Below are 144,179 nucleotides of genomic sequence, written 5' to 3' on the forward strand. Positions count from 1 at the left end.
GAAAATAAGGTACCAGTTTTTCTTCCCCTCTGTCTGGTCAGTCTTTCTGGCATTATGGGTCAACTAACCCACACTATGGGTCTTCTGGTTACTTGAAATCTACGTTTTCGTTTGAAAGATCGTTAGAAAATATTCTCCTTTTATGGATTAAATATTATTATTCGATTATGTTTATAAATTTTATTACAATTCTTGATACTTGTTATTGTATCTATTGTATCAATTATTATATATTACTTATATATAAATAAATTATAAAATATAATATATAAAATATTAATAATTTAATATTTATAATAAAATTATATTATATATATAATTAATAAATCTATATTTATTATTATATAATATAAATATTATATCATTTAATATTATATTATATATAATATTATATTCTTTCTAAAATGATAATTCTATTAAACATAATTTAAAATTGCTTCAAAAATTCTTCAATATAGGAATACAAAAAATTCGTATTATTTATAATTACACTTTTCATAAAACTTTCCATAAAAGAAGAAAAGTAAAAGTAAAAGAAAAAAGAAGAAAAATAATAAACGATACTAGAATAAGAATAATAATAAGACGAAAAAAAAGAAATGAAAAGAAAGATTCAATTTAGACGTTTCTAATCTTACTTGAGGATCGTAGAATCTTCGTTTTCGTGGATAAAATTTCCTTCTAAGGTTCGATCAAAGTGCCGACGTTTACGACGAAAATTTCGAACCTTTTGAGTTTACTTGGAGGCGGGATGACAGGCCGCCAGTGAGGACCTCAACCATACCGCATCTTTTACGAATTTCATCCTGCTTCATCTATCTCTCTCTTTTTTTTTCTTTTTTTTTTCTTTTTTTTTCTTTCTTTTCTACGTTTTCAAAAAGGAAACGAAACGAAACGAAACCATAGAAAGAGAGGATAAAATGGACCAGAAAGAAAAATTGGATCCAAAAAGAAGAAATATTATTCTTCTGCTTCTTCTTCTTCTTCTTCTTCTTTTTCTTTTTCTTCTTCTTTTTCTTCTTCTTTTTCTTTTTCTTTTTCTTTTTCTTTTTCTTTTTTTTTTCTTTTTCTTCGGCTTCTTTTTCTTCTTTTATATTTTTGAAGTGAAAACTTCGTTTAGAATGGGGATGATTTGAAAATAGCGAACGAAAATCCATGGTAACGGAAACGAAAAATAGTTCAGTCAATGTTCATTGATCATTGACGAATTTCTTCGTAGCTCATTGAATTTTTTGAAAAATGCAAGTCCTTCGAACATTGACTAAATTCTTCGTAGACTCATCGAACTTTTTTGAAAATCATTCACATGATATTTTTTTTCATAGTAAGTAATTATAATATATAATATAATAATAATAATAATAAATATAATATTATATATATATATATTTAATTATATATTTAATTATATACGAAAAAGATTTAATGTCTTTTTAATATTAAATACATGTATTCAATATTTTGTGCTACTAGGATTATTAATTTAATAACGTTTATTAAAAATATAAAGAACAGATATAAAACATTGTATGTAATGTTAATTAGACGATATGTTAAATGATTGAAAAATTATGAGATATCGAAAGAAATGTATTTAGCAGAAGCACGTGTATATACGTCTAGTCGTAATGTTAGAAGAATAACGACTGAAGTATGAAAATGTAAATAGAAGTTAAACGAAGGAGCGTTAAACTAATCGTCGTTTTATTCAATGTTTTGTTTATGTATACCTCTCTCTCTCTCTCTCTCTCTTTCTCACTCTTTCACTCACCTCAACCACCGCGTCGTACGTTATTTCAATGTTATCGTTTTTATTCTATTCAATAATTTTTATGTCATAATTGTAAACACTTTTAACTTTGTTTTGCTTTTAGTTTTAAATTGGTTTTCGTGTTCGCGTAAGTATATTACGCAGTTAGTTTTAAACAACAAAGATTATTCTTATGTATACTTTCAATTAGTTTTCTTTTAAACATCGAATAAACGTATTAGCGATATTAGTTAAGTAGAAAAATTTCTCGTAATACGTGTTTGAGTGTTTTATTACTGTGCAAATGATATTGCATATGTTTATGAGGATATGTGTTACTTATTGCTGGTGTGTAATATATACGTGTGTGTATGTGTAATTGTTAAATTGTATCGTTAAATTAATTCGTAGAATAATTTTAGTTATTTAATTAAAATGAATTTATTTTATGTCTATCTATTTAATATTCTTCTTTCGTATTTTAACAGGTCAGTATAGTTATTTATTTCATGAATAAACATATATTATTAAATTTTATTAAAAACAAATGAATCAATTAATACTATTAATAAAACTAAAATATTACATGACAAATAATTTGATAATACAAATAAAAATAATTGACTTACATTAAACTCATCTTTTTAACTTTGTGTGTTTTTTATATTTAGGATAGGGGTTTTGAAAAAAAGAAAAAAATAATAAAATTTCGATCCAGGCACGTATTAAAATAATTATTATTCAAAGAACAAGACGAGATAAGTAAAGAAGTCGAATAAGATTATCGTTTTCTATTCGTCTAAGATCGTGTTACGATGCATGCCCGTGTAACACGAAAACTAATCCTAGATTTTAGTGTTAGGGCACGAGCCAAGCGACCTTTATTAATTTTAAGGGAATACAGTAAAGAAATCCCTTTTTGAATTCGTGACATAGTTTAATCGTTGACTTGAAATCCGTGCTCACGATTAAAATCCATAAATATTACGCGTAATTACGAAATTTCATATGAAAATGAAACATCATTCATTATTTCATTTGTTATTTATAATAATATATTTATTTATCATTAATTATTCTTTTTTTAGTTTTTTTTAACCCTTAACGTGCTGAATACTTTTAACTAAAATGTCTTGTAGGTACGGAATGATTTATTAACTTATAAACTAGATATATATTATTTATATTTATTAATATTTCATTTATTTTATTAGATTATTTTTATTATATATTGTTTTTATTATGTTATTATATTTTATTATAATTTAATAACTTATTAATTAGATTTTAATAATAAATTATATTTAATAATTAAAGTTTTTCTTTCTGTCAATATAATTTAATTAATTATTATAAATATTACATTATATTTTATATTAATATTAACAAACACGTATATGCGTCCAGAGCATTCTAAGGGTTAATTATATGTTTCTCGTTCTTAAAATATTGTTGCATAATAATCAAAAAAGATTTATTAATACGAATAGGAAGTTTTGCTCTCAACTTTAACGTAATATTTTTAATGACTTGTATCTTTTTTTTTTTTTTAAATATGAAAGAAGAAAGAATAAGAATAAAAATGAGATAGAAAAGATAGAAAATGAATTAGGTAGCTTATTCGAATTGTAGAGAAGCAATAAAAATACGACATGGTTCTTTGGTTTTGTTAAAAGTAACGATACGCTTTAACCCGCGGCGTTAATAAAACGGTAAGCACCTGAATATATATATACTACCAGTAGATACACCTGCCTGTTGGTTTCTTTCCATCTAAAAAAAAAATAACAGGTATGTTCAATGTATCTTCTTCTTTTCACTAGTTCCAAATCAGCAATACTACTTTTCTTTAAAAAAAAAAAAAAAAGGTATTTCTATTGATACATTTATTGCATAATAGTATTGGAATTTATTTATTTCAAAGATTTTACGTCAATGCATTTAAAGGAATAAGAAAGAGGAAAGAAAGGAGAAAAGAAGAAGATGAAGAAGATAAGGAAAAAGGATAAAAATTGTTTTTTAAAACGATGTCAAACGAACTAGAAGTTAAATTCGTCTTTCAATTATACTTTTTAAAACGATTATATCCATTCAAATGTATCTGTACATTTTTATGGTTTTTTATTGTCAACCATTTGAACGAAATTTCACATAAATCAGTCTGAATCAGTTGGTAAAGGTTTTTTTTTTTAAGATTCATGAATGTATTATTAAAAATAAAATAAAATACCAGTCAAAATTTCGTGCCGAAAATAAAATTAAAATGAGGACGATTTTGATAGGAAGGTAAAAAAAAAAAAAGTAAAACAGTAAAAAGAAAAAAAGAAAAATTCGATTCGTTACGTCGTTACTTTAATGTTACGTGATGAACTCGATGAAAATCATATAATATTTTACAGAGAACGAAAGAGAGAAAGAGAGAGAGAGAGAGAGAGAGAGAGAGCAGTCGGAAAGTCGGTTATATAGGTATGTAAGTATATTCGTACGTTTGCAAGCATGTATATGTGTGTGTATATGTACACTCTTACGTTTCAGAAAGTGGACAGGTGCTAGGGTCGGCAGCTGCCACCTGCGCGCATTATCACGCGCTGCCATTTCTCGCGTCTCTGGCTATTTTTCATTTTTGTATACATATATATAGATATGTGAGAGTGTGTGTGTGTATTGTGTATCTCTCTGTCTTTTCTCTTTCTAACTTTGTTACTTTTTTTATAATTTTTTTCTTATTTTTTTAGTTTTTACTCACGATCGTTCTCTTCCTACTTGGTGGAAGATAAGAAGATGAGATAGAAACGAGATGATTGGTAATAAAGAGTTCAAGAAAAAAAGCTTTGAAAAGCTACTCGTCACGATTTTCATCGAACACTATTACTATTCTCCTTATTTTATATTTTTTTCTTTAGTTTTATTTGATTTGATTCGATTTGATTTTTGTTCTTATATTTAGTTCAATTTAAGTTTCTTATTTTTTTATATTTTATATTCTTCCCCTATATTTTCACACATATGTTTATTATTTATTTCTTCCCCCGTATCCTTTTTTATATATGAGTTTCCTTTTTCTTTTTATTATTCTTCTTTTTTTATTTTATTGTATTTATCCTTTTTATTTTCCAGAATTTTTTTTTCTTATTTTTGTTTCACTCTAACTCTCTCACTCACTCACTCATATGTATTTTTCTCTTTAGTTTTATTTGATTTGATTTAATTTAATTCTTTTTTTTCTGAAATTTAGTTCTAAATTCTTAGATCTTCCCCTATATTTTCACACATACGTTTTTTTATTTATTTTTCTCCCTGTATCTTGTTTGTATGAGTTTCCTTTTTCTTTTTCTTATTTTCTTATTTTATTGTATTTTTCTATTTTATTTTCGAGAATTTTTTTTTTTCTTTCTTATTCTTATTTCACTCTAACTCACTCACTTACTTACTCGCATAAGTTTTCCATCCTTTTCGTGTATTGTTTGCACAGGAAATATTTAACGACGGTGCAGATGCGTCGCCCTTGGGCCATAACGATTTGAGAAACTGGTGTAAAGAAGGATGAAGGTTTGCTTTAGCGTACTGCCAATAAAAATACCACTTCTTTCGAGGAAGTGCTTGTGAAAAGATGGAAAGAGAAAGAGAAAGAGAGAAAGATGTAGCCTTGTGAGAGAATATTTCCAAAGAAAAAAGAGAGAGAGAGAGAGAGAGAGAAAATGTAAGAAACTATGTTTTAGAAACTATAATTAGCTTTTACTTTTTTATTTTTATTTTTTTTTATTTTTTTTTTTATTTTTCGTTTTCTTTTCCCTTTTTTTTTCTTTTTCACTCTACACGAATTCGATTCGTTTTCCTAGAAAACTGGTAACACTTTTACCGTGCATCATCTAAATGATGATGATGATGATGATGATGACGATGATTTTGTAAACATTTTTAAACGTGGTATCATCTGTGGTTTTTGATTTCTGTTTTTTTTTTCTTTCTTTTTTTTTTTTTTTTAGAGGCATGCGTTAGAAAATTTGTAAATTTCCTGTTGCTCTCAGTGCGAAATAGAAAATAATTTTACTTAAAATGACGTGACGCATACGAATTCGTATTAAAGACCATTATGAGTCATTAGTAAATGAATACCTTATGCGTATTACTGTTAAAAATAACACATACATTTATTTATTATTATTATTAATATTTTGTTTATAAAAAGAATATATAGAACAATATTTCTAGCAAGATGGAAAATATAAAATATCGAATATACGTATTACTGTTACAAATAGGTAACACATACATTTATTTATTAGTATTATTATTAATATAATATTTTATTTTAATTTATTATTTAATAAAATAATTTATTAAATTACTCTAGTATTTTTTTATTTTATTATAAATATTAGTATTTTACCGATGCATTTAAATATATATATATATATATATTTTTCACCCCTCTAGGAAATTGTCTCAGTCTCTCTCTAATATTTCTAATACACATGCATATAGACATGCACATGAATATTACCCTCAACCTCATCACTCGCTTCATTTTTGCTTCCGTTTTTTTTTTTATGTATATCTTTCTTCGTTCATCCCATAAGATCAACGTGCTTGCACACGTAAATCATGCTTGGTTTTTTCTCTTTTTCTTTATTTCTTTTTTTCTTTTCCTTTCTCTCTCTCTCTATTTTTCTTCAGAGAAGCAAAAAAAGAAGATAAAGTAGGAGGGAGACATGTTTGACTGAAAGAACTCGACTCGACTGAAACTGGTGTTGCTGCTGCTGTTCCTGCTGCTTCTACTAATGTTGCTACTGCTACTTCAAATTCTGCTTTTAGTTTCCTGTTACTTAGATTTTCATCTCGTAGTCATTCCAGTAACGCTGATTTTAATCGATTCACGTCCTTGATACGATACTCGATGTAACTATCGTTTATTGAATGATAACGAGATTGCCAGGTAATTTAAATCTTTTTCAAATCATGCATCATTATTATGCATTTATGAACAAAATCTGTTCTAATATTTTTAATTGGATATTAATCAACCTATTTGAGAATTTTTAATAAGTAAGCATATATTTTTTTTATATTTTATATATTTTATATTTTATATTTTGATAGAAATATTTTAACACATAAATGATTTTACTATTTTTTGATATTTTATATATTGAAAAAGAATTGGTTAAAAAAAGGGAAGAGAAAATCGAAAAAAAAGAGATGAATGATGAAAAAAGATTTGATAAAAACGACCTTGGGAAGAAGAAAAAGAAAAGGGATCATCCCTACAACTTACATAGTACAAAGATATCCATTTTCTTTTGTTATCAAACTCTTTAACACTCAATTTAGATTAGAGAAGGTAGGATTACTATTACTCGTTGGAAAAAGCGAATAAGTGGTAGGAAGATCGGAGGAAGAAGATCTCGAAGAACAACCCGTATCTCACTCGTCTTACATTTCATTCGCAAATCGATATGTCGGTGCGGGTACCCCGATCTTTTGCAAAAAACCTTTTTACAACTTCTTCCGTTCTCTTTTTCTCATCTTCTTTTTCTTCTACTTCTACTTCTTCTTCCTCATTTCGCCAAGGATCTTTTAAAATGTATCTAATAAAACAATGATTTGAATGACTTGAAATGATAAGTAAGATAAATTAAATTTTACAATATATGTATAATACTGTATATTAAAATAATATATATTAAATAATAAATATATTATTATATGAATAATTTCGAAACAAAAAACGGAAATATAAAACAAATATCTAATAGACGATAATAATCAAATTTGATATATCGAAATTGGAAAGATTAGTGTAGTTGGGAATAGTAAGGGTGACAAAGTTAGGATTAAGTTAGGATAACATAGCAACAAGTTTCTTCGATAGATTCCAGAGAGGACACGATTAAACGACTAATTATCGAGGATACGAGGAAATTAGTCGAAAGAGACATCAACGCTACGGAAGCGAGATTACACCAACAAACTCTGACGTTATTCCGCTTAGGCTAACACTTTGAGGGAGGGCACGTGAGTCACGCGAATGACTCACAATCAAGTCCTCTCTCTAACTCGCGCCAAAGTAAAGGCCATGTTTCTTCTTCCTATATACCTGTGTTTAAACCTAAATCCTTGGGATCTTCTCCTTCAGAATTCACACACTAATTCCTCGAATCGCAACTTTCTCGACACACATACACATCCACTCACCATGTATTATACATTAAACACACTTGGTAATTACGAAATTGGATTGATTGTTAGTAGTCAAATAATTCATATATATATTTGTTTTTTTCATTACGTCATTTATGTTAAGAATATAATTAATTTTTATTACTATTTTATTTTATTTATGATTTTATTCTCTTTTGCAAAATTTCGAAACGTTACACACACACACAGTGTACGTTGTTAATTATTAAAGTAATACTTCAACTCTAATACAAAGTTTTACTTTGAGAGTATTATTATTAATATTATCGTATTTATTTTTGTAATTTGTTAACTTTTATTCATTTGTTATATTATTATCTAGTCATACGTTTATATATCAATATAAATAATTACTCACAAGAACATTAATATTGGTATTAATGTTTAATGAAAATATTTGAAATTTAATATTACGAATAAAGAAAGATTATCAACAACAATAATAATAATAATAATAATAATAATAATAATAATAATAATAATAATATTTTGATTTCGTGTATATTTCAAATCGATTCTTTTATAGCAGGTAACCGCTAATGATTAATGTATTATATCTTTCAATTGGAAATTATGCTTATCACGTTACGTACACACGACGAGTAGCAAACGTGGCAAGGAAGTAAGTAACAAAGTATCTACAAAGAAAAAAAAAAATACAGAAAAAAAAACGAGAGAAAAAGATAAGAAGAGAGGTGTGCCAAGAGTCTCTCTCTCTCTCTCTCTTTTTCTCTGTTTCTCTTTCTCTTTCAGCATAATAAATTCGTAATAGATTTTAAAATCCAGGTCCACCGCCCTTTCGTCGCGTGGCTGAACGAAGTTTGTGCGAGGACTCCAAAAAGAGACTTTAAAAAAAAAACTAAAAGAGATTAAAAAAATTGTAAATATATATACACACGTCTGTCTTTCTATGTGTTTGTTTCTGTATGTGGTTGTATGTTTCGCGTGGGACATACTAATCGAGAAAAGTTCGTTTCCGAATGCACAAAGCGTAATAAGAGAGACGCGTGGGTCATCGTTTTCTTCGTCGTTTCCACATCGTTTCATGTAGTTTCATGGCATGTCCTTTCGTGTTGTATCGTGTCCTTTCGTGTTTTCTCGTCCTTTTTTTTTTTTTTTAACGTACTTATGAAGTTACCCCACCTATCACCTATGTGATTTTATTTTTATCTTATATTATTATTTTTTATTTCTTTTTTCTTCTTTCTTGTTTGTTTGTTTTTTTTTTTTTTTTTTTTAAGAAAATATGATCTAATTTAAAAACAATTTATTTTATTCAGTTTTTTAATTAGTGAACGCATATTTTTATTATTTAATTATAATTCCATTTAGATAATTTATTAGATTTATTGTTTTTTTTATTTTTTGGATAAAGGTATTTTTTCTTTTCCTTTTGTTTTGGTATTTTTAATATTAATACTATATTATAATAATATAATTATAATATTATATTATAATTATAGTATATATAATTATTATCTATATAAGGTATTATATATTATGCTAATTTTTATTATTTGTATAGTAGTATATTCTTTTTGTTTGTGCATCTATAATATTAATATTATATATTATATAATAAAGGTAATAATATATTATACCAATTTTTATATCAAATTATGTTTATTATATAATATATTTATTTATATATTATTTATATATTATTTATAAATAATCATATATGATATATCATATGCAATATTATATTGTAATATTTAAAATTTTAAATTAAATTAAATAATATTATATTATAATAAATATATAATGATTAATATATTTTATTTTAATAATTACAATATAATATAAATTAAAATTGATCATTTTTGTCAGATCATCATTGAAAATGATATATACACGATATACATATGTATATAAATACGTAAATATATGCATGTGGTGTTGTATACGTAGTAAAAAATTACCAAAAATAAAGTTCTTGAAAGGTAGCCCGTCTATTCCAGGTAACATACGTGACTTTGATGCGAGCCGAAAATCAAATAAGCCGTGAAAACCTATCTCATCTTTCTTTCTACCTTTTTATTTGTTTTCTTTTTATTTTTTTATTTTATTTTCTTTTTTAGTTTTTTTTTCTTCTCCTCCTTCTCCTCCTCCTCCTCCTCCTCCTCCTCCTGCTCCTCTTTCATCTTCGTCTTTTTCCTTTTCTTTTTCTTTTCTTCTTTTTGTTTTTTTACACAATCTTTCTTTTTATCTCTTAAGTTCTATCTTAAATCCAAAGAACGATTTCATCGCACGTGCGCTAACAGAATCCACTGATAGGATTTCGTTTCAACTCTATTTTTCTCGAACTTTTTCGTTTTCCTACGTTGATCAGTTGGTTATTTTTTTTTCTTTTCTTTTTTTTTTTTATTTCTTTTTCTCAAAGAAAAATATCGATTTCAACACAATCTTTTGTCGAATTAGATAATAATATATTTATATTTATATATTTATGTTTTGCTATTACTTTTGTATTCATTTGATTTATGTAAAACTATTCGATAAATGTTAAATAGTTGTTTTTCCAATACTCTCTTACTAGACTTATATAATATATAATAAATAGTAGATTACAAAAATTTCTAAATTTATATATAATAGTCTCATTGGTCTGCAAAAAAAAAAAAGAAAGATAAAAGTATCTTTAAAAAAAGAAGTATAATAAATTGTGAAAATTACTTAAGAACTTTTAACCTGTCTAGTATAAAATAAAAAAGTTTGCAGAAAGTTTTGTATTACTCTCTTATGTATAATTTTTGTATAAAAAATTATTATACGAAAAATTAAACTATTACATTTTGTAGAAAAAAAAATTATTCTACAATTTATATATTATATCTATCATTGATAGATAATAAATAATAAATAAATAATAAATATATGATAATAATCGATTATTATCTCTTATGCTATTTTAATAACCATCAGTTCGTATATGAATTTATCTTATGATCTCATACAAAATTTACAATATTTGATTATTTCTTTCTCATTGTTCTTTTTCATCTTCATTTTTTCATAATCTTCTTCTTCTTCTTCTTACTAATGTGTATAATTTTTTGTAATTTTTCTTTTATCTGACAATAAAAAGAACACGAGTGTCGTCGTCATCTACGCAGATTTATTCTCCTTGATAGATCGGTCGCGCCACTGTAATACCAGGAATGCGTTGAACAAATTCAACGAACGCATTCCATTATAAATTCTTGAAGAATGAGTAATATACGATGACTCTTCTTAAGGTTCATAGAGAGAAACACACGTGTGCCACTTTACCTATAATCATAATTTTGTTTAATATATCATCATCATCATCATCATCATCATCATCATCATCATCATCATCATTATCATCATCATCATCATCATCATCATCATCAAAAATATCTTTCTTTATTTATTGATTATTATTTATTGCACACTAAAAATTCCCCTTTAATTTTTATATTATATTATTATAATATATAATTATATTAAATTAATATAAATTTAATAATATTATAAGTTAGATATAAAGTATTTATTTATTATCGTTTAAAATAAAAACGAATTTTTATACGTTATGTTTGAAAACTTTGATAACATTTTTTACGCACAATTGATCGAAATAAAAAAGAAATAAAATAATGAAAGAGACGGGGACAATTTTATGCAGGAATTAAAATTTTTTTTTTGTTGAAAGATGATACAAAAAAAAAATTTTGAGAGGAAGTAAAGGAAGACGTTTTTTTTTTTTTCTTTTCTTGTTGTACTTTTCATTTTTTTTTTTTTTTTGGTTTTGTTTATCATGGCTCTCACGGTTCTCGAACACCAAGTATTTTTTCTCTTCTCGTGGCTCGTGAACGAAAAGAAATCAAAAAAATGAAAGAAACGAAAAGGAAGAGAGAGAGAGAGAGAAAGAGAGAGAGAGAGAGAGAGAGAGAGAGAGAGAGAGAGAGAGAAAGAAACGTTTTACAATTGCGAACGTAATCGGAAGCGAACACTTACCGTGACGTCCCGTAAAAGAGCGAAGGGTGAAAGAGATCTCGAACAAGGTGGGCCCTAAGTCCCGTTAACGGTCTTCAGAAACGTAATCCCACGTCAGAGGTTGTACGTATCGAATACGAGTCTCACGAAATCGCTCCGGATGTCGACATTTGCCAAACTAATTTTTCCAACAAATATCTCATTTTATTTCTCTTATATGAACAATAAATCATTACTTATTGTAAAATAATATTTATTTTTAATATTTTGATATAACTATATCGTTATTATCGATATAATCGCACGAACAATTTGTGATATTTAATTTCATTAATTAAAATATTACAAAACCTTGAAATATAATAAAAAGTTTCAAAGAGATTATAAAATACAATTTTAAATGAATTAATTAAATTATTATAAATATATTTTAGAAATAATAAAATTGTTCTATATAATATTGTTAAAAAAAAAAAAAAAAAAAGAAAGAAAAAAGCCTCTAAATTCTTAGATTAGAATATTCAACCTTATTAAAGTACTCCCTCAACCCATTTGAAAATCTTTGACCTAACTAACGAGATATAAACACAAAATCTTACCCAAATGGTTACGATGCAGGAAACCGGAAGGTATAGAAAATAAAATAAACATAAAAATAAAATAAAATAAGAAAAAGCAAAGGGAAATAAATACTTGTCGCGTATCGATGATATTTTTCATGAATCGAAGCATGACGAAGCTCGTCACGAAAGAGAGCCCTTTCGAATGGTTGCTTTCATTACGCGTTTCCTCGATAAAAGAAAAAAAAAAAAAAGAAAAATGTGCCATTTCACGAATTGACTCGATGCACTTCCGGGCCATATACAACACACCTATGTGTATAATATTTGTATAGTTGTGTACGTGTATTTGTATACATGATCCCATGAATGGGTTCCATGGTCGTCGCGGAGCGATCCGTGACGCGAAGGGCCAATTTAAAGGGCGTTATCGAAAAAGAGTAAAAAAGAGAGTGAAGAGAGAGAGAGAGAGAGAGAACAACCAGGAAGTATGAATATTCATGGTGGTACAATGAAAGCCTCGAGGCACAACGATTCTGATCCCGATTCGCATATTCCATTAAGCTTCCTCGTTTACCGTAATTTAACGATTTCCTACGGCATCTTTCAGTCCTTTCAAACTACGCGCCATAAAATATCTTCCGGTAGAGAGGATCATCGTCGAACGCGGGAAATGAAATCGTATCAAGCCTTGTAATCAATTCAATTTACCTACTGGCTATGGTATTATATATTTCTCTATAGAAAATGATAGCTTTATATATTTTATCACAGGTTGTTATTTATATTTCATAAAAATGTCATTATCCACTTATTATGCTATTCTTTGTATAAATTATTACGTATTTATTATGTATATAATCATTATTAATATAATATATCTATATATACGTATATATAGAAGTAAATTATATGTTATTAAACGTAAATCGATACTAGTGCTACTATCTCGCGGATGATTACTAAACTATATGATTGATGTCGGTAACTATTTGGTATTTGTACGTAGTCGATAGTTTTTCTTTATTAACATGGGTTTTTCTTCGATAATCTTATAGAGTTATGTTTTATCGATAAGTTATCTGTTAAATAAATAATTTATTAAATATCAAATGGTAGATATTTTATGGTAATGGTTTATGGTTAACAAATATCGGTATTGTAGAAAATTGAAAGAAAATAAATTAATCGATATTTAAAATGAAAATAATAATTTTTAAACAATATTTTTATCATTGATATATTATAAAAATAATCCTACAATTACAATTTAGTTAAATTTTAAATATCTGTTTGTTTAACAAAGTAATAATTAACAATATGTGTGCAGATCATACGAGTTAAAAGTAAAGCCTTTAAAAAAGCAAGTTACGAGAGAATGAGACAAGTTTATAATATCAGTAGTAGAATAATTTATTATATAATATTATTATAATATTCTTATGTATTATTTTTTTAATTATTTAATTAATAATCAGAAAAATACGCGCCTGTAGATATGCAACCTAATAACCGAAAGATAGGCAACCCTTAGTACAGACGTGTATGAACAGTTTGGGGTGAAAAAAATTCCGTCCCAACAGGTGGCGCTCACAAGCAACATTTTCAAAGTGTGTCTAGAGGGTTGCTTTCATACAGGCGTATTAATTCTATAAATAATGATACAAATTTAATTTTAATTTTATAAATGATTATGCACACATTTTTAAAATAATATTTAATATCTTACATGAAAGATAAACATTTAAATATTGAAATTATTTAATGTAAGACGTCTAATAATCATCCTAAAAATAATGAAAGATTAAATTCTTCATAATTTTATTGTAGAACAATTCATGACTTAAAATCATGATTAAATGTTCTCACCATTTTCAACAATAATTATTAAAAAACATGGGAAGAAAAGAATGAAAAGAATCATTGCAATTAGCAACGTTTGTAGAAAACAATTTAAGAAACTAAGAAATGATGATGATTATGATGAATGAGGGTGAGTAAATTTATAGCTGAATGAAAGTTTGAAAATCCATATCACTTATCTTCTTCTCATCGTAACCCGTCACAACTTGAAGGATTCAAAAGGATTCTCTAGACTCTCTTACTTAACTCATCGAATCGATTTCACAGCTTTTTAAAGCTATATGTTGAGGAAATAAAGAAACGATCCATGGCTACGTTACATTTGTTTAGCACAACGATGATACTTCAAACCCTTTGAACGTCGACTAAACGAAAGAAACAAAATCCGTCAATGACGACCGGAGTGTATTTATTTCTTTCCAAGTATTTCTAGCATTTTATAGAAATTCTCATTTTATAATAAATAATCGCATTTTATAAAAAATATAAAAATAACTAAGGCGAAAAATCTAAAAAAAAAGGTTTACATCAAAAAGTAAACTCGAATGATATAAATGAAACAGAACAAAAATAAAAATCGTAAAAAATTCATTTAAATAAAGAGATAATAAAAAAATAAATTATTTGCGAAAAATCATTAAAGATAAATATATTTTATTAGTTTAATAATTAATAAATAAAATCGAAATGATAGAAAAAATTTGTCAATGGGGTTCAAACTCGAATAAATTAAATATAGATATATATATTGTACAATACGTTGGTTGGAAAATTTTGTTAAAACAATATATGTTTGGTTATTTTTCTTTCTTTTTTTGTCGCAGTACAAGCAATCGAGATTTGATATAAATAAACGTTAATATTTTATGTATTCACAAATCAATAATCACGTACCGCAATCCATGTGGCATATCAAATTTCTATCGATTTTTATTGATAATCATTAATTATTCTTTTCGTATGGGTAGTACGAGAGATTGCCAATCGTACGAGATATGATTGAAAGACAATTTTTCTTAGCTTCGATGATATCTTTTGTTTATGAAAATAAATCAATCGATTTATCGATCAAGTTTCATTTAACGAATTAATTTTGTTGATTACTTGTTTTCTTTTTCATTTTCATTTTCTTTTTCATTTTCTTCTTTTCATCATGGTTTTAATCTATTAATTTTGTTTAATAAAATAAATATGTATATCAAAATCAATTAACGTGACACTTTCTTGATTCTTAACTTAATTAGATTTACCACTATGTATGTGTGTACTTAATTTACTATAATAGAACGAATAGTTTCTATATTTAGTATCTTCTAACTAAGAACGAATACTTTTAAACGATTTTCACATCAGATTTACGCAATTTAAATAACGTCATAGTTAACTAATTAATTGTAAGAAATACAAACTTTCTCCTCTTGATAGACAAGATTTTGTAGAAAACCTTTTCGAGTTAACAAGATGACTGTCTAGTTCGTACCATCAGTGTGGTTTACCTTAACTTTCAATTCAAACTATTGTGTAATTAAACTATATAGAAAATTACTAAACAAAATATCTCGAATTACAGTAGTATATGAAGCCCAATAACAATCCTTGAAAAAGAAAAACCGAAATAAAACACCCTATTATTTTTTCGAATTTAAATTACCATAATAAAGAACAATAACTTCCAAGTAATATATTTATTGTAATATCAAAATAATTGTTAATATATAATATACTATAATATTATAAACAAAAATATATACAATTATTATTATATACAAAATATAATAATAATTATTGTATAATAATTGTTAATTATTTTGATTAAAATTACTCGTTTATGTACTTTTCTCTTTAAACTACTCAAAATGGTATTCCAGTTCTTTAAGAATTGATTCAAATTACAGATAAATGAATGGATATGTAACATATAAGTAACATATTGAATCAATGATTAATCCTAACTTGATGTATGTATAGTTTACTTTGTTTTCTTTCAATCTTTTTCTTCTTTTATTTCTCTTGCAACAACAATCAGGAACATTACGAGGTACTTGACCATCTTCTACTTTAGCCTCTCACAAATTTAATGAGACAGAGAATATACGTGTATAAGAGAGAGAGAGAGAGAGAGAGAGAGATGTAGAACGATGTTGTATTTCCACAGGTAGTGTCTCTCGTTTAAGCTCTTGAATTCAACTCGAGATTCCAGGTTTCTCTGTAAGCTTCATCACAAAGCTCTTACAAAATATATCCAGCATACGTGTTTCATGTACAAAGGTAAAATCTGATAGAAAAATTGTTCATCGAATAATACGATTGACAATCGAACGTATATTGAAGAAAATACCTACTCATAGAAATTTTATGTAAAAGAAGATAGAAAAATCAACCTATCGACCAATCATTAAATGTCGGTCAAACTTTTGAGGATATTTGTAATGAAATTTATAAAGAAAGTTTATTATATTATTATTTTAATAATTAATTATATTTTATATTATAATTTATTATTCTAATAATTTATTATTTTAATAATTATTATAATAATTATTTCCATGACTAATTATTAGGCATATTTGTTTTTTGTTTTTTGTAAATTGTAAAATGTTATACGAAAATAATATTGGATAAAAAATTTGTCCTTTTATATCGTCAATTTTTATAACACGTCTACTTTCCAAACGATTTATTATTATTATTATTACATTCGTATAAATCATAATTTACAAAGAATATAATTACGAAAAATCAATAAGAATAATAAAAAAAAGAAAGAAAATAAATAAAGACAAGTAATGAGAAAGTATTGATACAATTTCAACATTATTAATTTATTCAATTATAACGTTCGCGGAACATTATCATAAAATATAAATCAATAAATCATAGAATTAATAATTTCTTAAAATTTATTATTCCGTAATATATTAACGTACGTTTTGTGTGTATCAATTGAATGAGAATTTTCTTCTATCTCTTAATATCGGATTGATTTCTCTTTTTATGTCTGTCAATAAAAAAAAGCAGCTATAAAAGCAATGACGTATCTCTGATAGTTTGTTAAAATATAACCGATAATCCTTTTATAATACATTAAGATAAATCCTTATTTTACATAGGTTTAAAACATCAAAAAATATTATTTTGATTTTGAGTCTTAAAAGTATAACAAAAATGTTTAATGTTCCATAAAAAATTTGACATGTGAAAAAATGCCATTTCTTCATTTTATTTTATAATTATTGGACGAATTTGTTTAAATTCTTAGAAAGTAAGTTTAATTAATCCTGAGAAGGTTGATATAACAAATTTGTAGATTTATTACTATCATTTGATTTAATATTTTTTTTTAAATTGGATTTGTTATTATTTGTAGAAATTGGTCATAAAATTATTAAAAATTATTATATCATTTCTAAACGTTTATCTATTAACATTTATATGTATCCTTGTAAATTGTATGTACATATACTTACATTCGAATGTCCCATGAGTAGTATATTGAATTGAAGCAAGTCCTAGTCTCAAAGTTCCTTTCGAACCAATCATGTACGAGTACGTTATACGGAATATGTGAACTAAAAGTTCATAATTAAGGACAAACTTGTGTAAAACTTTACAAGCTAAACTAGGGTTATCCCATTTTCATTTATAACGATTTCGATAAAAGAAATAATGTTTTGAATAAGTTTCAATTAAAATTAATTTAAATTTGATATTGTACAATATATAATATATATATATATATATATATAGTAAATCATAAATAATTAAACAAATGTATCTAGAAAATTGTCTATAACCATTTTATACAAAATTACACACAACTATATATAAAATATATATATATATATATATATATATATATATATATATATATATATTATTTATTATTATAATATTATACAAGTAATAAAATATTGTGTTTATTAATTTATGTGTTTAAATTATAATATTACTATTTGATTTATAATTATTTTTATTTTATTATATTTTATATTATATTTATAATATAAATTATTTCTATATATAATATTTTATTACTGTATTATATTATAATTTATTATATTATAATTTATGTATTTTATTTCTAATATTACTATTGCATTTATAATTGTTTTTATTATTATATTATATTATTATATTTTATATTATTATTTTTATAATATTTATAATAATATTTAATAATTTATAATTATATTTATATTATTTTATAATTAATAATAGTAAAATATTGAAAACGTAAGAAAGATAAATGATTTATAATATCGAATAATTTAAAGTATCCTTTTTACTGTAACTGACGTTAAGAGACAAGAGATTAAGAATATAAAATAAAAACAAATAATAAAAAAAACATAATAATAAAAAAAATAGAAAACTAACTAGAAATGGGTAATACGTTCAATATCCGTTCGATGTCAAACGATTTTCGCTCGAAAAGATTTTCTTTAGTATTATTAATGGCAAATAGTTTACATGTAAGTACGTATATATATATATATTTATTGACATGCGTATATGCAACCCCTCTTCTTGCTTATACAATCGATTATATGGAAAGGTCGATTTATGTGACTTGTCTTAAGCAATTGCACCCTCCCCCTCAACCCCGACTAGATTTATTTTCTATTCTATCGTAAATTATGGAATATTTTCCATTATTTCACGATATTTTATAGAATTTGACCTACTGTTCTTGCATGAATGACCACCATTTCCTTTCATTTTATACAATTTTAGTTCAATAAGTTTCATATGTCTTTTAATTTATACTTTCATTCAAATTAATTCAATAGTTTTAATTATAAATATATATTTATTTATAAAAATTCAGTGTCACATTGTTTCAGTAATTGTTTCCAATAAATTTCAAAACTACTGTATCAATCTTAACCTTTGCTTACCACACTTGATCCAATGGGCCCAGACGACCTTTTTTTGCAACTTGAAAAATTTTTCAAACTCAATTGTTCAAACTTTGGTAATTTTTTTAAACATATTTACATTTAATTTAAAGCTATTAAACCTATATAGTCTTTAAAAGTAAGTCTTTTTAAAATATAACATAATATTAGTATGTAATTTCGTATTATATTTTTAAAATGAATGCGCGTGTTTTCGTGCATGAAAGAGAAAATGTAGAAAGAAGAAGAAGAAGAAGAAAAAGAAGATATCGGTCTTATCGTAGAAAATTGTAAAAAAAATTTTACAATAAACTATCGATCAAAATGAAACGAGTCATTGAGAAAAGGAAAGGAAAGGGAAGGGAAGGAAAGGGAAGGAAAGGGTGTGCGGGTAAAAGAAAGAAAAAGAAATAGAAAGGAGAGAAAAAAAGGGTAAAAGAAAAATGAATAGGGTTGGAAGCATCTATGTGGAAGTAGTAGTAGAAGAAGAAGAAGAAGAAGAAAAAAAATTTGATATAAAGAGTATAGTACCAACTCACGACTCATTAGTCACGTCCGATCCATTAATTCTTCGAGTTGAATTTCAGAGTATCGTATTTGTAAATGTTACATTCGAGTTAACGTAAACATATTTTGTTTTTTATTACTATTATACAGTAAACAAAATATCGACAATTTTATCTTGCATTCATTCGTTTATATTTTTTCTTTAACTTCTTTACTTCTCACCCTTTACCCCCACAAACCACAAATTTTGGATTAACCCATTTCAATATATATTAATTTTAGTTAGAAATTAATTCAATTAAATAAATTATATACGGTGGTAAATACATAGGGGATCTTTGCATGTACGATTAGTATAGATAGGGGATGTTCGTACTCAACGTTTGTATAAATAATCCATATATGGGTCACTAGTAACAAAAGGTAAAATGCATTTTAATGTAATGAATTTTATTTATAAATAATATTATTGTATACTATAACGAAAAGATTAAGATTATTCTTTAACTGTAAAGAAACAAAAAAAAATAAAAAATAAAATTATTAATAATAATAATAATTAATAATTTCGATCAATCGATCCGTTATTATTATTGTTATTAATATTATTCCTGTAAATATTGTATTATTATTTTTGTTTATTTTGTTTGAAATTATATTTATATATTTTTGCATATATAATTTATTTGAAAAAGAAAATATAATATTTATTTATAACATTATATAATATAATTATTATTTCGAACAAAAATATATACATGTTTCAATTTGTTATTAGCGAACGAATAAATGTTGTTGTTGTTTCAGCAATGTTGTAAGACTACATTAACCTTTGGAAAAAAGAAAATAAAATAAAAACGAAAAAAAGGTTCTTCTACGAAGATTGACTAAGAAGATTGGAAGAGATTTTTACGATTTGACGAGTCTATTTTATTTTTTTTTTTTTTTTTCATTTATTTTTTTTCTACAGAAGTCGAGGTTTTCTCTCTCTCTCCCTCTCTCTCTCTCTCTCTCTTTCTTTTTTTCTCTCACTCAGTTTCGAAGACGAAGACGTAAAATGCGACATAAAAGAGTAACTAAGACGTTGAAGTGTAACCCTTGGCAAATATTTGACTTGACAAGAAGAAACAAGAGCACAAAATTCGTTTCCACTTGCTTTAATATGATGACGATTCCTAGCATAGGGAATAAACCTATTGACCCGAAACTTGTCATTTTTTATTATTTTTTACTTTATTGTTTACTCCCATTCGCACCCTTCCTCGGTTCGTGTTGGAATCCTTCACTCTTTTTCACTTCACTTACGCTCATAATATTTGACGAATTTTTAACAGAAAAGAAAAAAAAAAGAAACTTGTCTACAGAATATATAACATATATATATATTAATAATAATAATTAATAATAATATTTATTTTATAATATTTATATTATATTATTTTTTTTATTATATATTATATTATATATTTTATATTATATATTAAATATATTAAATATTAAATAATATTTAAATAATAATGATATATATATATATATTATACTCTCGAATTCCTTCACTTAAAGACCAATATCGAAACATACTAACCATAATATTATATAAATTAATAATTTTTGATAAAACGCACGCACAAAAAAAGATAGAGTTAGAAAGAGTATATGTGTGTGCGTGTGTGTGTATTTAAAAAAAAATAAAAAGATAGAAATAGAAAGAAAAAAAAAAAGAAAAAACTTGTTTCCGTTCATTTTCTTTTCCCAACTCAAACATTTTTTCTTCTTCTTCTTCTTCTTCTTTTTTCTTTTACTACTTCTTCATCATGATCTTTCTTTTTTCTCTCACTCAACCCAAATTTTTTTTCATCTCTCATTCTTGACTTCTTTTCACGGGGAGAAAGTGGGTGGGAGGGTGGGGGGTGGTAATAAGACGATGGAGTGTGTTATGAACGCTTATCGCGTTTTTCCCCCTTTTTTCTTTTTTTTTTTTCGTGGGCGCCGGCGCTTCTTTTTAGTATCGTCGCCATGCAAATCCAAGTGATAGCCCATTTTAATAATACTCAACGAAATGGCCAACAATGTGGTATGATACGAATAGTCATTGGGAATAAAAATGAATCTATATCTTATGTCATATATAATACTTCATTCTCGATTCAACTATTACTACTACTATTACTATTACTATTACTATAATAACTATCAAGAAAAAACCATTTTACGTGTGTATATGTTGTTACCTTACATTTTTTCTAATTAATATGCTGAAACCTATTGTAAAATAATTTAATTTATATCTTTATGAAATAGATAGAAAGAAAACGCATATGTTTTGTAAAGGATTTTGTCAAAATTTGTTATGTAAAATCTATGAAACGATAATATACATATATAAAATACATGATAAAAAAATTAAATAATATATATATAATAATATATATATTTAAGATTATTTAATTTATCATATTTATCTTATTAAATTTTTCATAAGAATATTTTAATCTAATAAATTATTTAAGATATAATAATTATTAATTAGTAATATGTTATTCCAACTTTTTATCATTAGTTAAATATTAAACAAAAAATTATTATTTATTTTTTTCTATTAGAAGTACACAACACACATCGTTAAAAAATAAGTTTTGATTATAGAATATTCGTTTACAACATAAACCAATTGGATATATATAATAATTAATTGATATTACACATTGTAAAATATATATTATTTCAAGTAAATACCATGATGTATTTAAAATGAAAAAAAAAAATAAATAAATAAATAAAAAAGAAAACTAACAAGATAAATGCATATAAGATAGAATTTAATTGATCGATCTATCGATGTGATCGATGAAAAAAGTAAAAAAAAAAAAAAAAAGAAATAAATCATCGTACCTAGTTGAGATTCGAAGAGAAATTCGAAAAGGGGAGGATTTGAAATCGAACGCTAAAAGAGAGAACAAGTTGGTGGTTGGTTAGGGGAGGAGGAAGGGGGGGGAGGGTGTGTTAACAACGTCCGGTTTGGCAAATTCGTTTAATCGACAACGACAGTAGCTAACTCTCTAACACTCCTTCTCGAGAGGAATCAATTGATTTATCCGTTTATTAATTTATTTCTTGTCAAGATGGAAGGATGGAATGAACGATTCAGAATGGATGACGATTAAACTAGGAAGGAAATCTTTCCTATGATGGAAAGGAGGAAATGTAGTACAATTTCCATGTCTATGATTAAAACGTGTCTTTGCTAATTATAAATGCTATCATTATTTTTATAAATGCTATGATTATTTTGGAATGTTTAATTATATTTTATTTTTCTTATTAATATCGTTTATCAAATATAATATACACGATTTAATTGATTATTACGGTCCAATGTGTACAATTTTTTATCATTTCTTTATAAAGTTTTTTAGTTTTTGTTTGTTTTTTTTTTTTTATATGATTTTTATGTGATAAAATATTTAAATAATAATTAATAGGGACTAAACCAATATTATATTATATATTATTATTTAAATATTATATTTAGTAAATATTAGTTTTAATAATATTTATATAATAATTTCTTGTAATAATAAAATTAAATTTAATTATATATATTATATTATATTTATTACTATATTAATACATTTTACTGTATACATTTATATATTATATTTAATAAATATTAATATTATTAGTATTTATATTACATTTTATATAACATTATATAATATAAAATATTTACGAACGATGCTAATGCTTTTAGTGAGACACATATATGCATCTATAGCAATCAAAAGGTTAAACTACGTCTTTTTGGAGTATTGAAAATAAAGAATGAAAATATACAGAGAGAGGAATAATCGATTTTAACACGTATTCAATTTGTTATCTCTTTTTCTCTTATCTTGTACAATACCACAACGTAAATTATTCCGTACGTAACTCGGATTGTTGCTGGTATCGATAATATATATATATATATATATATATATATGAATAGTGATACTGTTGATAGTACTAGTGTTCAGAGTCTGTTCAGTTCATAGGTATATCTATTTCTAAGGAAAGCAGCAGGTGGTTCACATTTCTTTTTACTCTCACAATATCTTCCACCACTTTGACGGTTCCCATCCCTCCCCATCCCATCCCATCCAATCTCATCCCTTCCCTTTCCATCTATCCTTCTACCTGTTACAAAATAAAAAAGAAAAAGAACAAGATAAGAGAAAATGATTATAAAGTCGTGCGTGACCCGAAATTTCGTTTTGTATTCCTTCACACCCTTCAGACAATGGAATCTACATTGAAAGTGAATACAAAATAAGCGACTGACTAAGCACTTGATATGATTTATTAATACAATTGATGACATTTTATAATACATTTTCCTTTATATATATATATATATATATATATACTTTTCATTTATCTCTCTCTTATTCTCTTACTTATTTTATCTGATGTCTCTTTTTTTTTAATAATAATATCAACTTTTATATAAGTAAAATCAATATCATTGGAAAATCTAGATAATATTTGATAGTAATTAGAAAAAAATATATGTATATTGGGTTGTTCAGAAAGTAATTTTGTTTTTTCTTTAAACAATAAAGGTTTTAGTTAACGCAAATTGGCAAATAACAACAAGGATAAATTTATCAAATTCAAACTGTTTATGCCAACTCTAAAGGCCTAAATTTAATTTAATTTAATATTATTAACTATTAGAATTTAATATTATTACTTATTATTAATTTAATTTAAACCTTTTAGGTTTAAATTAAAAATTAAAAAGTTAACAAAATTAACAACAAAATTATATTAATTTTTTTCGAAGAAAAAATTGTCTTAATTTTTACAAAAGAAAAAAACAAAAGTACGTTCCGAACAACCCAATAAAACAGGTAGTCAAATGTATATAGTAAGAATTTATGGAATAGGTAAAAAAAAAAAAAAGAATTATTATTCGTTTTATCATAAGAATGGAAAAGATTTTTTTTCTTTTCTTTTTTTTTTTTTATTCGAATGTATTTAAATGAATTTCGAAGGGATGATATTTCTATGGTTCATTGATTTTGTTTTATTTCGTATATCGCGTAGTATATGATTCATCGTCAGAGAATTCAGAGTTATTGTTCATATCTCAATCGTATTTTATTACATTATATTTTTTGTTTCTCATTTTTATTTTAACGTAAAATGGTTAAATATTATTACGATTTTAGAAGTTAAAAAAAAAAACAAATATTTCAAAGTAATATATTAATTATTTAAATACAACACAGACCAATGCGATAATTTATTTTCAATTTATACAAAATAACATGTACAAATGTTATTTCAACAATATTATTCTCTTAAACTAATGGAAAATGTTTGTAAATGCTATACGTGTATGTGTGTACTGCCTTTTCCAACACACAATCTTCAAATATTATAATAAACTTATCATTAGTACCTCTAGGAGAAATTACATAAAAACAAGTAGACTGTAAAGTGTCAACGGTGCAATGAAAATGAATATTTAAATGTGCAACAACAAAGTCAAATTGTATTTAAGTTATTTCGAATTTTAACGAATAAATGATAAAGTTAGAATAAAGAGAATAATAACAGTGTACTCATAATTAAACAGATAAAATCCAGTGAAGAAATGTATGATAAATAAATCAGAAAAGAAGGGAGCTAATGAAGAAAATTAATAAAACTCGTTGAATAAAAAAAGTTGTTATGGTGAAAAAGAAAGAAAGAGATAGGGGGAGAGAGAGAGAGAGAGAGAGAGAGAAGTTTAAAATAAGATACAAGTATAAGTGGTGTTGAAAACTTTCTCATGATATTTTGTACTATGAAATACGTTATTTAATCTTGAATATGTATACACCCCTGTGCGACCAAAATGCTTCAAAGAATTTTTATAAAAAAAGGTATAATTTGCAAATTGCATTTTTAATTTTATAATTAAATATATTATATCAAATTAATGGATAATTAATTTCAATATAATTTTATTTTATAAAATTTAATAATAAACATTTAAAATAATTATATATTTAATTATTTTTATATTTAAAATTATAATACAACAAATTAATACAATATAATACAAATTTTTATAATAAAACTTTTAGAAATTTGATAATTTGCATTATTTTTATGCATAAAATAAATCCAATCGTACGTAAATTAAAATATTATTCTCTAAATTGTATTGGAAAATGGTAATGAAAAATATTTACTACTCCTTCTGTTTTTATTTTATGTTTAATTTGTTCTGTTTTTTTTTTTTTTGAGGAGGTATATTTTATGATGTGTAATTTAAACGATTGTTTAAATAAATTTGGAAAGATTGAAACCATAATTTTCTCATTTAAATTTTACTTCGAAATATTTTCCATTTCATATTTAATTCAATTATGTATATTAATAAAATAAAGGTGAGAGAAAAATAAAAAAACTTATGAAAACTTTAAGAGAAGAAATAAACAACTTTAATCTCGTATTAACGATCAACGAAACTCGATCAATAAAATAATACATTTTCTTTTTCCTTTAATAAAACTCATTGGATTTTTTGTATCTCATTAAAAACACAATAGAAAATAATAATTATTATAAATAATTCATTGGAGATATACTTAAGTCTTAGTAATAATTAATATTACAAATAACTTTTATTGAAAAGATCGTATTCTCGTGAAACAATAAAACCAATTTAAAAAAATTAATAAAATCGTTGATCAATAAAAAAAAAAGGAAACAAACAAACAAATGCTATAAAAAATAGTATAATAAAATAATTATTATACGTTGAACGTTCTTTATATCAATTAACACGTCTTCACGATGAATTTGACAATCACGATGATATGACAACCAATAATTATACACATACACATACACACACTCATCCCTTGATGAGAAATAAAAGAAAAAGAAACAGAGATACAGAAAAAAAAAAAAGAAAAAGACAAAATAGGAAAAGAAATGACGTGTGGGTGTAAAAGAATAAGTGCATTCATGGGGGTTGTCAGGAGGAAAACGCAAAGGGATAGAACACAGACCGGTTGTGTAGCCTAGTTCGAATTCTCGCGATCCTGTTGAAGTTCCTACGAAATATAGAATTGTGAGGGTTAACACATATACCTAGAGGGGGTTTGCTCTTGGATGAGGAAAAGGGTAGTAGACATTTGATTGGACGGTGGTAGAATAGTGGGGATGGCGATCGTGAGAGTCGCTAAGTTGACGGCTTATATAAACGGGACGCGGAATTCTCTACCGCAGAAGAACCGCAACCACCGTCCGGGAACAACAAGGACAAGTGTATCACGTGCCCTACAGAGTTACCCTTATCATCGAAACTTTCTTCTAAGAGATCTTCCTTTAAATTAAGGTAACGTAACAACCCTTTTATCTTTTCTTTTTTTATTTAATCTAAAACTGTGGTAACATAACACCCATAGATCTTTTTTTTAATTATTACCTTACATTTATAATACTTTGTTTTTATTTTTCTATTTAGTGTTTTTTATTTTTAAATCGTTTCTTTTTAAAATAAAAAAAATTATATTAAAAGTTTAATCATTGCAAAAATTGTTTATCTAAAAAGTTCCTAAATATCTAAAACTATTATCTTTACTCCTAAATCTTTTCTTTTTTCTTTCTTTTAATTATTATTATCTCACATTTACAATATATTTTCCTAATTTTTCTATAACATATTTTGTTTTTGTTTTTTTCAAATTGTGAAAACGATCATAAAAACGATCGTTGCAAAAATTTGTTATCTTCTTAAATTTCTATTTTTTTTCTACCTTATTTTTCTTCTTTTTCTTTTTCTACGAGGTAGATAGATAATAAAATTGAAAACGTCTCTTACGTAGATATGTATGCGTGCGCATAGTTAATAGTTGTCTCGACAAAGATACGGTCTTACTACTGAAGCAATCGTAAAATAAGCAGATACTTCGTGGTACGTTACGAGCTGAATAAAGAACAGCAAAGGAACTATTTTATATTCAACAGTTTGATATACGTTTCTTTCGTAATAGTAGAAAATTAGTTTTCTTTTTTTTATTTTTCAAAAATAAAGTAACCTCTTTACATAAACAATATAAATTTTTCACGAATCGTCGTATCGTAATCGATGCACAGTTTTAAAGAAGATAACATTAATTTTATCGAGATAACTCAATCATATTTTTAATCTTTTTTTTCCCCCTCTTCCATTCTCTTTCTTTCCTTAATTCATCTTTGAGAAAACTTTTTATGAAGATTTTATTTTGCCATAAGAAAAGAATCGAAGAAACGAAGTATAATCCTCGAATGAAGAAAAAACAAATGAGATGATTAACATATTCCTAAAAGAATTGGTTTATTTATTTATTTTTTTTATTGTTGTTGTAATTTTTTCAATTTATAAAATATCGTTAATATGTGTAATGAAAAAAAAAAACACAGAGTGAAATTTATTGTGTTATAACTTTGATTATTTTCATCTTTTGAATATTCGAATAAGATCATCAGTAGTAGTTGACAAGCTTTTGTCAGACAAGTGAAACAAACCTGTGTAAACGAACAGACTCTGAACTGTACGGTCAACACACATACGACATATATATGTATATACTTATATATACATAAGTATCTATGTATCTTCTATCTATGTATGTATATTACGTGGTACGATTGCTATGCTAACAATAATTAGTAACAATGCTATTACACGTCGAGTATCGTGAACCCATTGAACTTCATAATTATTCCATTCATTCTTGTTAAAGTTGACCACTATCATTATTTATTATTATTATTATTGTTATTATTATTATTATTAATTAATTAATTAAATATTATTTTTATTGAGAAATATTGCATAATCGATATAACATTATTTTTATGAATATTATTATTTGTTAAATATTATTTATAATTAGAATTTATTTTATAGATAAAAAATAGTATATTAAATATTAAAAAAAAAAAAGAAAAAAAGAAGAAGATTAAAATGAAACGAAATTAATCTCGTGATCCATACTTATTGTAAACATTAATAATATCTTTTTATCCGATATTAAGAGAACAAAGTATACTAAAATATAATAAAATTATAAATTAAATGCTATACTTTTTGTAAATGTAATATGCAACCGGTGGTATTACCTACAAATGGCTCGTGGTCTCTCTCTCTCTCTCTCTCTCATTGCTTAAGTATAAATAATAATAATTAAAAATAAAAAAATAAATGAAAAAACCTCGGTAAAAATTAAAAAAATAAAGAACATAAACAAAACAATAATGAATTACACTTTAATATTAATTTTGATTAGTTATAAAAACAAAAATTCTAATATTTTAATTTAATTATTAACGTTTCAAGTATTATAGTTATTATTTTCTTTTTGTTTTTTTGTTTTTTGATGAATCTTTAAAGTGGCAGTAATGAATCATGGTCTCGTTTTAAAACGATGATTTCGTTTTATCGAAAGGGAACATCGTTCTAAATCCCACCTTTGAAGATTAAATAGAATTAATTAAAAAGAAAATCCTAGTGTCCCGTTTACCATTTTCCTTTTAATTGTTCTTCTTCAAAAAGTATGACTATAACCGTGTTATTCTAATTTAACCTGGTACCATAGAAAAAAATAATAATAATAAACCATAAACTAAAAAAAGTATATTTAACAGCAGTTGGTGAATCGTTTGCCAAAGTAGAAAATGAATTTAATGAGAGATATATTTTCATTGGAATCTTTTTTTATTCTGTTCGTCTTAAGAATTCGAAAGAGAAGAAAAATAAAAAGAAAAGTACTTCCTATCAGAAAGAAAGAAAGAAAGAAAGAGAGAGATAGAGAAAAATTAAAAGAAAAATAAAAATGAGTGAGTAAGGGGGAGGGGAATAATATAATAACGAAATTGGAGACAACTCAATCGAATGACATTAAAACTTGTCGCGATGTTTTACAACCTAATTTTTTTTTCTTTTCCTTTTTTTTCTTTTTTTTTTCTACGGGACATGTTTTATACATCAAGGTAGATTCGATCACGAAATACAAATTTTTTTCTCTCTTTCTCTATCTCTTTTTCTTTCTTTCTTTTTCTTTCCCATTTCCTAACTCTAATATCAGTTTTGATAATAGTTTGAAATTTAAGCACGTTATTTTATACGTAGGATAAAGAAAGAAAGAAAAACAGAAAGGATTGGAGGGGTAGTGATAGGTATTGGGATGGGAATGGGGATGAGGATAATGATAAAGGAGAAGCAATAAGTGTTTATGGGAAAAATTGCGAAGAAAAGTTTCTACGTGATTTGTACACGTGCAAAAAATTCTCTTCACGTATTGGTCGTTAGAATTTTCGATTACGTTTTACGATTTTATCGGTTTAGAAATTGTTAGTTTATTTATCGATTGTAGAATTCTTATAGGAATTACAAACAAAAAAAAAAAAAGAAGAAAATAAAACTCACTTTTAATAAGTTTAATAAGATTGATCGTAATTATGATTTCTAATTCGTACGATTAATAATAACAATAAATATTATTATTTTTAAACTATATATTCGTATGAATACATTAAATTAACCCCTTGAGTACTGATTTATTTGAAGATTTTTATAGACTTATAACGGATTTAATGTGTTTGCTAAATGGATTAATTTGTTAAAATAATACATTTTATAATTATATTTATATAAGCTTCTTAAATTCAGATAACGTGTCAAACTCGTTCACCGTAACTTCACCCAAATAAGCAAATGTCAAATGTACCCAAAGGGTTAAACAAATTAAACAATTATATTTTTCTATTTTTATTATATACATATTTATATTTTTATTTTAAGAATAAAACCAAATTTCTTTGATTTCTATATTTAATTTAATTATGTATGTTTATTTTTTATTTTTATTTTTATTTTTATTTCTTTTTTTTTTTTTTTTGTAGACGATCGTTAAAACACGTCAGAAGATATCGCAAGTAAGTAAAATAGTTGAAACTCTCTTTCTTTGACGTAAAATAGGCCATTGCTAGGCATCGGTTTTATTGGCATAGAAATCAATCGTGACTATAAATGAAAAGATACGGAAACAACATTTTCATTCACTATTTCCCTTTTTTACTACGTTGTAACGTTTACGTTCCTTTTTATAAAATATACTTTCTTTCTTTATCTATCTATTTTTTTTTAACTCTCTTTCTCTCACTCTTTCTCTCTCTCTCTCTCTCTCTCTCTCTCTCTCTTCTTTCTCTCTCTCAAGTGCGAAGTATTTTTTTCTATCTTTTTTTTTTTTTATTGTACTTATAACTCTCTGTGAAACGTTAGAACTTCGTATAAAGTATATACGAAAAATAAAATAAATAAAAATAAAAAAACAAGCATTGAAAGCTCGCACTTGCTGTTACATTTTCTTTCACCTGCTAACAAACACCCACGCACACACACATATATATATATATATATATATATATATAGGGGTATACATATATTAGACGAAATGAAATATAATAGTTTTTTCAGTTGAGTCTTACAAATTTCAAAGTATGACATTACCTTTCTCATTTTTTTTTAATTTTTTTTTTTTTTAAACTTTTGCAAAATGATAACGTTACGTTTGAAAAAGTAAAGAAGAGAAAATGTCGTTCTATCTACAACATTATCTCGTCTACATCGAGAAGAAAACAAAATGAAACGTAAATTCGATTAAACTCGTGAGAAATATTTAAGAGGAAACTCATTTTTTACGTTGTTAAAATATAAAAGTTAAAAAAACAAAAACCAAAAAAAAAAAAGGAGAAGGAGACAAATTGGTATCACTTTTCTTTTCATTTCGTAAATGTATGGGAACTCGTAAAGTCAATTTCATAAGAAAAGCATTATCCTATAAGATAAGAGTAATACTAACCTAACCTTTTGATATGACTAAAGGATAACAAGATAAACGTATTATTCTAAAGGATTTCTTGATCCTGATAAAGATCAAATTCTAAATTATCCAATCGATTTAACATTAAAATAATCATTTGAACTAACCATAAGAAACATTGTCATAGCAATTATAACAAACTTTTCTTTTAAGGAAAATTACCATTTACCTATCACCATAAAATACGAAATGAAATTCTTTTTTTTATTTATCATTAAATAACAAATAAAAAGAAAAAGATTACTTATCAAACAATCCATTAAATTTCAATTAACAATTTAATAATCCATCTATGTATTCCCTAAAAATTGTTTCTTTCTTTTATATATAAAAAAGTACTGTTATTTATTATAACATTTTATTTATTTAAATTATAATACATATTATAATCTCTTATATAAATACTATATTTATTTATTATTTCATTTTTTTTTTTTTTTTAATATATAAATACGATGATAGAAACTTATTTCAAATCGAATATGAAATATACAAAATTTTCTTATCGTGAAATTAAAATGATATCAATAAAAAAAAATATATATATATATATATAATTTTTTTATTTTTATCATCTTAAAAGCAAGTAAGTAAAATTAAAAAATTCAAAAAGAAATTTCGATTTACTGTTAAGAACGTGATAGAAAAAAAGAAGAAAAAAAGAAGAAAAAAAGAAATAAAAAAAACATGAAAGTGTGAGAGAAAAAATAAATCAATCTCGATAATGTTAAAAACATTTTAATAATACGACACCAGTGGAATTGAATAAATTATTAGATGCAACAGAATGCATAGTTTGGCAGCTTGTAAAATGAATACTATTATCGAACGTTTACCATAAGTTTTCCCTACAAGAAGTAAACTTTCAAAAGCGTTTTACAAACTCGATAAATAAAATGCATAAACATGGCTTTCTTTTTCTTTTTTTCTTTCTTTCTTTATACACTAAACAGAAAATAGAATTTCTTTTTTGATAGAAAAGTGTGAAAAATCGAGGTTAAAATCATGAAGTTTACTCATGTAAGTATCTGTCAATGTTTTTATCCCTTTAAAACCTTTCATGATTCAACAATCTCTCTTTCTCTTTTCTATCATTCTTCTATATACTTTTTTTTTTAATCATTTTGTTATTCTATATCTTAGTTTATTTAAAGTACATGCTAAATAAACCGAAAACAACCACCAATAGTGGTTTAAAATTGAAAAGTAATGTATGTCTTTGAATAGAATGAAAAGAATGAAAATAAACCTTTCAAAGTAAAATAGAATTCCTCTTGTTTGTTTGTTAGAAAAACTGGATGGACAAATAGAAAAGAAAGAGATAGAAAGAAAGAAAGAAAGAAAGAAAGAAAGAAAGATAGATAGATAGATGGATAAAAATAGAATAAGTAGAAATATCTGTAAGAAAATTTGTGGGATTAAATCAAACACGAATGAAGTTTAAAAAAAAGGATAAAATATAATAAACGTAGATTTTGCAGAAGAAAATCGTGTTTTCTTAATCTTATTACATTTTCTTACGTCAAACGATTATTATACGTTTAAGGTATGAAAAGTATCTCGAAAAATATCCCACTTTAAAGGATAATCCTGTTGGTTTGGTTTAAATGTAAGGGGATGGTGAAAATTACATCTACACGAGATAGAGAGAGAGAGAGAGAGAGAGAGAGAGAGAATTCTCAAACATATAATGGAATTTCGAACGTTTTAAAGTTGTTTGGTTAGAGAATGATAAATAAATATGTGAAATATGTGTTGTGTGTTTAGAGATTAAAGGGATGATAATGGCATCCATTGTATTCCTTTGACTACTAAAATCAAGTCTTCTAATATTTCTCATTGTTGTCATCGTTTACAATTTTATTTTTTATTTCATTTTTAATATAATCATGCAGCTTGTCTCAATACTTTAACCCATTACTTGAAAATGGCCTTTTTTTGGGGATGCATTTTTAAATTGATTTTTTCTTCTAATAACTATAACTTCAGTACACATTTGAAAATAGATAAACACATATGTATGCATGTATATATGGAGTACATATAAAAGAAAATTCTAGAAATCGTATTTTTGTTTTATTTTTAACGCTACAAGTATTCTCGATAAAATTGGAACGAACTATAGTCTCATGGGAACGATTACATCGAGATCAGATATACCTGATGGATATCATGGAAAATTGTTGTAAATAACATATACATGTGCTATACATACTATATATACATTTTCTAGGATACTACGAAGAATCAGAAATTCAATTTCTATTCGAGAATAAAACTTCTTATATGATTTTTATAATCTACGTATTATTTATATCTTTGTTCATTCAATCTTAACAATTTTAAAAAAGATTTTTATGTTTATTTTTACTTTTGTTTCTTTTTAAAAATATTATCCATTTTATTAGAAATAAATTTATAATAAAACGCATTTGTTTATAAATAAAATAATTTACTTTATTACTCCTATATATTTATTTTATTTAATATCCTATATATTTATTTAAAATAATGATTCCCTTTCGGGATACATGGGGTACGTCAACCCGTTTTAATATAATACCTCTTTACAAATATACAATTTAATATCCTATATAATTAAATTATTTTTAATAATTTATATTTTATATATATATATATTTCTAATTGACTTTTTTCTATATAAATTAATAAACTCTTCAATTTGTAGAAATTATTTTTTAATAATTGTTAAATTATTAATTTATTTTATAATAAACATTGCATTATTTTTTTCTTTTTGTTTCTATAGTTTTTTTCTACAATTTCTATAATTTTCTATAATTCTTATATAATAGGTTTTATGTTTGTTTTTTATTCCTTGGTTTTTAGTAATAAAATGATGTAATTGTGCTGTTTTCCAATACGTCTATTTACAGTCAATAATTAGATAATGCCAATTAGTGGTAACTACTTTATTTACTTTGGGAATACTCGATTAAGGTTATCTTTTTCTAACATTGCCAATGGAAAAGCATATTTTACAAATACAAGATATTAAGTTTATTTCTTAAAGTTTATGAATTTTAATAACTGAATAAAATATCGATTTTCTTTTTTTATCAACAACGTCTTATATAATAGGATCAAAATAATACATTTGATTTAATCGATAAATTAATAATACAACAAATTGAATAAAAGTTAACATCGCAAAGTATCGAAATAAAATTAAAAGAAAATAAATAATTACAAATAACAATAGTTTTTTTTTTTTCTATCAACTTGGTAATAATATTTTTATCTAAAATATTAATAGAGTTACATATGTAACGTGACATTTGTTTCATATTCGTTTAGTTTAAAAGGCAAACCTGTCATTGGTAAAACTGTAAGAAAAGTTTTCCTTGTATTAACGTATACAAGACGACTCCCTCGTTTGTGTTCCAACTTTATAACACATTTCTAAAACTTCATGAATTTCATGTTTAGTTATAACTAAATTAGAATAAAATATCAAAATTGTTGATTAAGTTAAATTAAAATTAAAAAAAAAAAAACTATAATGAAAAATAAAAAAGAAGAAGGAGAAGAAAATATTGGAATTATTATTATGATAATCTTTGTACGAAAAAATATTAAAAAAAAAAAAAAAATAAAAGAATGAGAAAAAGAAATTTTACTTTTCGAACAACTGAATGAATTAATTCTATTTTTTATAGTCTGTATGATTTTTAATTTTTGTGATATTATAAAAAGAATACAATGATTAAATGCATACTGACATTATTTTAATTTTAAATGGTCACATTTTCAATTTTAAGATATAATTTGATGAACGACAACACGGTCTAATGATTTTCTTACACACGACAGCTATTCGATCATAAATTTTTAAGAGAGAAAATTTATCGGTTTAAAGGAGGATACATAAAATCAATAAAAAAAAAAAAAATTAAAAATAAAGATCAAAATTAAAACGACGACCAAATAAAAATTATTGATAATTTTAATCAATAAATTTTCACATTTGTTTTTTTTTTTTTTTTTTTTCTTAAATTCAACTGTACGTCCTATGATCTCGTAAGATATTTGATTGAATCGATATTGAAGAAAAAAAAAAATGAAAAAAAACACGAATGAAACATTTTTTTTATCTTTGCAAACAAATTTCGCATAAAATCGATAAATCCTTCAAACACCTATCATAATTTGTTTGTATTTTATCGATAGTAAATATACATTGCTGTTAAAAAGAAATTTTCGAATGATTTTTTTTTCTACTTGTTATTAAAGTAAAGTGGAAAATTCAAATTTGATGATATTCCAATATCTGGTGGTTATCAAAATCGATGAATGAAATTTGAATAATCCACCCTATATTCCTGACAAGGATTTCAACCTTGTTTATAAATCTAAAAGATTATTTTTATATTTATAAATGAGTATTATAAAAGTGTGGAGAGAGAGATAAAAAAAATCTCATTTATTTTATTTTTAATTGATTTCTAATATAATCACGGCTAATCTCCATTTGCATTTATAAAAAATATAAAATAATTTTTTAATTAAAGTATTATTTTTATTCTATGAAACATTTTAGAGCACAAACGAGTTATTATATATATATAGTGTATATATTTAAACAGTTGTTATATCTGTTCTCCTATAACCCAAAGATATTAATAATATAAGAACAACTTGGAATTTTTTTCTATATAAAATATTACTCCAATAAATCGTCCAATTTTCTTCAAGTATCCTCAAACTTTTCGAATGAGAAACTACATAAATCATGAACCCATAAAAAGAATAAAGAACCACTCTGAAAAAAAAAAGAATAGTATTTTGTTAGACATTACCTTACTCGATTTTTATAAATACTAATTCGATCTTTACTCGATTGTATCATCATTTTCTCACTTTCATCATATTTTTTTTTTTTATCTGACAATGACAAAAAAGAAAAAAACAAAAGAACAAAAAATAAATCAAAAAAATATAAATGATTCTATTTTTTTTTCTTATTATTATTTAAGATTTATCTTATTTTCTTGTCTTTCTTTTTTAATTCGATTGTCACAACTCACATTTATTATTTTTTTCTTCGTGACAAAATCAAAAATGAAAGAAATAATTTCGTTAATGCACAAACGACCAATTCTGTGTTTCGTAGAACTATCCCAAAAAAAAGAATCCCTAAATCATTCAGATACATTAACTTTTTATATTACAATGGTCATGGGAAAGTATGTTATCAAAGATGGAATCATAATTTATAACCCCCATTGTCGTCGTCGTCATTGTCGTCATCTTTTTCTCCCCCTAAACCCCATAAGAAAATAATTTTCCTCGATGTTTCTGTATCTTTTCATTTGGAAACTAATATCATTAATATTTACAAGAAATACATCGAAGAAAAATCTTATTAACTATCCCTCTCTCCATCCTCACGAAAACAAATAAATCATCTTATATTGTTCATCTCATCTTAACAATCATATCATAAAATCATTTTATTGATCATACAATATTTCTACCATGTTGTTTTTTTATTTATTTTTTAAGAATGATAGAAATTGTTTCTATCAAAATTCAATCTTATTTATTATTTTATATTTATTTATATTTAATATAATATATATTTAATAAATTATATAACATAATATAAATATAATAAATTAGAAAATGTTTTATATAGTTACATTTTATAAAAAATATTTTTAATAAATTATATAATATTATATAAATATATAATTTATATAATATTTTTTATTTATTTAATATTATATACATATATTCCTTATTAATAATTTAATAAATTATATAATATTATTTATATAGATATAATAAATTATAAAATATAAAATAATTATATAATATTTTATAGAAATATTTAATAAATTTTTTTTTTTAATTACAAAAAAAAACATAAAAATTGTAATAATATTATTTAATCATTGTCAAGAAACATGTGTTTATTATTTCATTACTTTTTCCAATTAATTTTTCCAATTAATATATAAAATAATACTTGATTATTTTTTTTAATTTTTTTATACAAATTATTCAAATGAAAACTTTTGGATTGATCTGTAAACATTAACTTTTGATTGTATATTAAAATATAAAACGAGAAAATAAATGTATCCATGACTTAACCATTACACGTACACACACAACTTTTTATTAATTTATTTATAAATTTCTGACCTACTCTTTCGGTTAGTTTAGTTTCGTTAGATTGTCGAATTAAATACGTTATTAAAAAAATTTTTTTTACAAATCCTTAAGGATAAAACAGGAAAAAATAATAATCGTTTGTTAGAAATTTATTTTGTTAAACTTTCGAACCGAACGCGTGAAAAAAAAAAAAGAAAATAAAAAAGTTTGTTTAATTTACGATATTAATAAACTTTTTCAAACACAAATTGTTACCGTAATATTTAAATACACAACAATGTATATTCTTCATTATATAAACATTGTTCGTTAATTTTTTTTGTTTTTGTTTTTTGCATAAATCCAATTTACCTATGAGAACCGTGTAAAATTTCAAATAAATGTGTCATTTAAGTATAAAAACAACATATTATATCTAAATTAATTTGAAAGATTACAAAAAAATATCCAAAATTCTTTCTCAAATAAAGTAACACGTAATACTAAGAACATGGTGTTCTTATAAATAAGATTAGGTGGGTAAAAATAAAAATAAGTAAGAAAAGTGATGTAAAAGAATCTCATACATGCAACGATAAAAAAAAATCCTATGCTTGATAATTTAATTTTTAGCTTAGATCCTGTTTTTTTTTTTACACTATCTATTTTCGATTTCTCTCAACACTTTCCATGTATATATGTATACGTACACATACACACATACACAGAGATATATAAACTAATATACACAGTAACATCATTCTAAATGTAAACGTTATTACATCTTACAATATCTAACAACGCAACGCAACCCCTACAATTTGTTTGATATCATCCCTTTTACCAAATGCCCCTCTTAAAATATTTCCCCCAATTTTCTTCTTCTTCTTCTTCTTCTTCTTCTTCTTCTTCTTCTATTCTTTCCATATTTTTTTTATTTTTTTATTTTTACTTTAATCTTTCAACCTTATTCTTCTATTTTGCGGTATCTCGAATTACTCGTATTTCAAACAAATCCCATTGACAAAAATAAATCCACTTGTCTTTCTACCCTTTTTCTATATTTCGTGGGTGTTTGCATTTTTTATTTTTTTTTTTTTTTTATTTTTTTTTCTCGAAGAAAAGGGTGTCTAACTTTGTGTTTTTCTTTTCTTTTCTTTTAATTCTTTTCCATTCTATTTCATGGTGGTGATAGTGGTGGTGGTGGTTATTACGATCGAAGGGATAAGGAAAATATTGTATAAAAAAAAAGAAGAAATAAAAATAACACCTGTTTTTTCTTTATACACAGGTCTAATTCTTCACAGATCATTTTTCTTTTCTTTTCTTTTCTTTTTTTCTTTATTTTTCTTTTTCTTTTTCTTTTTCTTTCTTCGAGATTAAGTTAAAGTATGTTCTTTATGAAAAACATAAACGAGAAATCATCCACGAGAGAGTAATATTTTTTTCATACTAAACAAAAAAATGATTATAATAAAACACGTTAAAACAACGTGCAAAATCTTGTAATATTTTAATCGATATAAAAAAATGTTACCTAATCATTTGTTTTTAGTGTCTTGCAAATTATCACACGATAAATAAAAATGAAAAAAAAAAAAGAAAATGATCGTAAAAATTTTTTTTTTTTTCTATTACATCGAGATTATTATTATTTTTTTTTGTTTATATCGAACTTTCTACGTGTGTTTGTGTGTCGTGTTATCTTTCAAACGAGAATCTGTTACGTTGTGTTAGTTTCTAAACAACGTGTAAAAGATATTTATGAGTTAAATATAATACGTAATAAAATTATATCAAAAAATATTTATACAAGTGTAATTCGGTGAAATTTAAATAAATGTGTCTTCCATTTAGAATCATATTTAAATTATCAACACTTTGAACATTTAATTCGTTACTTAGAATAATAAAATTCAATTATTTGATTAATTTGAATTACCCTGTTTCTATATTTACATTTTCAAGAGAAACTACTTTATTTGCCTGGATATAAAACGTAAAAACAACATAAAACGAACAAAATAAAAAGCAGAAAACAAAAAACAAAAACAAAAACAAAAAAGGAAGAAAATAATTAGACCATGCATTTTAATTTTTCATCATATAATAGTTTCATCATCCGCGTATAAAGTAGGAGAAAGCTAGTTATTATTTCCATATAAAATGCAACTCGTCGGACAATACAAATTCACAATTTTCCCTCACTTTATTTAACAAAGTATAGATCGTGAAATTAATACGCTTTCAAATTACGTCGAATTGCCTTTAGCTGGAATATAAGTTGGATAATGAAAAAATAACGTCGTTCTTTCACCCACCTATTTTCTTTTTTATCCTTTTTTATTTTTCTCTCTTTTTTTTTTTTTTTTGTAATCTTTATCATTGCAACATGTTTCACAGCGTTAAACGATTAAGAACGAAGCTTTTATCTTATTTATTCAAAATTATATTATCACTGTACTTTAAAAATATATTATAAAGTAAAACACATACATATAACAATAATAATAAATAATATAGATAGTAAATATTATTTTTTTTTTAAATAAAATTTTAGAAAATTGTATTAACTAAGGAACACTTTCTTTTAACACCAGAGTAGTCAATTTTCTTTTTCTTGTGCTTTTTTTATTTTTTTATGTATTTCTTTCCAATTCATATATACACCTACACATCAACATCGATTATCGAGTACGACGAGTCCAATTATTTACTCCTACAACGAACGAACGTTGTATTCAAGGCAACGTGATTACTTTGCAGTAAAATTCTAATCGAACGAACATTGAAAGTATGTACACTGAAAAATAATCCACCATTTGTGTTAAGTTTCTTAAGACGACAAAACAAAACAAAACAATACACAAATAATATAAATTTAATAAAACAATACAAAAATAAAATGAATTATTTATTCGTATGTAATAAATGTTTATTTATAAAATTTGTAACATTAACAAACCCAAAAACCTTATGAAGAATTGATTTAAAAAAATATCAAAATAAAAAAACCAAAGTAATTCATTAATTTAGATGATAAATTAGAAATCTTATTTTTATGGTTTTCTTTTTTTCAACCCAAGTAGTAAATTTATAATTCATCCTTATAATACACACGTAATATATACATAAAACGTAACTGTAAATGAAACGTAAAAAAGATGCAGAAGAACATTTATAAACGTGTAGCAGAGTGTTGAATAGTTTGTTAGTAAGATTCCCAGAAAACTGCAATGACTTTTTTCACTGATATGAAAAATATATCATCTCGTTCTCTTCTTTCTTTTTAATCTCATAGAATTCTATTTTTTTTTTTATCTTTGTTAGATTCAACTTTCCACTCTTATTTAAAAAAATAATTGATAAACATACTTTCATACTAACGAATTAATTCTTTGAAAAGAAAATTTATTCAATTGATATATCTTCAATAGTTAATTAAAAAGCTTAATAATTGGTAATTGAAAACATTTTTAAATTTGTTTTTTATTTTTAGAACACGTGATCAAATTTATTCCTGAACGAAGATGCAGAGACAAATCGCAATCTCCTGTATGATCCTGATGACCATAACAGTTATGGCTGTTTCAAATACTATCGCGGATGCTGCTCCGTTTTCGTAAGTACAAATTTATTTCAACAAAAAGAACGAAAAACATATGTGGAGATTACACAAATTAGAAGTGAAACCTTTAAAAAAGCAAGTTTCGTAAGAATGAAATGAGTTCATTGTATCAGAAATAGGATAATTTATTATCTAATATTATTTTGTACTTCAATTCTAATTATTTATTTAATAATTAAAAATTCGTACCTGTAAGGATGCAACCCTCCAAACACACTTGAAAATGTTGCTTGCGAGAGCCACCTGTTGGGACGAAATTTTTTTCTGCCCGAAAGATAGGCAACCCGTCATACACGTGTGTATAAACAGTTTGGGGTGAAAAAAAATTCCGTCCCAACAGGTGGCGCTCGCAAGCAACATTTTCAAGTGTGTCTGGAGGGTTGCATATCTACAGGCGTAATAATTTCACAAATGATACAAATTTAATTATAACTTTGTGATTACTTATAAATATTTTTAAGAATAATATTTAATATCTTACATGAACAATAAATTTTTAAATATTAAAATTAATCAATGTTAGACGTCTTATGATCATCGTAAAAATAATAAAAGATTAGAAAGTTGTTCATAATTTTATTGAAGAACGATCCATGACTTAAAATCATGTGTATGTTTATGTATATGTTTTTCATAAAGAGGTAATTTAATAAATTAGATTTTAAAAGTATAATTTTTAACAATAATATTATAATAATTGTTTTTTTTTTTATTTTAAAATCATTTACGAATTTGTAATCTATTTCAATACATGAGAGAAAGAAATGAAAAAAAGAAATTTATATTTAATGAGTAAATTAATCGATAAAAAAGAATTATAACGAAAAAAGAGGAAGGTGATTGTTAAAAGGGAAAATAAGGGAGGAAGTAGATAATGGTGGAAAATTTATAGATAATGTCAATGAATAACAACGAATACATTAACAATCGAATTAATTTCATCTAATGGATATCACAATTGCGTCGTCGCCGTCAGGACAATCACTTGATATCGTTCCACCATAAATGATGAAAAAAGAGACGCATCTGGTTGGAACGGATGGTTTAACCCAGTTTCGTTTCATGAAGCATCGAGTCCCGATGGAAAATGGTTCATTCTTCTCTGATTTGAAAGTAAGCACCCAATGAATGAAAGTAGCCAGAGAAAGAATGAATAGAAGAAGAAAAAAATAAAAATAAAATCTGGGTAAATTTAATTTCAAGGAAAATATGCTTGTGAAATCCATCGAAACTGAAGTATACTACTACTAACCATAAACCATCGAATTCAACTACGATGAATCATACCTTTCAACAATTGCTATGATTGAGAGAAAGATTATATTATTCTAAAAAATTGCATTTTAATATAAATCAAAGATTGATTCGTCAATTAATGTTAATATTATATAATACTAATATATATTATAATAAAATATAATAATATATTTATTTATTCATTATATATATATATTATATAAATACTTTTATATTTAAATGATCAGTATTTGTATTAATTTGTTATTAAAATATATTACTCGAATATAATAATTTAATCAATATTTTCAACAGAGATGTGTTTATTATTGTTAATAATTATTTATTTTCAACACACAAGTTATGCTGATATATATTATTACAAATACTGATCCAAGAAATAATTATAACTTGCATTGTATTAAACTTTTTTGTTTCTAGACAACAAAATTATTGGAACCAATTAGAAGAGGATGATCCCGAGGCACTTCTCGATATGCTTGCACGTCTTCGTCATTCAATCATGCGAAATCAAGAACTCGAAAAGTTCGTATATCATAATAATAAGTATTTTACACATTACTCTTCACTTATAAACAATATTTTTAATCGTTCATGATTTAATTACGCGTCAGCAAATTTAAACATACATTTTATATATATATATATATATATATATTTATTTTTTTTTAGTAATAAACGCGGATTGGACTTAGGATTGAGCCGTGGATTCAGTGGTTCTCAAGCAGCGAAACATTTGATGGGACTTGCTGCTGCGAATTATGCAGGTGGTCCAGGACGAAGGCGTCGTTCAGAATAAACGTAAAATAATTCGATGATACAAAATGAAAGGTATAAGGAGAAACAAAAAAGAAAAGCGGGAAGAATTTTGCAAAATTAACTTCTTCCCCTTTCCCCTTCCAACCATCAAAATAATTCATTTAAAAAATAATAATAATAATAACATTAATAATAATATAATATTAATATTAAACGATAAAATAATATTATTCTAATCGTAATTGTTCGTAACGTGGTCAAAATAATGTTTTCAATTTGACGCATATATCTCTCTCGCATTTTGATCCTCTATCCGCCATATTGACTACGTTAGTTTTGACTTCTACATTTTCATCTAAAACCTAAACGCTCTCTACTATAATCTATCATTATTTTTTAATTGTTTGTTTAATATTATTCCTTCAATTTAGAATTTTATTATAAAATAACGTGTATTTGACACATATACTTCTATGGTTATTTTAATTTTGTTATTTATGTAATTGTAATAAGATTTACCAAAAAATATTAAAACAATGATCTATCTCTAGTCAAGTAAACATCTAAATATACACATAATATATTATTTATAATTTATTATTTAAATTAAACACACAAATTTAGAGAATTTAATATTTTTTTTTTAAGTTTTCATATCATTTTAGAAATTAAATGACAATGAACACGAATAAATGCGATTTATTTTTCAATATCTTGATGTCGTCGATTAAATAAAGTGGCTATAAGATTGTGCCATATTATGTACCATTTGTAGATATTTACTGTATTTACCTCTTGTTGATAAAATGTATTTTATGAATCTGTAAAATCTAATCTATATATATATAGATATATCACCAAACAGAGAGATAGATAATATAAAATAATATATTAATTTATGTATTTTATCTTCTAATAATGTCACGTACCAATAGAAAATCTCCTTTTTTTTATTTCTATTTAGAACGAAGTCAAATGTTTAATATTTGTTGTAATATGTGTAACAAGAAAATGTTTTTCGCCTCTAAAATCGTCTAAATAAATGTTACTTTAATTCAAAACTTCATTCTTACTCACAACAACCATTTTCTATCTGATTTGCAAATTTTTATAATATTGTAACGATAAAAATCATCCACACAATCGGTTTTTTGATTTAAAATATTAGAAATAATTTTTTTACATACGTAATAAAGACATTACTTTTCAGTCCCCCTAATAACATATACAAAGTTCAAAAGTTTTTACATGAGAGAAAAAAATTAATTTTTCTTTTCCAAAACTTTTTCAGATAATTTTTCTTAACAGTTTATAAAAAATACAAGTTTAAGCAATAAAATCGTAAGTTAAACTACGAATTAAATATCTCTCGAAATAAATTAATTAATTTTGAAATATCATCTAACAATTTTTGATTAACATTCAATAGAAAAATATCGGTAATGAAGAAAACTTACTTATCGCTAATAGATTCACCATAGAATCATAGTAACTACGCAGATTTGTGACATTTCCGTATTCACGTGCCAAGCAAACAAAACCAATAAGTTAGTTATTTCATCTTATAAATGCCTAACTTATTCAGTATAGTAACATGATCGTATTCTAGTGCATCAAAACATACCTGACTTAAACTATACTCTTGCATTTCATTTTATTTATTTATTTTTTTTTTTCACATTTTTTTCGTAAACATTCTTCGTTCGCATTGCAACCGAATCATTGGCACTATACACGTCATCAAAGGTTACATGTATCTGTTTTTACCTGGTAAATCTGCCAAGTCAATGATTTTCTATTTTCATTAATTTGTTTTAATATAATCCTTCAATGATTCTAATTTAAATATATATATATAAATATATAGAAGAATAATAGAATATTTTTTTTATTTTTCTTTAATCAAAATGAATTGTATATAATTATAATTATTATTAATAAATAAATAAATGAAAACAAATCTTAGGTTTTAGGTATAAAAATGAATTAAGTAATAAAATACCATAGATAAGATATTACATCTTCGGATTGCAGGTAGAGACACCTATCTTGTTTATTAGACAATTAAAAACCACTTATGGCTTTTACATATAATACTGAAGAAACGGTACCGCATAGTAGTGATTGGTACACTGATGAAATCACTTCAGGGACTTCACCGAATTTTAATCTCAAAGAAATTACGTAAGTATAAATTTGTAATCTAGTTATTTAGTCCATAATTTCAAGTATTTTATTTTTAAATATAATTTCAACATTATGACGAAACATCAAAGATATTTTCATATCATATTTGAGATATCTAATAAATTTTTTTAATATTTTGAATATTTCAAAAAAAGAACTATAAGTATTATTGTTTTTAATATTCTTCTAAGAATAAACTCTAAAATTACCTAAAAATAATTATAATTTTATTTTTATGAATATAAATCTTTCTTTTAAAATTTTTAAAATACATTAATAAAATTTTCTATTATTTTTTTATAATAAAATAACCACTATATTAAAATATTTCAATTATATATGAAAAAAACAAAAGAAATAATCCTTATAATAATAATTAAAAAAAAATAGTTATTTATTAATAAGTATTATTGTTTTTAATATTCCTCTAAAACTCTAAAATTACCTAAACATAATTAATATTATTTTTAATAATAAAATAACCACTATATTAAAGTTATATATAAAAAATTAGAATTATATCTAATTATGTATAAAATATAATTATATATACATATATATAAAAGAAATAATCCTTATTAATAACTAACTATTTTATTTTTTATTATTATAAGGATTTTATTTTTATAAAAAAAAAGATCAATCTTGTTAAAATTCGATTATTTTGTTGTCATTTATTATTTGTCTCGTGGGTCACTTTATAACCCATGGGTCATGGCCTAGCACCAAGTATTTAAACGTTTTCCTTCAATCATCGGACTTCAGTATATAAAAATTTGTATTCGTCATCAGAAGAGTACGAAGAGAGAAGTCTGATATTACGATCGTATTTAATTCTCTTGTTTTTTTTTTTTTTTTTTTGTAATTTATAGAAACATGAATTCAAGGGGAATATTTCATAGAAGATCGTGCCATGTTCAACAACGTGGAATTTGTGTTACACTGGTATTATTAAGTTTAATTATTGGTACGATACTTTTCGCGTATACTGCATTGGCATCATCCACTAACGAGAACGATACTCTCGAACAGGTGACATTCGTAAGTATTTTTTTAATATTTTTTAATATTTTTTTTCTATTTTTTTTTTAAATACACATAAAAATTAACACGACGATTGATAATTACTGTTTATATTTTTTTTTCTTTTGATTTTATCAAACAACATGACTGGTTTAAATTAAATTTATATTTTATTACTCTATTAATTTTATTATTAATTTCATGTAAATATTAATAAGATTAAATTAATTTATTTATTATTTTATATATTATTTATTATTATTTATTTTATTATTTTTAAATTAAAAATTCAAATTTATTTAAAAATTTGTAAATATATTATATATTTTGTATTATTTATATTATATATTATTAATATAAATAAAATATATATTATGTCGCTAATAACCCCCGATGGTTGATGTGACATTAAATAAAGCTATATTAAAAAAAAAAACATATATATATATATTATATATTTATATTTAATTTTTATGTATTATATATATTATTAATTTTATTATTAATTTATTATTTATTAATATTATAATTAAATTTAACTTTCGTATTCATATTTATATTATTTTAACCATCAATCGATTTTCATTAAATAATAAACAGAATATTATTAGAAAATTAAATAAAATAAAAACAATTCCTTTTGATATTAATATAAATGTAAAAAAATAAATGATATTTGATATTCTAATGTTAATAACGCACACATACACACACAAATGTGTATGTTTTGTGTTATCCCTAATGGTTTCCCTTTTAGTCGCCTCTTACGACAAGCAGGGATTACTGCGGTCTTATTCTTTTCCCCAGAACCGCAGGGGAATATTATACAGAATATTATACAGAATATTATACAAGTGAAAAAAAAGAAAAGAAAAGGAAAAAACCGTTTCATTAATTTTAATATAATTCCTTTATTAATTTATAAAATTAAATAATATAAAATCAAACGAAATATCGTTCAAAAAAAAAAAAAAGAAAAGGAACAGAAAGTTACTCTTGTAAAGTTACAATGTTAAATATAATTCATCTAATATTAATAATAATATGAAAACAAATTTATTTAATTACAGCTTTTTCGACACGGTGATAGAACACCATTAAAAACGTACCGTGCTGATCCATATATAAATTATTCATGGCCCGGTGGTTGGGGTGCTCTTACGACGGTAAAATCAAATAATTACTTATTAAATATTAATTATCACGATTAAATAAAAATTAATTATAAAAAAAAAGCTGAACATACAAAATTAAACAAAAATTTCGATCGTGTTGCTCTTCGATATCAAATATAAAAGTACAAACACACACACACACACACACACACACGATTAAAGTTATATAAGAAACATCTGTTGTGCTATCATTTTTTTATATTATTTTTTTTCTCAAACACCTAATTAACTAATCATCGAGCTATAAAATTTTTATTTATTGATAAATACATTTCTTCTTTTTTTGTTCAAAATATTTACACATTTTAAATTGATAATGATTGAATTTTTTTTTTTTTTTTTTTTTTTTTAGAAAGGAATGCATCAACTTTACAACGTAGGACAATGGATACGCAAGACTTATGGTCCCATAGTTGGTTTTAAATACAACAGTACGGTTGCATACATGCGTAGCAGTGATTCTGATCGTTGCATCATGTCGGCACAAACATTATTAGCTGGAGTATATCCACCAACACCCGAAGAAATATTTCTACCAAATTTGCAATGGCATCCTGTACCTGTTCATACAACACCAAGAGAATTGGATAATGTAAGTCTAATCGTTCTTATCAAATAAGTATGTTAATGAACCACCTTATCAAAGGAGGGAAATAAAGGAACGGGGAGAGGGAGGAGGTATAATTAATTACATCTCATGCATTACTACACGGTTTACCCAGAAATATTATCGGTTAATTCGTGTTTACATAATCCATCATTTGTTTTTCATTTCTAATAAAAATTCAATTCGTGAAGAACATGTTCACATATGTGTCCATAATTATATAAATGGTCTAAGTGTCATGTATCTCTTGTTACGAGATATTTAAAGATTTCTATTTGAACACTATATGAATTCTATATAATATTGAAATAACAAACATTATCTGACGATTCATTTTTAACAATATCGGTTTTAAATTACATTGAATTTATTTAGTTTAAAATAATGTAGTGCGTAATAACTGATAAACTCATGTCTTTTTAATTTTGACTTAGATCACTTCCTTAATTATGGGCACATATATGTTTGTGTGCATGTGTGTAAGTTTTTCACACTACAATAGTTATATCTTAAATTAATTATTATTATTATTATTATATTACAGTTAATAACGGTTAAAGCCTATTGCCCAAATTTAGAAAAAGCATTGAACGAAGCAAAATATAACGAATCGAAAAGATCTGACGAAATGTTGGCTAAATATTATGACGAATTGAGTAATTATACTCAACAACCGATAAGGACTCTTCTAGATGTTGAATTTTTGTACAACGTACTCGAAATCGAAGCTAACCATGGATTAGAACTTCCACAATGGACGAAAAGATATTTCAATGAAAAAATGAGAAACCTTGCTGCACGTTCCATTGCATTGCTCACGAGCAATACTTTGTTGAGACGTTTATATGGAGGTAATTTCTTATATATGTGAAATATCATTCATACGAATTATTTTTCAATAATATTAATAGTAATATTAACACATTCGCGGCCAGCACATTTTTTCCTTTTTTAATACTGAGTATCGGCAAAAATAATAAATTATTTAAATTTATATTGAAATAATAAAATATAATAATATAATGAAATAGAATTGATTTAAATATTATATTGAAATAATTAAATATAAATTTAATATTTATATATTTATATAAATATTTAAAAATTAAATATTATATATTTATATTATAAAATTTATATATCAGCGGTCAGCGGTCGCGAATGTGTTAATAATAATATTTGAATGTTTACTTTTTGTTGTTTCTAGGACCATTATTGAAAGAAATTGTTAACAAGATGCAAGAAAAAGTAATAAGGGAAAATTCAAGAAAGGCTTACTTCTATTCAATTCACGACGTAACGATAGTTAATGTTTTAAGAACAATGGGTTTCACAGATGAACTATTCCTTCCAGAATACGGTGCTACCCTAATTTTCGAATTGCATTCGTATTATAACGATGAACGAGAAGTCAAGGTGATTTTTTTATCAATCACGATTTCATTTTCTTTATCTACTTTGTTTCCTATGTTTTCTTTCTTTTCTTTTATACTCTTTCTTTATTTCATATGTTTTATATCATTTTTCTTTTAAATTATTTCTAAATAAAATAATATCAAATATTTCTATATTTATTTTTCATAGGTGTCTTATTTGAATAATTCAGAAACTATTAAGCCACATCCTATGGAAATACCTAATTGCAAGAAACCCTGTTTGTTATCGAATTTATTAAACGTCTGGAAAGAAGTACTTCCTGAAAATTGGGAGGAAGAATGTATACTGTGAATACTCGCGAAAATTTCATAATAAGATTCATAATAATTCATTAAAAGTTAATTATCAAATGATAACTAACTTATTCATAATTAACAATATTTGTAATAATTAAATTATAGAAACGTAAGATAGATTTAAAAATAATCTATTGGAGAATGAATATGATTAATATTAAAAATTTCGTGTATTAAATTGCATTATAATAACATCAGTATCTATTGTAAATGAATCTATATTTTAAACGATTATTTTAATATGAATTATAATCATATAATGATTTTATACAATATATGTTACAAGAAGTATTATTTCTTTTTTTAAATTGATATCTTCTTTGAAATACACATTTATTGTCAAAAAAAGAAAAAAACAATAAAAAAAATTAAAAAAAATATATATAAAGAAATAATAAAAAAGTAAACAAAAAACGAACATTGATGATTTATTGAAATCTGACGAAAGCTTAAAATAACTTCAACTTTAATAGATAATCTCGTTAAAACCGGTAAATTGACACAAGATCGTTTAACCAGGATGTGTCCGCTTTAACTTACGCAACGACGAATGACACTGAATCGTTCGCATATATCATTGCGTAATAACACCAAGGATTATAGTGCAAGTGCAAGAGCTCCCATTCGTCAAACTTACTGTCTTCTAGTCTAAGAAATTAGAATTCTTTTATTGTCTTGAAACATCTGTTACTATCATTTATTTCATTTGAATGGAGTAATCGCTGTTTTTTATTTGTGGAAACTATGTTAAACAGTCCAAATTAATTTAATGAAATAGTGTTGGAATATTTAACAAAAGTTTTCATCAGATTTCTTTTATCATAAGTATCTGTCTCTTACTTTCTTTCTTTCTTTCTTTCTTTCTTTCATTCTTTCTCATGACTTGACTCATATGAGATAGATGGACAACTTTTTTTAAAGGGCCTAATCGGTGGATCCTTTTAGTGATGAGAACTATTCACCAATTCTTTTTGTCAATGGCCTAATAATGAACTATAAATGATATTAATAAAAGCCCTTGCGGAAATCAGCGAACAAACGTTCTTGCTTGAATAATAAATCAATGAAATAATGAATCAATACTTTAATGATACTTTAAATATATTATATTATTATTATTATTATTATTAATAATAATTAATACTTAAACACTTCGGATAGTTCAATATTAGATTAATGTTATTTGATGTCTTTAATCTATTTTATTATTTTTATATTAACTAGCATCGATTTTTTTCTTATTGTACTATTAAAAAATTATCCTTTTTTTTTTATCTACACAAAATAAAATAATTATATTGACAATTTGATCGATGACCTCAGATAAAAATGTCTTTTTAAGACACCAATAATAAAGTTGTTGAGATTAAATATTTTTAAAGAAAGATTTTTTTGTGTGATTAATCAATCGACCTTTGACATTACATAGATCTTTAGTAAACGTAAACATTTCTATTAGACATTTTAGCATATTTAACTTTGATCTCGTTACAAAAATAGTCTTTTTATGATATAGAATATAAAAAAGAACAAAAAAATCGATAGAAAAAACTTATTTTAATTTATTAATTATCTAATAAAGAATCGAAGTTAAAACTATTTTTTTGAAATGGCCTCATTTTCGCGCCATATCTTAATGGCGCGCGAATTATTTAAAATTAGTCAAAAACGTTTCCATTTTAAAGAAATATCTAAAAATTATAATTTATTTTAAAATAATAAAATAAAAATTAATAAAAATAAAACAAAGTTAATTATACGCCATTAAAAAAAGAATATCGAATTATTTCGCGGAAATTATGCAAAGTAGATGAAAGTATAAAAAAATTAAACAATTATAAAATAATTCAATAAAAATTACAAACAATAAATATTCGTAATAAATAATACAATAATAAACTGCACGGATAATTTAATTTGAAAGAGAAGTTTAAATGTTTCTAATAGAAACTCAATCTAGAACAGCATTGATATCGTCTACAAAAACTTTTCATAAAAGAAACTCACTTCTTTCTTCAACTATCAACATTATTTAACTAGTTCTAATTATTATCATTAAATAATCGAAAATAAAATAATATATATATACATGAAAATTGAAAAAAAAAAAAATAAGAAATATAATAATCCAGTAATATCATACAATACTAAATCGTTCGTTTCTTATTCATTTACATATGCTATACAATCTCATCGTGGTAATTTGTCACATGTGTATACATATATAGGGTGTCCAAAAAGTCAATTTATCGAAATAATAAAAACAATAAGTAACAAATTATTTGTATGTACATTCTTTAACATATACATCAATTTATAAATGATTTGAAAAAGAATCCTAATAATAACATTATTATCTAGTAAAATAAATTATAGATGATTCAATAAAGTAAACTTAAATACAAAACATAGTCTATGTAAAAGAAATTATCGAAAAAGAAAAAACAAATAAATGGAAGAAACTTTTGTGAGACCTATCAAAAATGATTCAATTGGATGAATCAACTTTTGAGACACCTTGTATAGACTATACTATATATAGATATATATATATATTATATATATATATATATATATATATATATATATATTTGGATCTTGTCACTTGGTAGTGGCTTTGCGCTGGTGCATACGAGAACGACACGTCGTCACTTCACCATTGTGTTTGTACGTTTTAATACGGGGAAACAGCTCAGTATATCGCGTCATTATCAGAAAGCCCGCCTATTCATCGTTTCTGAATCGTAATCGTCGTTCTACTAAACGTTAAACGTCTCTTTAAAATAGGATAAGCCTTAGAAATTATCAATATAGTTTCCTCTACTTCATCTATCAAAAGCTTCTTATTCAATTTTGCAACATCCTCGAATATTTAATAAGAAATTTATTCAAAGTTAAGTGTCTACGTGTATTTGGATAATTAAATACTTCAAATATCAAATATTTTAATTATTATTTCGTTTAATTTGGAATTATTTAAAAGTACCACCCATTTGTTTGCATTGATTAATTTTAGTGATTTTGTTCATGTACATTCAACTAAGAAAAACGTAAGGAGAGGTTAGTTCCCATTGCTTTCTCTCTTTCTCTCTTTTTCTTTCTATATATATTCATCATTAACAGTAATTATTTCTCATGGAAATTTCTTATTATCATTACTTTCACGTGTATGGTTTATTCTCATAGGTTATTATATATATATAGTCTTTACTATATTTTATTTATTATTAATTTTTGTTCTTCTCTTCATCACATACTGTATAAATGTATTTCACAACTCAATCTTGTACATTTCAAATTTATTATCATTAAATACTAATATAATATTATTTCATTTTTAGATTAATATATATTGTCAATCGTCAATATGTTCAGTTGGCTTAGTCGAGATGAAAATGGCAAACAAGATCTCTTTGAGAATGTTACCGAAGGTCTTAAAAAAATCTACAGAGCTAAATTATTACCCTTGGAACAACATTATCAATTCCATGACTTTCATTCGCCTCAATTGGATGATCCTGATTTTGATGCGAAACCAATGATCCTTTTGGTAGGACAATATTCTACAGGAAAAACAACATTTATTAAATATTTATTGGAACGTGAATTTCCTGGAATAAGAATTGGTCCAGAACCAACAACGGATCGTTTCATTGCTGTTATGTATGATGAAAAGGAAGGTGTTATTCCTGGAAATGCTTTAGTCGTCGATCCGAATAAACAATTTAGACCACTTTCTAAATTTGGTAATGCATTCCTCAATAGATTTCAATGTTCCACCGTTGCATCTCCTGTTCTCAAAGGAATATCAATCGTTGATACACCTGGAATTCTTTCTGGAGAGAAACAACGAGTATGTATTCTTCTTCTCTATTTCTATTAGAATTATTTGATTAATTTTATAATCAAAGTCTATTATATTTTGATTTCTTTGTTTTATTTTTATTTATAGGTAGATAGAGGCTACGATTTCACCGGTGTATTAGAATGGTTTGCAGAAAGAGTAGACAGAATTATATTATTATTCGATGCACATAAACTCGATATCTCAGATGAATTTAGAAGATCTATTGAAGCACTTAGAGGTCACGACGATAAAATTCGAATTGTTCTTAATAAAGCAGACATGATAGATCATCAACAACTTATGAGAGTATATGGTGCACTTATGTGGTCTTTGGGAAAAGTTTTACAAACTCCTGAAGTTGCTAGAGTCTATATTGGTTCATTTTGGGATCAACCATTAAGATATGATGTTAATAGACGGTATGATTTTTCTTTTTATCTTATTGATCTTTTTCTTTATCTTAGTAGGTTTATTTGTTTTAAGTGTGTGATTGATTTTCTTTTCAGATTATTTGAAGACGAAGAGCAAGATTTATTTAGAGATATGCAATCATTACCAAGAAATGCTGCATTAAGAAAACTTAACGATTTAATCAAACGAGCACGATTAGCAAAGGTATAAAATAATTAATATTATTTAATAAGAATATGTTTTCTTAAGTTTTGTTGTAATAGACTCAATGATGTTTCCTGAATTACAGGTACATGCATACATAATCAGTGCATTGAGAAAAGATATGCCAAGTATGTTTGGTAAAGATTCGAAAAAGAAAGAACTTATCAAAAATTTAGGCCAAATTTATGATCAAATTCAACGTGAACAACAAATATCTCCTGGAGATTTTCCAAATCTTAAGAAAATGCAGGAATCTTTAATGCATCATGACTTCAGTAAATTTAATCCAATTAAAATCAAATTATTGGAAGTAGTTGATAAAATGCTTGCGGAAGATATTGCTAAATTAATGGCTATGATTCCTCACGAAGAAGTAACCACTGCATCAGAACCATTAATAAAAGGTATTCATTTAAGAAATATTTCATTGATTATAAAATTAAATTAAAATTTATACAAGGAGTAATTTTAAATAGAAATTATTCAATTAAAATAAAAAATCAATGATCAATCTATCATATCAATACTAGAAATAGAAGATTACTTAATTTCATATCTTATCTTAAATGATTTCGTTTTCATGAATCGTCTATAAAGATATATATGAGATTTATGATACAATTTTATAAGAAAATAATGAATCTAATTATCTACATTAAAATAATTATATTTCAAATCCACATGATAGAAAATATTTATGATTTGAAAAATAGGAATTAAATGAATTCATTTTTTATACAGAACGTGAATATTTTATCTGCACAGGTGGTGCATTTGAAGGTGTGGAAGATCAAATTAGTCCATTTGGATACAAAAGAGGTGAAGGTATCGATGCAGGTGCTGGTGAACCCGAATGGATTGTTAATAAAGATAGATACAAATATGATAGTATTTTTGAAACACTTGGTCCAACTGATGGAAAGATAACAGGAGCAGGTAAATTTGTTTTTATCTTTTTCTTATGTCATTGTGTTGACATATCGTAATATGCGATTATATTCGATTATAATTATTATAATATTACAATATGATAACTCTATATCTATTCTCATCTTAAACTTTATTTACAGCTGCTAAATCTGAGATGATTAAATCCAAATTACCGAATAGTATGTTAGGAAAAATTTGGAAATTATCCGACATTGATAAAGATGGCCTTTTGGACTCGGATGAATTTGCTTTGGCAATGCATTTAATTAACGTTAAATTAGAAGGTTACGACCTTCCAGCGGAACTTCCTGATCATTTAATACCACCTTCTAAACGAGATATTTAAATTATGATAAAATTATAAACGGCACTTTACTGGTATGTACTTCCTTTCGTTTTTTTTTTCTTATTATTATTGTAGTTCAAATATTTCTTTACAAATTATTATCATTGAAATCGTTAAATTATATTAATTATACGGATAAATAAATTACAGATTATTGTGCTTGCTTCTCGATGATTATAAAGAATATTTACATATTTGTAAAAAGATGTGATACAGAGCTTAACTGTAAATGATAATATACAAGATGATAACTGAGATTTGTCAGTATGTATCGAAGATAATAAAATAGGAAATAATAATAAATTATTTCTAATTAAATATGAGCATAATATAAACGAAAAGAAAAAGAAAGAAAAGATTATTTCAATGGTTTATCGTAAATTAAATTAAATGAAAATTGTCATCAAATAATTATAATGAAAGTACAATGTATATATATATATATATATATATGTATACATAAAAATGACAGAACATGTTCAATTATATATTTCATTTTTACAAACTATATAGTGTGCAATTTCAAAATTTTTATACATCACATTAATAATGTAACAATATTACTATATTATTTTTAAAATTTCTTACATTTTTAAATGCTCTATTTAATAATTTCTTATAATCATATAGTCATATTGAAATGCATAATAATTTAAAGTACTATGATAAACGACAAATTATTTAGAAAATAGCAGTAGCACATTTTCACGTTAATGTGAAATATGCTACTTTATTTGTATATTTTTAAGCATTGTTATATTATATGTGAAAAAAATTATATATTTATTATACATAATACGCACATGTGCTTATAAAAAAAAAAAAAAAAAAAGAAAAAGAAACAATATAAAATAAAATTTCTACACTATTGTTACAAATATTTGGAACATTTTTGTAGTATACTTTAATAAAAATGCGCTGAATGTTTTTAAAATGTTAAGAAAGCAATAAAAACTTACATATGTATTTATTTTCAATGTTGAATATTTATACAAAAACAAAATATCAATGAAATTTTTTTAAATTTCTATTCAAAAATTTATCTTTGTATATTAAGTATAATTAAATTTAAGTTAAATATTTTAAAAACATTTTGCGCGCGTGTGCGAGTAGAAAAGACAGTAATCGAAGGAAAGGAAATATGATGTATGTATATATATATATATATATATATATATATATATATATACAGTATAAAATCTAAAAATAAAAAGCAAACTGACCAAACAACGGTATTAACATGCAAAAGAAATCGAGATATTTAGAAAAAATCTATAAAAACACATAAGTATTTCCTTTCTATCTTTCTCACTCTCTCATTTTTTAAGTTACTATTTATAGATGTATACGATGTGGTATACCAATACTACATAAATATCTAATCGTAAATATAATCACTGCTTGTAGCAGATAATAGCAATTTTTCGATAGAATTTTCTCTACAAAACTCTTATAACTTGCTATTGCCATTCACTTATTATTATTTATGTATTTATGCATTTATCCATTTATCCATATATATATAACTTATATTTTGCACTGCACATTTATTAATTGCTACAAAATTAAAATTTGATGTTTCAAAAAAAGTTTGAATATACGTTTACCTAAAACAATTATTTTTTTACTTTATCTATATTTAATTGAATCACAAAATTTTTCAAACAAAAATAAATTAATAATAAATTAAAACGTTCGCATATAAAATTATATTATTAAAATTACCTTTAATGCAATTTATCTATAAACATAAATTTGTGTTTTACAACACCAACCAAAGATGATGTGACATTAAGACTGTAAAAATCAGTTCAAAAAAAAAAAAATAATAATAATACGACTTATTCATGAAATATTTATCTATATTATTTTTTAATTTAATTGAAAATATTCAAATTGAAAATATTATTTTTTCTGCTATTTATATTTTTATATTCATCAAAGCTTGTATATATATATATATATATATACATACACACACATCACTATACGTGATGTCCTTATGTTTACACTGCCTATGCGTTAATTAATTTAATGTAATATATATATTATAAAACATAGTAATTGAATAGATTTATTATGATGGACACAAACATGATTTGAAAGAATTTGAAACATTGAATGATCAAAAATAGAATATTCTTATAATACACATTCCACACCACACAGATAAAAATGTGTCCAATTTATTTTTGTTTAGAACAAATCTTATGTTTGGCACGATTTAATTTAAATAGATTTCTATTAGTTGATTCTCTTTTTGTTAATATAAATTTAGAAAATGAAAACAACGATTTAAGAAAAGAAACAATTCTTATGCTAAATCGCCGAAAGTGTCTTATTTTTCATTCGAGTATTTACTTTTATAAAATATAGTGTGTCTATCCTAATATTAATAATCTTGTATATGTATTTAAAATGTGCAATAAACGGCACTGTACAAAATATAAGTTAACTTCTCATATATAAAATAAGATGAATTATCCAAATATAATTAATAATATTAAAGATTTATATGTATATGTATGCCACATATATGTATTCATAAATTTATATATTATTAGACAAAACTGTCGTTTATTTTCATTGAAGAATATTTTATTACTTTTTCATCTTTCCTCTTTTTCCTTTTATCTTATGAATTTATATAATTTATTATTTATTATTATAATTGTCTAAAAAATAAAAAAAGAGAATAATTTATTCTATATTTTGATAAAATTGATTTTTATGAGAGAACATAATTATTTTTTGTCTATTGTTCTACATAGGATGTCTGAGATTTTACTAGTCAAACGATGTCAACGTATTTTATATACAAAAATAAAAATTCTCAGATATCCTGTTTAATAAAATCAATGAAATATTTCTTAAAAGAGAGCTAATGAATTAATACTAAGATGTAAAAACAGTTTATTCATTATCACAGTAAAGATATATATATATATAAAATATTTAAATATAAATGCATCATTGAGTATACGAGTACTTCATAAAAGGGAAGTTAAATTGCATTGTAAATAGTACTCATTAAATTATAGACACGTATACATAAGACAGGCATACAATTATTAAATGTACTACTTACATTGGTCTACAATGTGTTTGGTAATATTATTACTATTTAAAAAAATAGAAAATATTTTTTTATAAAAATGCATTTTAAAAAATGCTAGATCTAAATTAGATGAGATTTCAAATGTTACATCATTCGTAAAAAGAATTATGAAATAATTTTTGTTATTTATCGCGATGTAATTTACTTTTTGTTTTTCTTTTATCGATTATACACCATTCATATTATATTTATAACTTATCGTTATAATTCGTCGCGTTTATTCTTCTTTTTAGAATTTAAATAATTCGACAATTGTTCTTTAATCATTTCAGATGACGTTGCATTAATTTGAAAACCTTTATCGATATCTTTTATATCGTGCTTTTTATCGTAAAGAAATAATATCGGATATTTTTTAATTGCTGCCATATGATAAAGCTCGCAATTAAATTTTCCAAAATTTATCTTGTTGCTAAATAACTGTAAAGAAAACAAATACATTTTTTAAAATGAACCTTCTTTCCACACATATTATAGAATCTATAAAATAATAATAATAATAATATAATATAATAATATATAAAAAAATATTACGATATGTGAATCCTAAATTATACCTGTGCGGCGATTGAAATATGTGGATCCAGTGTTTGACAATGATCGCACCAAGGTACATAAAAATCAACCAACCACACATCCTTTCCAGAAAATACTTTCTTCTGTAAACTGTTTGGATCCAAATCGTACACTTTAGTTGGAAGATATTTAGAAATCCATTTTAATATATACCACATTTTATGTGGTCCATCGTATTTACTACAATTAAAATATTTATTATTTATCATCCTTGAATATAACTTTAAAAGTGTACGATGAACATATTATGATACATCAAAACAAAATTGCTTACACTTACATAGCTTTGTCTAAATTTTTACGGTCTCTTGGATACAATCGTATATTAGGATAACTTTCCACTTTTTGCAATCTGCATAAATAATTTTCTACCTCGCAATCAACAGTGGCTACTTTAACGAATGGCAGAATATTTAAAATTTTAGCAACAGCAAACCATTCCGGTTTTAAATTTTGACAAGGTGAGCACCAACCAACAAAATAATTAACTATCCATATAGTTTTATCTTTATCCTTTTCAAGATATTGATTGAAATTGTTGGCAGATAATTGTATAACTAAGTACAAAATAATATACAAATTAAAAATATGAATATACGTGTTCCTTGATATAATATATTAAAAGTACTATACTTTATAATGTATTTTTTACCTGACGAGTATCTTATGTCATTTATAAATCGTATTACATTAGCAGCTGTTTTTGGTGATGTAAATTGATATGTTTTAGTACCATTAATGAGCATTGCAGTTGGATAAGAACGTATATTGTTTTTTCGACAAATCGAAGAATGCACGGTGCAATCAATCGTACCAAAATGTACAACCGATTTATCGAATTGCATAGATGCTTCACGAAGTTCTGGCAAAAACTGCATACAAGGAGGACACCATGGTGCATACCAATCTAAAAACCATACTTCTTCATCTGAAATAAAATAAATAAAACATCAAAATATGTATTTTATTATTACTGTTTAATTTTGATATATAATTTACCACTATTTCCTTGTAATATTGATAATACTTTATCGGCAGATAAGGCCCATAGATTTTTAGCTTTAACACTACTTCTAGCAAACTTAGCAATATCATGAATTGTATTTTTTCCATGACTTAATTCAAAAGCTCCTCCAGGTTTAAGAACACCCCACATTGGATATCTGTTCACGTCTAATGTGTTGCAAAGATATCCGTACCTTCCGCAATTAATTTTACCTACGAATTATAAATATATTAAATATAAGTATTAAATTAGTTAAAGAAATCAATTGATATATACAATAAGGAATACCTAGATTAATATTATTAATAACATTAGGAAGTTTCTTAAGTATTAAATCTAATTCAGTTGAATGTCCCATATAAAAACATACGAGCCAACCTATCCCTGATTCTTCTCTAAGCTCTCTTCTTATTTCCTATAAATACAAATGTTTTTAATTTATTACTTAAAATTATATTTATATCAAATTTTAATACCTCAAATTCTTGATCAGTAAGTCTCTTTGGTTCTGGAAATTGTTCTAAAACTTGTTCTATTAAATCTTTGACTGTTTCTATATTTTTCAAATATATGGGTACCCAAGTTTTTTGGTCACTTGTTGTTGGCAACAAAATCGCACAAGTGTTATCGGAAATATCATTGCATTCAGTTTCCTTGCAGTGAAGTAGTTGAATATTTAATGTTTTATCCTATAATAATAATAATAATAATAATAATAATAATAATAATAATAATAATAACATGTGTTATTACGAATTAATTATTTTCTATCAAATACACTTACAAAAATAGCAGCAACTTTAAGAAGATCATCGTATGGTAAACATTCTTCCTTATTTTTATAAGTAAATACAAGCATGGGTTTTTTAATGAGTTCATGATTTTTTATAAGACGTTTCCAATTAGACAAACTTATCTCAGGAATATTAATATTTAACTTATTTAATACAAAATCTTTAATTGCATTATGCGTTCTTTCTCCAGTATACTGTCTCTCATATGTTGAATTCTGAAATTGTTAGATATTTTATTATAAAAACTAGATGAGACTTATTATTAATGATTTAAAAACAGAATTTAAAAGTAAATACCTTTGCAATATAAAGTAAAGAAGGATACCCCGTTATACCAATTTCGTGACAAAGATGATAATCATCTTTGCAATTAACTGCCCCTACTTTTATAACTCCTTCAAACTCTTCTGCTAATTTACGCCAAATTGGTGCCAAATGATGGCAAAAGTTACACATCGGTGAGTAAAAATTCACCAACCACATTTTTTCCGAATTAAATACATTCTCAGCTGTATAAAATAAAAAAGATAATTAATCGTCAACTATTTATAAATAAAATTCAAATAAATTTGATGTAACTTACAATAATCACTTCTGCTAAGAGTGACAACTTGTGGATCATCATCGTAAATTCCAAAATTATATTTGTAATAATTCCAGGAATGATAATTGACTTTCGCAGAACCTTCTTCTCCATAAAGATCATATTTTTTTCTTGATTCTGGATCCTTTAATACTTCATAAGCCGTTGTTAATTTAATAAATTTTTCATGTGCTTTTGGGTCATCCTAAAATAATAATAATAATAATACATTATTATTATATATATATATATATATATATATATATATATATCTTATAATATAATAAAGAGAAATATATATTTTAATAAAATATTTGATAAATTACTTTGTTTTTATCAGGATGATAAGTAACAGCGATTGTTTTGAAAGCTTTACGAATTTCTCTTTGATCTGCACTTTTACTCACTCCGAGAAGATCATAATAATCATCAGCTAATGTTAAATAAATTATTGTTAGAAATATTATCGCAAATTTGATCCTAAAAAGAAAATATTTACTAATTAAAATAATTGTAATAATATAAAATTATCTAATAAATAATTAATATATTACAATTATAATATATAAGTGTGATTTAACTTAAGATAAATTCTATATATATTTTTGTATAATATAAATAATATATAGATAAGTAACTATAAATATATACATACATTTTAAACGAAATATTTTAAGTTGAACAACCAGACAAAATTACTTGTAAGATATAATTATCATTAATTTTCTTTGTAAAACTAAACAAATAGATAACCAAACAAAATCATATCCTTCTTGCCATATTTGGAAATTCTCATAATCTTCTCACTAATGTAAAATGATGCAGATCTATAGAGGCTGTAACATACAAAATATATCTATACATACATATATTACATACACAATAGAAAGTAACATAACCTAAAAGTCTTAAAAGTACAGAACCTCAAATATTTGATAATACAAGAATATTAACAGAAATGAATTATTAATGAATTAAACTAACATATTTTTCGTTTCTAAAGTGAATTACTGTCAAATAAATATAATGTTATAATTAATAATTATCTATATCTTGAAATTAATTACAAGTAGTACCTTAATGCATTATTTCATTTATAAAATTATTTGACTATTTTATTCATAATGTTTTCAGGTACTGTTTATTGAATTAAATTAAAGTTAACAAGAATGTAATAAAATAGAATAAAAATAGAGAAAGATTCTTTAAAGATCTTTGATTTAAAAACCCCGCCGAAGATTATACTGAAGAACAGGTCTATGAACCAAAGTATGCAATGCACACTAATGATACTGAACATAACCTATTAATAACAACTCTGATTTGACACATTCTAGTGGCATATGGTTGTGATATCAAAATGGTTTTTTTGGAAAATGATATGGTAATTTGTTAAATAAATGTATAACATTTCTTACAAATATTACATTGAAATTACTATTTTTCAGTTTTTAGTGGAGCTCACAAGGTTATTTGAAAAATCAAGACTATCTGGTTCTGTAACTTTAACTATTAAAAGGTGTAAGTATTTTTGAAGGTACACATTATTTCATTGATCATTATTTACTTTGAATTATCTTAATAATATAATTTATCTTCTAGAAAACAAATTGATTGGTTTGATCTTTATTCAAATAACTTTTCACACATGTTGATAATATTTTAAAGTCATTGCATTATTTAAGATTGAATAACATAATATAATTGTTACCACATAAAGTATACACCATGTTTAATCTATAGTTTTTAAATTGCAGTTAATGGACATAATAAACCAGTACCTAGAAAAGGAAGACCACCGTTATCAACACCAAGTGAATTTCTTTGCCTTGTTCGAGCTGCTTTTCGCAGCAAAAAAATCTCAACCGTTGTAAGTATCATTCTAAAATTACATAGATATATATAATTATTTGTAAAGAAGGTAATCTAAACTTGTATTGTTTTCAGATACATTCCAAAGACGTTAATAAATTCCAGCAAGCATATTGGAATCTTTTAAAAACAAATATAAATGGCCTTAAAAAATTAAAAAAAGTCAAATCAGCCAAACCTAAAGCTCATTAAAATAATCAATTGAAAAAGACTTTATACATTCATTAACTCTATTATAACAATTTTCCTAGCAATATAAATATACAAGTTTTTTTAATGTATAGCTAATAATAAGAAAAACAAGAAATAAAATACGTTTTATGTTGTACATGTGTTGTGTTGTTTCCATAATTTAAAGCCTTACTGATAAAATGTTACAGAGTGTTATACTTTATTCGATTATAATTAATGCAAAAACCATTTATCAACTACTATTGACAATCCAGAAAATATGAATACACCATTACTGTTTTGTCGATAAGACTGAAATCTGCTATTACCGATTAAGTTTTTAATAAATAAGAAATCTACTATTATTGATGGTTAGCAATATAGGAATCTGTCATTACCGACAGTTAGAGTAAAATATTCTGATAAAAAAACCAATATTTTATGAAGCAATTTCTTCACAGAAAATTGAATTGTTTAAAAATTTGAAAATACGATTTCATCGCTTAAATCTTCATCTTTCAAATGAGATCTTGATCATTAAAATTGGTTAAAAGTTGTGCTTGAAATTATCATTTAACAATCGATTATTTTTGAATTATTCAAAAAAGATACATATATACATAAAATATAAAATATTTTTGGAAAAGAAAAATATACGATAGAAGTTTTCAAATTTATTTGCTATCCATCATTATTTCACATTTAACTATTAGAGCTCTTTAATATTATATTGTTTGAATGATATACATTTATTTGTGTATTAGATAGTCGCACACACATAATATATAATTTACTCTGGAATTAATTCATTCAGTAGAGGTACTTTTGACTTAAAGCCAGACGGCCAATTTCCTTAAATACTATAATACATCGTACATATGAATATTCGATTATTTTCAAGAATAACAATTCACATATATTCTAAACATATTTTTAAAAAGATTTTCCCATCGTAATAGGATCGTAGATTATCTTACATCTATGATATGTATTTTTATGTAGCTCAGTTTTCTCATCCTCATTTTTTCTTAACATCAGTAAGATAAAATTGTAAAAAGACAAAAAAAAAAACAAATAAAAAATCATTCTATTCGTGTAAATGAATATAAATCGTTTAGGCTTAAATTTAAATAAAATTATATATATATATATATAGAAAATAATATTAGTTTGTTTTAATTGATAACATATCGAGTATTGCATACGTACGACGTATGTAAAAAAAAAAACATCACGTGTATATAGACTATATGTGTATATAATATATGTATATATATGTTTCGAGAAAATATATGAATACTATGCAAATATATATATATATATGTATGTGTATATAATAATATGTATATATATATATATAGCTTAATTATACATATTGATCGAAGATAAAAATATAATTTCGATATAACATTCATATTTTGAAACATTTTTATATAATGCTTTTAGGCATTTCGATTGATATGTTTTGACTTTTTATTCACTTATGTTAATAATAAACGTTAATACTTTGAAATATATGTATATAGATATGTATTATATAGGTATGTATGTGTAAGTGTTTATTGAAAATTATAATTATTTATATATGTATGTATGTATTCGGACTCTCGACGACTCTCATCAGTAGCGCATAGAAACGAGGAATCATTTTATTTGGAAAGACATGTACGACATGGCGACAGGTACTCTAAGCATTTGAGAAAGGTTTTCGCGAGCGCGCGTTCATGATCTCTTTTCATCATTTATTTATTTATTTATTTATTTATTTAATTTTTCTATTCCTTTTTACCACTTTTTTTTCTCTCTTTTTTTTTTCTTTTTTAATTAACTTTCTTTTATATTTTGTATATGTTTTTTTTTTCTTCCTAAATTCTTTCCTTCTTTCTCTTTCATTTAAACGTCGCGAACGCGTTTATTAAATTTTTTTTTATTTTTTTATTTTTTTATTAAATATTTGAAATATTTTAAAATTATGTCTTGTCAACGTGTCATTAATTTAACTTCAATTCCACGACGCGTTACACACATATATATAGATATATTTATTATATCTCTTAATTAACAACGCGATATTATTATATATTCCAATTAACAATTGATATGTGTTTTGCTGAATGATAATTCCAATCAATTTTAAATATATATATATAATATATATTATTTAATATTTGTTATATTTTTGTTTTGTTTTAAATTCATTTTCTTTTCTCGTTCCATCGATATATTAATTATCTCTCGTTATTTTTAAACTTTCAAAATTTGCATATATATATATATATATATTTATAGATAAAAATGATAAATCTTTAAATAACAAATTCAAATTTAAATTAAAAAGATTATTTTGTTCTCAATACGTATCTTTTGGTATAATTCGTACAATATATATATATATATACGTATATATTATCATCATCATTATCATCGTCATCATTCATTATTTTTCACATATATAATTATTTATGTATGCTTTAAATTTCTTTTTTTACATATCCATATATATATTGCTATGCCATATTACACCGATTAATTAACAAATGTTCAGAACGATTTTAATTGTATGATAGATTTTTTGCAAATTTTTTTTTTTTTTTAATAGACGTCTATAATAATATTAAACAACACGTGTACGATTATTTTGATCAACACCATTGTTTTTTTTTTTTTTTTTAATGCTAAATACTATATTCGCTTAATTGTCACGTTTTCTTTCCATATTGAATTAGTTTAGTTTCTTTTACCACTACTGATACCAAGAACGTTCGATTCTTTACCATCATCATCATCATCAACATCATCATTATTGTTTTTATGATTTTAATTACAGAACGATAATAATAAAGAAAATGACAATAATAATAATAATAATAATTGTTATGTAATTATAGTGTGCGTTTACGTAAGATTTCCTAACTATCGATCAGTGTTAATAGTCTCCCCATTTTCATATACATTCCTTATCATAAACGTTTCTATCATCAATATGATTGAAAAAGCGAAATATTATTTTCAAATCGATCGATTAAACGATCAAACTTAGAATTTTCTTACACATTTTTAACAGATATTGAGAAAGATAGATAGATAGATAGATAGAAAGAGAGAAATAGAAAAACCAGAAAGAAACAAAAAATTAATCTATGTAAAGTGTTTTACTGTATTTTCAATTTGCCATATAAACTCAAAATATTTGTCATAAAATAATCGTCTCGTAATTTTTATATACCAAGACGTTATTTTGCCAATATTTCAGTAATATTTATTAATTTATTCTTAATAATATTTAAATATTAATTTATTATTATTATTAATATTTGCGAATTAATGTTATATTATTTATTTGTTTAGTTGTAATTAATAATTCCATTTTATGCCTTTTTATGCCTATCTTTCTTTCTTTCTTTCTTTCTTTCTTTCTTTCTCGCGATGATAAAGAGATCATTAGTAAGTATTTAATAACTTACTTATTTGTTTTTAATATATATATATATATATGTTTTTGTTTTAAACTATATAAGAAGAAGACGACGACAACGACAACGACGGTCCACTGTGATATGTAATTTGTATTTTATCAGTCGTAATATTAGGAGAAAACACCATAGAAGGCGTCTTGTATCGTCACCCTAGAATCTCCTCTTACTAAGTGATTTAAATATATCCCCATGAAACGTTTCTTATCCGTTTCTTTTTTTTACAATCTATTTTCTTCTTTCTTCTTGTTTTCTTCTTCTTCTTCTTGTGTTATTGAAGAAATTACATCGTTGTTGTTATTGGAGATATACATATATCAAGTTCGTAACGGAGTCTTCATAGAATACGAACGGGATCGACGTAATTAAACCGACATCACTTAAAAATCTACGTGCTTTGATGGAGGAGAATTTGCATGTTTATTTATGTTGTTCTTGTTGTTTCTTTCTTGTTGTTCTTGTTTGTTTTTTTATTTCTTTTGTTAAATCCTTTGATCATTCTTCTTACCCCAATGATTCTCCTCCTCGTTAACTAATATTTAAGGAAGAAATAATTTAGGCGAAGGGTACTCGTTTAAAAAGACGATTCCCTTGTCCAGTGATCCTTTTTTCACCGGAAGTGTACTGTACAACAGATTTTATTTGATCTGTGGCAACTTGACCAATGCATACCAATGGATCTTTGAAGTAAGAGCAAACCTAAGAAAAGAAAATAAACGAGTTATTAAAGTGAAAACTTCTTTAGCATGGGTGTGATTTGAAATATTAAATATATTTACATATAAGAAACTAAATATTATTCTAAAAATATGCATCAATAAATTACAATATTAAAGTTTAATTTTTATCATTATTTATAAAAATATTTGATTTAAATGTTTTATTATTTACTTTTTTTGTAATTATTGTAAAAATGCGCGCCTGTATGAATGCAACCCTCCAGACACACTTTGAAAATGTTGCTTACGAGCGTCATCTGTCGGAACGGAATTTTTTTCTGCCCGAAAGATAGGCAACCCGTCATATTTACGTGTATAAACAGTTTCGACTGCAAAAAAAATTCCGTCCCGATAGATGTCGCTTGCAAGCAACATTTTCAAACTGTGTCTGGAGGGTTGCATACGAACAGGCGCGTATTTATATAATTAAATGAATAATTAAATAAATAATTACAAATTAAAAGTGCAAATAATATTATAATATTATATAATAAATTATCTTCGAAACTTGTTTATTTCAAGCTTTCACTTTTAACTTGTAACTTGTGTAATATGCACACACATGTTTTTTTTTATTTTACATTATTTTCATTCTTTGTTATAAAGAAATAATCAATGGATTTAATAATTAAATTATAATTAATGTTAAAATAAAATATAATTTAATATTTAAATTATTGTTTGTGTACTATATGGTAATATAACACATTGACAGATTAATATAAAACAATAAAACAAAAAAAACATCAAGAATGTTGGATTTAAATATTAAGAAACATTATTATAAAATATTTCTAATGAAATAATATTAATTATAATTTTTGGACTGTACCTTTCTTGTAGTTTGTCGATGTCGCCTCTGCAATTGACAACACAATCCACGACCAATATCACATTCACCTGACATGTTACATTCTTCGTCTAAAATAAAAAAAGAAATAAAAATATTGTTAACAAAATAAATGAAAATAATTAAAGAAAGAGAGAGAGAGAGAGAGAGAGAGATATGATATTTACTGTATTGTTTGTTTGAAGTGACAGGTGGTTGACAGGATCGAGTTTCACCCCCTGCTGTGTCAGCACACATCAAACCTGTTTCACAATCGTTATCCCTTCTGCACAATTCACCCTGTTTTAGTCCATAAGCAAACAGGCAAGTTCCAATAACTGTAATTTATCAATGAATACAATTTCATTTAATAATAAAATCAATTGCAATAAACTAACAAATTATTTCTATTTAATTTCTTTTAATATTTATCTTATTTACGATAAATGAACTTTAAAAAAAGAAAAAAAAGAAGAAAACCAATTACTTCTCGAACAACCCCTTTTCATAATTTGATTTTAATTTGATTTTTATTTGATTTTAATTTGATTTGATTTTATCTATTTTAATAATTTTGTAGAAAAACATATTCAACATTCGTTGATTAAAAATTTATACAAAATGTAAAACGTATTATTTACTGTTACTATTATTTATTCATAAGTTTTTATTAATTAATCTTTCTCGATAAATTTTCAAACCCCCTCTTTTTTATTTTCCATTTAATACATTTTCTTTTTCTAAGAATTTACTAATGTATGATTCTGATAATGTTTAAGAAAAAATATAAATGAAATGTTTATTTATATATTCGTGACTGTAAACATTACGTAGAATTATTTGAAATTATGTAAAATTTTAATCTTTTAAAAAGCTTGACAGTTTTCCGATAACGTTTTATACTCTTTTATAACATTAACATTTTATCGTTGATTCCATTATTATTATTATTATTATTATTATTATTATTTTTTAAATTTTATAACATTAATGTAAGCCTTTGATCGATATTTTTTCATCAAGATAAAAGTTTTATAAAAGTCATTATAGTATACTATATATATATGTATATACGTGTTAGGTAGGTATATACAACGTGTATTTAAAGATAAAATAAACATTAATGGAATATTTACTGCCATCAACGTTGACACAAATCGAACCAGGACAGCAATGTTCATTGGCTGTACATTTCTTCTCGTAACAGGGATCGTCAGATTCTTCTTCCAAGGAATCCCCATAGGAATTTCCGTAACCTCCCGAAAGGGGTCCCTTTAATTTCAAACAAAACAACAAATTTACATTTTAATGAAATTCCTTATCGATTTGTAAAAAAAAAAAAAAAACATGAAATTCTAATTTTATTATTTATTACAAAACTAAAAAACGTAACCACAAGAGTCGTCATAGTTAAATTGAATATTTTGTTCTTTTTTCTTCCATTATTAAATTTTTATTTTAAATCATCGTAGTACCTTATATTTTTATAATTAATCTTAACTAGATCAAATTTTAAAAACAAATCGAATTAAATATCAAAGGTCCAATTTAAAATGGAAGAATTTTTCTGTTTAGTTTTCTTGTGGTTTACGTTTGGATGCATTTGTTCATGGTCAAACTAAAAATATTACAATTTTTTAAAACATTATTCAAACAAAATATCTTAACATAGATATCTGCATCACTTAAAAAAAATATACCTATATATATATGATAGAATAATTTGCACGAAACTTTTTCCATATTGTCGAGCAATATTTAGCTTGAGCAATTTTTTTTTTTTATATTTTCCTACAATCTCATCAACACAAACAATACTTCTTTTCTTTTTTTTTCTTTTTTTAATGAAGGAAAAAAGATAAGATCAAAGGGTAAACCGGACACTACACAGTCGCGATCGATGTTGCAAAGTAAGTTCAAACAGTTAATGACGGTGACACAAGATTGAACTTTTCAAAGTTGCCTTGTATATCGCAATATTTTTAGCATTTTATCATCTTTTATTGAATATCTTATTTAACGAGATTTTCTCTTATAACGTTCATACCTGACAATCTTACGGTAACATGATCATCTCAATTTATCAAACTTACTCTACGCTTTCATAGTAAAAATTAATTTTAAAAAAATAAAAATAAAAAACAAAAAGTAACAGATTCTAATAGAAAAAAAACAAAAAAAAATTATAAATCAATCATCTATTATCTAATAAATATAATTATCTTATTTTAAATTTGATTGTGTGAAATTTTCATAAAATAATAAAAAGATGAGATTAAAAAAGAGAAATTGAAATATGATAAATAAAATAACAAATATAATATATAATATATAATATAAAATAATATATACATATATTTTAAATTTATATTATATAACATAAATAATAAATAATATAAATAAAAAAATAAATAGATGAATAAATTCAATTGATTATAATAATAATCGATACTTCCAGATAATTGTGGATCATTTATGGCGAGGAACCGTTGACGTAATTCTAACGTAGCAACGCTATACCCACTTTATGCAGTAACAAAATGGATAGGAAAGGTTTGTAGGGAGAGGGGGGAGGGTAAAAGGGATTATCGATCGAAGGTATTTTGCGTACTGCGACAGAAAATTACAAATACAAATGATCCCTAAATTTCTATCCCTAAATTTCTATTCCTAAATTTCATGGAATTTTGTTTCTTTTTATCATATCTGGACAATTATAGATAAGATAAAAAAAAAGAAAGATAAATAAATAGATGATGATTAATAATAATAATAATAATCATACCTGTAATAATCTAGATCTGCTCAAATAACCACCATGTCCACCATAACCGAGATTAGATAACATTTCAGGACTGAAACGATTGAAAAGGCCACCCCATGCGTTTGCACCGAAGTGCATCGTGCTCGTCAAAACTATCATAGTGATAGCGATACTAGTTTGCACCTTCATATTTCTTTTTCTTTTTTGAGTTCTTTTATCTGAAGGAGTTTTATCAGTTATTATCTCAGCAACTCTATAAAGAAACAGAGACAAAATTGTTCAAAATTAAATCGAAAATATGTAAATAATTTTTTTCAAAAAAAAAAAAAAAAAATAAAAACAACAAGTCGAAGTAAAATTGAGTAGAAAAGATGCTGCTTTTATGATTTGTATTTTTTTTTTTTAATTGTAAATTAATAATAAATTCATAAATTCATTTTCTTAAGAAATCATTTTTCAATCAATACTTTGTCTTTTTTTTTTAAATAAAATATTTATCTTAATAAAAAGATAATTAAAAGTAAATTGTTTCGAGGATCTTTTTGTCAAATTGATTTTGATTTTTCGAAAAAAAAAAAGAAAAAAAGAAAAAAAGAATAAACAACAATTTTACGTAATATTTTTACAATCACACGGATTTGACATACATTGTTTTAAACATAGTAATTTCTTCGTAGAGATTAACATATTGCATTTGCGTGACTAAAACGATTTCAACGTTAAACGTGATAAAGTAATCAACTTATCATACTTGAAAGAAATACAAATATTTATGAACGTATAATGATATAACGGCAAATACGATTATTAATTAGGACACATATCATTCTTTTTTCAAAAATACATCTTTTCTTTTCTTTTCTTTTCTTTAGTTATTATATTATTATATTTAGATAATTTCAGAAAAAAATAATAATAATAATTCCAAGTAAAACTGAATACTACAAAAATACTTATGTACTTATGCTTATGTTCTTTTTCATTAATTATTATACTAAAAAAAAAAAAAGTATATGACAAATTAAAAATTATAATACGTTTGATAAGAAACATAAATTTATTCACTATGACAACGATTGAAAAAATTACGATAATAAACGATCGATAAATTGAATTAAATATTTCACGAACATTCGCGAATTTCTAAATGAAAATAAGAAAGAAAATAAAAAAAGATTGTCAAAATTTTCTTAAATCACAATTCTTATTCAAACATAACATTAAACAATCTATTGTAAATTCAAAATTAAAAAAAACATGTATTATACAACATCGATTAATATAAATGATGGTAATAAATAATTGTGTTAAACAAAGTATTAAGTCGTCTTAAAAGTTTTTTGTTTGAATAATTCTATGAACACAATATATTTTTTAGATTGAATAATTGAAAGTATAGTATAAGATAAAATAAAGTAGAATTAATATTATTTAGTAAAATAAAGTAAAATACAAATAAAAAAAGTATTGGGTTGAACTAAAAATTTCTTTCTTTTTGTTTGAATAATTCTATGAACACAATATTTTTTAGGTTGAATAATTTAAAGTGTAGTAAAAGATAAAATACAATAGAATCGATATTATTTAGTACAATGACATAATAAATAACGTAATAAATGCAACAAAAAAAATATACTACGTATGTAACATTGTTTAACTTATCACTGAAAAAAGGAAAACAATTTTCAAGACGACCTAATAACATTGCATATACAAAATAAAAAAAACATAATAAAATAAAATAAAATAGATAATTAAAAAAAAAAAAAGAAAAAAAGATCCCTTTTACTTACTTGCTTTTTTTTTTTTTTTCTTTTTTAAACCGGTCAAGGGAATGAATTTTCCTAGCAGGAAAATATGACGAGATTAGAACTTCGGTAGAAGTTAGTTGATGTGTGAATTGTGGTGAGAAGGATCGGTCACTTTTTGATCAGCTCGTTGAGATCAACAAGTCCTCTTTGATGTTTGCTGGAGGACTGAGCAGAATCCTCTCGGAACCCTAGGTAATCTATACTTGTACCACTATTCGCCTTTCCGTAACCGTCATACAGGCGCACCCTATATATATAATGTTGCGCATGCGTTTACCCTATCTCTCCTATCTCTCCTATCCCCCTACTATATTCTCCCTCCTACTTCTTCTTCTTTTTCATCTTCTTCTTCGTCTTTTTCTTTACCCCTTTTCTTTTTATTTCTTTTTTCCTATCTCACCCTACTAATTATATGCCCACCACCATCAGTACTACCATCAGCACCACCACCTACGTGACATTTCATCCCCATTCGAATTTTCTACCTCCTATATATCGGACACGTTGTGTTGCTATTGTTCACGTGAAACGATAAGCAACTTCTTTTTTATACGGAAGAATAAAACAATATAAAAACAAAACCAAAAAAAAAAAAAATACAATGTCAAACCTTTCTCACACACTCTAAATTAACAACCAACGTGAGCGATGATATCAACTACCATTTCTACCCTCCTTCCTTTCCTCGTACGCAATGTTCAATTTTTTTCCTTAGTTTCTTTTTTTTTTATCTTAATTATTACAATTAAAATTCTTATTATTATCGAGTTATAATTGCATAATATAAATATATACGAAAAACAATAACGAAGATAAATAACAAATACATTTTTTTTTCCAAAAACAACGAACAATTCTTTACCAATGCAAAAAAAAAATTAAATATTATATATGAAAGATTATAGATGTAGAAGTTGATAAAGGGGTGGTAGATAGCAATTGCATTGTTCTTTACATTTAATAAGAAGATCTGGGATTCTCCTTGCTTGGCCCAGATCAAATTCATCCAGGGATTTAGTTTTAACGCGTAGGTGTTGAGCTAAACCACCCACCTCATATCCCATCCCACCTGTCTCACTTTTACTGACTCTTTCTCTCTTTCTGTTTTACCCTTTCTACCTGTACCTGTACCACTACTACTACTACTACTACAATCGCAATAACCATACAAATAGTACCACCTACTACATCTACCTATATCTATCTATCTCTTTTACTTCTTCTTTCTTCAGTTTGAACGTGTTATCATTGTCTCCTTCTCTCTTTGGTCGTATTGATCCAAAGTATCCTGATGTTCCCAGCCAAGAGGTAGCTCCTGCTTTCACGTATACAACTCTCTGGTTCCGCCCTGTTGTATTACAGGTACCTTTAATACATGTATATGTGTATATGTGTGTGTGTTCGAGTAACACACTAATATTGTTTTAACTTAAATACGTAATACTTGTATGCCAGAGGTGAAAAGAAAAAACATTATTTTATGAGAGAGAAAGAAGAATGAACAAGGATTACAATAGAAATGTTCCTAAATTAAATGTCCATCCTTTTTTTTGTCAACATTTTTCATTCAACTTTAATTATTTCTTTTTCTTTTCCCTCTTATTGTTTCATTTTACAATGTTCTTCTCTTTCATGTAATATAAACGATCAAGAACAGAAAACGAACGAATTTGCTACTAGCAAGGACATTTTTACTTGGTTATAATTTAATTTATTTATATTTCATTTTTAAAACGACTACTATACTATTCTCTCTCTTGTATTCTTTCGTTTAAATTTTCATTTGATTTGTTTTTTTTTCTTTTTTTTCAAAATTACATATATACATATTTTTATCATTACTTCCTGTCAACGCAATTTTCATCCAATGAATTGCTTGTTCTTTTTTCCTTTTTCATTTTATTAAATGCGAATTAATGCGAATTACTTTTACATTGAAATTCGATTTTTTATATGTACGTTCATAGATTTGTTTTTTACGTATAATATTTTAACTAAATTTTTTTTTCTTAAATAATGCAATTATTTTTAGAACGGTTTTTTAATTTGCGATATTAAAAGCCAAAAAACACGTACACCACCAACCACCCCGTTGATTTACAGTACACCCTTGATGAAGATTTTAATCACTTTTTGCGAACGGTCACGCAATACGATGTTCTTTAGTCTGCACGTTGATAAACTTGCATAATGTGTTTTTCTCGAGTACATTTTTTTTTTTTTTTTTTTTTTTTTTACATCTTTTTACGTCTTTTTACGCCGCGTCGCCAACTCAAAGATAACAACTTTGAATTTAATCACTAACGGTAGTCTAACATTATTTTTCTCGATAATGTAATCACGATATCAAAAATTTTTCTTCGTTTAATTTCAAGTTTTTAATAATAAATTATTCATAGATCAATCATTGTGCAAATTATTAAATTATTGACTCGTAATATTAGTTGCATTATTCATTCGTTTACAAACCAAGTTTTCCATGCTTTACTTATTTTGTAATTTAAACGTAAGAATTATAAAAATTAATTGAACAATTGTTATTAATACGGAGACAAATAAATTTCGATTATTATCGTATAAAAATGCATTTAATAAATAACAATGTAATCTAACAATGAAATAAATAATATTCGCATCGCATTCATTTTTCACATTAAAAATATATCTCTATATAAATATAAATATTAAAATAATGTATGTTACGTTGTATTATGCATACGTATAGAGACAAAATACACGTATATGTACATGGAACACGTGTTCCTTTCTATATATATATATATATATATATATATATAAAAAAAAAAAAAATACCTTAAGACTTATATAATACGTACGATACTCGACGAAAGAGTATGTTAGATAAAATTTCACCAATTCGAAGAATAATTACATTAACTTTACTATTTCTTCGTTATCATTTTGTTTTAGTCTTTCATCATCGAAAGAAAGAAAGAAAGAATAAAAGATAAACAACTCATAAATACTAATTTTTCGTTAAATAACGAAAAGTCTTAACGAAATTTCGAGTGTCAAGGATAAAAAACTAAACATACAAAATATATAATATAAAAAACGAAATAATCTCTCGTCCTTCAATGATTTTTTTGCATCACACTGGTTCCAATGAAGGAAGAGAGAAAGGGAGGGAGGGAGGGAGACAGGGGGAATTAGTTTTGAATTAAAGGAAAAGGTAGGAAAGGGTTGCTTCCTTAATCGATATTAATCGTTCTAATGCCGGGCGGGTAATAAATTAGACTTCCTTTGTACATTTATACAGGTGGCACGGTTAGAATATGAGAGTGTCCTTGAGATGAAGGAAACGTCCTTGGCCTCAAACTCCAGTGATACTGTGCAGCCATGGTTTGAAATAAGTGGTCCTCATATAAACGCCAGGTAAATACGGCGCGGCACACTTTATTCCATGAGATACAGTTCCAACTAACATCCATCTGCCATCAGGTCGTTCCATTACCAATGGACCACCGCTGTCACCCTACAAATGATCGATCGATCATATTAAATCCATCACTTGATTAGATTTACCTTCATTACATCTACTTTTCAAATATGCTTGCTCATCGTTCTTCCTTGTATCATGTACATGTGCATACAACAAGCATGTTTTCTTATAAATTGCAACCTCACATAAGTACCAGTATTCAGTACCACCACCAACAACACTACCATTACCATCTGACATTTACTACTTCATTAATCTATACTTCATACTAAATACATTGACATATCCAATTACTTCTAGACGTTAATATACAAGCAAACTTATATTCTCAATGAATATATATATATATATATATATATATATATATATATATATATATATATATATATATATATATATGTATACGATCAAATCAAATAGCATATTTTCTATCTACTGTATTATTTAAAAGTACCTCGCATGAATCCTTCTGACCATTGGCGTAGCCAGCGCACATGAAACTTTCCAATATTAATTTTGAATGACCTGCCGTTTGGAACATTTCTTGGCATACGGAATTCTCCATGATCGGCACTTGAACCTCTTGCAATACCGAAGGTACACCACCATCTACATCAAAGATTGTTTATTAACGAAATTTTGTTTTCATAGATTATTCTAAGGATTGGACAAATACTTACTGTACTTCAATCTACCCCAACCAGTGACCGTAGCCATTCTGCCGGTAAAATCAACGTTATCGTCGGGCATGCAAATTGGTACAATGTGGGCGTCGAATTGAACAGGTGATTCCAATTCGAGGAGTGCCAAATCATTTTCGAATGTTGCTGGATCGTAACCCCTGTTAACGATAACACGACGAACGTTCTTTGTTACGCTACGTTTTGATTCCAATTCACCCGATATGTCGAATTCACCGAAAACTGCTACGAGGGATGCTAAAAATCTGCATAGAAAAATTCAATAAATGTTTTTTTAATTAATTTTTAATATCATAATCAAAAATGCAAACAAACCAGCAAAATATGTAAAGCTAAAATTGTTCAGACATTAGTTTTTAAAAATGGAATATCATATTTTATTTACCCTGGCTGACAATGTGCCGCCGTGATGACGTATTTGTCCGTGATAAGAACACCACCGCATTTATTTTTAGTAAACAATCCCAACCATGTTGCTTCCCTTACCAATACTTGCCACGGCCATTGACCAAATTGTGCACCCTTTCCACCAACTATTCTACCAGACTTGATTAAAGGTCTCACCCCGCATTCTGTCGATGAAAGATTGCTACATATTAATTATTGACACAAGTTCATCACTTTTCTATCAATTAATAATCAAATTTCAATTATTTCAATTCGTTTGATTGCACACACGATATTTAGATAATCAAATCAATACGAGGAATAAATTAAATATCAACTTGTTATATTTGATACAATGAAATACACGATTAACATTGATTTGACGTTGTTCAACTATCCCTTTAAATAACATAATTAAATTTTTCGATAAGATAAGAATACTAAGAAAAAAATAAGGTAGGTAGTAAAAATATCGGAATAAATTATAAGATATTAAACGATTAAATAAACGCGAGTTTAACACGAATTAGCACGAACTCGTTGACAAATAATTCAAACAAATTTTACTGAGAGAATTGTTTATGCGCACGTAAGAAACGTGTTTTATTTCTTACGAAATAGGGTGTGGAATAAGAAGAAAAGAAACAAAAAAACTATATCAAATTAAATGAAACTATTTGACAATAGTGTGTCTTACGTGTACGAAAATCCGATGTTGGAGTGGTGGTTTCGACATTCAAAGAGGTGCTTTGCGTTGTATCGATCGAAGCTTCCCCTTCCTCCTCCTCCTCCTCCTCTTGGAGAACAACCTCGACCGTAGTTGTAGGTACAGTGCTTGTCTTTCTGTTTGGTTTTGGACGTTTCGTGGTTGTCTGGGGTGGTGTTCTTTTTGTTGTTGGTAAAGGCGTAGTTACTGTAGGTTTTTGTTTTAGAGTTGTAGGTTTGGTTGGTCGTGGTTTTTCACCGGAAATTGGTTTTGACGTTGGAGTTGGTCTTGCGTTAGGTCTTTTCGTAGTAATTGGTTTTTTCGTTGTATTTTGTGACGATGGTTTGTTAGTTGACGGTGGTCTTCTTGATGGTTTTTTCGTGGTATTACCAGAAACCGTGGTAACTGGTCTTTTCGTTACCGATATTGAACTCGTTGCTGTTGTTGTCGTCGTTGGCGTCGTTGGCGTCGTTGGCAATGTGTTAGTTCGATTGTAAACGATGTCTTTGAGATTCTGAAATGTTCACAACCGACAGCTTTTAGTTTAGTAGTTCTATACTTTTAGATTGAGCGTGAAAATTGTATACAATTAAAGTGTTAATTGGAACACGTTAGTTAGAAGTTACATTAGTTTTGTATTCTGCAAGAAATCTATTCCCGTTCCCAACGGTATAGTTTTGTTGAGTGAAAAGTAACTATTACGAACTGATACAATTAAAACCATTCTAATTTGTCACGTACACATTCTAATTTGTTACGTCACACAGACTATTTGGTTACTCTTTTAAAGAATTGCAAAAATATCTTTGGATAATTATATATTTAAATCTTTAACAATTATTTCTTTTTAATTACGTTTCACTTTAATAATTGATAATAATTTCTTTTAATTATAAAAACATTTTAAATTACCTGAAAATTACCCTGAAGAGATTCGACGATCTTGTTTACGAACGTATCAACTTTATTTGTGAGTACATCATCCTCTATGAAGGTAGGAGTTGGAATATCATTCTCGCTGATTATTTCGATATTCGGATAGCCAGTATTATTGTAAGTCTCGACTATCGTTGGTTTTTCTTGTTGAGATAAAGGAGTTGAAATATTTAAATTTGGATTTCTAACTGGTGGGAAGTTAACGAGATCGTCAGGAGCAGGTGTTTCGTCGTCACAATGAACGGAAGCTGCTGCAATTAGTGGTGGTGGCGATGGAGTTGTTGCTTTTAGAACAAAAGTAACACCTGGTGTATTTTGCGAGGAGACAATGTGAGATGTCGAAGGTTTCAAATAAAAGCCAGGTTTTTTGGACCAAGTTAATGCAGTCATCCAAGTTGTAGGTTTTTTCGTTGTCATTCTTTCCTCCAAACTCGTTTCAGTAACAAAAGCTTCAGTAGTAGAGTCAATATTTTCCGGTGATTGTGTACTCGTAGTATCTTTTAGATTAACAGTTATGTAACTGGTAGAAACAACGTGATTACTATTGGTATCAACGTTAGAAATGACAGTGCTAATGTTGTGAGTGATCATAGTAGATACACTTGGTTTTTTTGTAACAACAATTGCAGGTCTAACCGTTGAAATAGTTGGCCTGGTCGGAGCAAAACTTGGCTTATTCGAACCATTAGATGGTTTCTTAGTTATCACAGATTTCGGTGTAGTCAGAGTAGTGTATTCTGTGCCAAGTGGTCCGAGAACAATGACGGTCGGTGCTGGTGGATTTGTGGTTGGTCTTGATGAATATGCGAAACTGCTGGATGATCCATAAGTTAATGGCGTAGATGGTGGTCTCGATGAATAAGAATTGGATGTAGAATAGGTAGGATAATTAGTTTCGGTAGGAAAAGTTTCGTAATTGTAATACGACGATGGTTGTATTGGTTTATAAAAGGTAGGAGATGCTGTGGATAAAGTTGTTATCGTAGGATTTAATGTGGATGGTTGTAAAGTTGAGATCTTTAAAGTAGAAGGATATACAGAAGAAGGTTTGTACGTCGATGTTTTCAAAGTGGAAGAAGGTTTCCAAGAGGAAACTTTGATCAACGAAGGTTTCGAAGTTTCTTCTACGTTCACCCAGTTATTAACAGAAGACATTGGTTCTTTTATAGTAACCGTAGTCTCTGTTCCCGGTGTAGTACCGTTCAATATAGAAATAATATGATTGATGGCTATTTCTTCTTTATCAAGAACGTCATTCTTTTTATTACCCGATGGAGCCTCATAAGTAATCGTGGGAACTCTCACCATACCTTTGTCGTTATTTGTCGTAGTCATCGGAGTGGTAGCTACGCGTTTAACCGTGCTACCATCAGCCTCTATTTCATCCTCCATCGTTACTTTCTCTTCTGTCGTTTTCATCTTCTCGATAGTATCGCTTGAACTCAACCCTGAGCTAGGTGTCACGTTCGAAACCTTTTGCGTGTTCTCGTATGTCTGCTGTTGAGCTGCTTCATCAACAACACTTGATTCCATATTCAAACTAGTAGATTTCAAATCACTGAACGTGATTGGCATCTCGGTGGTACTCGTTGACGATGATTGATCAGGGAATCTCATCCATTGTGTCGACTCCGTACTACCTCCTCCTCCTTCTTCCTTCACTCTCGTTTGTTCGGTCATGGAGGAGGATTGCGTACTTTGCATTATTGTTGTTATCTTCGTTCTTTCCTCGGTATTCCAACTGGAAGTCATTTTACTATTCGTAAAAGCATCTATCGAGGATTCCGTGCTTGGCTTAAACAATTCATCTGGATTATGCGTCTCGTTTAACATTGTACCATTTTCATTCAACAATATAGTATCAGCCGAACTATGATTATTATGACTTAAACCATGAGAAAACAAAGCCGGCAATTGATCGACCGGATCGGCTATTTGAAGCACTTGATCTGGGCTCAATAACGTTGCTAATGGATTCTCGACCATTGGATTATTATGATTATTTTGATTATTATTATTCTTGTTATGATTCTTCATATTGTTGTTTTTATCCTTATGAGAAATTAATCCTGGTAATTGCAAACTATCCAAAATAGTTTGTTGACCAAGTAACGCAGAAAAATCATTTTCCAATTGACTTATACCTGGTTGCAACGGTGGTACCTGAACTTTTTCACCGTTCTCCAATTCATCTTTGTTGTTTGGTTTAAAAGTCGATAAATTAGAATCTAACGTCGTTATTTTCGTATAAGAAGAATCTTCCTCGTTCAAATGATTCGAAACGCCAGAAGACGAATCATCTGTTTTAATGTTGTTATTGGTCTGTTGTGCTATCGACATTCCAATTGGTGTACCATCCGGATTTAAAAGTATCGGAATATCCGGCACATGATCGATCTCTTCCAAATTTAATAGGTTCTCCGTACTTGGAATTTTTTCGTAATGCTCGTCATTTGTATTTTTCGATGGTGGTAATTGACAACACGCGCCAAAAAGAAAACCATCCATACAGGCGCCAACAACTTTGCCATTTCTACGTGTGCATTCGTAATTGAACATGCAAATTGCTGGCTCCTTTGATTTCGTTCGTGTTGGTATCGTTGGTTGGCATACTTTCGGTACTATTCTGTAACCTCCGAACAGTCTTCGACCTGCAAACACAATTATTATCTGTTTCAATTTGATCAATTCAATTATTTTTAAACTATCGCTGACACACATTTTCTTTCAATTGATTTTCAGCTCATGATTGTTTTGCAAAATAAAAAGAAATAAATAAACGGTGCCAATAATTGTAAGGTTTTGAATGATCATTTACATCTAATTGAAAGATTCTAAACATTCATTGTAATTAATTAAACTATCGAATGAAATGTATGTGCATTTTACATACGAAATAAGTTGAAAATAAGTACTTGGTATTCTAATTTCATACATTAATGCAAATTATCTTAAGAATCCTTGAGAAAAATAGAGAAAAAAGATAGGAGACTAAAAAGACAACATTTAATTCAATACCATTCGATTTCTCAAGATTGAAACGAATTCGATGCGTGTTGCAACGATTTAACCGTTCTTTCAATGCCCTTGCACATCATAACGGGTAAGTAGCGGTTCTCTCCTATCGTCTTCTAATTACTAAAACCACCAGGTTTCTATTTAACAATTTTCCAAAGCTATTCCAATCAGACGAAAGATAATTATGTTTCTTGATAGAAATGTCTATATATTTATATGCGTCTGTGTTGTGTTGTGTGTGTATGAGTATGTATAATAAGCAGGTCACGATTGAAAATGAATTCCAGGTCGTTTCACGCTTCAAATGAATACTGACCGATATAATCATTTATTTAATCAAAAACATTTTTTGATAGACAATAATTAGTATAAACTTTTGATAATTACCATACAAACATTTTATGAAAAATTTATATACATTGTACGGAGTATAATTTTTTAAATTTATTTCTAATGTTCATTCAATAAATATAATATAATTTTCATATATTATATATATCGTAAAATAAATCAATATAAATAATAATTTAAAAAATATTTGAAATTATTCCACTATAAATTGCATAGAACATAGTTAAATTTCCAAGTAGTAAAATAATGATGAGTAATAAATTATTTCTATTAAAAATGAACAGTAAAACATTTTACACGTACAACGTATTAAATAAATATTATTAATAAACGTATACACATATGCACACATTTATCTAAAAAAACTAGGCAACTGTTACTGATATTACAAGATTGTTTGAAAAATTCCTAACGAACTAGAAAATAATAATTAAAAAAATATATATTAAATATAAAAATTAATAATCGATAAGAATTGATACAGGCACACACACATACACAACAACCTAATAATTTCCTATCATTTATTTCATCATTTTCAATGATATAGATGACAGGTTAATAAGAAGATATTGAAGGTGTATGAGAGAGTGTTAAAATGATTTGAGAAGATCTTAAAAATAGATTGTTCAAGGTTAGCAGGCAAATTTAATGTATACGGTACATTGTATCTGTATAACTGAGTAAGATGGTTATGCTTAGATGACTAAGGGGCATAGACGAGCAAGCATGTAGGCTTCGCACGTGCCTTATACGTCTACATACTACCGATATGATGACCTACTCCGCGAATCGTTCGTATTGCTCGTCCCCGGATCCTTACACCGTTCTACATTTTTTTTCTATTTCGTGTTTGTGCTACGTAAGAAAACTTAGAATTGTGTCACTGTTCAAAAACACTAACAGAGAGGAGAAGAAAAATCATAGAAAATTCAACCTAATTCGATGACTAATTAAACGTCAAATTCTTGAGAGAGCATCTTTGTATTATACAAAAAATTGATGTACTTTTGAAAATCAAAAAATTTCAATAATATTTCATCTTAAAGTTAATATTTAATCTATCGGAACGAATTATCTATTGAACATGATTACAACGAAGAAAAAGATCAATGTATGTAATTTTAATGAGAAGTCAATAAACAAAAATATATATTACCATGTTAAAAAAAAAATACAACAAATTTTTATTCCCTATTTTATCCCTCTCTCTTTCTATCTTTATTTTTAATTATTATTCTTCTTGTTATCTCGTTACATTTTTATTAAATCTACACGCAAATATTTGATCAAGCATCTTTACGTCGGTGCAACAAAAATTGAATGCAGGTTCCATAAAAAAAAAAAAAAAAAAAAAAAAAACTAATAAAATAACTAATAAAAATTTGAGAGGTTAATTTAATCGTGTTCTATAAAAAGAAAAAAAAATAATAAAAATTTGAAACGTTGATTTAATTGTATTTAACAAAACACAGAACATTTTTATTCTTTTATCTTTTTTCTTCTGTGCTTATTTATTTTTTTTTTTAATCATTTCTCACATTATTTCATCTCATCTGTTATTGCCATAATAGAAATCATCATGAATTATCATTTTAAAAATCTAATTAATTAAATTTTTATTTAACGATCAACCAGAGTCATAAGAATCGCCTTCTTCTACATGCAATTATTATTAATTACTGTATTTTAGATCGATGTATTCGCGCAAAGGTGGGGAAAAAAAAAAAAAGAAAAAAGAAAAAAGAAAAAGATAAGGACGAGTAGATCGTTGATTCTTTTCGATTGGATTCGCTCGATCGGCCCAATGAGAGATAGAAGATCCTGTTTCGAGTTTCACTTGACCGCATAAAAACCGAATCGGCCGGTATTAAATTCATTACTATTAATTTCATGTTTCGTTCATGTTCAAACGCGGTCGAGAATAACACGAAAGAGAGAAAGAGAAAGAGATACTTCGTTAAATTATTTCCTCGTAGTTAAATCCTAACTCAATTGCTTCTTTTACGTGTGTGTATATGTATGTGTGTATATCACATGCTTAGAATACATATCTTTCTAATTGACTTGATCGTAAATCAACATGTTTTGTAAATTGATTGATTGAACGTAACGATAACTAAGATTATTGCAATGATTATCTTTTTCTTTAAAAAATATTTTTAACAGTTGATAATTATTATTATTATTATTATTATTATTATTATTATTATTATAAAAATTAATAAAAATTCATGTTAAATTTTTACAAAGTGTATTTTATTATTTTTGTCCCTTTTATTGAAATATTTTTCTAACTTTTGTTTAAAATTTTATTCAAATTATTGATTTATTAAACGTAATAATTATCATCAAATACCGTTGTTCCACACGACACGAATCAATGCGTGAAAGTGGAGAAATGTAGGTAATATTTTTGATAAAAGGAATTTAACAGTTTGAACAGTTAAAAAGATAATATATATATGTCAGAATTATTTATTTTTAAACGCAACTTTGAATTTCTAAATAATTAAATAGTAATAAATATTCTATACGCGTTTGTATGTATTGGGGATAAAAGGTTGTTTGAATAAATTCGTATCGATTTATAAATGATTAATTACATATTCAATGTTATTTTTTTTTATATGTAAACTTATCAGAAATTTTCTTATAAAAATCTATACACACATTTATTTTTGAAAAAATTAAAATATAAGACGAGACGTAAAAAGGGTCGCACCCCAAACTGTATTCAAAATTAACAAGTCAAAGATAATTAATTTAAATTATTCATGTTGTTCAGAAACAGTTTGCATAATTAGTTGTATAATACCTTACGGTACGTTTTAATTATACATAGAATTAATTTATTACAAAAATATGTATTTATACATACGTATTTATTTTCTAATAATTCGTATTGAATATTGAATCATTAAAATATCGATACGAATTTTCCACATGCATTTTAACACTTTTATTAGATTTTATCGTTAATTAAAACGGTAATTATAAAGTTTGGAAAATTGTATAATATATTGAAATATACTTCCCACATATGTACAAACGCACGCAAATAGAATATTAAATATGAAATTCTTGTTTTTTACACGTGCTTTAAAAGAAAAACTTTCAAATTGTGCCACTTTAAAATGAGATCTTAAGCGGCCGTTATATCTGAAGAATTCATAAGTAGCTTCTTCAAATGGAATATAAGCGAATATACTTGCAAAGAAGAAGCGTAGGTATATACTCGACTTTCGAAGTTGAATATAAGAGAACGGGGAAGTAGAATTTGGTGTCATGTGTTAAAAACGACGACGACGACGACGACGACAACAACAACAACGATGAATAGAAAGAAACAAAAAGAGAAAAAGTGTGAGAAAAAGAAAGAAAGAAAGAAAGACAGACAGAAAGAGGCAAGTGAAGAAGATATTTTCGTAACTCAATGTACACAACCAACTTGAGAGAGTAAATTCTTCAACGAGAGAAAATAAATAAAATAAACAAAAATAATAATAAGTAAGTAGAAATTGGTGTCATCATCGTTAACTGTTTAAATGTTAGCGAGAAATTTGCATGGATTTCTTCTACAAAGTCATAATAATATTTTTTACAATAAGTTTCTAATAAATTCTTTTTTAAAAAATCGAAAATTTGTTTTTCTTTTTTCTTTTTGTTTTTTTCCCCCTAAATTAATTTTTAGTAAATTATTTCTAAATTAATAATTAGTATATATTATATTAGCTATTATTAATTAATAATATTAATATATTAATTTCGAGGAAATAATAATGAAAATATAAATAGAAATGAAAATATACAAAAATAATTATTTTCTAAATATATTCGTAAAATCAATTTTAAACTAGTCTCCTATTAAAAAACAAACAATTATCTACGATATCTTATTCACCTAATATAAGATTAAAAAAAAATGCTAACATTCCAGATGACAATTACCTTTGTTTTGGAGTGGTGCATTGGAAAACGAGAAAGCAGAAGTCGAGACCAGAAAGGCGAACAGTAGACAAAGATTAGTTCCAGTAGCCATCTGTAAAGATAAAAATTGTCGGTGATTCAATTTTTCTTCTTCTTTTTTCATTCTTATAAAATACATTTAAAAGATGAACAAAAAAATAAAAAAACCAACTCATTAAAATTGTAATTAATTGGAGTGAACGTGTTGGAATCGTATGAACTAGGCCACCATAATAATTGATTAGAAAAACTATGTTCTATTTTTGCAAAAAAAAAAACAAAAAACAACTATTCGCATAAATTTCATCATCACATAGTTTATATGTTCAATTCACTTGATCGAAATAATATTATACGATCTTATGAAAGTGATCTGACGTTTTATGTAACAAGCATAGACTTTTTGTTTCTTATTATTTCATACTTATGTTCATTTCTTTCTGATTATTATTGTTGTTGTTGTTAATTTAAACAACAAGTGAATGATCGGTAAGCAATGAGAAATTGCCGCTACTTCGATCTAATTCTCGCTTAGGCTTTGCTTAGCTTAGATAGACGTGTTCGTTCGTCCATAATAACGGTACAAGAATATCGACTCCAGTATGCGACAAGGAAACTGGAAATCGGAAGGTGACAACATAACAACCTGACTTATTCATTGACTCAAACTGATCTTAAACTTCTTCTTCTTCTTCTTAAACTTCTTCTTCTATATAATATCTTTTAATTTTGAATAAAAATTAATTAAAGAGATGTGTGATAAGAATAAAAATAAAATAATTATATTTCAAATGAAAATTTATCAATAACGATGCACACATATTACAGCTATTTTCATTATTCTTATTGATAAATTTCTTCCTATGAAAAAAAAAGAAAAGACAAAAATCGTTTATTATATACCGAGAGAACTATAAATCAAAAGATCGATTTTGATAAAACCTGTTCAACGAAACTTGGCCAAGGTCTACGAGAATTTGTTCAGAGGTCTGGGCCACATTTCTTCTTCTTCTTCTTCTTCTTCTTCTTACTTTATCTCACGAATCTTTTCTCGACAAAAAAGAAAAAACAATGTATTGGTTCGTTCGTTCGTTCGTATGTACATGCACATACATAGACACACATAACACGCATAAATGCGTCCTTATATACACGCGTACAAAATCCCGTTATATTCATCGGAAGAGCAGAACAGTTCATTACAGTCGTCCTACGTTTACATATATGTACATAAGTAAATGCTTACAAAGATGAGAATGAGTATGAGTGAAAGATAAGCAAGGAAAATACATCAGAATGTTTGAATTTAGTAATCTAGCAAAGAATAATTTGACAAATTCATGGAAATATTCGAGTGGCATGCTAATTGACAACCTTACTTTACCCAACCGCTGACCTAATTCCTTTCACACTATCCTTTTTCCATTTCTCTCTCTCTCTTTCTCTCTCCCTTTTTATTTTTTTTTATTTTTTATTAATCGTCAATGAGAACATTAATGTTATTAATATTATTCTTACAATATTTTTCTAGCTTTACATTTTATTTAAAATAACACAGTATTAATTGTGTCATATTAATTTTATTCTATTTTCTTTTTTCTTTTTTTAAATTATTGTCAACTCAAGTTAATTTAATGAAGTTTTTATTTAAATATTATTCTATTTTATATTTTGTCATATTAATTTTATTCTATTTTTTCTTCTTCTATCAGTTATTTCAAATTAATTTCATTCAAATTAATTCATTCACATTAATTATTCAATTAATTCATTCATTCACATTAATTTTCAATTCAAATTAATTTAATGAATATATCAATGTTCGATATTTGCAAATTATGTTAAAATCTTTTATTTTAAAGAATCCTAAACTGGCACATAAAAACACACACAATGAATCAAATTTACTGTTATAAAATATGAAATGTCGAACATATGAGAGAATAGGGACTCACGTAACACGCGTTATTTCTTTTCTGGGTGACCGTCTGACGTTAATGAAAAAAAAAAAAATTAAATTTTTTTCTTATTATTTAATTACATTCAACGTGCCGCTCTGATTTTTTTTTTCAGACACAACCGTTAAGTCGATACATTTACGCGCGTGTGAATCAACGCCGTCATTAACTCTTTTCTGCACTTACTAAGTTAGTTGATTTTTAAAATTAATGATTTTTTAAACGTCGGAACGTATAGTCAAACGATTATGAGTTACACTGAATGAATTAATTTTTTTTTTTTAATTAAACAAATTTCATTTTAATTAAAATACTTAATATTTCTATAATTAAATTCATTTCTATATAAATAATAATAATAATAATAAAAATAAAAACATTTCAACTAAATTAATGTATCGCAAGAAAGACACAAGATGTTGTTGTACACGATTATTTAAATCGAATTAAAAAGATTCTTTAAACGCTTTAAACACTCATTTCCTTTCATTCTCTCCCTTGTAAGCGTGTACAAAGGCACCGTAAGTGTTCACGCGTGAGTACACGGAAGTCACTTTCCTTCAAAGTGTTCCGTTTCACTTCAACATTCTCTAGTTTCACGTTCCTGGTATCGTTTACAACTAAAGTAAGTAAAACAAAATTCCTAATTGTTAATTCGATCATTGAACTATGCTAAAATGAAATTCTAATTAAAATCCTTCATTTACTTTTATACCAAACACATTTTATGAATATTTACATTTTGCAATTATTATTTGTCATTTGATTACAAATAATAATAATAATTATGATAAAAAGATAATAGAAAAATTAATGAGAAGATAATATCTGCTAAAAAATTCATGTTGATTTATAAATTTATTTTTTTCTGATAAAAACGATATGAAAAATGTAGCAAGTTTGAATCGTCCAGGTGCAAAAAAAATATCTGAAAATTTATCTAAATTAACCCTTTGAGTGCTGAATACTTTTACCTACAATAAAATAATAATAATTATTATTTTATATTATTTTTTTTATATTATTTATTTTATTTTCTTTTATTTTTTATATTATAATATAATATAAACATATTAAATTACAATAAATATATTTAATATATTAATTTATTATATATTCTAATAATATATTATATTTAATAATTAAAGATTTTCTTTCTGAATACCAAACGCATATATGCGTCTATAGCACTCTAAGGATTAATATACTTATAAAATCAAAAAGTACTAAATGTAATAAACATTTGTCTACTTAATTAAATCTATTGAATTAATTTTTTTGGAAATACCAATAAAACATGCAAATATGTATACATTTTGTTTATCTTATCAGGACACTTTTAGCATAGTCAAGAAAAAGAATCTATAATAGAGAAAGAGAGAAAGACACACACACACACACACACACACACACAAACAGGTGTCGGTGATTCGAAAATTCTTCCGAGTTCATTGGCCGTTCGTCAATAAGGAACATAAGAGGAGAAGAACGTGAACAGGTGTCCATATAAACGTTATACGTTCACGTTTATGTTTAACCTGTCCGCAGGTTAGTTTTATTTTTCTTTCTCTTTTTTTTCTAATATTTTATTTATTTTTATCTGTACAATCTACGCGTGCATCTTTCATGAAACTGCACTCGAGCGAGTGCACTCCAACACTCGGAGAAAGCACAGTTCGGTCGCATCACTTGATTATTGGATCTGGGTGACCCGATTAGTTTAGCCTCGAGATATTTTTTCTTTTTTTTTTTTTTTTTGAATTAACATCGTGTCTTGAATAACTATGATTCCAAAAATCTTATCGATAAGAAAGATAAGAAGAAAAACAAAAATACAAAATATATGTATAATATATAATAAAACTTAAATATCAATTGAAACGATAATATCGGATTAAAATGTAAGAACGTATTTAATTGAAAAATAAAATGAATGTTTCTATATTGCTGTTAACAAAAAAGAAAAAACAATAATTTCTGAATTGATAAAAGGAAAAAAGAAAAATTTTCTTTGAACTATTATCACAAAGGAATCTAAGAAAATTGCAAAATGAAAGGTCACGTAGTGACGAGGAAACAAATGTTATGTGAAAAATTCTACTTTTCTCTCACAAATATGTGAAAAATAAAATAAAATAAAATAAAATAAAATAAAATAAAATAAAATAAAATAAAATACAATGGTAGAGGAATGATACTACAGAATAGAAGAAAAATAAGAAAAAAAAAAAAAAAACGCGTGTCATTCCAGGAGTAACCGAGCACGATCTTTTTGTCGTTAACGTTTCTTTCAACCAATTCTACCCTCATTTTTCCATTCTTTTTTCTTTTTCGCAAAGGAATGATCGTCCATAGAGAAACTTGCTGTTCCATTAGCCGATGTTCTTCTTCTTCGTACATCGATCGACCTCGTTTCCTTCGTAAAGGAGTCACAATCATTCTTCTTCCGTTCAATTTGCAAATTCTGTTTTAGTTGAAACATTGAAAAGAAGGAAGGAAGGAAGGAAGGAAGAAAGGAATCCAATCGTCAGCGGATATGATTGTAACAAAAAAAAATTTCTTACTAGGAATTCTAATTATTTATATCTTTGTATGTCAATTATTATATATCGATTTGTCCATCAATTAATTACAATTTATTCTATTATTTGTAATAATTTAATTAATATATTTTATATAATTATATATAATTTAATTATTACATATTATATACACTTAATAATAATAATAATAAAACAAGCAAACTAATTAACCGAGTCAATTAACCATTTTTGGCAAAATTTTCACATATAACAAATAATCAACTAATTCTAATAATTTGTCAAAATATTTAATTATATTCACCGACGAATATTTGTAATTTAAATTGTGAAAATTCCAAAATATAACGTTCGAAATAATAATAATAATAATAATAATAAAATAATGGGATAAAATCGATGAACAAAAAAAAAACCAATCATAATAAAATTTAATAGACACCACTCTCACGAAAGGGACACACTTTGGTTCTTCTTTTGCTTTCACTGGAAGATTTAACGACACATTACGAGCTCCGATCGTTCGTGCAAGACCGATCGGCATTCGCCTAAGTTTGTTCGACTTCAATGCACCGAACTAAACGTGCACGAAAGAAAGAAAGAAAGAAAGAAAGAGAGAGAAAGATCGCATTCCTTCTTCTCTCTTGTCATGAAAGTGATAGTACGTGGATGATCATACAGTCCAAACAAACCTTTTCTCTTCTTATCGAGGCCAAAGGAGAAAGAAGAAGAAGAAGAAGAAGAAGATAAAGATACTAAAAATAATTTTATGGTTGTCTGTCTAGGGTCATAGGTGAAAAGTGCACACACGCGATTTTTCACTAATTTCATTAACATTGAATAAAATTATCTTTCAAAACACGTTTTTCATTCATATGAATTATGCATTATTCTTGTTAATTTTGAAAAAAAACAAACAAATGTTATCTATGCTATTTATATTTCATAGTTATGTCAAGTTTTTTTTATTTATCGAGGTCAAAGGAAAAATACAAAAAATAAACAAGAATATGGAGTAAAGAGAAAAATGCAAGGAAGTTGTTTTTTTTTTTTGTCAAAGAGTTCACAGGTGACAGACCAAACCCGTACAAGGTTATTTTGCTTTGTTAATTTAATTAATCTCGAACATAAGCTATTGTGTTGTATATTTTCTTTCGATTATTCTGCAAATATTGAACTCACGTTCGTGTAATAATTACAATTATTTACACAATTCCCATTTAACAATAGGAATTTTAGATCAACTTGTAATTATCATTGAATATTAATTAACGTCAAATTGAAATGACAAATGATTAAACATACATTTGATACGTTCAAATACAAAATTGGAATTCGTATAACAAATAAGTATAACCCGTTAGTCAGTTTAATATTCGATACACTAACGAACCTAAATTGGAACTAGTACACTCACACACATACACACACACACAATTCACTAACATAAAAGTTTAACGTGAACAAAAATTCATTAAATTTTTATTAACAATTTCAAACAATTGTAAAATTTACTATCATATTCCTAGTCCTGATATTTGAACAATATCTTACAGTTAACACATTTCCAAGACATTTACAAATACTAACAACATTTTTTACTCGGTAACAGAAAAGATGTCAAATACTCATAAGTCTACGGTTATGTCGTTTTAAAATGGAGTTATGTAAACTCAAAGGTGTACCTAAAGTACACAGATCCTTTCAAGAAACTAACGTTTCTCACGAGACTCGAAAAATAGGTGAGAAATTTCGTTCCAACGTGTTAATTATCCTTTCTTTCTTTCTTTTTTTTTTTATTACTTATTCTCATTTAACGAATGAGATATTTCAAACAAGTCACATACATAATTCTATAGACACTGTGGTGCTGGTGATAGAAAATAAAAATAAAAAAAACAATTTGAACAGACTAAACACACACATGGTTTTCTATATTTAAATAATTCATTTTTAATACAAAAAATCTAGCAGACTAAACTCACATGGTTTTCTATGTTTAAATAATTCATTTTGAACATAAACGAGTAAAAATAGTACGTGAACGAACGATCAATTGTTATGTAATTTAAATTATACATTTTTGAGTTGTTAAAAAATTATGTTAGATGACAGATACGAGTATTGAGATAATTTTCTTTAAAATCAATTGTTCGAGTTTAAATAGAAAAAATTCAGAAGAAAGAAAAATTAATAATATGAATAGCAATGAAGCATGCCAAATGATTTCTACCATGGAAACCTCAGATCGGAACACCTCGTTTTATTACGGGCCAAAGTCGGAAAGGTAGCTTTCACCTGGCTTCATGACGATCAACCTGGCCCCCCTACCAACGATCGCATCGATTCCCGATCGCGTCCTGGTTTCGTTAAACGACCAGACGATTCTTCCATCACTTTTTTTTCCTCCTTCATCTTTGATTCAAGTAAAAACAAAGAAAATAAAAAAATAAAAAAAAAGATAGAAAAGAAAGAAAGAAAGAAAGAAAGAAAGAAAGAAAGGGTACAGCAATCGAATTATCAAAGAAACTAATGATGTAAAATACAATAGAAATGATCGAATCAACGTTAATCACTGAACCCATTTTTAAAGTTTAACGTTTACATTTGAAACACCAATTGTATTATTTAAATTTATGTCAATTAAATTTGATTATTCACAAAAGTTCGTTTTCTTTTTGTTTATACGTACAAGTGTATATTATTGTGTTGTTCTACTCTAAATTTGTAAACAAAATAACTGACACTTCGAATATTATAATTATTTGAAATAATAAGAAATTTGTTAAAATAAAATAATAATATTTTATCGTTATAAATCTTAGCGATAGAATTAGCAAAAAAATAAGTCACGTTTGAGATTGGAATGCAATAACGTATTATTACGTCTTTGGAACGTTAGGAATGATCATCATTTGAAGTAATAGCGGAAAGATATATTAATGGAACGTTCACTCCGTTGTAATTACGGTGTTCGCGATACTGAAAAGAGCATCAAAAGCGAGCATTCGATGTAAACGAATAGATGTAACAACGATTGGCACGTGTCATACTGTGAATACCGAACAAATGTTATATAATATATACATTGCAAAAAGAACAATAATATTTCACAGAAAAATCGATACACGTTTAAATAATTAATTAAATCCACCTTTGATAGAAATTTTATTATTCGCGTTCAATAAAAGAAAGACAGAAAAAAAAGAAAAATACCAAATGAAAATCGAATGAAGTAAAATATAATATAAGTGATTATTTAAATTATAACGTTCACAAATAGTTTACAATATTTTTTAAATATTACTGTGTGTTAACCTAAGTAAATGTTAGAAAAAAAAAAGAGAAAAATATGTTCGTTTGTCACACTCACCGTGCAGTGCAATAAACGTTTGCAACTGTCTGCTTTTTAATAACGTTTCATAACGTATGTCTTGTCACTGGTCAAGAAAATCCCTATATCGTGGTTGGTCAGATGAAAGAAAAGGAACCGTGAATAGTTTCTTCTTTTTCTTCTTGATAAAGATCTCAAATGGTTCTTCCTACTCCTCCTCTTTCTTGGTATTTTCCTTTCCTAGTTTGTCAAGGTCACTCCTCTTGGACTCTATCCTCCTCCACCTTGGTTACCTTTGGCACTTCTTCACTCAATTTATTTTCTTTTTCAATTTTTTTTTTTTTTTTTATATATCTATCGTATTCTTTTCTTTCTCTTTCTTTCTTTAATTACTTTTTCCTTGACCAATGGGTCACGTTTACATTAATTTATCGAAGATTTACACGTGAATAGTAATAATAATAATAATAATAATAATAATAAAAATAAATAAAAGACGTTTATTAATACGATCGAGATACCAGCACCACGATTCGAACAAAAAATTCGATTCGATTTGTCATCGACGATAAAATTTCTTCCTTTTTTCGAAATCAAAGAATGAAAAAGGAAAATCAGAGAGAAAGAGAGAGAGAGAGAGAGAATGACAAAAATATCGATGAACTTATGACACTGTGCGATGATTAACAAAAAAAAACTTGCAGAATAAAAGTAAGAAAAAGGGAAGAAAGAAGGGAAAGAAAGGAAGAAATTTCCAAGAATAAAACAATCTTTGAATGAAAAAATCGGATTTTAGGGTGAAATGATCGTTCACAAGAACACCGGATTAGATTATCGCGCACTGTTGACCATCCGGGCAGTGAACTGGATGGTAACTTGTTCGTTGTACCCCGTGTGCCACGGCATGTGCTGGAATCGCGTGGCAATGTCACGATCGGCGCCTTGGAAAACGCAACTGAGGATGGTGGTGGATAGTAGCAGGCAAGGAGGAATGGTGATGGATGGATTGGTGGTGGTAATGGTGGTGGGTAAAAGGCCCAGAGGAAAGGAAAGGAAAGGAATGGAAAGGAAAAGAAAAACAAGGACAGGAGAGGAGAGGAGAGGAGAGTGGTGGGATTAAGTTTGTGAACAAAGAAGGGGGAAGGGGATATAAGGGTGGGTGGGGGTAGGTGGTGAGGCGGGGGGGGGGCAGGGTAAGGTTTGCTAAAGAAAATATATGAGGAAGAAGAAGACGAGTTGCTTTTTCTTGGAGAAAGGTAGGTAAACGAGAGGAAGAAAGAAAACAGGTAAACTGGGGGGATAGGTAGGAGAAGAAAAGAGAAGTGGGAGAAAGAGAAAGAGAAAGAGAAAGAGAAAGAGAAAGAGAAAGAAAGAGAGCAGGAGAAATCAAAGTGGGCCAGTGGCCAGGTCACATGGTGAGGAACGGGGCTCTTTCAGCGTGCATGACACCGACACACTGTCCTACTCATCGCAACGTCCACGCAACAACCTCCACCTTCCGCATGTATCCAACCATTCAGGAAACGTTTCACTATGCTGCTGCTTATGTTAAACCAACGTCCTTATGTTAAACGCACTGACACTGGTCTGGTCTCTCTTTCTCTCTCTCTCTTTCTATATCTCTTTCTATATCTTTCTTTTTCTATCCTTAATCGCTTTCGGCTACTCTCGACACCATCTCGAAATTCCTTCTTCGTCAATTCTATTATTATTCGAACGGTGTATCAACCACATAAGTGGTAAACTTTGAAATTTTATTATTTTTATTTATTTTTTTTCTATTTCATTCGCAATGGACTATTACGTATAGTCGTTAAAAAAATATTTTTAATATGTTAGGATCCTATTAAAAGTTTGTTGGTTTTGTTTTACAATAAGTTTTACGTATTTAATGATTTTAATTTAGGTTGCAAGCAACGTTCATTCTGTTCTATTATTTTTCTCTATGTTGTATGCAATAAAGTAAAATAATGTTGATGAACAAAATATTGTTCTTGTAAAACTTATTAGTAAAAATGAATAAGCAAGTAACTTTGAAAAGATCTAATCGAATATGCATGTACTAGAAAATTGTTTGAAAAATAACATTGGAGGAGTGGAGGAGGTTTTAAAATTTGAAACAAGTATAATATAAAGTTGTTGCGTATATTATATTATACTTTCTAATTCACGTGCGGTCATACCTTTCTATTTCAACTGAAATTTACGTGATTTCAACGAAAGTTTAACATAAATTATAATATATGGTTTTTTCGTCAGAGAGAAAAATAAAGAAAGAAAGAGAAGAGAAGAGAAATAATTAGATTCATACAATTAATTTATCGAAAAACTAATTTAATTTTTTAACAAACCTAATAGAAATTTAGAACGAATGGAGTCGAATGATAAAATATTGTGAGAGTTTGAACAATATTGAGAACATTGTTGAAAATTTTAATTGGATTTCGGACAACCAAATTTCTCTTCATTTCGGAGTCACATCAGCAAACATTATAGTTGTCGTCGTCGATTTCTTTTAAACTAGATTTGACTTTATCATGACATATATTTATAATACGAAATCATTCATTGTACGTTAATTCGTAGAAATAGCTAATATGCATAATTGCATTCGTGATAACGGGCTTAATGTTTTGTACATTAGCTGCATCATTAGATTAATATTTCACTATAGATAATATTACGTAGATTGTATTTATGTGTTTGCTCATATGCATGTGTGTGTGTGTGTGTGTGTGTGTATTTGTAAATGGATATGTAGAGTGATTTCATATGGTACAAAAAGGTATATTAACTTTTCAACGCATATTCAAGCAATTTACCTTCAACAATTTTCAATGATAATTTGAAACAGAGAGAGGGAAAGAAAAGAAAGAAAGAAAGAAAGATAGAAAGAGGATAGAAAAAGACCTTTGACATTTAGCTCATATGTTCGTGTTACGGTACTCATGTTTCCTGATACACATATACAAAATGATTTATCGTATAAAAATAAGTTGAATTTTTTCTCAATGTAATGCTTTATTTTTAAGACATATTACTATTTTTAGGATCTATCGATCGTATATATGTGTAACACGTAAGACATAATTTAAATGGTAATCTGTTTTTTCGAATATGAGATATATATTTATTTTTATAAATACAATAAAAATGTAATATACGTAAAACTTTGCTCACACAAATCAAAGGTATCTTTATGATTATGTATATTTTAGGTATATATATATATATATCAATGTGTATAAATATATCTATGGAATTTTTATAGAAGCTATTCCCTTTAGTCATAGAAAAGGTCAAAATGAAACTTTAAAAAGTCGATAGGTACTTTATATCCACGCCCTGAAAATAAACGATCTACGCGTGTTGCAGTTTACTTTTTATTTATGCATTGATTATTTTCTCTTTATATTTTTCTCTCTTTTTATTTTTCTTTCTTTTCTTTCTTTTCTTTCTTTAAATTTCTTTCCTTTGCATAGTATAAAAACGTTCTCGTATTTCATTATAAATTAAAGAAAGATACATTTCTTTTATCTTTTTTTCCATTTATTTAACTTCATGATTTTATTTACTAGTTAGTTTTATTATTTTTTTTCTTCGATTAGATAGTTGATAATTTGTCGGCACAGTTTATCTTTCTATCGAATAAAAATCATTCCGAAAGTACTCTATAATTCTCTCCATTCGATCGAGAAAATCACGATTTCCGGATAGCAAGCAAATATGATCAGAAAACAAGGAGAGAAATCTTCAACGTAGATTATTTAAATGTAGATTCACGATATAATAATGATAACGGTCCTACATACTTGTCTCTGTTTCTCTCATAGTTTATTATCCATTCAAATTATTCAAAAAATTAATTATTAATATATAACATATATCCTTAATTATCTATAATAATAATTCATTAATATTTTCTTCATTTCGAATACAAAAGAATTGAATATTACAAACGATTATGTAAAAAGAAAAAAAAGAAAAGTTTTATTTTACAATAAATATCTATTATTTGATTTAACACGCACAGATGTGCTTTCCATAAACAACATAAAAAAAAAAAGAAAAATAATTTACAATAGTAGAAAATTGTAATTTAATCGTAACAACAACAACAACAACAACAACAAAAAAGTCAGAAAACTTTCTTTATAAACGATAAACGCTTCGCTCTAAAAACTTATGTCAAATCAATCGATCATCACGCTTTGTGTTTTGTTTAAGATCACGGATATAAGATAGGATATGCACGTTATCGATACTTTCTCTGGTTTCGTTTTATCGATGCCACTTTTTATTGTCCACTTTGTATTATCGTCGTTATTTCTACGCCATTGGTTATCCGGTACAAACCGTTGATTTAACAATCTCTGATACGATCAGGTTTAAAACATACATCCCTATCAGCAATGTATCTGTTATCTTGACCGTTTATCTTTTAGTTACCTGTTTACCCTTGTCACCTGATCGTCCTAAAGGTACGAAAAAGCCCGCCGGAGGCTGTGCTATGCTGTTCTTGAAGTAGGTCAGTCAGCACCAAAGATGCTGTCTTCTTTTACGGTACTTTACGTTCACCTTATGACTTTTGCCCAAGAACAGAATTCCATTGGATAATAACATTTTTAGCTAAGAATTTACCTTCTTAACACAAAATTAGGGTTAAATGATACCGATTTATTATTATCATCCTATAACGTGAATTTTATTGTACGTTTTCATTTCCGTTTGCAATAATGATATTATATTATATAGGTCACATACGTTGTTATCTTTATATGTGCGTATGCATCTATGGAATGTGTCGTTCGTTATAAAAGAAAGGTAGAAAAAGATAATTGCAAAATAGAAGTTAAAAATGTTTTATTTGAACTCTACCAGGTGTTTATTACTTTTCTTTTATAAAAGAACTTTACGAATGTTGTTAAAAAATTACGATCAAATATAAAGTGAGAATAACATTATTTCTAGTCGTAATAATTCTCGTAGTCTTCCTCTCTCTCTCCTCTATTATAAATATTATAAAGTAGATTCACTTGAAAGGATAAATTTTGAGAAAATATAAAAGATTAGATGACGTTGATATCATTTTTTTAAAAATTTAAGATTATAAAGTATTTCACAAAATAATAATATTAAATATGAATCAGCGAAAGTGATTGAAAATAATAATCTAAAAAAGAGATCTCAAAATTTAACGATCAAAGAAATTGACCTACTACCGAGAAGTTTCAATCAATCGCATAGAATCACATGAAAGTTCATAAGAAAAGACTAATAAAACTCGGTCGGAGAATCTTCGTGTGTCGTCGTCGGTCAACAACTTCCCAGTTTTCTTGATAAAATGATTTATAGTTATGCGAACATTTAACGAGATAATATAACATAGGTATAATTAATTTGTTAAGGAAACTCTCGCTGCTACTTTAATCGATACAAAGCTAAATCTATGAAATGTAATATATAATATTATGAATATAACGTTATATATTACAATAATTTATTCAATAGACTCATGCAGATACAACATTTCAAACGATAACAAATTAATCTGCGAAATAAACTCAAATTATTTAACGAGACATGTTTTATTGCTAGCATTAAATAATACAAATTAATTAACGAGCTGTAACGATGATAATAATAACAATAATAATAATTATATAATTATTCAATCATATCATATTTTATGATAATTATTATTATGAATATTTTTATGAAAATTATTATTATTATTATCATTTTAACTTTCACTCCCACAAATGATTAAGATAATTTCATCTTTCCAAGGAACACGAACTCACGATGGAAAAGAAGACGATAATACTTCATGGTACCTGGCAAGTACAAGTGCCGCTGACCTTGATCGTGACTCTTTATAAGTGGGACAGTACCTGTGTGCCGCCTCTAACAAATTTTTCTACGTTCGCCGCTTCGGCAAGTGGATACATTGCTTTCTTTTATAGATTCCGCGATCCTTAAAATCGTGACAAGAATACTAAAACTACGACGATGAAAACTTTCTAAATTCGTTTGTACCTAATGATGTCATACTTGATCTTAATCGAACTTGTTTACTAACTTTGTAACTTCTTTCTCCTTTCTTCGATCAAACAACAATTTATTTTTATCTATTTTATTTTATTTTTTTCACTTCAATTCACCTTTTCCCCAAATTCAAAAATTTAATTAATTTCTATTTTACAAAAAAAAAAGTTACACGAACAAATTACATTTGTTTTTTTTTCTGATAAATTAAACACGACAATTTACATATACATATAATATGTAATTACTGTTAGAAAAACATTTTGTATCTTTAAATTGTAAAAGAATACACGTTTGTTTTCTATTGCAAACTCTAATATCCATTAAAAATGTAAAACACAGATCTTTAGATTCGAATGTCGGTGACCCAGACGAGAAACACGTACGGAAGTCTTTGGAGAGGAATACCTAATAGGGATAGGTGTCACATGACTATGCCATAAATTGTTGGATGATCGTTAAAGAGTTTAATCCTAGGGAAACATTGGATGCATTTGGGTCGTGAATCCTATAAAAAGAAACTATAGAAGAGACAAATACAATCAATGGTCATGACCCAGGACATCAATTGCAAACTGGGTCAAAATTATCTGTAAGCCCCCTTCGAGTCACGCCCGTCATTTTTCTTTATCGTTGTACGAATCATTCGAATAAATTTTCCCATAAGATTATTTCATTCTTTTATATTTTTATTATTAATAAAAATCGTTTGAAATAATAATAATAATATGTAATCAATATATTATGTAAGTGAAAATTATTATGTAATATTTATATAACCATGGGTATATAAATAAATTTCTCTTATGAAAAATCTAATCGAACAAATTTTCTAATTAAACCTGAAAAATAATTGGTAAAATTAGAATTATAGAAAAAAAAAAGAAGAAAAAGAAACTCTCTTTCATCCCTTTGACCATTCATTCAAGAAACGTGTATTCGCGTCATCGTAGAATTTTCAAGTTCAGACGGTAACCCTCGCAGTCATCCGTAAAAAATTCCTTTAATCGATTTCGTCATTGCTTAAAAGCTAACACCACGAGTTTATTACGTAGAACGATGACGAAAAATATTTCTAACCTTGACATTATAAATGCATTTTTTTCGATAAAATTTATTTACTTATAAAAATGATATTTTTCAAAATCGTTCTAAACATAATAATAATAATAATAATAATAATAATATAATGATTTTCGATGGAACGACGTTTCCTCTTATTTTCGCATCAACAATTTCAATTGGCCATGACACCAAAGACTACGACGACGACGACGACGACGACGAAGGCCAGCAATAGTTTATTACAGCTACTGTGAACAGTTTCGTGACTCCATAAGGAAAAGGCGGAGGTAGCTGGCTTTCTCCAAAGCCACTTGACCCGGTCCAGTAACATCCATCCATGGGTTTGTCACGGTTGTGACATTTTCAACGATTTTTCCACGTGATAAACGTAAAAACAAAAAAGAAAGAAAAAGATTGTTTCGAACATCAGAAGATATGTCTGAGATCTACGTGGGAAAAGTCAAATTTTTTCTATCTTACTAAAGCTACTACTTTCAGTTGTTCTATTAAAAACAACATGTGTGCAGATCACACCGTGTTAGAAATGAAATCTTAAAAAAACTAAGTTTCGAGAGAATTTTCTTGTGAATCTTCAAGTGCACAAAACCTCCACGTATTAAAATTTGATATTATTTTTGATATATCGAATGATGCAACATAAATATTACTGAACGAACAGCTGTACATTTCGATGCCCTTTACAGAATTATTTTTAATTTTTAATTTTATTTTTACATATATATGTTATATTTGAAATAATTAAATTTATATAACTTACGATGTTACATTTATTATTTACATTATTTCTTAAAAAATGCATCGGAAATCTTAATGTCCAATTTGAGATAAAATATATTTGATAATTCTTATAATTTTCCATGGACATAATTACAGAGTTTCGAATTTTCTATCGATTTCTTGAGTAGTCAAGCATGATACAGCTTATTAGCGTCAATATTAACAGAAAGTATAAAACCATAATCATAGAAAAGTATTGATATATACGGGCAGTACATGGTATTTATTTATAACCCGTATTTATATGCGTCCTCGATTTGACTATTAACTTTTTTCTTTTATTATTTTTCTTTTTTAATTTGCGTTAGAAGAATTTTCATTCTTACAACATAATTCCATAATTTTGTTTCTTTTGACATCGGTATTCTAGAAATGAAAAATTTATACGTAGTTGATTACATGATGTTCGTTTATTTATAATCAGATGGAAGAAACAAAAGAGCAAGCAAATGCAATCCACTTTGATGCGAAAGAGCCTATCATTTTAATATGTTTTACTTTTGCCCGTATAGAAAGTTGACCTAAATATGTTTTTTGAAATAAAGATGTATATTCGTATTTATTAATGTTGAAAATCGTGCTCGTAGAATATCATAAGAAATTATTTTCAATATTAAATATATTTTAATTTAAATTTCAAAATGAATAATATTTCGATTGATTTAATTTTTGTTATTTTCTTAAATATATTTTTTTTTAATTTCATTATTCATTCTCAACGTATGAACAAATTAGAAAAAAGATGTAAAAGAAAAGCTAAAACGAGATACAACTTAACGCATTCATTTTATAATCAATATTCATGAGTCAACATCGTTTGCTCTACGAATTATGGTCGGAAATCTCTTCTTGATCTTTTTCAATAAATAAGTTTTCACGGTTTAGTAGACATTTATATTCTGTTATTGGTCGAAACAACATCTCCAATTATAATCCTAAAAAAGAAAACTGTCTCTAATATAAAAATATAAACTCATACGAGAAATTATTTTATTAGATTTGACAATAAATGAACGATTCATAATGGCAACAAGGGTATTACGTATTTTCTCATTAATACTTCATTTCGTTATAGGATAAAATGTTGGGCGTGTATACGACAGTTCAATTAACAGTATGCTCACGTATTATTAGGAAAAATATAGAGAAAATACTATGACGTGGAATAATAAGAATATGATATAAAACAGTAAATGTAATTTATTTACAAAATTATGAAAACAAACAGAAGGTTAAAATTAAAATTTATATTATTATGTACATCGTTTTATAAAAAAAATCCATAGAAATATTTCAATTATTGACAATTAAAATCATTTACCGTAAAGTTTTGCAAACAAAGCTGGCAACACCCACGTTAAGAATTCAAAATGAAATATGAAGAAGTTGGGAACGGGGATTTATAAAGTCGAGGATATTCGGTTAGGAACAGCTTTGGAAAATAAAGGAAATAGAAATATGAACGAGGAAGAGAAAAATAAATTAGAGAAAGATAATAAACGTACTACGAAATAATAAAATAACAACAAGTAGAATCGCGTAATAAGGGAAGGAAAAAACGTGTTTACGAAGTTTTCACACGAGTATTATAAAAATATTCTATTCGAGAAGAATTATTGCATATAAATCGAGTTCAATGAAGCGCGTAACAATCAGTTCTACGTATGCAAATAAAACCATTATCGGGAGAATAACTTTTCCTCGGATATTTTGAGTATTATAAAATATGCTCGAGCAAATATCATTGCTTATCAATATCCAGATACGTTGCTAAATCATAGATTGATATCGAAGTTTCGATATGAAAAATCATTTTCGATTTCTTATTTCGCTGTCACATAACACTTTTCCATTCGATATTGCATTTAGCCCGAAGCGTGTTCGAGTCTATCACTATGTTAAATTTTTTTCCTATTGTTTTTCAATCAAAGGAAAATAACAAATTTTATTTAAAAAAAACAAAATAATAAAGAATATTGTCTAACTTTTCATCCATTTGTATTGCACATTTAACTTCTAATTAAACAAAGAAATAAGAAACAGGATAATTAGGCTCTTATACTTCGGTCGATATTCGAATAAAGGGCGCCTTTTTGGGGAAAACCGAGACGTCGAGATTCACTTTCGATTAGATGACGTGACGCCACATATCGTAGAAATCATAACTTTCGTTGTAAAATTACATCGCTGTTGGTAGTACAGATAGCTCACTTATCAAACGTTCTTTAGCGATTTCGAAACATAAACGTCAGGTGGCACATCCGTACAGGTTTCTCTTGATTATTTTCACAAAAATCTTAGCCGTTAAGCAAATACCTGTGTAAAATCTAGTAGATGTCCATAAGAATAAAATAAAAAACATATATTATGGTACAAATTATATATGATATGTCTGTCTCTCATTTTGTTACTTTAATTATTCAATCCATCATTCCTAATTTTTAATTTATCTTTCCATCATACAAAAGAATATATATATTGGTTAATTTGTTTTTTCTTTTTTTCCTGCACGCAGAAAACTCATATATAATTACCTTCGTTATTATAAATTCGTTTGAACGAGTTATTATCCTGTTACTTCGTTATCAGCAACCAATTCGAAATCTGGCTTCTCGTTTATAACAATTGATTTTGTTTTACCTATCCATTCGATAATAGAGTAGCCTATTATACCGATGCAGAGAATAATCATCAAGATGTGAATTTTTGTATACGTGCACAAGTAAGGACTGTATATGTAAGTTATCACAGAGCCAGTGGATTCCCATAGACGAAAATTGGAATAAGCTGCCTCTTCTCTTCCAGGGAAAAGTAAACCATTTAAAGCTAAGAATAAACGAGTCATTAAAATTTGATTGTACCATCTGCTGACAAAATAGGTATTTTGTTTTTATCTATGAGTTTGAAACGTTTAAATTCAGTTATCTACGATAGATAAAATACACAAAAAATTGGTAAAATCTTACAGTTAATTTGCACCAACCAGATGGAATCACAAATACCCCATAATCCAGAAATGATAAAGAAGAGTATGCCTTGATTAGGAGTCGGTTTCCAGGTCAACATAAAAATTAATATTCCCATGTGTAGGCAAAAGGCAAAGATCATCACAGAAATCCTGCCAGTCAATTTTATAATTGAGCCCGTAGTCAAAGCTGCAATAGCGTTGGAAATACCGAAGCATATCATAACGTATCCAATGTTACTGATCCCCCAAGCGCAAGACACGAAAGACTGAAAATAAGAAACAAAGTAGCAAAAATGATGCCGAAGTGTATACTTGACAACTCACTGCATTATAATCGGCAAAGAGAAAAGCTTGTTCCGCTCCGATGAAAATTATTATGGGCAAGATTAAAAGCTGATTTTTTTCTTTCAACAAACTCAACGTAACCGCCAAGAGTTTTAATCCTGTTAATCCTGTACCGGAACCTTTTCTACCTCTGTCATATCTACAAAAAAAAAAAAACCAACAAAACGCGAGAAGAAAAGAGAAATAGTTCTAATAATTCAATGGAGTTTGAAGAAAGATTGATGACAAAAAAAGTTATCAGTGAATAAAGAGAAAAGATACAATAGATATAAAAAAACTAGGCATTAAGAAGAAGAAAAAAGTTGTTCGTTACGATCCAACAGTAATATCGTTGGTGTGTATTACCTAGACAATGAATCAACCCCAAAGACTATAACCAAAGAAGCCAATATCATAAGGGCAACATAAATTCCTGATATCAAGTGGATCCTCTCTATCGGTGGTTGCTCCAGATTTGGATTGTCGTTGGTAGACGGAGATGCGACACAAAAATTGGCTCCGCAAATCTCAGCAACAATAGTACTGTTCAATGACATGTTCGTTGATATCATTTCATTCTTTCCAAAAGATAGAACTGTAATAAAGAAAATGAAAAAAGAAGAAAAAAGAGAGAACAAAAACAAAATACGAAGAGATCTATCTCGTTCTATTAATTGTCTTCCTTTTCTTGAATTTATTCTATCAGAATTATTCAACCATACTAAAGAAACGTGTTCGCTTAATAAAATTAAAATGAAAGATAAATGCCATTACAAACTGAAAATTTACGATTCGTAATCGATAATTAAATATGCGATACTAAAACGATTGCTCGTTTATTCAAACATGATTGCACTTTTAATCAAGGCTATTCTCTCACAATCTGGTCATTAACGTAATTGCTAATGCGATTACATATGTACTCCTTATATTACGTTTAAACGTGTTTTATTACTGAATGAGTTTACTCACCAGCAGAAGAAAGGTCAAGAATTACGAGCAGTCAATGTAAACAATGTGAACAAGAAGAAAAAGAAGAGAAAAAAGTACAAATTACGACTCTTAAAAATGTATATGTAAGAGATACTCGGTGTAAAAATTAAATAAATAAATAAATATACGTATTTACCTGCCGATGAGATAAGATTGCCCCATACTTGTGCCATCTGATAAAACATAAAGAATAGACCAAAGAATCTAGTGACCAAAACATCGGATGCTAGATCAGATATAGTAGCATAAGCTTCGGACACGACAGTAAGATAAGTGCACTTGGCGCACCAGAGTGGTCCACCACCAAGTCCTACCATCAGTCCTGCTGGGATCATCGTGTAAAATCTTGGATAAAATTGAGCTGCTATGAATGGCACGTAGGTCAGAATAGCTAGAGACATTGTCCACTTGCAACCAAACCAACTGGAAAGATAAGCATACTACTGCTATCGCAAATAAATGTAGAGAAAGACGGAAGTAAGGATAACGAGTTAGGGAAAATGTAATCTCCTAATAATAAAGTTTATTTTCAAACGAACAAATTTTCTTGTAATAAAAAGGGAAAAAAAGAAGAAGTTAAAACAAAAAGAAAAATTTGAGAGGAAAATTTGACGACAATTCGATATCATCTTAATTACCAGAAGATCATTCGAACGATAAAAAATTTTTCAAGAGGTCGTAAAAGGTCTTATTCTCGAGCTATTGTACTTGGAAATAATTGAGACAGGAGAAAGGAAGAAAAGGGATGGAGAGAAAAAGAAAGAGAGAAGTTTGTGAAAGAGGTAAAAGGGAATAATTTGAAAACGAACGAATATTATCTTTTATCTTGAACGAGCAAGTCGGTTGGTTGATAGCTTACAGATGCTGATGCCACCGTTAGTTTCGTCAAGGAGAAGAAAGGATGATAGGCAAAGTTATGGAAGATTTTATAGACGTTCCTTCGTTTAGTTCACCGAATACTAAAGTCGATCGTTTCGATCCTTCTTAAGGTTCTTCTAAATCCACATAAAATCGCTCTAGCAATAACAAGAGCTTTTTATTTGAAAAATATCTTTCTACGCGAAAGATGATCGATATTTCAGAGTATTATCTTTTAAAATACGTCTCTGTATGTTTCGTCTGGCTTAGTGCCAACTACTATTTACGAAATAAAGGATAAGAGAATATGTGACAAGATTACGTAGTATCTTCTTATCATTTTCTCACCTTATCACCAAGGCCGGAAGGAAGATGTTGCTAAATATTAAACTTCCGTAGATTGCTGCTAGGGTGAACGTGCCCAGAGATTCGCTAGAATTTATGGAACTTTGGAGATTCGTTGCACCCATAAAAGCAGTAAAATTCATCATAAATGCAATTCCTATTAATAATATGTTTTTTATAATACGCCATCTTTCCGTTGGCTTAAAACTGGCTCTTTCGGTTTGCACTTTGACGAATTGTCCGCTGGTGGTATTATGATTCTTCTCCGTCGTCATGATGATAATTAAATTGTTATTAAATTATACAATTTTCTATGAGTACATCAAAATCCTTTTTACTAAATTCATTTCATTTATAAATCTCCTTGTTAGATACCACGCGTGGAATTTTATCCGTGCATGTAATGTTATCCGTGCGAATAACAAATATTTTCTCATAAAATGCAAATAGAAATCATTCTGTTGGGTTATCTGTCGAAACAATAATTTTTTTTTAACATCGTTAGTATGCAATTAAGTAATTACTATGTTTGCTGATATAATTAAATTGCAAATTAATTATAGAAAAAATCAAATGTTTTTCCTCAATTAAATACACGAACGAGCAAATATCACGAAACATTTGTATTCAATGGTATTCCTTTATAATCATAAAGTGTGCAATAATTGGGCAATATTTCACAATCAGAGTTTAATCTGAGATAAAAGCAGATATGTGTGAAATCATACTTCTACACGTATAATATATATTATATACACACATATCTATATACCCATGCACACACATTGCTACTACCAACGAAATTGATACTTCAGTGTATCCAATAACGAGAGGCATTATCGTATTTGCGTCGGAAATCTCTCGTGAATTATAATTCCCATCGTTATATACGATAGATGAAGATACGTTTAGAAGGAATAGACCATGATGCTCAATAATCATTTCATTCATGGTAATGATAATAAAAAAACAGTAGGAAGATATACGATAAGAATAATATTCTTTAATGGAAATTAATTTTATCATAGGTAAATAATTTCGAACATTTCAATTCGATAAAAACTTACACACGTAAACGTTCGCTTCACGATTTTATACTATTTCATCCAACTTTTTTTTCGTTTTTTTCTTGAATACAAATATTAAGTAATTTGGAAATCATTCAGAACTATTGAATTCATCTAGACAGAACCGATATCTATATTTCCAACGAAAACGAATGAGAAATAATATTTATCTTCAATTCATTTCTAAATTAGCACGAGAACTTATAAACGTTCTTCGTAATATCGTTTTGATTGCACCTATAGAATATTGGATTTCAACGAGTAGTATCGAACGTTGTTGAAAACTTGTTCTTAATCGTTATCGGTAACTGTTTTGTCCTTGAGAACTAACATGTGTGAATACTTGGGCTGCATAACTGAATATATAAACAACTCCTTTCTATTTGGTACAAAACATACTAGATTGTCGTTGTTTTTTATACATAATCTTTGATATACAAAAAAAAATTGGACCACATTTCGAATTTATCGATCTAAACTTACTGTCAACATTTATTGTATTAATTTTGTCAACATTATTTATATCAAACAAAAAAACTGCAAATTTCCTTAAAAAATTAACGAAATAAATGTAATGCAAGCTTGGAAAAGTAACGCTTAATGATTGAAAGTGATTTTATGCATTACTCGTCGTGATCGAAATTAGCTTTTAAATGAAACACCGAATCGCAATTAACAAATTTCATTAATACGTACGTGTACGTACATTTATATTATAAATATACTACTACTTTAATGAATAAAAAGATGAAATAGTGTCAGAATCGATAGCAAAAGTTAGTTTATTTAACAAATAAGTATGTAGAAGGAATATAAATCATTTTGGAATAATAATCCAACGAAATAATGATTGAATATTACTGCAGATATAATTATGGATAAATTTTATTCTAAATAACGAAGTACTTTGACATTAACATAACTAGATATTGAGAAAGAGGAAAATGTCGACATCACGTCACTTCTTTCGACTAATTCGTATAAATAAAAATTGATATTCTTTTTTTTCCTTTTTTTTCTTTTTACAGAATGTACTGCTATATCTATATCCACTGTATTTTTAGTCGTGAACAATAAATTTTCTTTAACAACACCTGTGTTAATTCCTATCATTGAAGAAATCGATTCTTACAAGACCACCGAGAAGATTATTCTAAACGAATTCAATAGTTTCACATAATTTTATACTCATTAATAAATATTATTCAATATAACAACAAGAATATTATAAAAAATATATAATTATAATATATTATACTTACAAGGTGAAAAATTATGATTTTAATAGAGGATTAAAAAAATGGTGATACAAAAATAAAATTTTGACGATTGAACGTATTCATTCCGATTTTTCCATTATTATGCCTCCCTCACACTTGTTTCTTATAATATATTATGTCTGTTGTTTTTACGTTGTTGATTTTCTTACTTTACTTTGGCACGTATTATACTTAGTGGTTTGGCCACACAGAGGACACGATTGAAAATGATACTGAAGCGATCGGGAAGGCGAAAGGCGATGATCGTTGCCAGCGTTATTGTCCCCACCATGAATCAGTCCTCACCTTTAACGATACTACTTAACCGCCTTAGTTTTACCTGCGGACGATGATAATTTCATCTGATTGGCAACTCCTACACATTATTTTCCTCCTATCATTGTCTTTGACCAGTTAATCAAATATTCACATATTTTTTCCCCTAGCATATTGCGATAATCGAAAGAAAAATACAGAATCGAGTTTTATTTATCTACGTAAAACGCATAACCGATGCAAGCTTAATGAATCTAATTAAATAACTATTTTGTTCAAACAGTAAAATATTTTATTAAATAAATAAGAAGAAAATATACTATACCATACTATATCCAAATTGATTTTACTTTCTACAAAATAATTATATAAATAAAAAGTTTAGGTTAAACAATTTTAATTTTACTCTCTACTAGATAATTTCAGAAATAAAAAGTTTGAGTGAAAATATTTTAATTAAAAAAGAATCGGGAATATAAAGTTGGAAAAAACGTTTAGTTTATTGGGATGTGACGGCTTGCTTGAATGTGGTTTTTTTTTTCTCTATTTCTAACTAGCTGAAATTTGCAAATGCGAATATCTGTAGATTTAATATATATAGTACATATAAAATAGAACAATAAATTAATTAAAATTTTATATGCCTCTCACCTCCGTTAAGATAATTGTTGGCAATAACGAAACTGGTGAGAACGATTGCATGATTGTCACGCGCCAATACGTTTTTCATTTATAAAATACGAAAGGGATTAATAAATTTATTTAAATAGAACGACTATTCATAGTTTTTATATTGATAAATATCGTTGATACGATTTTCTATTTCTGCTAAATATTGCTCATGATCAATCGATTTTATAATACTTTATCGAAAAAAATTACATTATTTTTCTTGAATTTTTTTCTAAGATATCTGAATATTCTTCAACGATACTCGTCATTTATTATTTTATTGTAAATTCTAATTTGTAAGTTTCAATATTATATTACATTATTATCATATCTATCGAATATTTCAAAGTCGAAATGATCAAATACTTTGATAAATGGTTTGAAAAATTAGCTTTCTAGCAAATATTTTCTTCGATTTCAGAAGCACAATTCTGTTTTACCTTTGGTTACTTTTATAATGGTTAACATAAATCATACGATTTTTTTTTCTCAACTTCTACTTTTTCTTCTTTTTCTTCTTCTTCCTCTTCTATATTTTTCTTTATTCCTATCTCTCCGTACGCGTATACCGAGGTACTTACGGAATACTGTCGGTATTTGTAATAAATCTTAAGCTGCTTTGTTATCATCTATGATTTCAATTCCGTAGCTTACGTGTTTTCCTCAAAATGCATTTAAATATTCTCGATGATATATTCCAACAGACTTATTTCCTCATTGTTTTTTTGTCTTTTTAATATAATCAAATTTAGAATATTGAAAGATACAATAAAATTAATTTACAATTTAATTACATATTTCATCCTTTATGTATTCCGTTGTATATTGAAAGAATGGAAAGAATGAAAAGATTGAAAGATTAAAAGTTGCAAAATTAAACTTGTATGCAAATACTTGTTAGAGAGTTACTTTTTAAAAGTATTGAACATAAAAATATAAATTATATGCGTAGGTTAAATAAAAAAAGAATTGAATTATATAAAAATAAGACATATAAAATATTTTTCAATTTGGTCGTAAGAATTTGTAAAAATGTAAGACGATGAAAAAGGAGCTTTACTTGTTGCTGCCAACGTGCTGCTCTCCTTTTCATGCATGAATATATTCGCGAAAAATATTTCTCCTTGCTCGAGATAAAGTTGAGCAAAAGAGGTAAGGGAAAACGAAGAAGTCACAAAATGCATCCTCCTTTCACTTTTTCCATTTTTAGTTTTTTTTCCTATTCTTTTTCTCTTTTTCTCTTTTTCTCTTTTCCTCTTTCTTTCTTTCAACCTTCTTTCATGTTCACGAATCCACGCTTAGGTAAGCTTTGCAAGGAGAACTTACGAATAAAGAACTTCACGTTTCTAGATGCAGTCAGTATTTGGAAAGAATGCTTACTGTACTATGAACATATATATGGAGCACCCAAAAAAAGTTATGAATTTTTCAAAAATCAAAATATATACATAAATACATCATGGAATTATATTTTATAATATAAAAGTAAATTTAAAGAAAAGATAGAATAACAAATTTTATGTTTCGTTTGAAAGCCTGCTTCCAAAATAATTAAAAGTTTTTAGTCTTGAGCAATTATTTCTATCATAAATTATATAATGTTCTCTAGTTTAACAAATTATTTGATAAATCTAAGATTCATTTGATTATTTTTAATAAAATTCATGTGTCAGAAGGACCAAAAGAAAGTTAATAATAATTTAAACATGTAAATAGATTTTACTTTGAATCTAACACAGCCATTCGCCCGATAGTACTTGCGTTACATAATTTACAATTAGATTTGGAATAGATCACAAGTAATATCGACCCAGGTCTCACCGCGAGAAGGTTGCTGTGTTCGGAGACCCACGGGCTAAGACTCTACTTCTGTAATTATCTTTCTAACTAGTACATTTCATTAGCCATTTGTTAGAAAGAAAATTCTAAAATTCAACCGGAAAAACGTGTCACCAAATTTTTTATCCAACTTATTATTTAAGTTAGATGAAAAATCATGTACATCGTTTTAAATCGACCTACCTACCCGATTTACAATCCTAAATTAACGCAAACATATAAAAGTTGTGACGTAGATTCGATTGGAACTTTAAATAATATAAAACGCAAGTTCCTATTAAACAAACGCAAGTTCCTAATACGCAAACGCAAGTTCCTAATACGCAAACGCAAGTTCCTATTAAACAAACGCAGGTTCCTATTAAACAAACGCAAGTTCCTAATACGCAAACGCAAGTTCCTAATATACAAACGAAGAAATGTAGCACGCAAAGTATTACAACATGAACGCACGCATTTATGTGCACTAAATTGCATTGACTATTATTTTAATAATAATAAGAATTCGTAATGTTATAAAAAATACTCCTAATATTATTTAAAACCTGATAAAAATATTTTAATTTCTCGTTGGATTAAAATATTTTTTTTATGATTATTAAATTTATATTTTATTCTTTTATAAGATTAAAACAATTAAAAAAGTTCTATTTACATTACTCATCTTATTATAACATCATAAATCAATCATTTATTTTATTATCTTATCATTTAATATATAATTCTATCTAAGACTAATCCTCTTCAGATGCTATTAACAATATTTCTACCTGTGAATAGAAACAATTAAGAAAGATTTATAAAAAAAAAATCAATGAAAATTGTTCACACACACACACAAATAGATTCATTACATTCATACATTCATATATTCAGATACAAAACCCACCACCACACTACTATGACAACACAAACTACAAACACTAGAATCGATCTTGCCAATCTTTGTCTTCTGTCTTCTTATCTTTGTATTCCACTTCTGTAACAAAAAACTAGATGAAAAGGGCATGTGTGGAAAAATGAAATTCGATGTAGAATCCCCGACCAAAAATTTCCAATTAAAAAAAAAAAAAAAGTTTTAAATGACCAAAAGGTGGACATTAAAAAATATCAAATTCTCGATGCATTAGAAAATGTGTTTTTGTTCTATATTTTAAATACACGTGAATTTGAAAAAGTGCATTTTTTTTCAATATGCAAATGTATGAATAAAAAAATGTTTCAATTTCAAACGAAATTATTAATTGATTAATACAATTACAAATACACATAGAAAATAATTCAAGACACATTATAAAAGGCTTAATCAATTGTGAATATTTCACAATATTTCAAAATTAATTAACACCGCTTTCAAAAGGAAAAAAAAACAATATTGCACCTTACGTCGTATTACAAAATGCATACGCAATTATGCATATCACCATAACCATAACCATATCGAGATCAAATGTACATTTGATCGATAGATTACATACATTTTTTATTTAATTGAATTTATATTAACACGAAGTATGTAGTTACATCAAGTGTCTGATATACATATATTACAGCATTTATGTACAAGACACTTTTTTATTTCTAGTAAACTATTAAAAAAGCAAAAAAATAGTAATACAATTTCACAATTTTCGAAGTACGTATTTTAAATAAATATGAATTCAAGTGTACACAATGTAATATGAAATTTTAAATGAAGACAAAATTGAAATTTAATATACAAAAATATTAATTGAAACAAAATTGATAATTAATTAATTGCTATTGCTTGCTTTAACAGATTCTAAGCTAATCAAGTCTCATAGATAATTAATCGGAATAATATGACTAATTTTTCACGGGAAAGGATGATTGACTCTAACTAATGGGACTAATCTGATTAGCCCATATATAAAAAAAAAAAAAAAAAATACACAAATCTAAGCAAGGTGATAATGTTCTTCTGCGACCACGTAAGAGGGATATACCCTCGTGGAAGCAATTGTGATTAGGATGAATATTTAGATGAAGCGTACTACTAATCGTCGAAGAGTGCGATTATATATGTAGACGCAATTATGAATGAACATGAATGAAGGGTATGTAAGGCTTACCTTACATTACCCACAGCTCTATGAGCTGTATGAGAGGGGTGTCCCTACCCTACGGGAATTATAATACAAATCTACATAAAAAATAGAAAAATAAAATGCCAAGGGAAAATTATTCCAAATTAATATCTATGAGATTGATAATCACCCAGGTGCATTTACAATCCCGTATGCAAAGCCTGGGCTCCCTGTTCTCAACTTATTTATATAATCCACACTCTCGAAAGTGTGGGACAGCCTTTTAATTAGGTTTCTTTATATATCAAGACTTATGCATTTTTATTCCAATTAAATCATTTCTTCTATTATAAATCTGTGTAAAAATAGTCAAATGATTTTTATATCATCTCTCTTTGCTTTCATTTCTTAGAAAAACTTTGACATTTATTTATATATATTTCATAAAAATACTTTCTGCTCAAATCTTTCAATTACATATTTATTTGTTAATAATTTTAGAATTAAAATGCACACCCTTGACATATTTATATGCACTCGCATGTGCTGGCTGTACTGTTGTGTATTTTCATTTCGCTTAGCAAGACTTATACGTTTCTAATCAGAATGATTCAAAATAGTTTTTCATTAATTTGCACTATGTAAATATAAATTCATTATTATATATAGATTTAAATGAAATTTTCAAATTTTCACAAAAAAAGATTTGAATATTTTCAAATAATTATTTATTAAATACTTTTATCAGTGCATTCATTCATTCATTCACTTTTGATCATTCTGAATGAGAAATGTATATTCTTACTGTATGTTCATCTACATTTAGCAGGTATGTATGTTCGATTGCATTTAGCAATTATATTCATCTGCATTTAGCAGGTATGTTTGTACTTACTGCGATTTTCATATGCACTTTTAAGTGCAGGCAAGCCTTTTCAATTGTTTCATTTATGTACCAAGAACTATACATTTTTATTCCAAAAAACTAATCTTTCTACTTTTATATATGATAAATTAAAAAATATATTAATCATCTTCATATTACTCATTATTTCTCTTTCATACATCTCTTATAAAATCTTTCTTTAAATATTTATGTATAAAAAAAATATTTTCTCCCACTCTCTCTTATGAATTTATTAACTCTTTCATTTGGTATTTATTTATAAATAATTATAGAATAAAAATGTACATTCCGGACATATTAATATGCACTTATGAGTGCTGGCTGCCGTTCCTTTTATTTCATTTATTTGAATGAAAAATGTATATTCTTATTATATGTTCATCTGCACTTAGCAGGTATTTCCATCTGCATTCAGCAGGTATGTTTGTACTTACTGCGATTTTCATATGCACTTTTTAGTGCAGGCATGTACTTACTGCGATTTTCATATGCACTCTTCAGTGCACTTAATCAGAATGATTCAAATTTTTATTTATTTATTTATTACTATTTAAGATAAAAATCAACGACTATATATTTAATAAAAAAAAAATGTATATATGAATTAATAGACTATGTAAAAAAAGAATCTTGTAACTTTTGGATGCATTACATTACACATATTCAATAAATTATTATATCTTGGAAAAAAATTGAAATGAATTTAAATGGTATTAAAAAATATTGAAAATATTTATTTATTATATACTTTGATTAATGCATTTATTAATTCAATTTGAATCACTCAGAATGATAAAACCTTTTTGTTGACCTTATCTGCATTTTTGAATGCAGAAATATCCTCTTCTTCCATTGTTGTATCCAAATGCACTCTTTTGTGCAAGCTGCAGCAATCCATGGACGTCCACACAATTTAAACGATCGTGTCTCTAATTTAATGAAAAATATCTAAGAAAATACTCTAATTTATATACTTCAAAAATGCAATGACTCGACTATTAATTTATTTTAATAAAAAAAAAACTGCAATGACTCGACTTTTAATTTAATTTAATAAAAAAACTGCTATGTGTTTGTGTATGGTGGGGTGTGTAAGACTCGAATTTTAATCTAATAAGAAAACTGCAATGACTCGACTTTGAATTAAATAAGAAAAAATGCAATGACTCTATTATATAAATAAAAATAGTAAAATCTAGATTCTAGTATTTAAAAGACTCTAATTTTTCACGAACGCGAGTGTGGAACAGCGTAGCAGGGAGATGGAATGGTCCATCATCTCCATTCAGGAACAACTTATAACTAATACTACTACGAGCATAAGTGACAACGTGATAAAGGGTAAAAAAGGGATTTTGGTATGACCACGAATCACCGATCAAAGGATTATTAAAAAATCCTTTGAAAAATAACTCGTAGTCGAATAGTTGCCCTCTTGAGCCACAATTAGTGGGGGCCTCTTCGGCATTTTGCCTCTTCTTTGCTTCGTGCCCTGACCACTGCAATGGAGCATTCCCTACGTGCGACGCAAGAAAAAAATTACGTGTCAAAAAACGCCCTACCGTTTGAAACAATACATCGCAAAAATGGGCATATTTCAGTGGATTATATCAAAAGAATGAAATCGTCCCTGAGCTAAACCGACCTAATCCCGACCTGTTCTCACCATACGCGACAAGACTCAAACCCTCGTGTTTAATAAAACGCATTTTATTATACGAGACGCAATTGGATCTAAGCTGAAAGAAAATTGGGGAAGGAATCAACACAGGTATTAATAATTGTTATTTCCGCAGGTTTTTGCGCTGGTATTTTTTTATTTATTCTTATTCTTACTTAACCTAACGAGAGGTAAGAGCTTGCAACGTACAGTATCGATTTATTCTAAATAATATAACCACTGAAATATGACAAAGTTTGCAAATGCATCATCCCAAACGCCACTGACGAGTCCCAACACGCAATCTCAACTGCGTTCCTACCTAAGTGCGTCTCGATTTTTTTCTAACACAATTCTCACTTACTTATTTATGTGTTAAAAAGAAATATAAAAAAATAAATGTGTAAAATAGTGAGAAAATATTTAATTAATTCCGTAAAGTAATCAGGCTAGCCTGTGGACGATCAATGGACTCGAAAGAATTCACCGATCGTGCGCAACTACACAGGCACATTTAATCGAATGCTCCAGCAGATATCTTTTTTTCTAAATGATGAACCTATTACAAACTAGGATTAACACGTTGCACATTAAAAGTGAATAATGTTTCGATAAAAAGAAAAGATTACAACAACTGTAATATTCTCATTTTATTCGTATAGGTGTATGTTATTTCTAATATTAAGAAATATATAATGTATACTAAAGATCGCGAGGTGCAAGTGTTAATATACTTAAAAAACTAAGTATCAAAACTAATTCAAAATTCTTTGCTAAGTTCAAAAGATGGGTAATCTATCTAATGTTCTCATTGGTTGCAAAGTATTTTTGAACTGTTTGATACAATTATCTTAACATAATGCATAGTATCAGCAAAAAATAATAGAGAAAAAAAATATGGTGAAAGGTGTAAAACTTTGCTGATACTTAGCTGAAAACCCCGGAGGCAGGAATGTCCACCCTGAATGGAAGCAAACCTTTTGCCGTACCCGGTCCTTACCTACTTAAAATTAAAGTATTCACATACACTCAGAAAAGTATGCTACCTGCCTACCTATCAACCTATATTTAAAAAGTGCAAACAGACACACCAACACATACACTCCACGGTTCTCACACACTCCACCAGGGTGCAAAAGCCTACACTAGAGAGCATGCCCCGGGGCACCTCCGACACCCTAGTTCAACCACGTTTTCTAAACTTATATTCTAAAAGGTTACGTACCAATTGCTGTAATCGACTGCCAAGGCTAATGATTATTGCAATAATGACTAAAGCAAAAATACTGGTACATACTAGTATATATTAGCATACTAGTATAATACAAGTATTGTTAAATTTCCACAAATAAATGTGGGAACTCTACTATTCAAAACGATTAGGAAAAATAAAAGTACATATCACACACGTGACTGTACAAGTATTTATCTGAATATTGAATGATGTATTAATTAAAAAGTACCACGAAACGATGTACAATGCACCACCTATAACGCACACACAGGTGCAATGTACACCGTGCAATCACTAACACAATGACAGTCGCCAAAGGAAAACTTAATAACTAAAACCCGTGCTAACTTTTTCTCACCCATACGTGTAACACCTGGGTAACACGCATCGATGAGAACGAAGAAAGCACAGGGGGGAGAAAAGGGGGAATTAGTATATTAGAAGCTGAAAAGCCTGATCTAAAAAAACATAATTAATATATATAAATATATCAAAAGATTTCAATAAAAATTCATCTAAACGGGCTAAGGACTCTACAAGTCATTTGGTGAATAATGACTTAAACAAGCGAATGAAAAAAAAAAGTTACCCCATAGGAAACAATAATAGTTTCGAGGTAAGGATGTATTAAAAGACTCTACGGTGATGATGGATATTTTTTGCAAACCTCGGACGATTCTTTCACTAAATGGCTGTTCTAATTAAAGAACTGGGCTTTGAGCCACCACTTAATTGCCAGAATCTATCCGTTCGCGAATTTGGTTTGTCTTCTTGCTCATTTATTAACAATATCGAAGTATCGATATATTGAAATAAATTACGATTGAAAAACTATTTACGATTAAAAAACTAATCACGTTTGAAAAATTAATTATGAAGCAGTGCATGTATAACAATTCATAAATGCTTTCTTGGCACGAAATCAAGTAAATTAATACTTGATTTCATCACTACTAACACGAGTAAATACGTAAAGAGAAAAAATAAGTACAATAATTAACTGAAGTGTTAATTAAGTGAATTGAAACCGATGAAACAAGAAGACCCTGGCCTAATCTAAATAAATCACATATATAAAAATCACATATATTGGGAATCACTCGTGAGCAAAACCATAGATTTTACTCACGGTCGTTTATGCTCGTTTTGGACAAAACACATCTACGAATACAACCAGGAACCCGTGCCGATATTGGATCTTTCATCCTCGGCATGATTGGGCACTGGAGGGACTTTAAATAAAAACTCACGGTTTAAGAAGTTCTGCGATGGCTCCAAAACACTCGTCCCCCTCGCTGTTGGTTGAATGATGTCGTGAAGTGGATTCAAATTTGATGAATTGTTGAATCGATGTATCGTTGAATCGTTGAATTGATGATTGCTCTGTAATCAAAAATGCAATATAAAATTAATTATGTTTCACATCATTCTAAATATTTTTCATGAATAAAAACAATCATGATTTAAAAAATATATATGAGAAGTAATAATTAAGATTACAAGATAATACTAACCGTTGATTTATCCAGACGAAGCCCCAGATTCGTTGATAAAGATGATCCAGAAGAAATGACGATATTAATTCACACTTTCGACCATGACAATATTTTTATCGAAAACGCAAATCCTCTTCTACCGAATTGGCCGAAAGTGTGTTAATGATTCTAATCACGCGTACCGAGCAAATTATTTTTCATTTAACAAGAATATTTAAACTAATTCTTGCATTGATTTTAAATACAATCGAGTTTAATAATTATTTTTAAAGCAATCTATGCGATTGCATAGAAAAAATGTAACTTCGTTCGAAACAAACACTGACTCTAAGATTGCATTGCACGCAATCACAATTGAAGATCTGAAAATGAAAGTTTAGTTAAAGCAAGTCGTAGCGTACTTCTGTTTATTTATTACGTTACTAATGAAAAATATATTATTCATTTTAAAATTCAATTATTTAAACTACATATTTCAAAAATTCTGGAATCGTACTATTATTTTAATGTTTTAATTATTAATAAAAGAAAAATAATTCAAATGATGTAACCACAACCTTTTAAACTATATGAAAAATAATATAAAATATAAACGAACAAATATCACATTGCATTCTATCTTTCAAAAAATATATTTCATCGCGATAGGGTTATTTTTACAGAAGTATGCTAATTGCGTTAATACCTATAAGAAAGAATAGATATAGCATTAATGTAAAACTAAGCAAGGTAAAATATTTATAAATAATCATTTAAACAATTAATTAGAATCGATTGAACGTGTCTTGAATTATTTATGTGAATTTAATACCAAGATAAATGAAATGAATTCAAATTAATAAAATTGAAGCAACAATTGCAACGTGTAATTAAATAATTAATTCAATGAATCGTTTGATTCATATTATAGTTTAATTAATGATGCAACAAGTTAAAATTTTCTAATGCATCGAACGTCAGCCATTGGCCCGACAGTGCTTACGTTGTACCATATAAATTCTATGGACATCATAAGCAATATCGGTTACCGGATCTCACCACTGGGAGGTTGCTGCGTCGGAGATCCATATGGAAATAGATGCATTTATAAAATTAAAGAAAAAAAGAAAGAAATATATCTGCATGTATGTATGTATGTATGCAGTAGTTTATAACACCATTGATTAGTATGATTTCCATGGAACGATAGTGAACGTCTTTCTGAAACCATAAAAAAGAATGAAAATATTATAAAAATCTTGATGAAATCATAGAAAAGTATAAGATTCTATAAGATCTTAATTAAAGATCTTCTTACCTAATTTGAAAACATTCACGTCATCGATAATGATTGCATGAACCTGCAAATCAAATATAAGATTTGATTAGATTATAAGATTTAATATTAAAACATCGTATTAAATATTAAATAAAAATCTTTAAAATTGTCTAAATAAAAAAGTAATTGTATCGGCAAACTCAATAAAGAGTAAGATAAAAAATAAACCCGTTTATATACCATACTATGCAATAAGAAACTTTTTAAAGTATTAAAATCCAAACGATAACGTTAGAAATAAATTTATTAAATAATTTAATACGTTTAATTTTCGTTGATGTTGTCTCGTCGAAGGATAGAAGACGAATACGATATACGTTACTACGTAACCTTGTTAGAGGGGATCTCGGGAATGTCGAACGTTCGACTATTATACCTATGTTATCGGCTGTTTACGTTTTGTCGTCGGAAATTCGACGAAGAAAATACCTCGAGAAATTCCTGGAAATAAAAATACACATTTATAATAACCTATGTGTCGAGTGTATTGTTTTCTTATTCTTCCTCTCTCTCTCTCACTCCTTCTCTCTCACTCTTTCTGTAGTATTTCTATATGCTTATATGCTTATATTTAAAAGAAATAATGCTCACCTCGCCATATATGGAGAAGATAAAAAAAGTTGCCACAAGGTTAGAAGATTAGTGAATTCGTGTTATAATTCTTCCCATGTTAAGAAAGCTAAAAGAAAGTAAAATATGAAAACACATATAAAAATTATGCATGTAGTATGCATTTGATATATAACATTCGTTATATATCATTTAATATATAACAGGAAGATGTACATTAAAATATTAATTGAAACAATTACCTTAAATTAACGGGATAACAAAATCCGCTGCAACACGTATACAGATAACAGAATAAAAAAATTCGAAAGATTCGCCATATTGATGTGCATAAAACAGACGCGTAAGACTGGCGCGAAAATACTGCATGCGCGAAAATGGTGCGCAGTAGATCTTTTTTCCACCTATAAGAAAGAAAAATTTCGAATGATTAAAAATACGATATAGGACCACAAATATTGTCAAAATATACTCAAAAAATCCAAATTGATCCTTTTATCCTTTATATATTATAATAGGAAGGTGTAAACCTTACAAAATATCTTTTAATTACCTGATCTTAACGGGACGATGACACTCCGATGTGTTCTCCACGAAAGACGCCATGAAACTGAAGAATTCGGACGAAAGCTTGGCTGTGATTGGCTAATTCATTTTTTTGACCATGAAAAGGGTCCTCACAGCTTCTTACACGGACAGAATCTGACCTTCTTCATGACCACGCTGGTCAAACTACATATGATAATTTATTTATTAAATAAATTAAAAATCATTTCTATTTTTCTAATAAATGTACACAATACTTGTAAATATTCTAAAAATAATGAATAGAATAATGACAATGTCGACATTAAGAGATCTTTGTCGTTTTGCACAAAAGAACAAAATCGTATAGAAGAGAATTGTCTATAGAAAAATATCTAATATGAAATGCAGCATATAAAAGAATAAATTCCCAAAATCTATATCGATAAAGAATCCTCACAATTGAAAAACTTTCACAGATGCATAATTGTTTTAAAAATATTCATAATAACGTTTATACACGATTCACACACAAAGATTATTCCACATGATTTTCTATGCTATAAGATACTACATGCTCTTTATTCTATTCATTATTTTTAGAATAATTATGAATAACGTGTACATTTTATTTCTAATCGAAAAATGAAACATACTTTTATAACATATCAAAATTATTTTCTATTTAATGTATGGTAAAACATATAAAATGTTTAAACCAATGTATATGCATAGAAACAATCTGAAATGTAATTAGAGAATATTAGAATGATAAAATAATTGTTAATTAAAGAATGAGATTGCCTACTTTAATTTAAAAGCTTACATATGATATATGTACCTTTCTCTTTAAGATTCACCTTTTAACTGAGGCATTATCCTCTATGAAAATGCTTTTATTCAATGTTGGTTATGTTATTTTCCAAATGTTGCCCATGTATGTAACAAAATAAAACATTCCAATTAAACAGAGATTCACTTATAACTCTCTAATTTTTACACTTTTTTTACTAGTACTTTACACACTTTTACTTGTAATCATTATAAAAATAATGAATATAATAAAAAGAATGCAGAATAAAAACATTATCTCATTGCATAAGAGAAAACAACCATGTAGAAGAGAAACGTTGTCAAAGAAATTTGGAAAACAATTGACAATCTATCGCTTGCCACCCGTAAAAAAATGAATCTCTACCATAAAGGCGTATTTTTACGTTATCGATACAAATAATAGGGATTTTTCTACTGTTGGCAAGCGATAGATTGTCAATTGTTTTGCAAATTTCTTTGACAAAGTTTCTTTTATACATGATTTTTTTTTCGTGAGCAATGAGATAATGTTTATAGTATGCATTCTTTTTATTGTATTCATTATTTTTATAATGATTACAAGTTACATGTGTATTTAATAAAAATAGTAATAACATGAAGAGAGTTATAATGTTAATCTCTGTTTAATTGGAATGTTTTATTTTGTTACATACATGGGCAACATTTGGAAAACAACATAACCAACATTGAATAAAAGCATTTTTATAGAGGATAATGTCTCAGTTAAAAGGTGAATCTTGAAGGGAAAGGTACATAGATCATATGTAATAAGTTATTAGATAACAATATGCACTTATATTAATTATTTAACAATTATTTTATCATTCTAATGAACGGCTCAGTCTATAAATAAATTTCGAAGAGGAAGGAACTCCGAAAATATATTTCACACTTTTAAACAATTATTAATACTTGTATCGATTAATTAACAATTATTTTAATATTCTAATACAGTCTACTTATATTACAAATAATTTAACACTCGAAGTCATCACTGCTCATGAACAATAAAATAATTACATTAGAATAAATAAAATAATAAAATCTGTACGTTATAATATTGAATTTTCTTTATTAGAATTATAATTATTGTTGCACACATGCTCGAAATAAAAAAAAAAGAAATATAAACAACTTTCTAATTAATGTTTAGTTTTAAAGAACAACGGCTCAGTGTATAAGTAAATTTCGAAGAGGAAGGTACTCCAATAATTTATCTCGTACTTTTAAACAATAATCGACACTTCTATCGATTAATTAACAATTATTTTAATACTCTAATACACTCTACTTATATTACAGCATAATTTAACACTCGTAGTCATCACTGCGCATGAGCAATAAAATAATTACATTAGAATGAATAAAATAATAAAATTTGAACGTTATAATATTAAATTTTCATTATTAGAATTATTATTATCGTTACAGAAATAATCAACATAAGAAAAATCATAAACAACTTTCTAATTAATGTTTTGTTTTAGAGAACAATGGGTCAGTCTGCAAGTGAATTTCGAAGAGGGAGGTACTCCAATAATATATCTCGTACTTTTAAACAATAATTAATACTTCTATCGATTAATTAACAATTAATATAATATTCTTATACACTGTTCTTATATTACAGGACAATTAAACCCACGAAGAGTCATTACTGCGCAGGTGTGATAAATTAATTCTATTACAATGAATAAAATAATAAAATTTAAACGTTATAATATTATAAATTTTCTTTATTAGGATTATTACTACAGTTGCACACGTGCTCGACATAAAACAAAGTCATATAAACAACTTTCTAATTAATGTTTTGTTTTAGAAAACAATGGGTCAGTCTGCAAGTGAATTTCGAAGAGAAAGGTACTTCGAATATATATTCCGTACTTTTAAACAATATTTGACACTTCTATCGATTAATTAACAATTATTTAAATATTTTAATACACTGTACTTATATTACAGGACAATTAAACCCACGAAGTCATCACTGCGCATGAACAATAAATTAATCACATTAGAATAAAAATAATGTTTAAATCCGAACGTTATAATCTTGAATTTTCATTATTAGAATTATTATTACCGTTGCAGAAATAATCAACATAAGAAAAATCATAAACAACTTTCTAATCAATGTTTTGTTTTAGAGAACAATGGGTCAGTCTGCAAGTGAATTTCGAAGAGGAAGGTACTCCAATAATATATCTCGTACTTTTAAACAATAATTAATACTTCTATCGATTAATTAACAATTAATATAACATTCTTATACACTGTACTTATATTACAGGACAATTAAACACTCGAAGTCATCACTGCGCAGGAACAATAAATTAATTACGTTAGAATAGATAAAATAATAAAATCTGTACGTTATAATATTGAATTTTCTTTATTAGAATTTTAATTACCATTGCAGAAATAATCAACATAAGAAAAATCATAAACAACTTTCTAATCAATGTTTTGTTTTAGAGAACAACAGCTCAGTCTATTAGTGCATTTCGAAGAGGAAGGTACTCCGAAAATATATTCCGTACTTTTAAATAATAATCGATACTTTTATCGATTAATTAACAATTATTTAAATATTTTAATACACTGTACTTATATTACAGGACAATTAAACCCACGAAGTCATCACTGCGCATGAACAATAAATTAATCACATTAGAATAAAAATAATGTTTAAATCCGAACGTTATAATCTTGAATTTTCATTATTAGAATTATTATTACCGTTGCAGAAATAATCAATATAAGAAAAATCATAAACAACTTTCTAATCAATGTTTTGTTTTAGAGAACAATGGGTCAGTCTGCAAGTGAATTTCGAAGAGGAAGGTACTCCAATAATATATCTCGTACTTTTAAACAATAATTAATACTTCTATCGATTAATTAACAATTAATATAATATTCTTATACACTGTACTTATATTACAGGACAATTAAACACTCGAAGTCATCACTGCGCAGGAACAATAAATTAATTACGTTAGAATAGATAAAATAATAAAATCTGTACGTTATAATATTGAATTTTCTTTATTAGAATTTTAATTACCATTGCAAAAATAATCAACATAAGAAAAATCATAAACAACTTTCTAATCAATGTTTTGTTTTAGAGAACAACAGCTCAGTCTATTAGTGCATTTCGAAGAGGAAGGTACTCCGAAAATATATTCCGTACTTTTAAATAATAATCGATACTTTTATCGATTGTTTAACAATTATATTAACACTCTAATACACTCTACTTATATTACAGCATAATTAAACACTCGAAGTCATCACTGCGCATGAACAATAAATTAATTACGTTAGAATGAATAAAATAATAAAATTTGAACGTTTTAATATTGAATTTTCTTTATTAGAATTTTAATTACCGTTGCAGAAATAATCAACATAAGAAAAATCATAAACAACTTTCTAATCAATGTTTTGTTTTAGAGAACAACAGCTCAGTCTATTAGTGCATTTCGAAGAGGAAGGTACTCCGAAAATATATTCCGTACTTTTAAATAATAATCGATACTTCTATCGATTGTTTAACAATTATTTCATTATTTTAATATACTTTAATTATTTTTCAGATTGTTTCAACGCATATACATTAATTTAAACGTTACATACCTATTAACATACTTTGAATAGAAAATAATTTTAATATGAATTTATTTTTTCAATTTATCAGATAACTGTCTTCAACTTGATTGCGTTCCTAGATCGGAAGGTAATATAATATACTCCAATTACTTACATTGCAAATAAAATTGTATTAATATTCATTAAAAATTTCTGTTTTAGAAGCGGTTCAATGGGTAGCGGGTAAATTTTTTGTTCGTAAAGGGTGGTACCATTTACAAATAAAGAATTTACTTCAGGGATGCGACCCTGCCCACGCGAGCCATGATTCTGTCTTACTCCCAAGGATAGAATCATGTTCATTTAACTTTTAAGCTGGAACTACCGTCTTTTTTTTTTCTTTTTTTCTTTTTTGGCTTTTTGATATGCATTGATAGATATGCATTTAGCATGGGAAACTGAAGCTTCATTGTAAGGGAAGGCATCTTCCGCTAATTGTTAGACGGACCCAAGGATTCATTTCTGTAAGTTCGCAATAGTATACGGTGTTGGACTGAACATTTAGTGTAGGTTTCTCCTAAATTTAGAGTCAGTGGACTAGTCCAATCGGGGGGAAACCACTTAAAAAAAAAATCGTGAAAAGTTCCGCTTTAAAAGTTACACCCATCCCCCCTTTTTCCTATCCCTTTTATGTTTTAACTTTTTTTTATCCCTTTGTTTTCTATTGCAGATTGGACTATGGTAAGGAAACGACCACAGGTGGACCAAAGGAGGATCAAAAAGGAACAAGAAGTGGACTTGGTAATGTAAGATAGTATAAAATAATTATTTGTATAAATAAAATGAAAATGTGTATCGTTATATAATTCTCCTTTTAGCATCGAACGTGTTTGATAATTATTTTTAATGTATTTTCTTTATTTATAGATTCCATGGTACAACTTAAAATTGTATACTCTTTTTAATTATTATACTTTATTTTATGTAGATTGAAAATTATGTATATAAATGTATATAGATTGTATTTCTATAAGTTGAAGTTATTCTAGGGTGTGTTAGTTTTAAGTATCATCGATGATTTTATTGAATTTCTTTTCAGATTACACTCCTTGTCTTTCATTTTGTATTTTTTAATATTGAAATTTTTCTCTGGTATTTTCGATAATAATTTTAACGATTTTTTGAATGGTACTCTTATGGTGGGGCCTAAGAGTTAGATTCATTCCTTTGAATTATATTCGGATGTGAGCATCTTTAGGATGCACATCCCTCTTGGGTCTTCAGAAGCGGTTACCTCCTCGTGGTTAGACCCGGGCAATGGATATTACTTTCCGTGTAATGTTTATCATATTTTTATATGTTTTACATTCCATGGCAAGTAAAATCCAGCCAAAGACCGCTTACCATAAACATTATAATTGTAATTGGTTTCTTTTAATTTTCCAATGAACATATTTTTATTCCTTTCCTTGGCTCCTTCTATCCATTTCATCTCCAGAAACTAATTACCTTATAATGTTTTTTAATAACTTTTATAATGTTACAGGCATTACACCGATAAAACAAGAAATCTTTTATTGTAATATTTATTTTATTTAATTTCAGGATAAAATTATTTTTGTTATAATGCATATTTTATTTTTTAAAGCAGGTTTCTACTATCTCACAATTTAACATATATTAAATAGAAAACAATTTTGATATGTTATAAATTTGTGTTTCTTTTTTCGATTACAAATAAAATGTACACATTATTCATAATTATTCTAAAAATAATGAATAAGATAAAGAGAATGTAGTATCTTATAGCATAGAAAAGCATGTGGAATAATCTTCGTGTGTGAATCGTGTATAAACGTTATTATGAATATTTTTAAAACAATTATGCATCTCTGAAAGTATTTCAATTGTGAGGATTCTTTATCGATACAGATTTTGGGAATTTATTCTTTCATATGCTACATTTCATATTAGACATTTTTCTATCGACAATTCTCCTCTATACGATTGTATTCTTTTATGCAAAACGACAAAGATCTCTTAATGTCTACATTGTCTTTATTCTATTCATTATTTTTAGAATATTTATAAGTATTGTGTACATTTATTAGAAAAATAGAAATGATTTTTAATTTATTTAATAAATAAATTATCATATGTAGTTTGACCAGCGTGGTCATGAAGAAGGTCAGATTCTGTCCGTGTAAGAAGCTGTGAGGACCCTTTTCATGGTCAAAAAATGAATTAGCCAATCACAGCCAAGCTTTCGTCCGAATTCTTCAGTTTCATGGCGTCTTTCGTGGAGAACACATCGGAGTGTCATCGTCCCGTTAAGATCAGGTAATTAAAAGATATTTTGTAAGGTTTACACCTTTCTATTATAATATATAAAGGATAAAAGGATCAATTTGGATTTTTTGAGTATATTTTGACAATTTTTATGCTTCTATATCGTATTTTTAATCATTCGAAATTTGTTTTTATTATAGGTGGAAAGAAAATCTACTGCGCATCATTTTCGCGCATGCAGTATTTTCGCGCCAGTCTTATGCGCCTGTTTTATGCGCATCAATATGGCGAATCTTTCGAACTTTTTAATCAGTCATCTATATACTTGTTGCAGCGGATTTTGTTATCCCGTTAATTTCAGGTAATTGTTTCAATTAATTATCTAACGTACACCTTCCTGTTACATATTAAATTATATATAACGAATGTTATATATCAAATGCATACTACATGCATAATTTTTATATGTGTTTCATATTTTACTTTCTTTTAGCTTTCTTAACATGGGAAGAATTATAACACGAATTCACTAATCTTCTAACCTTGTGGCAACTTTTTTTATCTTCTCCATATATGACGAGGTGAGCATTATTTCTTTTAAATATAAGCATATAAGCATATAGAAATACTACAGAAAGAGTGAGAGAGAAGGAGTGAGAGAGAGAGAGAGAGAGAGAGGAAGAATAAGAAAACAATACACTCGACACATAGGTTATTATAAATGTGTATTTTTATTTCCAGGAATTTCTGAAGCTGACGACAAAACGTAAACAGCCGGTAACTTAGGTATAATTGCCGAACATTCGATACTCCCAAGATCTCCATTACTAAGGTTACGTAGTAACGTACTTCGTATTTGTCTTCTATCCTTCAACGAGACAACATAAACGAAAATGAGGCGTATTTAATTATTTAATAATTTTATTTTTAACGTGAACGTTTTGATTTTAATAGTTTAAAAAGCTTTTCATTGCATAGAATGGTATAAAAACTGGTTTATTTTTTATGTTACTCGTTATTGAGTTTGCTGATACAATTACTGTTTTATTTAGACAACTTTAAAGATTTTTAATTAACATTTTTACTAACATTACATACTTGGTATGTAATTTAGCAAGCAAATAGTTGCATACTTTTATCAATTTCACAAATATTTAATAACTTTAACTTTTAATTATGTCAACTCTCATAGATTATTAGATTATTTCTTTCTACTTACCATTGAATATTTTATCAAAAATATTCAATGGTTTTAATGTGTGCCCTGCCTTCAGAAATGATTTACAGGAAATGTTGTAATATAGTCTTTAGTATGTTTTAGCTTTTCAGATATTTTATTTCATTTTATTTTATACGTCGTCATCCTAAGGGTAGGATACCCATCCTGCAGTCATCAACGAAGACTAAAAGTAAGTATATTTTACTATCAAACATTTCTATGATAATTTCAATTGATTTTTATTACAACAATGATATTAATTGTTCTTTTTCTTGTTATGTTTCAGAAAATCATTGCAATCGAGCGCGTAGGCAATGAGGTTCTCGTGTGTTGCATCGTGTTAAAATAAAATATAAAAAAGTCGACAAGTAAATTCAGTGTTGATCGTCGTATGTTAAAGTTTCGTTTGCTCGGTTAAGAAACTCGCAAGTTTCTTTTATTCGGTTTAAACATGTGCTCATCGTCATCCTAAGGGTAGGAGACCCATCGTGCATTCATCAATGAAGAAAAAACGTAAGTCAATTTTTGTATTAAACATTTTCTCAATAACTATTGTAACTTTTATATAACAACGATTTATATAATTTTGTTTTTATTTGTGTTTCAGATCATCGTTGGAATGGTATTCACATTTTATTAATTAAATTCATTTAGAAATTCGTTTAACACTAGATTTGTTCACTATTTTTTAAAAATTTACATACATTGTTTAAATGAAAAATTGAGTAAAGGAGAGGAATTAATATTTATGTATATTTCATTACAGCATTAAAAATTAACATATATTTAAAAAATAATAATATTTGTATTTTATATATATATATATATGTAGAAAAAAGTTTGAAATGAATCAAATTTTCTCAGTCCATAAATCTAGTGTTAATTGAATTAATTACATGTAATGCAATTTTATAGTCATTATTTGTGCATTTTCATCGTCATCCTAAGGATAGGAGACTCATTGTGCATTCATCAATAAAGATTTAAAGTGAGTATATTTTTGTATTAAATAATTCCTTAAAAATTTTAATGATTTTCTGTAATAGTAATGATATTAATAGTATTGTTTTTTATTTTAGTTTCAGATTACAATCGTGCACGAATGGCCCATGTGAAGTGACCAGGAGTGAAATTTTTGTTATTGCATTTGACTGCGAGCAATGCAGTCTTTGAATTAGTGCAGTCTAGAATTAGTGATCGGGCGAGTAATAAGTTAAAATCAAACGCGAATTAGAGTCAGTGTTGTTCGTCGTATAATAAAATTTCGGTATCGCGATAAGAAACTCATCTATAGTTTCTTATTTTCGTATAAACCGCGTTTTTAGATTCACGCGAGGTGCATCACCATGGTGCAATAGAGCTGCATCTCATTGGAGTGCATTGTAAGTATTCATTTGTATTTACATTTTATTCGATTTTATTTTATATGATTTTGGATAATATTCCAGATAACTTATCGTTTTGTTCTATTTTATTTTACAGATATAACCATGGATTCTCTTCCTTTCAAAGATGTTGGATGAATTCTTCGATGGATCTTCTTCAATGGCAAATCGAGTAATATCTTCCATCGTCAGACTATAATACTTGCTGCGAAGTCGGAGTGTTTTGGAGCCATCGCAGAACTTCTTAAACCGTGAGTTTTTATTTAAAGTCCCTCCAGTGCTCAATCATGCCGAGGATGAAAGGTCCAAATCGGCACGAGTTACTGGTTGTAATTATTTAAATAAATTATTGACGAGCACATGAGTAATTCCTTTTTAGGAGTTACTCATGAAAATTGTATATTTTGTTGTATGTTTTATTATTAGTTCAGGATAGGTTTTCTTGTCTCATCGGTTAATTTCATTTAATTAATAATGCAATTAATAAATGCACACTCTTTTTTATTACGTGTTTTGTTCGTGGTTAGTAGTGATGAAATCGAACATTAATTTACTCGTTTTCGTCCTGGAAAGCATGTAATAAATGTCTTACATGCATTGCTTCGTACACAGTTTATCTAATAGAGATTTATTTTGATATATCAAGATTTTGATATTTTAAATAAATGAGCAAGAAGACAAACTCATTCGCGACGGATAGATTCTGGCAATTAAGTGGTGGCTTAAAGCCCAGTTCTTTCATTAGAACAGCCAACTTAATGAAAGGAGTCGTCCGAGGTTTGCAAAAAATATCCATCATTATTGTAGAGTCTTTTAATACATCCTTACCTCGAAACTATAATTGTTTCATATGGGGTAACTTTTTTTTTCATTCGCTTGTTTAAGTCATTATTCACCAAATGACTTGTAGAGTCCTTAGCCCGTTTAGATGAATTTTTATTAAAATCTTTTGATATATTTATATATGTGTTAATCATATTTTTTAGATCAGGATTTTCAGCTTCTAATATACTAATCCCCCGTTTCTCCCCCCATACTTTCTGCGTTCTCATCTATGCGTGTGCCCAGGTGTTACACGTATGGGTGAGGAACAGTTAGCGTGGGTTTAGTTTTAGTTTTTTCCCCTATTGGCGGCTGTTATTGTGCTAGTGATTGCACGATGTACTTTACACCTGTGTGTGCGTATTAGGTAGTGTGTATTGTACATCGTTACGCGATATGTTTTTATTCATTTAATACATCATTAAATACTTAAAGCATTACTTCTACATATCTATCTTCATTCTTATATTTATATTAAATATTTCTCATTTTTTTGATAATCGTTTGCATAGTAGAGTTACTGCATTTATTTGTGGAAACTTTGATATACTTGTATATTACTAGTATGCATATATATATATATATATATACTAGTGTATACTTGTATTTTTGCTTTAGTTTTTTATGCAATAATCATTAGCCTTGGCAGTCGATTTCAGCAAAACGTACGTATACCCATTAGCATATAAGTTTAGAAAACGTGGTTGAGCTAGGGTGTCGGAGGTGCCCCGGGGCATGCTCTCTAGTTTAGGCTTTTGCACCCTGGTGGTATGTGTGAGAACCGTGGAGTGAGTGGGTGGGTATGAATGTTTTTTCTTAAAAGGGGTAAAAATATGGATAATAGGCAGGCAGGTAGCATACTTCTTTGAATGAATGTGAAAACTTTAATTTTAAGTAGGTAGGATCCAGGAAAGGCATTAGACTTCTTACTTCCACTCCGGAGTGGAAATTCCGCCTCCTGGTTTATACAGAATTGTTACAAAATTTTGTCATCTCATTCAATTATGCTTGATTTGTTAATTTATTTTGTGACTATTCTGTAATCTTTATTATGTATCATGATTCAAAGGCATTTGCAACCATTTGAAAGATTCATTTCTACTTCGATTTTATCTCGAGCGAGATAGAGTCGAATCAAATTAGCAAATTCTTTGATGCATTTGATACTTAGTTTTAAGTATTTCTGGATTAGCACTACGCACCATCGCGATTTCGTCTTACAGCTGGAAATATTTGATATAAATAAATATAACAAAGTATTGCAAAAAAATGCATTGCATTTATTGCACTTTTTTTTCAATTCGGTTTTATTACTCGACGTTAAAAGTGCGAAGTGTTATTAGGTCATCGAGGGAAATCATTATCTGCTTGGACATTCGATTAAATGTTCTCGTGTATGATCAATGAAATCTAAGTTCATTGATGGTCCACGAAAGAGAAAAGTGAATGCGAAATGTAAATTAATTTTGTAATAATTGAGAATTTGAATCATAAAAAAATACGAGTTCATTTGCAAACTTAGTATGAAAGATCTTATCTTGGTCGCACGTAGGAAATGTCCAAATGCAGTTTTCATGAAATGAAGAAAGAAGAGGCTTAATGCCGAAGAGGCCCCCACTTAATTGTGGCTCAAGAGGGCAACTATTCGACTACGAGTTATTTTTCAAAGGTTCAACAGCAAGTTCGAACCTTTAGAGAATGGCTCTCTAGTCATATTTTATATTTTATTGTTTTACTTTTTTGCTCGTCATTAATTTCTAGTTGTAATTGGAGATGATGGACCATTCCATCTCCTTGGGACACCAAATTCTTGTCTATATCGTCAAAAAGATGCAGATGTGTTTATTTAGTTCGAGTCAAAAAATTTAAATTTCCTTATTATTATATTTTGAAGTCTAATTATCATTTTTTGAATATTAAAGTAATCTCTCATTTCTTTTTTTGTCTTTAAGATTGTTAACTGTGATCGTATTATATTAAATTTGTAATTTTTACTCTATATAATGCAGTTTAAAAGTATTTTATAATAATTAATAGATATATTTTTTTAGTAACTTGATATCCTTTCCTTCCTCTTTTTTTTTAATATATTTTTTTTATGTAAATATAAAATCACGCGTTTAAATTTAAAATTATTGCAATAATAGATAGAGATTTGATAAAAATAAATAGAGAATTCAATTGAAAAGTACATCTACGAATTGGACGATTCATATGTTAGGCTATTGTATCTCACTTGATTCTATAATTAATATAGTTTTCTTTTTGTTACAGGTGATCTCTCTTCGTTGGATTTAACAACAAACCTTTTTGATTCTCCTCCTGCTTTTTATAATATATGTATAAATGCATTTCTGAAGGCACACATATAAACACTAAATATAACATTGAATATTTGCACAGATTTACAAAAGATTTTAAATATGTTTGTTAATAAAATGTTTAATTTATTAACATTTCTGTTTCAGATTTAAGACTATAATGGATCTACTTGTTTTTTTTTTATTCTTATAATATTTATGACAGACATCTCAAAAGGATGTGTTTTTATTTTTCTTGTTTCTATCATACGAGAAAAAAATGTGGGATATTCGAAAAATCATCGGTACAAATTTCGATTGCGTAAAACCTTTTTCATATTATAGGTTAAATGTATATAATGTATAAAAAAATAATGTATTATAAGCCAGAAAAGTGCTTATCCGGTCGTTCATCGTCACGTACCTTAACGTTGTCAAAGCTAAGATCATTAATAAAGAGCCGCGCCATTTACTTACACAAAACTGATAACGAGAGAAATAATAGCTCATCATAAAGCGACATAGTCGATGAACTTTATTGCCATATGTCCAGTATTTATTATTGGCTATTGTATTTTCCCATCTTGTCAGGTGTCTTCTATAACTTACCTAAGATATTATCGCGTTTGAAATGGTTTGCTGCGAGATTCAACCAACCAACCAACCAACCAACCAAGCAAGCTAGTAAATTTATCTGACTTCATTTTTTTTTCTTTTCCTCGACATCAGAAAACAAGAATAAAAGAAAGATTAAAATAATCGTAGATAATCTTTTTAAACAATAGACACATTAGTTTTCCCGATAAAAATGTTTTCTCTTACACTTCTTTTCTCTTTGTACATTATTGCATCCGACAGACATTAAACGAGTAAATACAATTCTTAGCTTATCTCATTTATGTTTTTTCTTTTTTTTCTTTTTTCATTCCACTTTTATGTTTTTGATTATTTGTAAAATAAAAAGATAAAAAAAATATACAATCTATAGATATATACTTGAAATGTAAACTTTAAAGGAGTGTGACAGTTAAAATATTTATTCGGTAACTTTCTATAAGAAATAAGAGGAGTAGGGGCGGGGGGAGCAAGATAAAAATACAAGATATTCGGAAATTTACAAACCGTAGAGCGCATTATCGATTTAAATTCCGTACGTCTTTCGCGTTGTTAAAAATTCAGTAAAAAGAAAAGCATAAGAATTCTCTTGGTGGAATAAAGTTCAACTAGAAAACGATCTAACTCGGATGAGATATGTGAAATATAAACTTTTCTGTCTTTTTATATGATATCAAACAAATAAACAAAAACAAAGGAATAAAAATCGAAAGAAAGAAAGAAGAAAATCAAAATGAAAAACTAACTATAAGAGTAAACAATAGAAATTTCATAGAGAGAATAAATTTATGGTGCTGAGAGATCGTGCAATACGAAAAGAAAAAAGTTCTATCAACACAAAAAGCGAATAAAAAGTAACACCGAATTTGGTTTATTTATCCCACTTTGAAAGTAATTTCAAATCTTTTACATAAACATTTGTTTCTCTATGAAATAATTATTCTCCATTAGATAAATTATTATCTATCGTAATTTTAAACTGCATAAGTTGTAAGTATATGAATTATGTAAATGAAAGTTTGCGTACGAAGCATAACGTGTATTTATTCCTTAGACTAATAACAAGGTGAACCGTCATTAATGGCGAAGCTTAAAACTGGATCTGCCAAGAAAACTTATTATCCTATCTTCATATTTTTGTTTAATAACAATTTTCTTTTTATTTTCTTCCTTTTTATCTTCTTCTTTCTCTTTCGATGTTTTATTATTTTTTTACGAGTTCGAACACGCTACACATGGACAAACTCCAGAACTCTTCTGAAATAATGTAACACCGAAGGATTTTAACTTTGACTTCCTATTTTCATTCTCTTTCTCCCATTTTAAAAGCTATGCGATTAGCTGCTAGATAAAACGTCCTGATAAATGAACGTCACGTAATTTCGCTTTCTTTCTGCATTTATTACTTTTCTGGCGACAACTTAAGAAACATCAAAAAGACGGGTACTATTGTAACGATTCTGTTATTAAAGTCGCTAAAACTCGATGATAAAGGAAATTCATGCGAATGACCTGTATTTTAACTTTTAACGTTTTACTCTTATTTTTATTATACATCGAACGACTGTTGTAAAACGAACACTTTGCCAAACGTAATCTACTATCATAAATGAACGAACATATTGTTTTTTTTTTTATTTTTTTTTTTTGAAACAAAATATTGAAATATCTTATTCTCATTATTATAAGAGATTACAGGATAGTATGCATTATAGTGTTTGTACGATATATATCAGATGTATGAATATGTATTGATTTGAAATTCAAGATCCTAGCATTGTTCAGAAATGTGCATGCGTGCGTAAATAGTTCTAACATTAATAAGTAGTGTATGTACGTGATTAATTGATATTGGGAATAATAGTTCACTGTAAAAGAATAAAATCGTATTATAAACGATTCTTCAATTTTTTACAATATCATATTATAAGTTCGGATGAGAATAATTAGTTAGACTACTGTAAAAAAATTTAAAAAGAAATTAAAAAGGTAAAGAAACAGATAGAAATAATATTTATAAAAAAAGGAATTGTGTGGAATAATTTCGTGAAAATACATAAATTTGAATTCATGGAAAATTTTCAAAGCCAATAAAGGGACTCCTCGACATCTCATTCGATCGACTCGTTTAAACAACGAGAAGGGTATTTTCAAGAAACTAAGGGACCAGGCGACAGTTCAATATCGTACTTTCCCATTGGGAATGAGCTTCAACTAACACCCACATTTCTTATCCCTCTTTATTTTAGATAAATCTTTACAAAGCTAATCGAAAAGAAAAAAGGTCATCCTTTCTCTTCCGTTAATTGGATTATCTTCTTATTGATTTCACTTACGATTTATTTTTAGAAAATTTTAATATTCAGAAAAGGGGTTGGTCGACGACTCCTTTTGTTCGGTTTTTTTTTCTTTTTCACTAAATTGTTAATATTTTATATTTAAATAAACAACACTATATATTCAAATTTTTGATTCAAAATTCTAACATAATTTGAATTAATATTATGCCGTGCTATATTTGAGTTTTTAATAGAAAATTTACTAAATATAGACTAGTGTCGTTTAAAATATAAAATATTGAGAAAATGAACGAATAAATAATAAATAAAAAAAATACCGTAATAGATATTTTCTTTTGATCAAAAACTTTATGGATATAATACTTAAATTTGACGTCAAAGGAATGTGAGACAGAGAAAGAGAGAGATATGTATATATATAGTGCAAAATTCGCTTTAAAGGCTCAGGTGGGTCTAAGAAATTCACAAGGATGTGACACTATTTAGACGTCCTGCCACAGCGGTTGTCATGCAATTCCGTTATGGTAGATGGTGATAGCAAATGCTGACACGGAAGTGACGAGGAGATTAAAGCGGTCGAGCAAGAGTATCGTCCATGAAAGCGAACGAGAATGTCTTGGTAAAAAGAGATATCGAGCAATATTATAGAAGGTTTTCTTCTTCTTCTTCTTCTTCTTCTTTTCTTTCATCTTCCTATTCTTCTTATCCTCCTGAGATAAACTTCCTTCATGGTGGTTTGCTTTGATAAAATTGCTTGTTTGATACCCTCGTTATTGTTGGAGTTTAAGAACAAGATAAAAAAAAAAGAAGGAAAAAGTACATTAATTAACTATAATGATTATTTATTATTTGAATGATTAAATCGAAAATAGAATTATCCAATGAAAGTTGTCGACAAAAAAAAGTATATAAGTCAGTTTAACGAGTTACTAATTATTTCGTTGGTAATTAGATAAATTTAGTTTTGTCGACGAGTCTTACCTAATTTCGTAATAAAATTTTCACTTGATATTTAACACGGAGCTTTTAAAGTGAAAATATCGGTGACAAGGGCCACTTTAAAGGACCAGTAGAACTTAGTCGAGAAAGTTCCACAGCGTTCGAAACTTTACGAATGAATCGATCTACGAACTCATCTCAGCAGAATCAACTCAACTACTAACTGTCGTATCATCTCTCTTTGACCTTTTGAGGATCTCAGATCATGATTGTCAATGTAAAGACATTATTTTAAGGATATAAATGAGATAAGTTAATATTGTAGAATATTAAAATTTTAACAATGTTTACATATAAAATAAGTTGTATATTAGATATTCAAACCTAATGACATATCTTAAATAAGTTTTTCTATAAATTTCAATATCATACAATAGAAACAGATAATTTGACGTTAGTTAAATTAAAACACAATAAAGTATAAATTAACTGGTGACTTTTGCATTAAGAATTAAATCTTCTCATACTTTTTCCGACATTTAGAATATCTATTGTTCTTTTCCCTTTTAACTTTCTCTTCATCGTACTTTAAGAAGTATACTCGAAAAAACTGAAAGCAATGTTTCCTTTGTAGGAATGGTCTATGACTATCTTTTTGTTATATGAAAAATTTTCGTCGTTTATCAGAAGCGGCACAGGACTGTTGAGAAAATTCGTGTATTGTGTGGGACGAGAGTTTTGATGAATTACGTTGGGCATATGAATGTGAAATAGAAAGAAAAAAGAAAGAAAAATATATAAAGCAATATATACGTAAAGAAAAGGGAGAACGCGAAAGAAAAAGAAAAAAAAAGAGAAAGAAAAACTTTGAAAAGTAGTCGAGGTATCGAAACAAAGATCTTACTTTGAGTTACACTCGATGACGTTTCTTCATTTTCTTCTTCCAGCTCACGAGGGTGATAAAAGAGAGAGAGAGAAGATAAAATTATTTCTAAGTATTACGCTAAAGTAAAAGAGAAAGAGAGAAACTAGCTTTTCTCGTAAGATAACTCCAAAGTTCAAAGTGTCTAACCGATAAAGAACGAGCATAAGAACTGAGGAATGTTTGAACGTAACTAAACGATCTCGGTAAGGTGTCGGGACAAGTTCAGCAACTTTCTTGCTTTTTTATTATTGTTGATGCTCTTTTAAAAAGTAGCACGAACTTTTGACGTTCGAGATATTATTTATTTATCATCTTTTCTACTTTTCTTTGATACTTTTGTGTGACATTACTAGTCAAAAAGATCATTTTTTGTCAAAAATTTTATTTAAATGATCATAGTTTCTTTTTCTTCAAAGTTACATTTTCATATACTAGATTATAATTTACGTTTGTAAAAATGATTCGTTTACTATACATTACAAATCGATACAGATATTAGAATGCGGATTATTAATAGTGCGATTATTTGTTATAATACTAAGTAACATACTCTAACTTATATATGTACAAGTTCTGAGTTTGTATGCATATCAATATATAGTATATATTTGTAGTATATGCAATGTGTACGGATGGCTCTTGATGGCCGCTTCAATCGATATTGTAATGTCAAGCTCCCATCAATCAAGCTAATCGGTTTGATTTTGCATCAGGATATCATATATAACCAATATCAATGCTATTCCTGTAAAAGATAATTTCTTTTAAATTAGATCCATTCGAGTTTCTATTTCTTTATGTTTGTGTTTTTAGCGGATGCGAAAAAATAATTTGTTAATTGATCAAACGAGTTATTTAATTGCGAAGACAGCACGTATTTTTTTTCTCCTATTTTTGTAAAATGATGTTTCTTGTAGAAAAAAAACCCTTTGTTTTTTAAATATTAATATGTGTTAGTTGCCATTAGACAGAGCTTCTAAATTTTTTTAATCAAACGAACGCATCGGTTTCCTGTCATTTTTTCGCAAAGTAAAAGAAGGGAATGAAATTTTTGTTCATTTCATTTTAGATTCAACTGATATTTATGCTTGTGGCTAAACTCGGAAAGCAAGCTCAGAGATAAATCTACATCATGGAGCTTAATTGGTAGACGCATGACAGATCGGAAACTGAAAATAACGAAGAAAGCATAGCGAGCAAGTATGATGAATTCATGGAATACAAATATAAAGAGATATTACAAGGATACGTTTCCATGCAATATAATTCAAATCATGGGGAATCAAAAAAATAATTCTTCAAGTTACTCGACAGAAAGATAGAAAAAAAAATACATTTTGTTTCGTATTTTTTTGTTTTTACAGAGATGTCAACATAACGCTGTGAAAATACCATATATATAAATATATATTATTAGTTAAATATTATATTTATATTTTTAATAATTCTCTGGGGAATGCTGCTAACTCTCTGCACATATAACATGATAAAGTTTAACTCGAAAAAATTGTATTTCATTTATAGTTTACGTTTGGTATCTTGTGTCCTAGCATAAGATTCAAAAAACAACGGTGACTACGTTTACGCATCCACATTTTTTCATATTTACAAAACATATTTAATTTATGAAGAAAATGTGTATTTGATAAAACAAAATAAAAATTTCCGTGTGCCTGCAACGCTCGCGTTAAGAATTACCTAAAATGTGATATTTTAGAAAATGAATTTTAATATGGGGAAATAATATTTTTCAACGAAAATGAAAGATTTATATAAAAAAAAAAAAAAAAGAAACGTTGACGAGCAACTAATCGATATTTAATTAACATTCTATTATTACGTATTACATTACTATTATTATTACTATTATTATTATTATTGTTATTATTTTAAGTTTAATTTATTATAGATAAAAAAGGGAATAAATTAGAAATTTAATAAACGTGAATATTTTAATTCATTAATTTTGGATAACATTCGAGACTCGTGGAAAGATTATTTATAATACATACATGAGAAACTTGATTCGCGTTAGAGAACCTTCTTCCGGTTGCGGCCACACTTTAAAAAGAACTGCAACGAAGTATCCGAGCGTTAAAGTTTCAACTTGGAGCTTTACAATTTTGCACGTAATTAAGTTTTCGCGTCTTTTACCGCTTATTCTCTTGTTGACGGGAGTTTAAAGAGACCGCATATTGCACGACGTGACATATTTTTCAAAGAAACGAAATACTTGTTCTCATTATTACATTTCTTTTTTTTCTATTACAGAAAGGGGAAATGATTCTTTTCTCATTTTCTTTTTTCTTTTCTTAAGTTTTAGAGTACGTTCGTTGATTACCAGAGAGGCTGAATTTCACGTTCAAGTTGTAAAGTCCGATGAAAAATCTTTAATCAGCTGCGTTCGGCAAATAATTTTCTAACACGATTGACCTTTTTCTTTTCTTTTTTTTTTAATACTTTTATTCGTTAGTTGGTTCGTTCGTTCGTTTCGATGAAATTTGTCGTCTCGTTATTTCCCTCGTCTTAAGTTGTTACTTTATAAAAATGAAGTTACGTCATTTTGTAATTAAATAAGAATAATTTTACGTTAGAGTTTGACTTCGTCTCAAAGTATTTTCCCTTGTCTCTGCGGTGCAATTTAACAACTTTTCTTTGTAAAACGAAAATTCTTAACGAGGTTTACATCGTTGCATCGTAGAATATGAAAACGATAAGTTGCTAAGAATTTGTAAGATTAATTATGCTAGCGTGTTCTCTCTTTGTTGATACATAAACATGTTTATTACGTAAGAGAGTGATCGATCTCGTTTAATCGAATTTAAAAGTTTTTCTTATATTTCCTTTGATAGTTAATTATTTTTAAAATATATATATGTGTGTCTTTTCTATCCCATCGTAATAATATAATAATAATAATAATAATAGTAATAAATAATAATTGAGTACACATTTCCATACCGGGTACATAAATGATTTGTACAAAACCATTAAGTATTTTAATAATGCGTGCGAATAATGAATAAAAAATAAATGCATGGAAACAAAAGAGTAATATAATCTGAAAATATTTGGATTGTTTCATTTATATTGTTATGTACTTTCGCCTTGCATTTTACGTGCTCCATGTTTACATAATATATACACGTTCGAGCATTATTTATTCGATAATATGTAAAGTTTAATGTTTAAAGATTCTATATAGTCAATCGTACGAATAAGGGAATATTTATTGTAATAATTTTCAATATTATTTTTTCGTGTTCTTTTTACAATATTAATATAACAACATTAATTATTATCCTACGAGATTATCAATGAAATAATATAAGTTATTTTTTAATTATTTTATTTATTGTAATAAAAGTACCATATAAATGTGTACGTTTCATATTCCAAGCGTAAAATCAAAACCAAGGAGAAATTGCTATAATTAGGATTTAAAATACGTTCGTTAGATATTTATTAGAAAATAATTAATGATAAGCGTTAATTATGTATTTACATGTTTCGTGATTTTTTTCCTGTTACGTTGTACAACGCTACAATTGAGTATTGGAATAGGAATGTTTAATTTTCGAAAACGTATGCATATAAAAATAAAAGAAAACGCGTACTTTTTTGGATATTTGATATTCGTTAAAAATATAAAAGAAAAAATAAGTTTCACATTTTGCTTTCAATTTAATTTAGTTAAACAAATTTTGTAAAATTCACTAGTTTTTTC

At 26.8% G+C, this 144,179-nt stretch overlaps 8 protein-coding genes across 16 annotated transcripts; 4 read left to right on the forward strand and 4 right to left on the reverse strand.

Annotated features, from left to right (window-relative positions):
* Positions 1 to 26,964: 26,964 nt before the first annotated feature.
* Dh31 (diuretic hormone class 2) lies at positions 26,965 to 43,542 on the forward strand. The gene is made up of 4 exons (XM_015328027.2): positions 26,965 to 27,120; positions 41,271 to 41,393; positions 43,077 to 43,181; positions 43,329 to 43,542. Exons 2-4 carry the CDS (start codon positions 41,302 to 41,304, stop codon positions 43,453 to 43,455), a joined length of 324 nt encoding a protein of 107 aa, XP_015183513.1. The 5' UTR covers positions 26,965 to 27,120; positions 41,271 to 41,301; the 3' UTR covers positions 43,456 to 43,542.
* Positions 43,543 to 44,945: 1,403 nt separating this feature from the next.
* Positions 44,946 to 51,371, forward strand: LOC107070122 (putative achaete scute target 1). 3 transcript variants are annotated; one of them, XM_089178778.1, is made up of 8 exons: positions 44,946 to 44,962; positions 45,450 to 45,599; positions 46,475 to 46,643; positions 47,696 to 47,791; positions 48,153 to 48,392; positions 48,952 to 49,258; positions 49,615 to 49,823; positions 49,992 to 51,371. In XM_089178778.1, exons 2-8 carry the CDS (start codon positions 45,493 to 45,495, stop codon positions 50,133 to 50,135), a joined length of 1,272 nt encoding a protein of 423 aa, XP_089034904.1. In that variant the 5' UTR covers positions 44,946 to 44,962; positions 45,450 to 45,492; the 3' UTR covers positions 50,136 to 51,371. The 3 variants fall into 3 exon arrangements, with proteins under 3 accessions (XP_089034904.1, XP_089034903.1, XP_015183510.2); XM_089178777.1 differs by lacking the exon at positions 44,946 to 44,962 and adding an exon at positions 44,999 to 45,185 and having other exon boundaries at positions 45,423 to 45,599; XM_015328024.2 differs by lacking the exon at positions 44,946 to 44,962 and adding an exon at positions 44,999 to 45,185.
* Positions 51,372 to 52,736: 1,365 nt separating this feature from the next.
* LOC149030511 (EH domain-containing protein 3-like) lies at positions 52,737 to 57,059 on the forward strand. Of its 5 annotated transcripts, none has more exons than XM_089178974.1 (8): positions 52,737 to 52,807; positions 53,482 to 53,993; positions 54,093 to 54,406; positions 54,494 to 54,602; positions 54,688 to 55,006; positions 55,344 to 55,538; positions 55,673 to 55,910; positions 56,029 to 57,059. In XM_089178974.1, exons 2-7 carry the CDS (start codon positions 53,508 to 53,510, stop codon positions 55,876 to 55,878), a joined length of 1,629 nt encoding a protein of 542 aa, XP_089035100.1. In that variant the 5' UTR covers positions 52,737 to 52,807; positions 53,482 to 53,507; the 3' UTR covers positions 55,879 to 55,910; positions 56,029 to 57,059. The 5 variants fall into 5 exon arrangements, with proteins under 5 accessions (XP_089035100.1, XP_089035099.1, XP_089035098.1 ...); XM_089178973.1 differs by having other exon boundaries at positions 52,746 to 52,884; XM_089178972.1 differs by having other exon boundaries at positions 52,752 to 53,033.
* LOC107070137 (endoplasmic reticulum disulfide reductase DNAJC10) lies at positions 55,923 to 63,173 on the reverse strand. Its single transcript, XM_015328044.2, has 13 exons — positions 63,032 to 63,173; positions 62,611 to 62,791; positions 62,282 to 62,435; positions 61,956 to 62,160; positions 61,670 to 61,881; positions 61,363 to 61,587; positions 61,055 to 61,267; positions 60,867 to 60,993; positions 60,572 to 60,790; positions 60,225 to 60,500; positions 59,853 to 60,129; positions 59,554 to 59,752; positions 55,923 to 59,416 (listed from the first exon to the last, which is right to left on the reverse strand). Coding segments are annotated over exons 2-13 (2,328 nt in total). The 5' UTR covers positions 62,613 to 62,791; positions 63,032 to 63,173; the 3' UTR covers positions 55,923 to 59,197.
* A 25-nt stretch (positions 63,174 to 63,198) lies between these two features.
* Srp14 (signal recognition particle 14) lies at positions 63,199 to 66,678 on the forward strand. The gene is made up of 4 exons (XM_015328046.2): positions 63,199 to 63,339; positions 63,404 to 63,476; positions 63,713 to 63,825; positions 63,903 to 66,678. Exons 1-4 carry the CDS (start codon positions 63,316 to 63,318, stop codon positions 64,017 to 64,019), a joined length of 327 nt encoding a protein of 108 aa, XP_015183532.1. The 5' UTR covers positions 63,199 to 63,315; the 3' UTR covers positions 64,020 to 66,678.
* Positions 64,660 to 73,758, reverse strand: spab (space blanket). Its single transcript, XM_015328040.2, has 6 exons — positions 73,577 to 73,758; positions 71,805 to 72,036; positions 70,156 to 70,291; positions 69,208 to 69,357; positions 69,023 to 69,111; positions 64,660 to 68,170 (listed from the first exon to the last, which is right to left on the reverse strand). The coding sequence occupies exons 2-6, from the start codon at positions 71,970 to 71,972 to the stop codon at positions 68,027 to 68,029; spliced, it is 687 nt and encodes a 228-aa protein (XP_015183526.1). The 5' UTR covers positions 71,973 to 72,036; positions 73,577 to 73,758; the 3' UTR covers positions 64,660 to 68,026.
* flz (transmembrane serine protease filzig) lies at positions 73,634 to 95,939 on the reverse strand. Of its 2 annotated transcripts, XM_015328041.2 has the most exons (8): positions 94,997 to 95,904; positions 87,108 to 87,198; positions 79,764 to 82,438; positions 78,843 to 79,365; positions 78,144 to 78,330; positions 77,738 to 78,003; positions 77,512 to 77,666; positions 73,634 to 77,090 (listed from the first exon to the last, which is right to left on the reverse strand). In XM_015328041.2, exons 2-8 carry the CDS (start codon positions 87,196 to 87,198, stop codon positions 76,929 to 76,931), a joined length of 4,059 nt encoding a protein of 1,352 aa, XP_015183527.2. In that variant the 5' UTR covers positions 94,997 to 95,904; the 3' UTR covers positions 73,634 to 76,928. The 2 variants fall into 2 exon arrangements, with proteins under 2 accessions (XP_015183527.2, XP_015183529.2); XM_015328043.2 differs by lacking the exons at positions 73,634 to 77,090; positions 77,512 to 77,666; positions 77,738 to 78,003 and having other exon boundaries at positions 78,175 to 78,347; positions 94,997 to 95,939.
* A 6,928-nt stretch (positions 95,940 to 102,867) lies between these two features.
* LOC107070132 (UNC93-like protein) lies at positions 102,868 to 110,936 on the reverse strand. 2 transcript variants are annotated; one of them, XM_015328038.2, is made up of 8 exons: positions 110,686 to 110,936; positions 108,360 to 108,826; positions 107,290 to 107,576; positions 106,527 to 106,755; positions 106,161 to 106,320; positions 105,835 to 106,102; positions 105,403 to 105,694; positions 102,868 to 103,234 (listed from the first exon to the last, which is right to left on the reverse strand). In XM_015328038.2, exons 2-7 carry the CDS (start codon positions 108,629 to 108,631, stop codon positions 105,435 to 105,437), a joined length of 1,476 nt encoding a protein of 491 aa, XP_015183524.1. In that variant the 5' UTR covers positions 108,632 to 108,826; positions 110,686 to 110,936; the 3' UTR covers positions 102,868 to 103,234; positions 105,403 to 105,434. The 2 variants fall into 2 exon arrangements, with proteins under 2 accessions (XP_015183524.1, XP_015183523.1); XM_015328037.2 differs by lacking the exon at positions 102,868 to 103,234 and adding an exon at positions 104,051 to 105,195.
* Positions 110,937 to 144,179: the final 33,243 nt, after the last annotated feature.

The sequence above is a fragment of the Polistes dominula genome, unplaced genomic scaffold (assembly GCF_049000335.1).
Source record: "Polistes dominula isolate Pdom_NZ unplaced genomic scaffold, Pdom_raw_medaka contig_18, whole genome shotgun sequence".
Classification (NCBI taxonomy): domain Eukaryota; kingdom Metazoa; phylum Arthropoda; class Insecta; order Hymenoptera; family Vespidae; genus Polistes; species Polistes dominula.

Excerpts from the sequence above, each read along its gene's own strand:
- Dh31 (XM_015328027.2), top strand. The coding sequence starts at position 41,302 with ATGCAGAGACAAATCGCAATCTCCTGTATGATCCTGATGACCATAACA. Across the intron at positions 41,394-43,076 it reads GCGGATGCTGCTCCGTTTTC|ACAACAAAATTATTGGAACC; the intron begins GTAAGTACAAAT and ends TTTTGTTTCTAG. Across the intron at positions 43,182-43,328 it reads CGAAATCAAGAACTCGAAAA|TAATAAACGCGGATTGGACT; the intron begins GTTCGTATATCA and ends ATTTTTTTTTAG.
- LOC107070122 (XM_089178778.1), top strand. The coding sequence starts at position 45,493 with ATGGCTTTTACATATAATACTGAAGAAACGGTACCGCATAGTAGTGAT. Across the intron at positions 47,792-48,152 it reads GTTGGGGTGCTCTTACGACG|AAAGGAATGCATCAACTTTA; the intron begins GTAAAATCAAAT and ends TTTTTTTTTTAG. Across the intron at positions 49,824-49,991 it reads ACGATGAACGAGAAGTCAAG|GTGTCTTATTTGAATAATTC; the intron begins GTGATTTTTTTA and ends TATTTTTCATAG.
- LOC149030511 (XM_089178974.1), top strand. The coding sequence starts at position 53,508 with ATGTTCAGTTGGCTTAGTCGAGATGAAAATGGCAAACAAGATCTCTTT. Across the intron at positions 53,994-54,092 it reads TTTCTGGAGAGAAACAACGA|GTAGATAGAGGCTACGATTT; the intron begins GTATGTATTCTT and ends TTTTATTTATAG. Across the intron at positions 55,539-55,672 it reads TGGAAAGATAACAGGAGCAG|CTGCTAAATCTGAGATGATT; the intron begins GTAAATTTGTTT and ends CTTTATTTACAG.
- LOC107070137 (XM_015328044.2), bottom strand. Across the intron at positions 60,501-60,571 it reads AATATTACAAGGAAATAGTG|ATGAAGAAGTATGGTTTTTA; the intron begins GTAAATTATATA and ends ATTTTATTTCAG. Across the intron at positions 59,753-59,852 it reads AAAAATTTAGACAAAGCTAT|TAAATACGATGGACCACATA; the intron begins GTAAGTGTAAGC and ends TTTTAATTGTAG.
- Srp14 (XM_015328046.2), top strand. The coding sequence starts at position 63,316 with ATGGTTTTTTTGGAAAATGATATG. Across the intron at positions 63,340-63,403 it reads TTTTTTTGGAAAATGATATG|TTTTTAGTGGAGCTCACAAG; the intron begins GTAATTTGTTAA and ends ACTATTTTTCAG. Across the intron at positions 63,826-63,902 it reads GCAAAAAAATCTCAACCGTT|ATACATTCCAAAGACGTTAA; the intron begins GTAAGTATCATT and ends TATTGTTTTCAG.
- spab (XM_015328040.2), bottom strand. The coding sequence starts at position 71,972 with ATGAAGGTGCAAACTAGTATCGCTATCACTATGATAGTTTTGACGAGC. Across the intron at positions 70,292-71,804 it reads GCAGATCTAGATTATTACAG|GGACCCCTTTCGGGAGGTTA; the intron begins GTATGATTATTA and ends TTGAAATTAAAG. Across the intron at positions 69,358-70,155 it reads TTGTGTCAACGTTGATGGCA|TTATTGGAACTTGCCTGTTT; the intron begins GTAAATATTCCA and ends GATAAATTACAG.
- flz (XM_015328041.2), bottom strand. The coding sequence starts at position 87,198 with ATGGCTACTGGAACTAATCTTTGTCTACTGTTCGCCTTTCTGGTCTCG. Across the intron at positions 78,331-78,842 it reads AACATCGGATTTTCGTACAC|AATGCGGGGTGAGACCTTTA; the intron begins GTAAGACACACT and ends TTTCATCGACAG. Across the intron at positions 77,091-77,511 it reads GTCAGAAGGATTCATGCGAG|GGTGACAGCGGTGGTCCATT; the intron begins GTACTTTTAAAT and ends GATCATTTGTAG.
- LOC107070132 (XM_015328038.2), bottom strand. The coding sequence starts at position 108,631 with ATGACGACGGAGAAGAATCATAATACCACCAGCGGACAATTCGTCAAA. Across the intron at positions 107,577-108,359 it reads CTTCCGGCCTTGGTGATAAG|TTGGTTTGGTTGCAAGTGGA; the intron begins GTGAGAAAATGA and ends TTATCTTTCCAG. Across the intron at positions 106,756-107,289 it reads CAATCTTATCTCATCGGCAG|TTCTATCTTTTGGAAAGAAT; the intron begins GTAAATACGTAT and ends TCTTTATTACAG.